We start from the raw sequence: 109,293 nt of genomic DNA, 5'->3' as shown, positions 1-109,293 counted from the left end.
TGTAATTACTGAATTCTACGAATCTAGGCGGACAACAGAAAGCTAATTTTAAATATCCGTAAACTGATCAGGATTACCCGGACATAAAAGGGTCCGAATTAACGAGGTTGCACTATATTACAAGATTGCTTATTAGTTAAATACGATTTCCTTACATGTATTTTCCTATCGACAAAGCTCATGTTAATACATAAAATAAGCGAAGCATCAACGCAATGATAGTAAACAGTGGAACTTCTAAAGGCTCATTTGAAATAAAATGACGTTTATTTGAAATTCAATACATTTAAGGATGATGATATCAAAAAGCTTGTTTTCGACATTAACGTCATTGGTGGGTTCGTGTGAACACATTGGAATCAGACATTCTTTATTGACTAACAGAATAACAATGAAAAATAGCGTCAGTAATAATTAGTGATAATTAATTACACTAGGTGATTAAAAATATCCAAACTCAATTGAATATAAAACACGTGAGACTAATTAAAATAATACTTAAGTGAATGAAACAGGATTTTTGCGAACATTAGCTATTGTTCAGTGATACAAGAAATCAGTAACACTACGTTTCGAGATCTGCCTGAGCTATACCTGAAGAAGAGGTCAGATTGCAGTTCTCAAAACGTAGTGTTATTGTATTTTTGTTTCACTAAAGGATGGCAAACTTCGGGAAAATTCCTGTTTCCTTGTCAATCTATACATCGTCAAAAACACTTCAAAGAATATTGTTAGTGCTAAAATAAACTAAAGCTTATACAGGTGACCTTTATCCTCAGATAAAAATGTTCTGATCAGAGCACAGCAATGTCCCTGATTATAAAGGCCGTTTCGTCATCTACATGGGACCGACCGTCATCTGTTTGAGAAGGTAGCTCCGAAGTCTAACTTGTCTCAGGCACGAGTCGTCTGCCTTGAAGAATATCATTTAACACTACTGCTGGACGCATGGATACAAAAAAGGTTTATAATTTCTATAATTATGTTTTTTGAAACACATAGATGCTTTTTTCTATGTCCATAAATAAAGGAGTTGTGAATATTCGAATGCCCGCTATAATAGGACGAAATAGCGTAGTAGTTAGCCTTTGAACTTTGTCGAGATTTTTGTACCATGTTTGAACTTTCAGCATTCCTTTCAAGATTTTTTGGTTATCTCAAAACTCTTTTGAGATGATATCTCCGAAAAAATTAAAGAACAAATGCAATGTAAATTACAACGAATTTAAGAAATGTTATTGGCACACCAGAAACAATTTTATTTCTTTGTACAGGTTCATAAATAACGGCTTCGTAATTTTTAAGTTTGATGATTAACATAACTGAATCAAATAGCGTACCAAGTTGGCCATCGAACTTAGGCGAATATTATATATACATTTTGGAACGGAAGTTGGTTTTGGGTTCTGAGAGTCTGCTCGGTGAAGTTTTGCACAAATGTTTAGTAAGTGCTGCCATTGATTGTTTCCAATGGGTAATATTATATACGGAATGTACCTAAAATATAAACAAGTACACAGATTGAAGATATATTAAAATCCGTCATGGAGTCTTCGTCAACGGTGTGTAAGATTTATTATATTGCGTGAAATACGCGAGATGCGGGACGGCGTTTTATACAAGTTCCAAAATAGTCCACTTCAAATAATCAAACTTTCCATTTTTCACTACAAATTACACGTTTAGCATACCAATACTACGATTAGTATGTAACTAATCGGCAGTTTCTTCGTTCATATCCGAGTGTCAGTTGCAGTGAAATTCATCAATAGATTATATAGATTTTACAAGAACTTTCGTAAGAACGAATAACCTCAAAACGAAACCCCCGCATCGTTTCGACATCAGAGACACCAGGACTACAAAAAGTAGTGCAATCTAGGTGAGGTTCTTACGTTTTGATGTTCTTCGTTCTTCGGCGCCTACTGGTTTTGGATCCCTGCAGATGAACATAACTTCAGATTTCAGGAATCAAGTCTGCAACAGCATCAGATTTCAGATGCTGCACATAAGAGGAAGGTGAACTGGAGCTAAACTCAACATTCGTGTTGAATCAGCCCTGCCCTCCACAGCTGAGTTATGTATCATTGTAGTGGTTTAATCGGTTTCGTTTAATTTTCACATAAAAAGCATACCAATTGTATGGTACATCAATTAATACATTTTACTAAATGAAATTCTAGCACTTGGTGTTATTGTAACAGAAACCCTATCAGTTCATTACCTTTAACTTATATACCTTCTATCCCACTCTTAAGTTAGGATATTGTATATTCAAGAAACATTTGTGTTCAAGACAACAACAAACGATAGTAATTTCAGTAAAAGTAATAGTTCAATTAATTGTTTTGTCTGTAGTAAATTACTAAATAAAGTATTTTACAGGACGCATGCCCTTTTGACTGCCTAGAAGGCGTACGGACAGACATAAATCTGTTTCTGTCATTAACTGGTAAGAGAGCCTGCTCTACAAGATTAGCCAATTGAACTTCGTAATGCCTAATTGGAAATGGATGGATATATTTTAAGATTCCATCTCAAGTTTACAAGTTAATAAACTAATTATAACATCCTCTGTATGTATAGGTAGTGGATATTAAGTTTTACACGATATATGAACTCCTAATGTTAACTCGTCTGCCAATCGTCGTGTGTACGGTTATACAGAATTCTGCTCCCGTCATTATCTGGTGAGAGAGACTGCTCTACAAGATTAGCCAATTAAACTTCGTAAATGCTTAATTTTAAATGGATGAAAACAATTTAAGGCTTAATCTCAAGTTTTAAAGTCAATAAACTAATATACAGGGTGTTTGAAAAGTATGGGTACGGCTTAATATTTTAAAAACTATAGGAGATAACATCTATAAACTTTGCACAGTGTCATATGGCTATGTAAACTATTTTTCCTTGCTATTACCATGACATGCCAACCATGGGGGGACGGCCCACAGAGGAAAACATGGAAAGCTTAAATTGAAGCATGAATCGAGTGATACCTCATTTGAAAGAGCTCACTTAGTAGAGTTGAATGCCGCAAACCGCATCTCAAAAGGTTTATCCAATCAGAAATGGCGGGTTGTTTTAGGTACACATTGTGAAGTACATTATGCGCTGCCATTTCTGACTGGATCGTCGTATTCTGATGCGGTTGGCGGCGTTTCACTCTACTAACCAGTGTGTTTTCACTTACTTTTTTTAATTAGCAAATTTATGTCATAAATTTATAACACAATAAATAAAACACAATAAATACCGATGTTTTTTTAGTTTTATTTATTGTGTTATAAATTTATGACATAATTTGCTAATTAAAAAAAGTAAGTGAAAACACACTGGTTAGTAGAGTGAAACGCCGCCAACCGCATCAGAATACGACGATCCAGTCAGAAATGGCAGCGCATAATGTACTTCACAATGTGTACCTAAAACAACCCGCCATTTCTGAATGGATAAACCTTTTGAGATGCGGTTTGCGGCATTCAACTCTACTAAGTGAGCTCTTTCAAATGAGGTATCACTCGATTCATGCTTCAATTTAAGCTTTCCATGTTTTCCTCTGTGGGCCGTCCCCCCATGGTTGGCATGTCATGGTAATAGCAAGGAAAAATAGTTTACATAGCCATATGACACTGTGCAAAGTTTATAGATGTTATCTCCTATGGTTTTTAAAATATTAAGCCGTACCCATACTTTTCAAACACCCTGTATAAAATCCTCTTTATGTATAGGTAGTAGATATGGAGTTTCAGAACATATGTTAACTCTCTAAGTTAACTCTTACACCAGTAATTGCGCGTACGGACAGACAGAAATTTGATTGTGTTCATCAGAAACTGCCGCTCTGTGCCTTAACGATTGTTACATTCATCCACAGTTTCGTTCTCAAAGGGTAGAACAGAATACAGTTGCAGTAAATTGCCATTGAATTTAAATTTTAAATTAATTTACAATATAATACAAGTATTACCTAATTAAGGTTTCAACTTCCTCAACAATAGAAGGAGCTATTACGTACTAAAGACATATAAACTCGCCTCACCAATAAAACAAAGCTTGACCTTGTGTTCAAGCGATAAGGGATGGGCAGCTGTTTCAATGCTTTGTTTACTCAGTTGTTGCCTCCCAACAGGATTATACCCGTTCCTAGCCGTTCCGGCCGCGTAACAGTTACAAAGTAACGGTTTCATCTACACTGACATTATCTGGCAGTACCGGTTGGGCAGGGAGGGTACCGCGTGCAAGACTTCGCCACATTTCAAAATTTCCAATATCTAACATACCATGCGAGTTTTTGTGTATTTTAACTGTGTACTTATGATTATTTTAACAATTCCAGAATGGTTAGCACCGATACCACATTCTTCCGAGCAGCATGTCGCTCGCTCTCATCATCCTCGTCCACGTCTTCTCCGCCCTCCCTCAGTGTTAAGGTAAACCTGTACTTTGATCTGAGGAGTATGGGGGATCTTATTGTTGCTTGTAAAAACAATAAAACCAACCTTGCGCAAAAACGACTATTTTCGTATACATTTGTTTTATCATAATATAGAGTTTATATAGGTTACAAACAGTACTTGATAATATATTTTGTTTTTCCTCCTCTCTTCTTATTTGAACGTAGAAGGTATAGAAATACGTTTTTGTAAAAAAAAAAAACTGGCACATAAGTATCCCCTGTTTGTTAAGTACTAGAATAAGACTTGGCCGTCCAGTAGTTATAGTAATGACAACCTTCTGGATTCTTTGCCGTGTTATAATTACTCACACCTTTTTCCCTACTTTATTAAGAAGGTAATAGCGAGGTACAATTTAATAGTTTTTTCCATAGGCTCAGCAACCTTAATCTAAGCTTTTTTATGCTTTCATTGCCGTGAAAATGAAATACATCTGGTATGAAAAGTAAATGGTTTATTATATTTGGTACTATTAATGCTATTTATGTTTACACTGAATATTCAAAAACATATTGGTTTGCTAATCAAACATGCATTACGATATTTCAATCGGTGCGAACTTCAACATGGATTTGCATTATTTTAGTTTATTCTATTGTTGTGTCCTAGTAAACATAATATGAATGACGATAGATAAACCAGTAATCCTTTGTTTATACAGGTGTACTGATTGTATAGATATTAATCCTATAACCATACGTTCTGTAAGTTCTATATAAGGACTTTTGTATATAAACAGTTGTATATACATGTTTATTTTAAGTTCCACATAACATTAACATTTAATTAGAAAATGGCATAAGATATTCAGTAATGTAATTGATTAATTAGGTGTTCATACTCGAACGCAATTAGTAGGTATGAGATTTTGATTTTTTTGGGGTTTTAATATAGGTACGGTACTGTTGAACTATTGACAATGCCTTAATATACGCCATATGTTGCTTGAATAAAAGCGCTGTAAGCAGAATTATCTTCCACTATGACCCTTCTAAAGGCTCAGTTTGAAGCTCTGAAGGTGATGCTATCGACTTTGGATTTGGAATTATTCCCTTTTAAATTTATAGCTTTTCAAGGTACCTTTTCTGAACTCAAAAAGAGTAAAAGTTTTTAGATCATTTTTCGGTAATTTAGGTAATCAAGCCCGGGTAAAAAATGAATAAATATGTAACACTTTTACAGTATGTACATGAGCCTTGGGTGAGTGACATATTACTATTCATTTATGGCTCAATAAATCATTTAAATTAAATTTTAACCTTGGTTAATACAATTTATGAAGTGTGATGTAGAATGACATAGTTTTAATATCTCGAAATACAATTTGCTTAAGTATAAAACACGTCACTCCTAATAATAATGTACACACTGTACAGATTTCCTATTTTTATCGTCAGATCGTCAGACTTTTTTGAGCCCGATTACAAAACTGTTTACGTTTCAAACTTCAAATGTCCACACAATTTTTACGTAGAGTGATTACAATTGTCCGTGCTCCACATTTCTGTATTCAAGGGAGTCATCTCAAAATAAATGAAGAATTTCTTTATTTATATAGGCGAAGTTAGGACTAATAGGTGCTCTCTTCCACTTAAACTCTAAACACAAAATAAATCAAATAAAATATAATCATTCCTATTGCAATATCGTAACTGGCATGTAAAAGTAAATTAATAATTATTTAAGATACGATACAACATACAAATTATATTTTGAAAATCAAAGTTTAGTATATTGATTGAACCATAACAAAAATATCTGTAATACAATAAGCTAATACAACTAATAACTAATTCAAGTATGACATCCTTATCAGGTTTGATTCTCCATTCACTCAGTTTACATGCAGCTACCCCAAGTGCGACCACAAGAACCACCAACCGTCACTCCCTCCGAGTCCGTAGCAGAAAGACCCTAACTTCAGCCCCAAAGCGATCGCGCTTCTCAATAATTCTGATATTAACTGGCAGAGCGTTCTACAGTCGAAATGCGGAAACAGTGAAACACTTATTATAGAAGTTTGTCCGATAAATTGGGAAAAAATGCACTCCTACGAGGTTTACAATAACAGACATAAAATAAAGATTTTGGGCCAAATACCACGGACAACCACTATCGATTATTGCATGCAAAAGACTAAGTAAATGGGGATCTCTAAGTTCTTTGGAATTTAATAGGGATAACTGATCAAAATAAGAAGATACATGATCCCCAGGTCTTAAGTTGAAAATGAACAGAGTACAATAATTTTGTGCACGCTGATTTTGATCAGAAAGTTCAACAGTCATATCACTGATCACCACGTCACAGTAATTGAAGTGAGGCAAAACCAGTCTTCACCATCATCGCTCTGACATACAACGGCAAAAGTATAGAGCAAAGCGTTTGAGAGTATGTATACAAGCAAAAACTCTGTTACATATTAGCGACACCTTTTCAGCCCATCCCAGGTTTTTGTTGACAGTCTTTCCTATGTTTTTTTTTTTACTTTTACGTTGTAAACTATTTCTTTGTTGTTCAGTATCGGTCTTGGAACATTATTGATGTAGATTTTATTAATAAGCCTTTTGATAGCCTATTAAAATGCAGTTAGGTTTGGTTTAATTCAATTCTGACTATGAATTTAACCCGAAAATAAATCCAAAATAAAATGCACAGTGTTAATTTTTTTTCATATTTTAATCTATGATTATTCTATTGCGGCGCTGTAAAAAGTTGTATATAAATGTAAGTTGTATTCTAATTAACCAGTTTAGTCATCAATGTAATTAAACTACTGGATTTATAATCGGCGAATCGTGCTAAAAAAACGAGTTTTGTTATCCGTAGTGGTGCACAGCTGATCGGTTGGATCAGTAAGTAATGGATTAACGTAAATCATGTGTTTCCTTCAACACTCTGTTGGGAACCAGATGGATGTTTTAAATAGATTCTCCAAAGTTGCCTTAACTGGCTTCACAGCGTACTATGAGTTTACAGTATTCAACAACGAGGGAAGCGAAAATATTTATCTCAACAGAGAGAGCTATTTAGTAGTAATTATTATACTGACTACTATTACTACTATTACCTAGAAAGTCAACGAACACGTATTCTAAGAACAAAGTAAAGATTAAATTGTGGTGCAAAATATATAAAATTACCAGTTAATTTCGTTTCAATGAAATTTTGTATTTTGGAAAACTTAAGTTGTAGGCTAAGTTTGGCGAAGACGTGATTTTTAATGAATGTGGATATACTGTGTAGATTTTAATGTTCTAAAAAAGATTAAACGAACTGACCGTGGTTCAATTTATGGATTTGCTGAAAATGTGCACGATATTTTAACTTATAGAAGTATATGTCCCCATAGAATTTGATCTGATTCTGACACAGTAAGGAATTAATGATAGGCTCTCCGCCCAGTAATGTAAAAATGTAACCCCAGACAGATGTTTAAGAGACTGTGTGCTCTATTGGCAATGACGAGGTAAATTGTATTTGACTAAGAATACTCTAAACCATACATTTTTGTGACTGACAATAACCAATAGAAACCCTTTAATAAACCAAAGTAGGAAAATTACGACCGCAGAATGGAAATGGCCACTGTGAACACCACGGTTAAATAAATGACGACGTTATAGCAGAAATTTGTAGAAAAACATAATCGCTAATTTAAGTGGAAGCTGCATAATTGGGAAAATATCGATGACTCCTGTAGTCAAAGCTATTATCGCAAGAATTGCAATATTTAAATCGATATTAATTTCCCAAAGCAATCATATCAACTCAATAAGGTGGGAATAATATTACTAAAAGAACTGCGCTGGGTTAGATATTCCGTCTTTCTTTCCCACAAGTACATTTGGATAAATTAAAAGATGGTGATTATCATCAACCAAAAGGGTGGGTGGGTGTGAATATTAGAGTACCATTTACCTTTCTATATTTTACTTTCTTTCCTACTAACTAAACTGTGATCAATAAAAAAAACGTGTGGTACCAAAATCATAAAATTGTACAATTGACTAATTTCAAGGTTAATCGTAAAGTTTGACGTTTAAACTTGGCTCAATTACACGATCTGAATTCACTAACTACAGCCTATATTTAGTAGTAATGCTCATAACCACGAGTAACGTAAGCACAAAATGTCTGTGCTTTATTTGGTATTGCATAATTAATAGAGATTCCAACAAAAGTGTTCTAATTTGAAAGGTATGCTAGTAGGAGTAATTATTTAATCTTAAAAGTAAATATTTATTTATTATAACAAAGCGATCTTAAAACATACTTAAAAAATATATATAAAATGAGGTCAGTACCTTTGTACAAGTCTCTTGATGCCAACATTATTGATAACGTAATATTGAAGTAAACAAAGAGGACGAGTCTTATCAGTCCTCACTATAATAAATGCTATCGAAAGCCCTGAGAAAATAAAATTTTTAAGTATTGGTTTGTGGGTTTTACATGTAATGAAATAAATGGGCTGTTTGAAGCTTAAAATAAACAGTAGACTCCTCTTAACCATTCTTATAGCAAGCTATCTTTTAATCAGGTCATAAAATTTCAAATTACTCGTAATAATAATTTCATGATTAAACATGTTCTCATATAGAAAGTTTGATAGGCTTTAAAACATTATTCATTGTGTTATATCTATATTGTGTAAATCTATATTTAAGTTAAAATGATTATTATACATACATCCTACATGAAACAAGAAACATGCATATCTCCCACAAATGAACTACAAGTAGCATTACTAAGTTTTAAATATGAACATCCGAAAATAAAAATAAAATCCAATTAAAACAAATTTAATGTTTTGGTTTTTTAGTCTATGAAGTTTATAAAAACACAACTTCTTTAAGGGTTGTTCGACTTTGTTATTGTCTACACATGCCATATATACCTATGTTTCTACAATGAAAACAGCTGGAAATAATCCTCTACGGATTTGTTATGAACAAAATGTAACCAAACACTAACATGAATACACCTCAAGTACACCCCAAGTAACAAGTCATTCGGCCACACGATTCAAAATTTTCAGTGATGTTTCAGTAAAATAATTTTATTTTGTATACATAAGGTAAATATATAATTAGTGGTAACTATTTAGCACTAAAACAACTTGTATTTTCCAAAACGTATCCGGTAGGGGAGATTTAATAGGAATCCCAGATCAACTCTGAAATGGTTGGATATTTGTAGGGTAGATTATAATAATAAAAGAGATACTTATATACACTGTAATATATTGCGTTTGAAGATATTTAGCTATTGAGAATATCTAAGAATTGAGATACTTTTGCAAATAGTAAACTTCTAAAATTCAGCATATACTACATCTCATTTGCACGCGTCTGTCGCATCTGAATTTACATAAAATATTTGACTGTTTTAATAGCAAAAATAGCAAAAGACGCGTTTGCGACATTCCTATTTTGGGATTGAAACAACCGAGTTTCAAAGCTAACCATGGACTAACTAATAGAGCTAAAATAATGAGAGTTTGATTCCAGAATATAAACCACATTATTTTCATACAAAAATTTTCCGTTTTTATATTGATAATGAAAAAGATTCAAGTTTTTGGCGCTTTTCAACAAAAATTAAACTTGGAAAATAAATAACTTATAATTTTGGTCTAAATACGAAATTTTATATTAGTTATTATCTAAAATAAACGGGTCCTTAGTATGAAAGTTTTTTGAGGAATCACCGCCCGGCGCAGTCTGGCTGTTTGCGCGTTCAGTAATGTCGAGTAAAAATATCCAAGAAGTGGGATACTCTTGCAGATAGAATACATATCAGCATATTCTGGATCTCATTTGAACGCGTCTGTCATATCTGAATTTACATCAGAAATTTTTGACTGTGTTATAGCAGAAAACGCGTTACTGCATTATTCTTACTCATTTTTCACATTTATTTTGAGAATATCCATGAATTGGGCTAATCCTGCTGATAGAAAATTTAGAAAATTCTTTATGTTCTGTTTACAACCCGTCACGTGTCTGTCAAAACAAATCTGAACTTACTACAGAATTTTTAATGTGGCAATACCAAGAGACGCGTTACTGCGTCATTCTTACTCATTTTTATATCGGGAATATCTATAGATTGGGATACTCTAGCAGATAGAAAATGTATGACATTCAGCATACTCTGGATCTCATTTGCACGCGCCTGTCTCATCTTAATGCACAGCAGTAAGTTGAGGACGGGTTTCTGAGTATGAGATTGTTTTGAGGGAACATTGCCCTGCGCAGTTTGGCTGTTAGCGCTTTCAGTCGAAATCAAGTAAATTAACAAAACCTGCTCAGTTAAACTTGGCCTAATTTTGTAACTTATGACGTAGAAAAATATATGAGGATGCAAATTTGAAATATGAATAAGAACATGCGTGCAATGATGTAGTCTGCATAATGAAGGTACAATAGTTTTAATAACTACAGTAAATATGATCTTTTATAGTTCCAGGTGTCTAATGTATGTTTACAGACAATATATGCCACACCAAGGCTGATAAGGATAGGGAACAGATAACGGTACAAATTTAATGTTTCCATTCATTTATTCATTTTTGTGCCTCTAAGATGAGCTGTGAAATCCCGTCAAGGAAAATATGTAACATACGGTGTAACACTGATACTTTACTTTTATTATAGAAAACTACGCAATTGAACTTCATAATAGGTGCACTACGTGAACTAAATCCATGAAATAACAAAAGGCAGAAGTAAAAGCGTAATAAAATCATGGTAATACATTTCTTAAGACGTTGAGGTTGTTAAAATACCCATAATAGTTTTAACTGGAAGTAAATTAAAAAAAAATTATAAAATAAAGTTAAACTTTGAATGATTATTTGTTTCGTTGACAATGATTTTGGAATAAAGTTTAAATGTTGTAATCTCAAGTTCTGCGATAGTTGCCCTTATAGTGCAAAGATTGAGAAAGCAAACAAAAGTGGTATGCAGAAAAAACAGTTTATTAGAAGTATGTATCGTTATGTTAACTTACTCTACTACGCATTTCTCACTATAGAATGCTCTTTAGAAGGTTCACATTCCAATCTCTGTTCTGCCAAAGTAATCGATTAGGGGAAAAGACAGTGCTAAAGATATCAAAATCTACATGGAATTCTATCAACACTCGTAACCATAGACCAACATGATTGGCTATTATTGTAGGAATTTTTTATTCTGTCCATAAACATTGTCTTAAGACTTGGTGTTGGTGTCTTATATAAGTTTAAAAAATAAAAGCTGGGGAAATACCCAATATTTCTTCCGCCTTGAGATTGTAGGATATGAAAATTTCTGACGATGAAAACCCAATTTTGACCAGTATATATTGTAATGTAGTAATGTGAGTCACAATGTTACGTTGAGTGAGTAAACCCAGTAGGGGTCACCACTTCTGGCTGGTTTATACCTTCCAGTTGGACCCACATTGGGTACAGCAAAAACCGTTGTCACTTGGGCACACTTATGGATGTTCAGAAGCGGCACATCACTTACAGCAAAGTCGAGATTCTGGGTCTCAAGGTTAATTTGATAGGTCTAGTCTACTGTGGAAGATGACTGTTGGAGTTGGTGAGGTTCGTTCCCTAAGAGTGTCAAAAGGTTCTTGCCAACCTAGACATAAGGGTGTGCCCCCCTGCATGCTTTGACTGGAGAATCTGGTTCAGAGCTGACTTCCTCTTCTTCCGAGGGGAAATGACTGGATTAGTACCCTAAAGATTGCCTCGTGGGTCTCGACAGGAGGTAGTCCTACCCCAAACCTTACCAATCTAGGATATCCTCAAGCAGCGCAAATATCCTTATAGAACTAGGTGAAATTTTCTAAGCTTCCTGTCCTAAGAGAAGGAACAAAACAGATGTGTGAGTGTGTGAAATGCTCGCACGAACCTCACGGATCACGTCCAGACTATACATTGCTTTCCTAATACTACGTTCTAAAGTTTGCACAAATTCTATAACCTTGGTAGTTTCAAATCAATCGGTATTGAATTCGATTTTGACCATGAGAAATAGAGATTTAAAAATAATATCACAAACGTGACCTAAAATACACGAGACAGAAATCTGATCCTTGTGAATTGTTTTTGTACTGTCATAGTTAGGTCTAGGAGGAAGGACATTAACTAATCAGCAATGGACAGAAGAAACAGGCCTAGACCCAGACCGCACATGCGGCAGGAAGATTGTCCGCCAGTCCAGCAGCCTCCGCCTGCGGTAAGTTGAGTATTAGGTCTTTTTTAAATTTAAACTTTAGACGTATCAATTTTGAAAAAGATATAAATAATAATACTCCAAAATATGTTTATGCGTTAGCAATATAATACATGGATTGTTGAAAACACGACATTTATATTTGCGGGGACGAAAAATTACTACCGCAAAATATTTGTTTTTTTCGGGGGGGGGGGGGGTAGCTAAGAAGAAAAATCGAAAGATACGAAAGATAAATCACCAGACTAGTTCTATAATAGATGGCATTAGAAAAAGAAAATTACAACTTAATCGACCTTTTGCTTTGGACCAGAGGTAAACGCGCCGTTTTAGGATACGTCTGATATCAAGCTAACTTTTGTAAGGACAGTTGCATTTCAGCTTTGCAGAATGACGGGAAGTAGTCTTGATTATCATAAAGAAACGCAATACTTAAGAAATAAATTTGTTTTACCTTCACTGTAGTAACTGCATTGAAAATCTTTTTTATCGTAAAGAATTTGTTCTTCAACGTCTTTTATTAGCACTCCAGTATCAATTACACGTATATTTTAGTATCAGTATTAATAGTGTGTATTGTTTTGAATCCAGTATACACATTATTAGACTTATTTAGTGTGAATTTTAAGTATTAAGAAGGTGACTCAACAAAACTCTATGAATATTTAAACTATGGGTGTTTTAGTATGCAGTTTGTGTGAATTGTGCTGGGGAGACAGTTGTGTTGTGGTAGAAATTCCCTGCGATAGTTTTATCTCGTTTGTGTGCACTTTCGAAACAAGTTCTATTTTTATCAACTAGCATAATCTTAAATAGTAAAAGAATGAAGCTACGAGCCTCGACACCCCGCAAATCCTATTTTTATTGTTTAATTGTCTTAATAAGATGGATAAATTGATATCATGCGAACAAAAATGTTACTCTCTTCAGTTCTGTATTACTCTGTTCATTTCAATACCACATCCTGGATATTATAATGTCTTTTTTAATAGTTGTAACGTACTTGATGTACTTATTTGACGGTGTACAAGAGATTATCTTGTGTTTAGTGCCATTTGTATCGTAGGTGTCTCTCCTCTATCGTCATCCAGGACTACGAGACAGACCGTATACACTCAATTAGGTAAAACGGCAAGATTCTATCAAAGCTGCGGTGTAATCCATAACCATAAATATTATTGATTTACAGGCAACAATTATTTAACGGCTTGAGAGGAAATTTCCATTCTCCATTTAAATATCAAAACCAAATATCCTATTTATCTGTCTGACCGTTTCAACTTTATCTCCTATATTAGTGAACGACCTGCAAGAAGGGTGGCCACTTTACTTTCAATTAATTCATCGATAAACAATTTTAATAGGTCCTTTACTGTTCAGGCTTGTTGCCTTTGGAACGCTCTCCTCGATAATATCAGATGCATTAAGGGCTATGCTCGCTTCGGGGCGGGGGTTAGGGGCTTTTTACTGTTAGGGGGGGGGCTGTGGGGGTGAAACATGTTGCTTGTTGCAGTTATGTGGACAATCGATGTGTTGGAGTCATTGAACGTGTATTTGCTTCTTGCTCTTCATTTTGAAAATTTTCTTGTATTTATCTTAATATACTGTATACACAGTGTTTTCTTTTATTTTATGTTTTGAATTGATTTCAATATGTTGATTTGTACATTAAGTTCCTTTAATTTTGTATAGGTTAAGAATCTTTGTTATTTTATATTTAAAGCATGAGTTAATAATTTAACCGTAATTGTGTCAAAGTATTGTAAATTTACTGTTTACAATAATAGCTGTTTATTAGCCCTAACTCCGCCTCTTTAATAAAGGCGTATTTAATTTCATTTCACAAATGATAAATTCATCATCAAATGATTTTATTCAAAGATTATTTCAGTAGACCAAATTAACCTAATAGTAAGACAGTAGTTTTATTTTAGTTAGATTATCGTAATGACATTAAAAATAGCACCAGAATTATTATCGAGAGCAAAAACATAATTAATTGTATTTTCTAAGACACTATGTTCTTGCTTGTTGCTCCACAGATGTACCAAAAACATTGCAATTATACTTAGAAGATGCGTCTCGGGAGTTTCTTCATCCTTAAGTCAGCCTTTGCAGGATGTAACAGGTATACAATAAGTTAAAATAAATAAGTAAAAACAAAAATTACATAACTATTGTTGTTATAGCCCAGGGAACCCGAGATGATCGACTGGACCGGTTTCGAACCAGTAAGTTTTGTCGGTGAACTTTTGTAGAGTTGAATCATTACAGTTATATTTGTTGAGTAATGTAGTACAAATCTGAAAATTTTATTATTTCCATAAAGATATCTTCATTCGTTTAGAAGTCATGTTATACATTACCAAGTAGATAGATTTCAATATACTTTTAGTTATTGTTGTATTTATTTTTATTGTAATAGTGTTAAAACCCATAAGTACCTGTTTATCATTAACTACTGCTTATTACATAAACACTTCTACCGGGTTATGGAAATCGTAAAGTATTTGGATTACCCAAATTTTACCCACACCTTTCCTCTCCAGCTAACTGTATATATTCCTCAGGTTGAGCCGAGGTCAGGAGGATATTTCAGTTAGTTCTGATGTTCGATAATAGGACTGTACCACATTACTTGTTACCGTTCTATTATTTACTACCTAAGCCTCTCACTCAGTGATGGGATAATCGAATACTTAAGATAATCGAATACATTGTGTTCAAAAAGCACCTTTGAACACATTCATTATTCACTTCATTATTATTGTTACTTATTTCTTATTTGAGTATTTTTGATGAAATGGTGCTTATTAGGCTACTTCAGATAAAGCTTTGAACGTATAGTATTATTTTCGCTCATACGGAATTTTTGAAATGACGTTGGATAAAGTCTTTCATTTAATGCATTCATTATGTTTTCAAGAATATTTTCACAAAGACACGCATTGTAATGCCGTGGTTATTTATGTTCACACTGAAAATAGCCTAACAACAGAACATCTTTTTACGTGATTGAGAAGAATGTTAAAACAACATGGGTTGTTTACTATACAAGATACAAATAAGATAGTCTTTGAAATGTACAAACAAACATTTGGAGTTCAGTAATGCGATTACATGTTAGCAATGTGCTATAGAGAACCTGAGTTGCTGAGTAATGTATGGTTTTCAGATGAATTATGCACCTTAATTGTTTAATAAACAAGCATAAAGCATGTTTTCTTGGGGTTTAAAGCCTGGACAGTGTTGTAAAGAGGCAGCAGAAAAGTAAGTGTGTAACAATTTGGTGCACTATGTAAGGGAAAAATATTATTGGTCCATACTTTGTTAAAGACAATTATGGATATTCTGTCACTGCAAATCAGGACCAATATAAGGTCACTATTGATAGTTTTATAAGAGACCTCAGGAGGCACAGCCGTGAAAAACACCTGACTGTTTGTTTACAATGATTCTACCAGCATGGCACAATCAGCCACTCTATTTTAGGCAACATTGTTTTCCCTCAAAAAACTTTTGGCATCTGCCTATCTCTCTTACACCAAACTTTCCTTACTCTGCCCATTCCCCTGATCTTATACCACCTGACGCCTACGTCTGGTTAATGTTGGAGAAGGCTTTTCGTGGAGATCCATCGGCTATCATCGTCCTACTCAAGGAAAAGTAACTATTTGAGCTATAATGAATATAATGAGCATGAAATAACAGCTCTTCATCAAAACGATGGAAAACATTCAAGAACGTTAAGGGTGTTTTCTCAATCTGAACTTAGGCTATATTGAACATATTATTACCCGAGTCTAATCGATTCCACTTTTCTGTGTTTCACTGTAAATTTTGGTTCATAATGTAATTTGTAATTGTTAATTCGGTTGTAGACGTTATTGTAAAAGTAATAATATACTGCTCTTGCAATAATGTAGTATTCAGTGGCAAGCCTTTGCAATGGCTTCGATTGAGGATATAGAAAATTATCAAAAGGATTGTCACAAGCTAAGTTTGAAATCATACATGCGGTGGGTACTCAGCTCTAACAAAATCGATGATGCTGTTTTTTATCAAAATTACCCTGAAAATATCTTACTATTTCTTTCTAATAAGGGCCTAAAACTGCTAGTTGCCTACTAAACAATGCCTAAAAATCCAACATTCTGACAACGAACTAAGCTAGTATCGCCTAATAAACTGCTAGACGTTTGTGGAATGGGAGTTAAAAGTACTAAACTACTGTAGAACTTCATTCAAAGGTATCAAGAGTTCTAAATTTCACAAACCAAGAAATGTGAAATTCCAGATTTCATAAATCCAATCTTTTAGAAACCCCAGTATCGTGTATTCCAGGAAACTTAGTCAATTTTTACTACAAAGAACATCACAGTGCTAGAATAGTCTAATCAGTCAAAATTGTAGAATAGATCTAACTAAGCCCTGTTACATATTTACAACGATACAATACAATTACTGTTTCATCACCTTAGAATTTTAAATATTGTAATGCTATTTTGGTTGTTGATATTGCTTATTACAGACTAGTGTGTACAAAATGTTTGTGTAGGAGCTTATTCATTCATTGTGTGTCTAATATAAAAATTATGAAAATGTTTACTAATTATGCTTAATCCAATTTTAGCCAGCCCCTCGTGCACCATCACCACGTTGTCCATCCCCACCACGTTGTCCTGAGGATGAGGAGAGGAGGAGGCAGGAAGAGTTTAGGCGGAATTTGGTATGAATGTTACACCACTTGTGTTTTTTTTTTCATAAACTGTGCTTGTACCGTGTTTGGAGGATTTTAAAATATGTACTCTTAGTTATAGCTAAACTATGACAACCGATTACGAAGTTAATATTATTACAATATTTTTTTCGCGTTACCGTTATGTTAAGTCAACTGAACATAACAGTTCCTTCTAGATTAAGGTTGCTGAGTATAGATGAATATAAAATAATTAATGTTTACTTCCTCTCGATATATAAGCAGTATGATACTACGCTTTAGGATATAACTTAATGTAGTAGAAGAAATGCTAGAGCAGCTAGCACCAAAATAGTCCGATGCCATATTAGGCGGTGTTGCCATATCGTTGCTGACTACCAGAAGTTCGCTATGACGCAGCTATGATTAGTACTGACTGTTTAATTTAAATGTTGCCTGAAAATCAGGTTAATGAAGCCAAGCTTACGTAATTTGTTTTTGATGATCTCTAACGACATTTTTTTACTCAAACAGATGTTGAGACTCATCATTATTTTTTTGTTCGCGCACATTGGCAACAGTGTTGGCCGTTAGGTGTAGAGGGGACTTTGATCACAAAAGATACCATCGGACTGTTTTGTGCTGGTTGCTCTAGTAATATAATAGTGAAACAAGTAAGAGTAAGGTTTTGGTAACGTACTTTAAAAATTTTGTTTCTCGGAGTTCGGATATTCGTAGGAATGTTGTCTTATACCTTACAGGACAGATATATCCGTATTTGTTCAATAACACAGGATGTAAGCCACTTGGCGCAGGTATGCCATTGAAACCCAGATAAGATTTAAAAATAATATGACGAGTGCATGGTCCTAAACTTCTAAAGGTTGTGTTGTATTTGTAAAGGTTTTGATACTCTCATTAGGGGTCACTTCTGGCTGGTTTATGCCTGCTCCCTAAATTGTGACTTACATCTAACAATCCAATAGATGTCAAAGAGCAGCATATTTTTGGTGGTAACTTGACTGGTAGATCTAATTCACTTTGGAGAATTATTACCGTAGTGCATGGAGCTCCCTTTAAGTTTACAAAACCTGTTTATAAACCCTTTCATTTTCAACTTGAATGACAGATGCTGAACATAAAAAGTATTTGCCTTTCCAAAAAGACATAACTGAGATAGTGATCATCATCCCTTCTCTTTAAGGGAGGAACCGATCCTAATCACCCACGCTTACCTTCTAGGATCGCTCCGGAAGCCGCGCAGAGAGATTTCATTCGTAGGCTTTAAATGTTGCTTGAAACTTTCTGCGTAGACAAGAATATGTTATATGATGGTGCATGTCCTACCATGAAACCTGAGCCTAACTATTGTCTAAATTTATTTTCTTGTGATTGGTTGCCTGTCTATCTGCTCGCAGGACATCTCAAGAATTAAATGAGTTATATAATTTGCACGCATTGTATTATTGAGATGGTTATACAATTTAATTGGAGGTTTACGTGATGATATCACGTATTTGTCTCCAAGAAATATTACAAAGTGAATCATTATAATAGAGTATGTTCAAAAGCTATGCATAACTGTATTTTGTCATCTTTAATATCAATGTTCTGTTATTACGAATTTTAGAGTGGAGTTTACTTACATCTCTCTAAAGGTCCTTTTTAATTTTTGATCTTGCTTTTGGTATAAGAGGCAACGTTTCTTCCAAACTCAATTGAACACAATCGAATATATTTTCATTCCATAGGTTTTAATAAAATGTTATAATGTAACTATGGATAATTGTAGTCACCTCTACAGTATTCATGGCTAGGCAAGTTTAAATCTACTCACTAATTACAAGTAACAGTATCAAAACCCTGAGCTACCTCTTGACGCAATTGGTACAGAACAATTAGGGTAACAAAACTTTCAACAGATAATTTATCATACTAGTTACTGCAAATACCCATATCAAAATATCTCTGAACCTAACTCACAACTTCTAATACATTTTCAATATAATCAATTATTTAAATAAAAATTAGTTAAACATTCACAAAAAGTAAATAATTTATTGATGTTTTATTTTTTTCTTGGAACTTCAATATTTAATGTTTGTTTGGAAACGGAAATACTGTAAAAATAAATTTCTATATATTCGCCCTAATGATGTATCCTTGCGGAACTCTATTTCAAAATTTCCTGTTATCTCTATATTGTCATTCCTTTCTTCAACACTACCAAAAAAAAAAAAAAAAAAAAAAAAAAAAAAAATATATGTAGCGCACTGATAAAATCTTAATTGACTGTAACAGCTTTATTCTTAGTCAATCCAGACGCCTCTTAGATTCAACGCCTCTTTCAAATGTTTAAGGGTTATTTAAATCAATCTCAAACTTTTTACACTTTATTGATTATCATTAACATCTCCAACAGTTCTACGAATTTAAATAGAAGCGTAAAATAGAGAGATGTGAAATGCCTTATAGGGAAATCTCTATTCCTTATAAACACATAAAAAATGGGAGATTGTTTTGGAATTATATCTCTATTCTTGGTTAGGCGAATGGAGGGCAACATAATATTTTTATGGGATATCCCCACACAATCTTCCAAAAAAATCTCTAAAATTCCCTTTGCTGATTTCAAATGCGAGAATTAAGTGTGTGTTTAAATATTTTCAGTACCCGAAGAAGATAATATATTCCAGTCCTCAAAACATATTGTTATATTTGTTACATAACGTTGGCGGATGACCGAAATCCTATCGTCCTTCTCAAATAATCCATAGTCAATATTATGGATAGATTTGAAACAAAAAATTATAAATAACAATATTTATTTCAAGTTCAGATTGAAATGTTGTATAAATAATTTGGGATGGCAAATATGTTCTTATTATTAGTTACACTGAATTTTCTAAGTTATTCAAGGAACCTATATTCAACTTAAAATTAGCTGATTTCTTCTTGATGGTATACAAGCGTATAAAATACTGATGATAACAAAACAGGGATAGGTGTGTAGTAATCTTGTAATGAAGTACAGTAAAATCAGCGAGGATATTAGTTTAGGGGAAACGTGCTATATTGGCAGTTCAAATATCAGTGGTATATAGATGTAATAATAATAATACCATTTAATAAATAACTAAAAACCAGTTAATAATGGCAAACATACAATCGAATACAGAGGTAATTATCTGGTTGAAAACTTTTGAGCCAAGAATGTTTTTCCGCAGAGCTGACGATTTTGCTGCATGTTTAACGTAAGTGAGGTGGTTTTGGAATAGTTCTGTTTTTTGTTTACTAATATTGTAATATTTATTGAAAAATATGATGATATAATAGGTTGCAATGTTTTAACTGGAAATCTCCTGTCACATGAAGACTCTGATAACGAATATTTAATTTAAATTGGGGTTTCAATTTAAATTATGAATGAGCACTATTGTCTGAGATGTTTTTGTAGGCTCCGGTCTGCATTAGAACGTGAGTTCTCTAAGACAAACCCTGGCACCTCTTCATTTATTATATTATCAGGAATATCGAAAATTGCTCAACGATCCGCAGCGGTAAGTCACATTATTGTTTAATTACCATTCCCCATTTGACCTACGGCATACGCCTGTGGGGTGGATGTGCCAGGATCAGATTCAACAGAGTTTTCAGGCTTCAGTAGAATTATGTGCACATTGAATCCAAGAGAGTCGTGCCACGATCCTTTCAGGGAGAATATTTTTCTGACTTTACCATGCCTCAATATCTTGGATGTAGCTCTGTATTTTCGTATCCGATGTGAGTTAGTGCGTGGCAGGGACGTCCACAGGTATGATACTAGAGGTGGGGACAGCTACAGGATGCAACATCAAAGAACACTGGCATCTGAACAACTTCCTTCACAAGCTGGTGTCAGATTAATTAATATTCTCCCTGAGAGCATAAAAAATGTCAACAACCCAACCCTGTATAAAGCTCGATTAAAGGACCTTTTAGTGCCTGAAGTGTTTTACTCTGTAGATGAGTTCATGTTACTCCGCTGGGACCACTAATTTTTCGTAACTTAGTACCGATACTAAAGCCATGTATGAATAAGAGGGAGAATGTAATTTAATGTATGTATGCAAGCAGTGAATGAATCTTAGAATAGTAAACTGCAGGACTTTTAGCATTATTTATTGACGTTTGCAAATACGATGTAAAATTGTTTGAAGCAAAAAAAATATGATTGATTGATTACAATTGTTGGCCAATAAATGTGTAATTCAATATTTAATTGCTATTCTGTTGTTTTCCAGGAATGTGAGTTCGACCCGTGTAAGAGGAGAGAGTCTCCACGCCAGCCTGGGCAGTCATATGTAAGATAAACATTTTCAATTTGCCATATTAAACGTCACTTTTAACAGTAAAAATAACGAAAGGAATTAAAATATTTAAAAACGAATTATACCTTTACTTATCTATTAAAAAAATTCAGCCGTTCCCTTGGATGAGTGTAAACATAGTCTATCATTTAGGGAGCTAGGGAAATTGATCTTCTGTCCGTTTAATGTGATTAAGCTGTAGAATTACAGTTTTGAATTAACCTTCATTTATTATTATACGAGTACATAGGTGACATCGAGTTTAATGATGGTGCAAGTCACAATGTAGGAATTGGCTGTGTGGTAATGGAGTATACCACTTGGGGAGCTAGGAAAATTAATCTTCTGTCTGCTTTTTAAATTTGATTGAGCTGTAGATTTAACATTGTGGGTAAACCTTCATTTCTTCTAGTATATAGGTGACATCGAGTTTAATGATGGTGCAAGTCACAATGTAGGAATTGGCTGTGTGGTAATGGAGTATACCACTTGGGGAGCTAGGAAAATTAATCTTCTTTCTGCTTTTTAAATTTGATTGAGCTGTAGATTTAACATTGTGAGTAAACCTTCATTTCTTCTAGTATATAGGTGAAATCGAGTTTAATGATGGTGCAAGTCACAATGTAGGAATTGGCTGTGTGGTAATGGAGTATACCACTTGGGGAGCTAGGAAAATTAATCTTCTTTCTGCTTTTTAAATTTGATTGAGCTGTAGATTTAACATTGTGAGTAAACCTTCATTTCTTCTAGTATATAGGTGACATCGAGTTTAATGATGGTGCAAGTCACAATGTAGGAATTGGCTGTGTGGTAATGGAGTATACCACTTGGGGAGCTAGGAAAATTAATCTTCTGTCTGCTTGTTTAATTTGATTGAGCTGTAGATTTAACATTGTGGGTAAACCTTCATTTCTTCTAGTATATAGGTGACATCGAGTTTAATGATGGTGCAAGTCACAATGTAGGAATTGGCTGTGTGTTAACGAACATAGATTAAATAAGAATGAATTGGAGTGAAATGTAATAAAAAGAAATTAAGAGTCGAAATTCAATGAAAAAATTGCTGCAAAGACTTAATTTCAACGCAATAATGCATTTCTGTACTAACAACCCCAGCTCACTGGAACGTGGGTGCTATACCTTTCCAACAACTTGCACGTGGCACCGATTTTACACTAAAAAACTAGTAATAGTTCTGTCAATTGTGATTTGTTTATTGATCCGTGGAATTTTGCGGAGCGTCATTGAAACCTATCACTCAGTATGCTACCACATTTTCTTTTTTGTACGCCGAATGTATGTATTGATCTCATTCCTGTATGGACGTCTGTTCCTTTGTCCGTCCGCTGGACATACAGAACATAATGACATAATGACATACAGAACATAATGACATAATAACATACAAAACAAAATGACCTATAGACCTACGACTTGAACTCCTACCTTTTATTAGTGTTAGTTAATTTAACTTAATGTTACCTTCTAATGCTAATATGGAATCAACATCAACACCAAAACCTACTTTGCACGCTTTTCATAAGGTTTCCCCGCGTATAAGAGCTTCTACTTCAAGTGAATTATATTTCCAACGCCGATATAGAGTTTGCGTTGTTGACACGATCAAGGAAATCTGTCAAAAGTGTATATTGCCATTGTACATGTAGATGTACTTCTAAAAGACAAATATACAACATAGCGCCTTCAAATAATGTTTTGCTATTTAGTATACGTAACTGTATCGTAATTGCAGTTTATAATGTGCAAGTGGTATGAAAAATTTTGTGAAATGTTTTGCAGTGCTGCCTAGTAGCGATATCAATGGGCAATATCATATATACCTTCTTCGTGGAAAAATACATGTACATACAAATTTGCATAGTGGTCGGTCAAATAGTTTCTGATATATATATATACTAGCTGTTTCCCGCGGCTTCGCACGCTTTTCGTAAGTTTTGCCCGCGTATGAGCATTTCTGGTTGAAGTAAATTATATTTCCAACCCCGATGTAGATTTTACCTTGATGTCACGATCAAGAAAATATGTCAAAAATGTATTGTACATGCATAATGTATTTTATTACAAAGTGGTCTACCACTCAACCTTTAAGTTCAACCAAAAATTTAGTTTAGACAATTATACATCATAACTTAGCGCCTTCAAATAGTGTTTCACTGTTTAATATACGTATCTATCTCGTAATTGCAGGTTATAATGTGCAGGCGCTTTGAAAACTTTTCTTCATTTTATTCGTTTATATTCACGACATAAGCGAATAATTCAGATAATAACTATCCTATCTTCTAAGTTAGACTAAATTACGGATACATGTGAAATTTGATTGAAATTGGTTCAGTCGTTTTGGAGTTTTATTGGCAACATACATCGTGACTCAAGATTTTTATATATATATAAGATATATATATATATATATATATATATATATATATATATATATATATTTATAGAAACAGGTTATTCTCTTCTTAATAAATAAACCACGGTATATTGGTTTGAAACATTTATACATTTTTGTGTATCTAGGTACACTTCTTCAGATAAATATACATGTATAAATATTTACATAAATTGAAAAAAACATTAGGTTAGAACTCAAACAAGAAAAACAAACATTATAAATAAATACAGTAGATCAGCAGCTGATGGGCCATGGCATGACGTGTGTGAATAAGTTGACGAAAACAAAATTTATCTTAAATTAAGACCCCTTGGATGTCTTGTCTGAAGCACCAATTGGTGTGCAGTTTCACTTTTTTCAATTTAAATCTAGGCTTTCGTTTGAATCTTCAGGGATCTTTTTTATTTATATATATATATATATATATATATATATATATATATATATATATATATATATATATATATAGATTGAATATTACTGACAACTAACTATTTCAGAAAGAAAATATATGACTTTAATGTATTAATATGAAATTTTGCCGATGTAATAAAGTAAATGATTTTACTATTTCTAGTTCGATGAATTACTGCCAGGAGCCAGGGAACGGGGCGCGGCCTTCGCACCGGTAAGTAAGCTTTCCTTACTTTTCTGACAAATATCAGTAAAATGCAATTGAAAACTTATACGTGCTTGATTATTTGATGAAAATTCAGTGTTTTAAGATCACCACTATGAAATCATGTCGTGTTGTAAAATATATTGCTACGAGTTTACATCCTGCAGTTTTACATATTATACTCAAAATTTCACCGTAATTTATATTGAATTACACTTTTACATAGTGTTTATATTGAAGAATATTATTGCAGAAGTTTTTGAGTGAAACTTTACAATATTTAACATCTATTGAAAATCGCCTTTGCTAGATATTTTGATGGTGAATTACTTACTTTAATCGTATTTTAAAATAATTCAATATATTAATAAATCGTTTAGTAAACCGGCAAGTACATTGTAGGATAGTTAAATAAAAAAAAGACTTAGATACTTTATGGGCACTATATTATCATATATGACAATATAACATATTTCTTTCTTATAACAAACGGTATGATTCATACACAGCACATTGATATAAATAATTATTTTGAAATTTATTATCCAATGTATAGACCAGAATAATGGACGAACCGTTGATACTCGTAGTTGTAGCAACACTTTGGTACCAACTAACATAATTTACAAGGTCACCATAAGAAGATTTAAGGATGCTTTGTGTACTTGTTTTATAAACGCGAAACTGTGAAGTATTAGTTAAAATGTAAACAATACACTATAGTACAATTTTACGAAAGTTAAATGAACTTTGGTTTTATTAATTTAAATATAAAATAAATGCTATTCTTATTGCCAAACTCTATTCTCGTGAAATTTAATTTCAATATCAGTAAATCTGGTGGAATTTCCGGTAGTTAATTTTTCATCAATATTTAAATATATTTACTAAATAACTCACTATTTATGGTTTTTATATAGAGTATAGTGTATGGTATAAAGTTGTAAATATACGTGTAAATAAATAAATAAATAAATATATATATATTAGAATGTCCGCAAGCTTAATAGTTTGTGTCATTAACGTATTTTTTCCAGGGGACTCCAGGCGGTTTGAATATCTTTGATCCAATACCACAAGCATCGGTAAGTTATGTCCGTAGTCACTATTATTTTTACAAAATAAATTTTTATAACAATCTTGACCAATGACATACGTTTGAAAGACGGGCGTACTAGTTAGTTAAACACCACGTTACTAAAGAAGCTTCTAATTAGAGTTTTATTACTCGTTTTAGTACATTTTCAATACAGACCGGCTCCAATAAAAATGACTCCAAACTCATGAATAAGAGTGATTAATAGAAGCTCCCAGACCTGATACCTCTAGATATTGAGCCCCCTTAAAGTGATTTTGAAAGTTAAATCTCTGGAAATGGTTTTTGTATTTCAAAACTGGCTGTTTCCCGCTGCTTCGCACGCTTTCGTAAGCTTTGCCCGTGTATGAGCACTTTTAGTTCAAGTGAATTGTACTTTCAACGCCTATCTAGTTTTGTATAGTTCAAGAAAATCTGTCAAAAGTGTATGTTAATGCCACTGTAAACGTGTTTTATTATAAAGTGTGGTCTAACACTCAAACTTTAAGTTCAATCGGAAATTTTATTTTTAAGACAATTATGCATCACAACTTAGCGCCTTAAAATAGTCTTTGGCTATTTAATACACATAACTATCTCGTAATTGCAGTTTATAATGTGCAGGCGCTTTGAAAAATTTTATTTTTTGTAGTACTGCCTACTGGCGAGTTACATTAATGGGCATAGCATAAAAACCTTCTCCTTAGAAAACTAAATATAAATACAAGTGTTCATAAAGATCGGTCAAATAGTTTCTGAGTCTATAAAGGACATATAGACAATTATATATTTATATAATTATATATATATATAAATATATATATATATATAATATTTATTACATATATATTATATATATATATATATATATATATATATATATATATTTCCTTTATATATGAATATAAATGTTTGTGATGATTGTGAAACTGGGCTAAGGGTCTTCTGATATTTTACCAGATTTGCTGCTTTTGTATTGTTTAAATAGCATCCAAACCAAAAGAAGGAAAATTTAACCAGGTCAATGGGAAAGGGACAGATTATCATACTTGTTGTAAATTATCAAGTTCCCCCTAATATATCTAATCAATTGTCAGAGTCTTTACAATACACTAGATTTCTATATCTTCGCAATTAGTGATATTGTGTAATTATCTGATTGCAGCCAGAAGTTGTGCAAACGTTTGATCCCATACCACAAGCTCCTCCTCGTACTCAACCTTATGTAAGTTTTCACTGATTACACGAGTACTATATTTAAAGTGTAAATTGATTTAAATTTTGATTAAAATTAAATCGCCGATAGTGGTTGGAATAAGTCTAACAAAAGCCCAATAAGTTTTTTTTGTATTGTCCAACTATACTGTAAGTATTCATTGATAGCGTATATTCACAAATACTTTAAAAACCAACCGTGAGGCTAAACCTTAGTAGGAAAAATGCTGTGCTTTTTAACAAAGTTTATCTAAATGCAGTTTGCCTATAAGTATATTCAGTAACCCTCAGATGTTTAGCGGTGTGAAACAGATCTGTAAAGTTTTACTCGTTTTGCGTTTCTTACCTGTGTGGACGCCTGTTTTATGGAATTACATATTGAGATAATGGAAAAAATTAGGAATTTTAATGTTAAAAAGGGAAGTTAAAAAAGGACGTTTACCCATTGTTTTTTATACCATCATAAAGTTACACATAACATAGCTACGAGTACGTTAGGAAGGGATAACGCAATTGAAATTTGAGTTTAGACGAACAATTTGGAGTCATGTTCGTCTGAAGAGATACAAAGAAAGACGACGACGAAGAAGCTCAAAACGAAACAATTACACAGTTTCGACATCATCTATAAATTACACCTATAAATAGGTAAAGTGGGAGTCTCATTGTCTTATCAAGTAACAAGTCTGAGACAGAGTCAGATACCAAACGCTGCAATAAAAGGAAGGTGAACTGGAGCTGAACTAAAATTTTAATAAAAGAAGTTAATTTTGAGAAACATCACGTTTCCAAGTTCAGATATTTTAGAAACGCAATGCATAATTTTATTGTAAGAAAATTTGAATCTTATACAATATTCATCATTGAATTGAATTGAGTCATCTTCAGTGTTTACTGGCTGCATTAATATACAGTACTATTCACAGCTATTTAGATACAAAACGCGATGCATAACTTCATCGTATGAAAATTAGATCTTATGGATTTTAATAGTTGAAGTGAATTGAGACACCTTCGGTGTTTACTGGCTGCATTACTATACAGTACTATCCGGAAAGTTTAAGTTTTATTATTTTAATTTTTGATTTTCAGATAGATGAATTACTTGGTCCCGGGATGATAGACCGTCCAGGATATTTTACTGCTAAGGTAAGAATCATTTTCAATTTACATTATGAATTTTGAAAATAATATAAAATACAAAAACAGACTAATAATGTTCAGAACACGTCTTCCGGCTTAAATTTGAACTTTTGAAAAAGTGAGTACTTCTAAGCCAGAGTACATTTATTGGATTAAGGATGTCCCTTTAATAATTAAACCAAAAAGTAGTAAAAGGTGTCCATGGATCCCAAAATTGGGCAAGATGTCATGGTGTATCAACGCTAATTTAATATCGCCTGATAATACCACTGGAAAACTTTTTCGAATGGGCTACCTAATCGGTTTGTAGGGCGAAAGATAGATTCTACGTACTAGACTATGCATGTAATGGCATTAGTATGATTTGAAATGAGAAGCTGAAAGTTAGGTGAAAGTGTTGTAATAATTAACGATTCCACGATTGGGCGTAGAGTGTTTATTTTATATTTTAAAGTAAAGCCTAACGAAATAAAAAACAAAAACAAATAATTCAACCACTATTTAATAGGTACATTTGTTTTAAATCTTTATCAAGGTCAGTTTATTACAAACAACATTGTTTTAATTGCTATAAATTAAAAATACCTATCATGGCTCCTATATGATCAAGGTAATAAGTTTAAAAGGTTAACAGGTTTTCGGTCATTTGCCATGGTTACAGGTTATAAAAGGTATAAAACAGTTATAAAAGGTAAAAGGTATATTTCGAGGATTGGAACCTATCCTCTTCGTCAGGTGGAGGGTTACGTAAAAAACGGTTAATAGTCCTTCCACCTGACGAAGAGAATAGATTACACTCCTTGAAACGTTGTGTTATACTTTTATAACCTGTAACCATGGTAAATGTCTGGAATCCTGTGAGCCTTTAAAACTTTCCATTGTCAACAACAAACTTTAAATAATAAGTTTAATTAGAAAAGTACAGAATTATAGCTACTTATAAAACTCTATCGCGTAAAGATTGGTATAAAACATATCATTACAATACCGTTATTTCTGATTCATTTTTACTTTAAAAGAGCTTTTGGAATATTTATAGTACAAATGGAAACGAAACCACTCCTTATTGCCTTAAATAAAGTAGGTCTTTTATGTTATCCAAAATTTTATATTTGAAAAGATCCGCATTCTTGAAGTCAGATAATATATTTTATAATACATTTTTGCCACAATGCCAAGTTGAGAAGAAGAACGTTTGTAATGCTTTCGATAATTATAGTAATGTAAATTCATTTTAAGTAGTATTTTCTTATTCACGAAACTCATAAATAGACATATATGAAGAACTAAGCCTTTAAAAACATGTCTTCAGAAGAAATGTTGTACAAAATACAAATGGGGTTTAATGAACAATGTGTACAAAACTCGGACCATTAAAAACACTGTTCGAAAGTTTAAATAAATGTTAATTTGGGACTAAATTTAATAGTATAGTGAGAGCTAGGGTTTCACGGATTTAGTAATTTATATAGCTAGCTACTTTTAATAGCTAAACCAATGTCAGCTCAGACCATACATTAGGCCTAAGAGTAGCACACTCTGCATAACTTCTAATATATCTCTTGCTCAGTCCATACAAACATTTATTTGTTAGTTGTAGTGGAAGTTTAGATCGTTAAATAACTTTTTATTGTTATTTATGGCCAGTGTAAAATCAATAATTTGTGCTATTGTGATAAAGTCTCTAGACTTAAAAGTTCTTAGAAACTGTAAAATAAAATAATGGAGTTTCCAGTAACAGAGCTGTTACCTTGTATAAAAAGTTACTATTTAAGTTTGAAAACATCTGTATAAAACACCAATGCAAGTTTACAAGTCTTTAAAAAAAGTTATGTTAAATTTAAAACCAAAAACTATGTCACATTAACAAAAATCCTTCCGAAATAAAATCCTATCTTTACAACTCAACGAAAATATCAGTCCTCAAAAAACTGTTCTTTTAAAAAACAAAAAAATATTAAACTAAAAAAATATATTCCTAATAAACCAATAGGAAAACATAAGCATCACATTTTTTTTAAATCAAAATAAAAAAAATTATTTATATTTTTTTTTCAAATATTTAAAATTATTAATAATAATTTATATGATACTTTAAAATACTTTCTAAAATAATTACTCAATATCTCTGTAAACTTAAAACGTTTAAAAAGGATCTTAAAGTCACTCCAAATCTGAAAAAAACAAGAAAATAATATTGATAAGCCATTTTTATTTACTGAGTTATATAATGTCTTGAATTCGAAATGCAATTCAATAAAATAGTAACACGTACCTATAATTTGAAAAAATAATCAAAAAGAGACAGAACTGTCGCTGAAAATCTAATAGGATAAATATAAGGGGAATACTGTGGCACATTACGCTTGGAACTGGAAACTTCGAAATAAAAAAGTAAAGGAAAAAAGGGTTTCCCTACATGAAGAGGGTATATAGAAAACCTGGGGTATACGTACAATTTGGGGTATACATACAACCTGGGGTACACATACAACCTGGGGTGTACATACAACCTGGGGTAAACATACAACCTGGGGTACACATACAACCTATGGTACACATACAAAATGGGGCACACATACAACCTGGGGTCGACATACAACCTGGGGTATACATACAACCTGGGATACACATACAACCTGGGATGCACATACAACCTGGGGTACACATACAACCTGGGGTACACATACAACCTGGGGTGTACATACAACCTGGGGGTAAACATACAACCTGGGGTACACATACAACCTATGGTACACATACAACCTGGGGCACACATACAACCTGGGATACACATACAACCTGGGGTGGACATACAACCTGTGGTGGACATTAAACCTGGGCTATACATACAACCTGGGGTACACATACAACCTGGGATGTACATACAACCTGGGGGTAAACATACAACCTGGGGTCGACATACAACCTGGGGTGTACATACAACCTGGGGTAAACATACAACCTGGGGTGTACATACAACCTGGGGGTAAACATACAACCTGGGGTATACATACAACCTGGGGTACACATACAACCTGGGGTGTACATACAACCTGGGGTAAACATACAACCTGGGGTACACATACAACCTGGGGTGTACACATACAACCTGGGGTACACATACAACCTGGGGTCGACATACAACCTGGGGTATACATACAACCTGGGATACACATACAACCTGGGGTGGACATACAACCTGTGGTGGACATTAAACCTGGGCTATACATACAACCTGGGGTACACATACAACCTGGGATGTACATACAACCTGGGGGTAAACATACAACCTGGGGGTAAACATACAACCTGGGGTAAACATACAACCTGGGGTACACATACAACCTGGGGTGTACATACAACCTGGGGGTAAACATACAACCTGGGGTACACATACAACCTATGGTACACATACAACCTGGGGCACACATACAACCTGGGGTCGACATACAACCTGGGGTATACATACAACCTGGGATAATCATACAACCTGGGATAAACATACAACCTGGGGTACACATACAACCTGGGATGTACATACAACCTGGGGGTCGACATACAACCTGGGGTAAACATACAACCTGGGGTACACATACAACCTGGGGTGTACATACAACCTGGGGGTAAACATACAACCTGGGGTCGACATACAACCTGGGGTACACATACAACCTGGGATACACATACAACCTGGGGTGTACATACAACCTGGGGTAAACATACAACCTGGGGTATACATACAACCTGGGGTCGACATACAACCTGGGCTATACATACAACCTGGGGTACACATACAACCTGGGATGTACATACAACCTTGGGGTAAACATACAACCTGGGGGTAAACATACAACCTGGGGTCGACATACAACCTGGGGTACACATACAACCTGGGATACACATACAACCTGGGGTGTACATACAACCTGGGTGTAAACATACAACCTGGGGTATACATACAACCTGGGGTACACATACAACCTGGGGTGTACATACAACCTGGGGGTAACCATACAACCTGGGGTACACATACAACCTATGGTACACATACAACCTGGGGCACACATACAACCTGGGGTCGACATACAACCTGGGGTATACATACAACCTGGGATACACATACAACCTGGGATACACATACAACCTGGGGTGGACATACAACCTGTGGTGAACATTAAACCTGGGCTATACATACAACCTGGGGTACACATACAACCTGGGATGTACATACAACCTGGGGTAAACATACAACCTGGGGGTAAACATACAACCTGGGGTACACATACAACCTGGGGTGTACATACAACCTGGGGGTAAACATACAACCTGGGGTCGACATACAACCTGGGGTATACATACAACCTGGGGCACACATACAACCTGGGGTCGACATACAACCTGGGGTATACATACAACCTGGGATACACATACAACCTGGGATACACATACAACCTGGGGTGGACATACAACCTGTGGTGGACATTAAACCTGGGCTATACATACAACCTGGGGTACACATACAACCTGGGGTCGACATACAACCTGGGGGTACACATACAACCTGGGATACACATACAACCTGGGGTGTACATACAACCTGGGGGTAAACATACAACCTGGGGTATACATACAACCTGGGGTCGACATACAACCTGGGCTATACATACAACCTGGGGTACACATACAACCTGGGATGTACATACAACCTTGGGGTAAACATACAACCTGGGGGTAAACATACAACCTGGGGTCGACATACAACCTGGGGTACACATACAACCTGGGATACACATACAACCTGGGGTGTACATACAACCTGGGTGTAAACATACAACCTGGGGTATACATACAACCTGGGGTACACATACAACCTGGGGTGTACATACAACCTGGGGGTAAACATACAACCTGGGGTACACATACAACCTATGGTACACATACAACCTGGGGCACACATACAACCTGGGGTCGACATACAACCTGGGGTACACATACAACCTGGGGTACACATACAACCTGGGGTACACATACAACCTGGGGTACACATACAACCTGGGGTACACATACAACCTGGGGTGTACATACAACCTGGGGGTAAACATACAACCTGGGGTACACATACAACCTGGGGTACACATACAACCTGGGGTACACATACAACCTGGGGTACACATACAACCTGGGGTGGACATACAACCTGTGGTGGACATTAAACCTGGGCTATACATACAACCTGGGGTACACATACAACCTGGGGTGTACATACAACCTGGGGGTACACATACAACCTGGGGTACACATACAACCTGGGGTGTACATACAACCTGGGGTAAACATACAACCTGGGGTGTACATACAACCTGGGGTACACATACAACCTGGGGTATACATACAACCTGGGGTACACATACAACCTGGGGTGTACATACAACCTGGGGGTAAACATACAACCTGGGGTATACATACAACCTGGGGTACACATACAACCTGGGGTACACATACAACCTGGGGTACACATACAACCTGGGGTGTAAACATACAACCTGGGATACACATACAACCTGGGGTGGACATACAACCTGTGGTGGACATTAAACCTGGGCTATACATACAACCTGGGGTACACATACAACCTGGGATGTACATACAACCTGGGGGTAAACATACAACCTGGGGGTAAACATACAACCTGGGGTAAACATACAACCTGGGGTGTACATACAACCTGGGGTATACATACAACCTGGGGTCGACATACAACCTGGGGTACACATACAACCTGGGGTACACATACAACCTGGGGTGGACATACAACCTGGGGTGTACATACAACCTGGGGTACACATACAACCTGGGGTACACATACAACCTGGGGTACACATACAACCTGTAGTGGACATTAAACCTGGGCTGTACATACAATCTGGGGTACACATACAACCTGGGTTACATATACAACTAGATGTATTACAAATAATTAGTAACACAATTTAATTAAACATCAAACTGTACCAAGGTTTGCAGTGTTCTGGGACACGCTGTATATTTATTATAAATATAATTTAAAATTTTCATATAACATTTATATATGGCAAAATCTTTTCTGTCCTGTCACCCTTTTAAATTATTTATCACCAAAGAAAAACTTGAAAAATAGTTAACTGTTATCCATCAATTTGAGTTTCAATCGGTTATAAATGGCCGTGCCAAAAATTGTTTCCTTATAGTTACTTAGTTCCATAAAAGAAGAGTAATTTTAAATTGTGTATCAAGTTAAGTATTGGAAAGGATTAATTTTACCTCTTGTGCATAGTTGTGTATTAACAATGTCCTTTATAATTTTAACATTTTCGCTACCTGCTTAAAAATTCTAAAGCATATATAACTGCTAGTTTTAAAGTGATTATTTTGTAATTACACGTGCATTACCAAAGTATGATTGAGTAATGTAGGATAAACCCTGTACAGAATGAGGCTTACACGTGATTTACTGTTGCAGGTTACGGAAACATTAGACATATTTGAAGAATTTCGTGTAAGTAAATATATAACTATGTTTATATTTAGAAATACTGCTAGTAATTTAAAATGTAACATATATTTATAATGTTTACTGCAAAATTGTATTTGTTTATTAACATTATAATAATTATTGTCAACAGTAAAGTTTTACAGTGTTGCTAGCAAATTTAAAATATATGTGAATCCTCTGAAACACATGCTTTCAACCTTTTATTCAGCAGTATTTGAATTTAGTTAATTTATAAAGATCGATATTTATGTCAAAATAAGAGAAACAATTCAGCCGTATTATCATTTTATAATTATTTTCTAGGTCTTGTCTCCATTTGAATACTTCCCCATGTTGCGTTTGTGACCATTGTTTATTCGCGCTTAGTGCACTATAATGTTTGTTATAATAATTATTCGTTTTATGATAAATTTTGATGTAGCCAAACATACCTAAATTCATATTGTAAAACTATGTTTGACTGAAAGGAAAGTAATTAAAAACTGAATTAAAAATTAAAGTAAATTCAAACTTTTAAAAATCAAGTTTATTGTAACTAAAATTCTTTCAAAATTTATAAAATAAAAAAACATTTTCCAAATAATTAGATTAAACTTTTAAAATACTGCTGTACATGCTATCCACATAAGAGTGATATTGTTTAATTTTAAGGCATGAAACATGTAATATCTAATTGTGGGTTGAAATAGGCAAATCAAACAAAGACAATATACAATTTTATTGCACTGTAAAAGTTTGAAATATAATAATGAAAATTTAAATTCACCCACTTCGGGTAAGTATTGAAATTTTAACGCATCGTCCAGAAAATAAGGTTTTTGTATTATTTACAGATTTTTACGTAATATAAAAGGCTAAAATATTATTCATTTATTTTGTAAATATTTTCTAATTAATTTTATGATCATGGTTAAAACTACCAGATTAAGATAAAAGTAATGTAAAAGTATATTCAATTACTTAATACTCTTATATTAAATGTCTGTTATAATGGCAATTTTAATGGTTCTTTACCTGAACCAACCAGTGTATAGTTTAGCTATTTACAACGTTGTTTATTTATTTTAACCATTATACATTTGCTCATGTCGGCGTCTTGCGTAATTGGTAGTGGATGTCTGTTATATTATATGCTTGTTGTGTTTCCAGCCGCCACCCGCAGAAGAACTTGACCCCTGCTGGACTGCCCCAGATCAGCGGGAGAAGGCTCCCTCTGGAAGTTTCGTAAGTTCTCAGCCAATAGAATATATGTGAGTAATGCAACTCGACTCCGACATCGATAGTAATGTCGATGTTGCTCATTACTCACTAAATGTACGTATTATCACGTGTTTTATCGTGTGGTAGATTATCTAATCGTTTATGCAAAAGTTAACAATATGCTGAAAATGTCCCAAAAAAAGTAAGAAAAAATGTGTTATTCAAGAAAGCCATATTTGAATAAAGATGAAATTTTCATCATTGTCCCTTTTCAGTGTTCACGAAACGTTTGGATTACATTTGTTATTTTAATCAAGAATTACTTATTTTTCAGTTATCACTAAAAAATAAATAATAAAAATGTTCAAGAAAACTTGTAAAATAAAATAAAAACACAAAATAAAGCAATGTGTTACACAGAACGAATAAATACATTTTGTTTTATAGCTGTTTCTTTACTGCAAACAAATATTCAACAAACAAAAAAACACAAAAAACACAGTATAAAGCAAGTGTTACACAGAACGAATAAATACATTTTGTTTTATAGCTGTTTCTTTACTGCCAAAAAATTCAACAAACAAAAAAAACACAATATAAAGCGTGTTACACAGAACGAATAAATACATTTTGTTTTATAGCAGTTTCTTTACTGCCAAAACATTCCACAAACAAAAAAAAAAACCCAATATAAAGCGTGTTACACAGAACGAATAAATACATTTTGTTTTATAGCAGTTTCTTTACTGCCAAAAAATTCAACAAACAAAAAAACACAATATAAAGCAAGTGTTACACAGAACGAATAAATACATTTTAAGTTTCATAGCTGTTTCTTTACTGCAAAAGAATATTCTTACTCGCAATTCCAAAATATACTAACCTATTGTTTGTCCTAAATTAAATTATATTGAGTTTAATAGAAAACCATTGGAAACGATTCGTAGTGTTTAATTTATCTTTTATGTTTTAATTCTAAGCTTTCTTAATGGATAAGTTTTTTGCCTGGTACACTTAAGCAGCACGTGAATACACTCATTTACATCCTTCCAAAACGGACGATATTCCAAAACACAAGAACATTGTAAGGCCTTTGCTACCAATTCTCATGAAAACCATAATTGAATATTCTCAAATAGAACTCCTACTGCTAATATTGCTAAAATAGGGGGATGTGTTCTGCAACACGTATAGTCAAAAAACCAAGAACCTGCACTGCTTAAGCATATAACTGTTTCTCTCGAACTCAGTAGAGGATTGTTTTTCTAACAAAGAAAGCAATTGTCAACCTTACTAACTTTGGTAGCAGTCGAAATGGATCGAAAGATATAAAAATTACTTTTTCTCAGTCTATACTCTTCCTGCCTTGATACACTTCAAGCTGACCATCGGAAATATGAATATTAGTGATATAATCGTCAGACAAGTCAATAAAGAGACTAAACATGTTCGATTTAATTGTCTGTTTATCATATTAAGCGGGTGCTGTTGATTTAACTTTTACTTACCTGGTTTTCAGACAATTAAGTGTGTCAATATAAAAAAATCTGAGAATAAATTATAATTCTTATATTTTTTGTATACTTTCTAACGATAAACTTATCCCTTGCAGAAAATTAATCTATGGAATAAAAAACCCAAGCTGCGTATTTATACCATGCAATTTGATTTTCGGCTAATGGACTGTTACAAAAAATTCGATTGGGTCTACCCGTAATGTCATACGCAAAGACGATCCAAATTTAGGGCATCTGCCTGAAGTTAGTACAAGGAGTTGTAAACAGAGTTCGCTAGTGAAGCGCTATAAGGCAACATTGTAGTTTCTAGATTACGCTATGAACTGCGTTTCAGTGAGGCTTCTATTTTTGTGCAAATGCCTCTATACAGTATATCAATAAATATGTCATTGGCGGTATATATTGGGCATTTGAGCCGATTGCTATTAATGTATCACGATATTTACTATTATTAATTTCTACGAGTAGTTTAGAATAAATAATCCAAACCATAATAACGAGCAGACTTTTCTTATTTTCCTTTTAAATCTCATTTTCAGTTCAGAGATCTGGTGCCGGAATGGGGAATGTATGGGGGAGGTGCTTTAATTCCTCCTCCCGTAAGTATCAACTAAACTTTGACGAGGTTTTATTTTATTTTTATATTATATTATTATTATTTTATATTATTGCGAAGACTAAACTATATTTCTTAGTTTTGAAAACAAGCAGATTGTAAAATAACAAATCTTTCCACGAATTGGTTAGGTTCTACTCAGCCAACGAAACTCATCTAACGCTTGAACAACAAATCAATTGAATTGGGTTACCAATAATTAATTCTGGTAACAATTGTTTCGCGCTCTACTATAGTGAATCCAAGTAAGTTCAATTCTAATTTTCATTAACGACCATTCAAAATAATTCAGTGATAGTTATTGCGTCGCTACATGGCACAATAATTACTTGCCAGTTGCAAGAACAGGAAAACATTTGGGGGGTCAAGACGATTGATATTTTCTTGTAGTGGACAGCAAGTAAGGCAAGACCAGTCAACCCGTTCTTTCCACATTTTAATCCTTCAAAAGATCTTGACCCGTTTTAATAATGAGAACGATATTCCAGCAGTAAAAGTCAGTAATACTTAATTATTTAAATAGTAATAATAGTTTGCTAAAAAGTAAAAAATGTATTTGGGCGTTCAGGACTCCTAGAACCCCCCTCGCTGGTTACATCCCTGGTTAGTTGTTGATAAAACATTGCTGACATTGTCCTGCTGCTGTTGCCTGACGAAAAATATCAATAGTTGCTGATGTACAGGTCATTCTTGAATTTAATTTTAACCCATATTATTTGATGCAAACTCAACATAAGTAAGAATCAATGATTATAGAATTATCACAAGACATTAAAGTATTTATCAAACCATTAGGATACAAAGCGCAGTTTGAAAAAAAATTAACTTTCACCATGCTCTTGCTACAACTGAAATAAAAATGGGTCATTAATGAAATTTAATTTTAGCGTAATTTCTTCAACACTGCTTTAACGTGCGGTGAAATATTTCCACTTTTCTGACAAATTGTGCATTATTTTTCGGAAAAAAGGTATATTTTTTCGACTGTGCCTTTGCCATAACATGTTGAACAGTCTAAAACATCTCTGATTTGTTTAAATATTTTCAGAGCCATAGCAGTTTATATTAATCTGCGATAAGAGTGACTATCCTGCACCGCCATACTTACGTTGGGCTGTGAGTGTTAATGTAAAACTTGTGTTACAGGTGTATCAAGATCCAAATTACCTGGTAAACTTGTGTGAACCCGAAGGCCCTCAACCACCTGTCTACGCTTTTGTGAGTATATAATTTCATTACTCAGAAGTACATGACTTTAAACCTGGGTAATAGGCTATTGATTGTTTGTTATTGACTCCTAGAGTTTCAGTTCTAAATATAAGAAATTTAATTTTTTGTTCTAGCCTGAAGGGGAACCCTTAGAGCCGACGTTACTGCCAATGCCTGTAAGTTTTCTTGGTTGTTAGAAATTTAATAATTTGTTTGTTTTATAATTTACTATAACCAGTAGTAACATCATCCATACAGTTATCCAAGAAAAATTAAATTAAATAACAAATACCTTTATTATGAGGTTAAGTTTTGGCTTAAATGTCCTCTTCCCCAATTAAACTTTGCAGCAATAAAAGAAACCCTAAAATGCTTCAAGAATGAAAGTAATTCCAAGAAAAAGACAGAATGGTATGTTTTTAAAACTTAGAATCTATATTTTTGAATAATGTTTAATCAAAAATAATTATATATGGCAAATAAAATGTTCCCCATACAATTATATTTTTATAAATGGAACATATGATTCTCTACAGTCAGTAATTCTGTGCTATACATACTGTAACGTGATCTTCTTATCTTTAAAAGTTATTATTTATGCTCGATAGAACTACTTGATAGACCTACCCCTGAATTCTGCTACAAAAGCTTACTATTCCTCTTGACATGATCGACATCTTTTTTATCTGCCCTTCTTCAGAAAAGGTATTGTAAATGTATTGTAAAAAGAATATTTTCGAGTTAAAACCGTTGCGCCACATTAAGGACCGACACAGACGTACAGTTTATGACTACGGGATTTTATTGTTGTGAACGATAGCTTATCGCGGACTTTGAGAGAGTGTAGCTCTTAACAAGTTGGTGTTTCAAATGCCAACCTCTGTGACGAACCACAAGGGTTCTCTCTGGCAGCTATGCGAATTGTTGTGTGAAAAGGTTGCCACCAGATCTGTGGCAGTTTTGTTGGGTGAAGTAGTGTATTCCATCGAACAATCATTCCACTAGGAGTCTTTGAGTTGGGTGTATTGAAATAGGCCAGTATTTATGGTCGTTTTTGTCGCAGTCAATGGAAAATTATCTATGCAAGAACTCTAATGTTTCTTTAAACTAAATTTTGAAAATGAGCAATTTTAATATTTTACCCTTACGCTTCTTTAGTTTTATGGCATGGTTAAAAATTAAAACATCATGCTAAGCAGGTTTTAAATAAGCATTTTTAAATACACCCATAAGAATGCCACATGAGATGCTTACCCAGTTGAGTTGGTCATAATAACAAGTTTAAAATGTTCTTTCTCTTTCGTTTTCAGTGTCCACCACAAAGGCCACCCTCCCCTCGACCTGCCTCTCCACCCCCGGCACAGGTATCGTGTTTTAAAGTAATGTACTTACTTTTAATTTAGTACGTTCGTGAACAAAATTAAGCAGTGTAATTTAGTAAACAACGTGAAATGAGTTTTCTTTTTGAACATAATGCAATTAATACTTTAAAAAACTGCCCCTATTTTCTCATTTGGCGGTCATTTTCATTTCTTTTTCTTTTTAATGAAATTATTATTATTTGAAAGAAAAGTAATTTCAATTTCTTTATGTTTGCCACTATATATGTATAACAGATATTAGAGCTCAAATATTTGAGTTTCCTGATATTGGTAATAATCCACCATGGCAGTAGGAACATTTTTATTCAACTGCTGCCGAAAACAGGGATAAATAACATTAAACATGAAATTGTTAGTTTCAATCGATCTCAGAAAAGATTTGGTTGCAATAATCGCTTTTACTTCTAAGCCTTGTTTTGAAAAAGATTTGACGCAGAAAGTTGTTTCATTGGCGTATCGAACCATGAAATCTTGGTTTGAAAAGTTCAACTTATTTATATATAGATTAAAAAGTACTAGACCCAAAATCGTCCCCTTCAGGACTCACAGAGTCATTTAACTTAATTTGACACAACACGAATAAAGCTATATATAATAAAGCTGAACATATGCGAGAAATTAATAAAAATTGTCTGAACTATGAATGTTTAACAATGCTAGGTACAATGAAATTTCAGGTGCAAGTACCCGTAGAAGAGCCACCTCCTCAACCAGTATGTCCTCCTCGACAGATGTCACGCAGAAACCAACAGTTTCAGAGCAGCTGGTCTTTTGGAGATCTAGCAGCACCAGCTGAGGTTTGATGAGCACTACTGTTATGACTTAAATCTTTAAGTTCTTTAACCGTAGAACTGGCAAAGTAATTTACAACTCATTTATTCCCGCCGTGAGCACGTACCTATGCATATAACAGTTTGAGTGTTATTTTAGTACGAGTATAAATGGGTTTTAACTCTTCAAAGCTATTTTATCACCGATTCCGTCAACTTCCACCCAAGACAACCACCCATAATTAAGGTAGACCCTTCCACTGACTTTACCACAGACCAGTAAGTGATTCTTTAAGTGTACACCAGACCGCAAAAATCCCAATGTCAGGCGCGGGAATCGAACCCGCGACACCGAGGCTTACTCCTTCGTCCGAGAGTAGTGCCTTAGACCTCACGTCTATCATAACTAATGTCTTTAAAGTGTCGATAGCTCGCTTAGGACACAGCTGTTCGTTTCAAGTGGATTGAATGCCAGCTCTAGGGTTAATTACATTTTTCACCAGTGAGGACCTGTTTAACGCAGACAGAAGGAATCAGACAATATAAACAATAATTAAAGTCTACAGGTTATAGTGTTCATGAAGTGATGTACAGATTAAAAATTTTTAAATGTAATGACATAGTGTACAAAAAAATTAACATGATAAATACGGTCTTTTTCATTTTTGTAGATTTTGTAGACGACGGATTTTTTTCGTAATGATCAGACAATTATAGAACGTACCAGTTACTACGTAAAAAGACATTTATTAGTTTTAACTATAATAGTTGTATTATATTTGTAAAATTGTATTGTATTATATTGTATTGTAAAAATATATTAAGGATATATATACGTTACTTTTAAAATAATGATTTTAAACTATGACTGTCACCTTTGGTGAGCCTAAGAGTATTATACTGTATTTGTAATACAGAGTTAAATGTAGAAGCTAGCAAAGAATTCTTCATTCAAGTATAATTCACTTTATCACTCTTTTAAGATATAACTTAAATGTGAAAAATTTGGACATAGAATTTTAGTTGGTTGGAATTGTTGCACTAAAATGTAATTTGGGGAGGAAGATAGGTTTGACGAGTCATCTAAAAAGTATGTCTGTTTTTTAAGTGATATGTTGCCAAATAAGAATCGTGTGCCAACAAAATTTTTGTGTACATCAATGTTTATGGGCGCAATCAATCGAAAAAGATCATGCAGAGCACAATATCCCCTATGAAAGGAATAAATCATTAGCAATATGTGTTTTAGATGAATTTAAGCATGTTAAACTGAAAAATATTACAGAATAATTTATGTAATGTTTAACCTTTTGTATAATCCTCCAATTCTAATTCCTATCAAAACTAGCGTAGCTAACAATCGATCGATTGCTTAGGGATAAATGCTCTTCCGACGTTATGAAAGCTAATTAGTGTTATCATAAATGTGAATTGGTAATCAGACAATCACATAGCAAGACTTGATAACTATGTGGTATCAACAAACATAAATAGTAGTTTCATCGTAGTGTTTATTAATGTTACTTACCTTTGTGAAGAACCAGACTTACTAGTCAATCATGTAACAAACAAACAGATTGGGAGTGCGGATGGCCGAGCGGTCTAAATCGTCGAGTCTGAGTTAGAGATGTCGCAGGTTCGAATCCAGTCAGTTACGTAACACTTTTTGTCAGTACTATCGATCTTGTACTGTATCGATTCTCCCTCTTATTCTGTTTGATCAGATCCTCGCACAGGCCAGTGGCCCATGAGGACGGGCAGAATAAAGCCTAGTCCACACTGGCAGATTTGTGTGCGTATACATTGAATGCAGACTGTACCTTTTTGTATCCGGTGATGTTTGGAGACAGTCCGCAGACAAACCGCATACAATCAACAGACAGTCTTCATACAATCTGAAAACAGTCTGTATACAGTCTGCAGATAGTTTACATACAGTCTGCATACAATTTGAATACAAAAACTGTATTTTGGGAGACAAAATACAATGTTTCTTGTTTTCCAACCAAATGGAAGACACGCATACAAATCTGCGGTATCTTGTCTTAAGTCTGCAAGTGTAGATAAGTCGTGATACAAGAGATCCGGGCCCGGGTCAGTCCACACTTAGCCTTCCTCTGAGTAACATCTACTGTGCTTTGCCTTTGGTGTTGTGGGTTTTTTTAGTTGTGATTGCGTGCAATAATGACGTCGTGGACACAGGAAAAGACAATCAAACTGATAGAGGAGTTTCATTCACGACCAGCTTTATGGGATGTATCGGTCCCAGAATATAAAAACCGGAACAAAAAGGGGGACGCGTTAAAAGACGTTGCCGAGGTGTTAGCTTTTGATATTGGTGAAGTTGACAAAACAATTAAAAATTTGAAAATGCAGTTTCGTCGTGGGCACAAATCCTTATGTGCCAGAAAAAAAGTGGTAGTTCACCAAAGAAGGTAGGGTGGTTTGGATATGAAATGCAGACAGTATCCATACAGTCTGCAAACAGTCTACATACAGTATGCAGACTGTCTGCATACAGTCTGCGAACATTGTATATCAGTGTGAACTAGGCTTAAGGCTTCAAAGGGGATCGAATTCTCCTTAAAAAACAAAAAAAAAAAAAAAAAAAAAAACAAAAAAAAAAAAAAGAACTTTACATTAATAGTAGAAAATTAAATGACATAAAATGTTGTTTTATTAATGTACAAAAATAATTTTTTACTTATTAAATCCAATTTTAATAAAACCAACGGTTTTTATAATTCCCTTTTTGTTTCTATAAATCATTAATGAAATAAGTAGTTTTAATTGATTCTTTAGGAGCCCCCGCCGCGGGTTACGGGCCGCCCAGGCGCAAGACCAGCAGCTCAAGCGGTAAGGATACATTTTATTTATATCTCATATATACTTTTAGAAATATCATTATAATATTTGTTAAGCATGCAATTGAAAAATGTTATTTCTACGAGTATGTAGTAAATGACGCAATTGCCTTTATGACTGTAATTTAGGAGGTAGAAGAAAATTGCGGCCTTAGTAAGTGCCTTAAAGTTCAACTACCGATTCGTTATGGTGTATTAAAGAACAGTTTGTTTATCTGCATAGAATGAATTTCTTTTCTACTAAAAAGATAAGATAATTCACACAGTTCACGTAAATAAAAGGAACAGTTTTGTATATCTGCTGCTGTATAGTTATTTGGGACAAATCAGTGAAAAAAATGAGTGAATTTCTTTTCTATACCCAATTCACTTAAAAAAAGATAAGATAATTCACACAGTTCACGTAAATAAAAGGAACAGTTTGTATATCTGCTGCTGCAAAATACAGATCACCGATATATTACATGTTAACAAATCAGTGAAAAAAATGAGTGAATTTCTTTTCTATACCCAATTCACTTAAAAAAAGATAAGATAATTCACACAGTTCACGTAAATAAAAGGAACAGTTTGTATATCTGCTGCTGTAAAATACACATCACCAATATATTACCCATGTTATTTGGGACAAATCAGTGAAAAAAATGAGTGAATTTCTTTTCTATACCCAATTAAAAAAGATAAGATAATTCACACAGTTCACGTAAATAAAAGGAACAGTTTGTATATCTGCTGCTGTAAAATACACATCACCAATATATTACCCATGTTATTTGGGACAAATCAGTGAAAAAAATGAGTGAATTTCTTTTCTATACCCAATTCACTTAAAAAATATAAGATAATTCACACAGTTCACGTAAATAAAAGGAACAGTTTGTATATCTGCTGCTGTAAAATACACATCACCGATATATTACCCATGTTATTTGGGACAAATCAGTGAAAACAAATGAATGCAATTTCTTTTCTATACCCAATTCACTTAAAAAAAGATAAGATAATTCACACAGTTCACGTAAATAAAAGGAACAGTTTGTATATCTGCTGCTGTAAAATACACATCACCGATATATTACCCATGTTATTTGGGACAAATCAGTGAAAAAAATGAGTGCAATTTCTTTTCTATACCCAATTCACTTAAAAAAAGATAAGATAATTCACACAGTTCACGTAAATAAAAGGAACAGTTTGTATATCTGCTGCTGTAAAATACACATCACCAATATATTACCCATGTTATTTGGGACAAATCAGTGAAAAAAATGAGTGCAATTTCTTTTCTATACCCAATTCACTTAAAAAATATAAGATAATTCACACAGTTCACGTAAATAAAAGGAACAGTTTGTATATCTGCTGCTGTAAAATACACATCACCAATATATTACCCATGTTATTTGGGACAAATCAGTGAAAACAAATGAGTGAATTTCTTTTCTATACCCAATTCACTTAAAAAATATAAGATAATTCACACAGTTCACGTAAATAAAAGGAACAGTTTGTATATCTGCTGCTGCAAAATACACATCACCAATATATTACCCATGTTATTTGGGACAAATCAGTGAAAACAAATGAATGAATTTCTTTTCTATACCCAATTCACTTAAAAAAGATAAGATAATTCACACAATTCACGTAAATAAACACTATTAAGAGACAATACATAGAAATTATGCACTCACCGCTTGCGAACCATAAAAGAGAGTTTGCTAATATTTATAAAACGATACATCAGATAACGAGAGGTATCAATATGTGACCATTTGGTAGCATCATCATTATTTTATAGTAATTAAAAAAGTTTTTGATATCTTATACTTGTCTAACGCAAATCGAGAGCCTGTTGAAATGCCGATGTAAAGCATTCAAAAATAAAATATATTAAAAAGTATTTAAGATAAAACTATATAAATTTGAAATTATTAAAAGTAAATATTTTTAGAAGTTTACTATAAATGATGCTTAAATGATTGAATAATTGGTAAGAAGAATATTCTCTATGGCATATTTTATAGCCGTTAAGTAAACAGTTCGAGTTGTCAGATTTTGGATCTGAGTTAGTGTTTATCAGTACTGTCGATATTTTCTCCCTTATTATGTTTGATAAGATCCTCGCACAGACTAGTATCCCCTGAGGACGTGGCAGAATGAGGCTAAAAGGGGATCTTCTTAAAACAAATAAAGCTAAACCCTCATAGCTACGCCTAAGTTAACTGCACAAGATGTTTTTGACAAACACAAAATAAAAAAAAACTTTCAGTAAGTAATATTTGGATAGGTTGCAAATCTGTGATCGAAGTTTTACTAGGCAGATTGTTTTCAGTTTCTGACAGTCAGTTACGTTTTTAAAGTTTCCAGATCCCTTTGTACTTTGCTAGAAAAACAAATTGGAGTATTTTACAACCAGATTAGTTAATTTACATGCTATTTGGTGTGTTATAACATTCAACCGGTTTGCAAATTCTAAAATTAAGGAAATGAATTGCAGTGTCCACCACCTCCAGATCCTCGCTCCCGCCATGGACGCCAACAACCAGCCAGACAACAAGACCCAACCGACCTGGTTGATTGGAATACGGTAAGACCACGTGTTCCTTGTAGTTAAATGTAGTTAATTCCAGTAAATATATCATCAATATGCTTAATTTTTCAGTTGAAATAACACAATATTTCTCAAAATAATTAAATTGAAAGTAAATTTCACAGTTTACTTTAAATTTATTTACTTATGTTTTATATATTTGTGTCTTGTAAAGGGTCTACACCATGTGTTTGGACTGCACGATTGGACGGTAGCATGTCAACAAAATTCAAGCAAGAAACTAAATTGTGTCTTGTAAAGGATCTACATCATGTGTTTGGACTGCACGATTGGAAGACAGCATGTCAACAAAATCAAACAAAACTCCTAGCTCCTACGCTATGTGATTGGACTGTAAGATTGAACTGCACGATGGCACTAGTGCGTTGCTAGGCATGGGTTTACACTATTCACGCTACATAACTCCTATGTTGTTGTTGCTGATGAAAAATCACACAATTTTGAGTTTATATTGAGCATATGTACGGCCTGTGTGATAAACTAATCGATATCACTTAATGCAGTACAGTTTTGTGCACAACGTTGTTATGTTGTAATTGAAATAATTTTGGTCATAGTTCTATAATAATCAAAAGATACTATATATATATATATATATATATATATATATATATATATATATATATATATATATATATATATATATATAGATAGTATCTTTTGATTATTGCTTGATTTCCATATTGCGTTTGTAGAGCATCCGTCTGGACTAGTAGCCTACCACAGTACCTTCACCCGGATGCACCACCGGTTAGTTCAATCAACAATTGTGTTTCATGCTACTAACAAAATTGCTTAATTTCCAGGAATTGCCAGCGTTTGTAGAGCACCCATGTGGACTAGTAGCCTACCACAGTACCTTCACCCGGATGCACCACCGGTTAGTTCAATCAACAATTGTGTTTCATGCTACTAACGAAAATTGCTTAATTTCCAGGAATTGCCAGCGTTTGTAGAGCACCCATGTGGACTAGTACCACGGTACCTTCACCCGGATGCACCACCGATTAGTTCAATCAACAATTGTGTTTCATGCTACTAACGATGCTTGATTTCCAGGAATTGCCATTGATTGTAGAGCACCCTTGTGAACTAGTACCACGGTACCTTCACCCGGATGCACCACCGATTAGTTCAATCACAACAGTTGTGTTTCATGCTACTAACAACATTGCTTGATTTCCAGGAATTGCCATCGATTGTAGAGCACCCTTGTGAACTAGTACCACAGTACCTTCACCCGGATGCACCACCGATTAGTTCAATCACAACAGTTGTGTTTCATGCTACTAACAACATTGCTTGATTTCCAGGAATTGCCATCGATTGTAGAGCACCCTTGTGAACTAGTACCACAGTACCTTCACCCGGATGCACCACCGATTAGTTCAATAACAACACTTGTATTTCATGCTACTAACAACATTGCTTTATTTCCAGGAATTGCCATCGATTGTAGAGCACCCTTGTGAACTAGTACCACAGTACCTTCACCCGGATGCACCACCGGTTAGTTCAATCAACAATTGTGTTTCATGCTATTAACAACATAAAGAGTAACGTTATATACTTTTATAGTATCAGGTAAATCTTAATTAGGAAACCTTATTTATTATTTTTGAATGTGCATTTGATTGATTCTTAAATACATTCAAAATTATAATAATGTTTAATAAGATAGATACAAACTTTACTAACTTTGTTTTAGTCCAGAGTATTATAATGATTTTATTCAAAATACTCTATTAGTTGTTTATTGCTTGAAGCTCCACATAATTAACCTTTGCAAAATATTATTGTAATATTTGGCTAAATTTAGTTTTATTATACTTTATTGATGCAAAGTGTATAACATTTATTAACTTATTAATTTATATTATAGTTTATGTTTACAGTACCAAACGTTAACTGTTGTTGTATATTATATAAATGAAAGACAAAATTCATCAGGGTTTCAATTTTATTTATGTTGTATATTTATAAACGCTTATAAAAAGGAATTATGTGGTTGTATTATAACAAAAGTTGTTTATTGACCAAGAGTGGCTTAATTGTTCATCGCCTCTGCGTGCAATTATACGGCGAAGATTGAAAAAAATATTTTTTTTTAGTTTTTCAGAAATAGAACATTTAAAAATGGAATTAAATTAAATTAGTACAGTTATTAGTGTAATGTAAACTAGAATTTAGCTCAAAGTGAAGAAACAGTTTTCACAATACCAAAATACTGTAAAATTATTTATTTTCATTAATTTACTATTCATGTTATAAATTAATTTATTAATTATTTATGTTATATTTTATTTTCAGCAACAACAGCAGCAAACAGTTGTCAGAGACCGCTTCGGGCGTCCGCAATACCAGAGACCTGTTCAAGTCCCGGACATGATGCAAATGGAGGACGTTCAAGCAGCAGCAGAACAGGTATATAACCAATGACACTAATAAATGTACAGGAAGATTTTATATTATAGATAAACCGTTCGCAAAGAAACCTGCGCAGAAGAAAATATCTTTGCAGCCACGCGCAGGAGGGACCCCCTCCAATGGTGGGGATGTGACAAGCATCTCTTCGTCTCTGTTTTATCAGCTGTGTGGATCGTGTATCACTCGCGCCATTTTGTTTGCAGCTACTCACCTATTCTAAAAGTACATTGTATTTTTCTGAGTAGGCCTATAGGCCTACAAGCGTACTATATTAGTTGAACAGACTAATATAGCCATAGGCGTATCCAGGGAGCTTGCATTTTGGTGTGAGGTTAGCCGCTAAGTGGCAGTGGTCAGGTCAGGGGATAGAGTGAGCGGGCGAGTGCCGAGCAGTGGTGGGGATACTGGTAGAGGGCGGCATCACAGCGGTGGAGGGGTATTTTACTCCACACTACGTAAACTAAAATCGCCCAGTGTCTTTTTGTAAGTGGTTTACATATTATAGGAGCTGTAAAGAATGTAGAAGTATCCTTGCTCTTAAGATTTCTGTGTGTGTCTCGTTGTTTAAAACTTGGAACACTTGGCTATTTTTTAAAATTTTTTCAAATGTAAGTGACTCGGCAATTAACTATCATTATTTATTAACGCAGTTTTTAATTTTTTAACAGGCCGCTGCGACTGGAGGTGGTGCTGCACCTGTCTGTCCGCCGACTGGAGGACAAGTACGTAAACAATAAGTAAATAAAACAATTATAAATAATAAGTTTAATATCTTTCCCAACGTAATTAGAGAATGCCACCTTAACCATATCCTATGAGTTGGAAAACCAACATTTGAATCATATACCCTATTTATTTAAAATTGCGAAATTGTTGGTTCGGTGTGTACCATATACCGAAGCGACTGTATTAGGTTAACTTGGGTGCTCTAGAACTATTATTTTCTCTCTTATCTGCCACACGTAATTCGTTGTAAATGAAATGTATCAATTTTCAGGCAGCTCGTCGCAACCTGATGAAAACAAGTATAAATTGGGGTGATGCACAAGAAGAGGTAAGACTTATGTTATATAAACTATTTTTACTAATGAAATATAAACGAGATACTAATGGATAATTATTATTACAAAATATGATTCTTTTGAATAATAATTTAATGTGTTCTATATAATAATGTGTTCTTTATACTTATTCTTTTTCTAGTCTTATCTTCTTTTTGTTCTTAGGCATAGCATTTAAAATGTATTTAGATCAAATGCTAGTTGGTCCCATTGTAGTTAATAGCATTTATATACCTACATATCAGTATTGTTCTTGGGTTGGTTGAAGTCAATTGTTGTTAGAGATTATTTATTGATTGTTGCTTAGTTTATACTCTTTGTTGTTACTATTTGTGTATTTAAAATAATTATTTGTTGGAAATTATTTATATACATCTTGAAGCTATCTAGTAAATATTGTTGATAACTTATGTTGTAATTTGTACTTTTGTATGTACTAGTTGCTTGTTTGTACATTTGTGTAAATGGCACTGACCGTTGATAAATAAATAAATAAATGTGGAACAAATTAAAAATGTAAAATATTATCCAACTACTTGTATATTAAGTTACCAGATATTCAGTACCCCAAATTATCCAGAATGTTTAAATATTCAAGTTACTGATCCAACACACTATTTTAGCCTTTTTAGGATTCTAAAATAACAGATATTGTGAATTAAGCTTTTTGGGTTATATGCTTTTGTATCTGAAGCTTAATGAAATATTCTTTAATCAGCCATCTCGAGATTATACAGATGTATAGCCTATCATCTACAATATACATATATACCATTCAACTCTTTGACTGCGCCAAATAAAATGTAGGTTGAATTATTACATGGTTTTTATACTCGTATTAAATTCACGAGACCAAGCCGTGATTAGTTATTGAGACCGAAGTCTTTTGTCTTTATTTTGGGTGTAATTTAGAACAGATTTAATTGTAGGACTTAAAGTAATTAAACTAAATTTAAATTTTTATATGAACACATTCAATTACATAGCTCCTTCATCATTTAAAAAACTTACGCCAAACAACAAAAATATTAAACACGTAGGAATATTGGTTGCAATGTTATATTTCTTGGTTAAATCTGAACATACATGCTATAGATAATCATTTTTCAAATCCCCATGACGATGGATTACTTCAATGTGTATTTGAAAATATTATATTTTAAATCCATTAATAATGTAACGTAATAAGCAATATTTTTAGTTTATCTTAAAATAATTATATTGACGTAAATTTTCAAAACATTGAACAACATTTCTCTCATACTTTTGTTCGTGCACATATAAATATATATATATATATATATATATATATATATATATATATATATAGAAGTAGAAGATGAGTCTAAGCTTATACAAATTAAATGTATAAATAATTTAGAATTGTATTAGTCTTAAATAATAATAATGTTATGCTTAACAAAGTGGGAGAAACTTTTCATGTATTCCGTCTGACACCGCAAAAGAATACTTTTTTCTATTTATGTTATATATTAAGTGATGGAATCTCTAAACAGGTTTCGCCTTTCAAACACTATTTCCTCTTAGATTTTAAAAATTATATTACCATAAAATTAATGTTAGTGTAATTTGTTAATATGGTTGTCATATAGCATTTATTAACTTACTGTTAAAATGAAGAAAATAAATAATTTATTCATTTTGGAGCATTTTAAAACGTGAATGCCTGACGAAGATTTCATTCCGTTTAAATATATGTTTTAAGTAAAATTTATAATTGTAAATGGTTAGAGAATTATATATAAAATATATAGAGCTAGATAAATTATGACAGTTGGGCGATCAATTTTATTTCACACTAGCTTTCAGCTGAACTACAAGTTGCTGCTCCTTTCCAATGTATATAACAACAGTTTCACTATATTATAGATCATAATAATCTACTGTTAACTGGTTTTTAAAGTTTTTATAAATATAACATGAAAAGTACAATGAAATAAAAAAAAAAAATTATGAAATGAGGAATGCCTTTATTAAAGAGGCGGAGTTATGCCTGAAAAGCCCTATCTTTCAATCAATCTCGTATCATATACAGTACATTTACAATAATTGAATATAGAAACATGCAGAATGTTAACATACTTATACGTTATAACAAAGTGTAAACGAAGTTGCTTAATTTACATAAAATAACTAATGAACTGGATAATATAATTCTTAATAAAGATAAAGAAAAGAAGCTAACAATGTAACAGAGAAAATAGAAAGACCAATAACACATTCAACCGCTTCAAACACACTGTCTGACCTCACACACACACACCGCAAGCACCACCGCCGTCACCACCACAGCCCCCAGTAATAAGTCCCTGACCCTCGCCCCTAAGCACGTATGACCCTCAATACTTCCAATATCATCAGGGAGAGCGTTCCAAAGGCGAAATGCCACGGCCTGAACACTAAACGACCTATTAGAAATTGTTGATCTATGAATTGGAATTGATAGTGAAGTGGCTCCCCTACTAGTTGGTTGTTCACTAATATCAGAGATAAAATTGAATTCATCAAACAAATTGAATACTTGAGATTGATTGATTAATTGTTACTAAAACACAGTGGTTCTTTGAATAAACAAAATTAACATGAAATTTGATTCCAATGTTAGGCACGAGGACTTTTAAAAAAACACTACTATTTTAGTCCACATAATATTAGTTTTTAAATAATGCTGACTATTTTTGTTTTTTTAAGGAACCTTGTCCGCCAACTGATCGACGAAAAGCTGCACAACAACAGGTATGAAATTATTTTTTTAACCTTTATTCAATACGATGTACAATTTTGTCTATGTGTACAATTTAAAATTAAATTAATATTTCATATCGACCAGGAAAACATATTTCTTTTATGTTGCCAGTATTATGTTTTTACTATTGTATTGAAACATACTGAATGTAAGCGAATATGGTTAAATGGCAGTTTTCCTTAAGAGCCGGATGTAATGAAACGAACTTGAGTTTTAACCCATACAAACAATGCTGACTTCAAAAACTTTACGCACTTATTTTTAAATTATGTATGTAGCTCAGCAATATAATTAACTAGAATGCTCTATAAGTTTTCTTCTATATTGTAAACAAGTTTAAGTTTGTTTTATTAACAACTGATAAAAATATCTATAAGGCTTTTGGTTACCTTTTAATTATACTTTAAAATATTCGGTAATCCTACGACTAAAAATAAGAAAACAAAAGCGTGTGAAGTTTAGCTTTGTTTTTGTGATTTTTATGAATAAAAATCAACATGTCTTCCAGTACACATTAAATATGCCTTTAAATACAGTAAATATAATTATTCCATTACAAAGGGAATCTATCGTACGTATTGAGCGTAACTTGTTATACGATTTGATTCGATTTTAAAAGATTTTAATTTTCGCACTTAATAAATTGTCCATTTCCTTTGATAACCGTACTTAATACTGAAATTGTTTATTAAGTAACCGGTAAAGTCTAAGTATTAATTTGTAAGAAAAAACTGAGTGTAAAAATATCCCATATATATTTTCAGACCGTGCTACAAGATGTACGGATTATTGACTAGATCAGTAGCAACAAAGTTAATATTTATATATTTTTTATTCTATATTATTTAATTAATAAGCTGTAAAATAAGAACGACTGACTTTTTTCAGGCGCAAGCAGCGGCTGTAGCAGCCCAGGCCCAGCAAGCCGAGAGAGCCCCTCGTGGTAGAAATTTGATGCAGGCCAGCGAAGGATGGGGATTTGGAGCCCCGGTGAGATATTTCAGTAGTTATATAGAAACATAGCAACATAGATCTTAAATGTAGAATATACAGGGTGTTCACAAATTACCGTATCAAACTTCACAATTTGATTTGTCATGTCAATATAAGTAAGAAATGTCATATAAAGTATAGTCCTTCTCGCTTCGTTCACTATCCGTTAGTCTATTTGTGTTTTTAGGAAAACATTTTTAGAAAAAAATATTTAGGACAAAGTCTTTAAGCTGAATAATATTCAAATCCGACAAAATGTTCAGTCTAATTAGGATATGTTTTTAAAACAAGTGACAGATATCAACCATATGAGGTTTTAATATGGTGGCCATACATAAGTTTAAAAGTATAATAACTCGAAAACGGGGGGATTTCATAAAAAACGTACAAGTATAATGAAAACAGAAAGAGAATAGAAAAGGCTTTACTTAGGACCATCCTTCATTCAAAGTAAATAACAGCTAATGTTACCTGCTCATTGATGAATCACATGAGTTTACACAACATTTAAAAATATGCAAATAACACACTCAATTATTAAGTAGTTTAGCAACAAGTATACAAGGCTATGTGAGGTAATGTAATACCAGGAGCAAGAAAATAGCAAACAGAAATTTTGATAAAAAATATTTTTTAGATTTTAAAATTTGTTTGTAGATAAAAATCTATCCTAGATTAAAAAAAAAATGAAAATAACTTGTAAAATGTAGATTCACACCCGATACACACCCTTAGATCAGCAAAATATTATACTAATGGTTACTAGTTTGATAATAATTTATAATAATAGTTACAAACATTTTTGTTACAATAATATATATTTTCCTAAAAACAATCGATAATATTTTGGTTGCTGAATCATCAAAGTTTCTATGTGGAAAAATATTTAGTTATGAATTTACATACTTGATAGGCTTTTAAAAAAGACTACAATGTGATTGCTATAACAAAATTAATTCACGTTGCCTGAAAGGCATAAGTCTGAACTAAAAAGTAAGATATTCATTAGAAAAATGAAATAACTTAATTTCATGTGTCTGACGAAGTTAGATATTTCAGTTTTTTTTTTGTAAAAAACAACGAACGGTGGTGATTATTGAAAATAAAAAAATGAAATACACAAGGTGCAGCGATTTCTGGTCTAAGTGAAAACCTATATAAATTTCGAAAGTTGAGTAAAAATACTAGGATTAAAGAGAAACTTAAAACATTTATACCAATTATAGGAAATATTTTATTTTACCACATTTTCATTTGTTAATAACAACTACGACATTTATAATACATTCATGTTACCAACCAATAGAAACAAGTTACTATGTGTGTTTAAGAAATGTTTTTCCAACCTTTGTTTTTAGTCCTGTACATTCTAAAGTAGAATATTTCCAATAGTATTGAAGGCGAATCTTCCATTTTCAAAACATAAATAAAAAACATATTTACTATACTACATTTTGGAAATACCTCCGTCGGATAGATAAAAATAATGTATTAAATAAAATATATAATTTTTAGATTACTTTATTTTGTCGAGCAATTATTAAAATAATATTAATATTTGTTATGAACGCAGGCGTCTCCTGCTGCCGCCAGGGATAGATCTCGTAGCCCACAACGACAGGTAAGAACAGACCAGGTCAGTTAGTATGATCGTCATTTATTTATGGATTTAGGTAACAGGTTATTTGAATACCATCTACAACTCTTTCTGTGCAACAACCAGTGAAATAAGCAGGTGAAAAGAGTTTTTGAACATAACGCTATATTGTTTTTTGTGTTGTCAATTGAATCAGTTCCTGAAGTATATGTAGCCCGTTATGAGATACCTTGTTTTTTGCATACAAATGTATCTTTAACTATTAACAGTCCAGATAAATCTTTCCTTCTAAGAAAAAAATCAGGTGTAGGAAATAAAAACGTTTTAAAACAATATGAGTTATGGTTATCATATTTATGGTATATTTATGGTAAATTCTTATAGAAATTGGAAATAATTTTAAATTACTTGTACTCGTAATTATTAATTTACGGTATAACTTATATTTTCGATTTTAAGGTGTTTGAAATATTTACAAAAGCATAGCTGATACCGCAAAGAATTCAAACTTTCAAAATAATGAAACTTTTCATATCCTACTCTAATGGAAATTAAAGCAAACCATTTATTTCCTAAATATAAATATATCTTAATGCAAAAATAGTTTTCCCCCAAGAAGTCATTTGTTTTTTAGCATTAGCATTTATAGTAAGGATCAAGATTTTGACAAATATATTCTACTTAAATAAACAATAAGCTTAAATATTTACTCGAAAAACTACTTAGTAGATGTTTTATAAAAAAAACATAATGGAATAGCTTTAATTAATTTAGTAATGAAATAATGACTAATGCACTATTTATTTATTTGACTTCCAGGGAGCAGCACCGGTTTGTCCTCCTGCTGAGGTGAGTTGAAAAAAGTGATTATGGTCATAAATTTTAATACGATATAACGAGCTATTAACTGGATTAGATACCAAATTTGGCTTAACCAAAACTTTCAATATGAAAATTATTTAAGATGCACTTTATGCACTGAACAATATGTGACATGTTTATTTAAAATATCAAAAGAAAGGGGTTGCCTAACTAAATCCAACAATATGTTTAATTGTTGTTAAAACAGTAAACTGAGGATATTATTAAAACTAAAAATTGATATCCAAAAGGTAACGAGCAGTGATTTCTGGTCTAAGTGATACAGATTGAAATCGTATATAAAGATAAAAAAGTTGAGTAACAATGCTATTATAAAAAAATGTATACCACTGGTAGGACATTCTTATTTTATCATTTTAATTTGTTACTAACTTCAAAAATTCTAACGTATTAATATAACTATATACAGTAGAAACAAATTACTATGTGCATTAATATGAAGTGTATTGAAATTGTATGTTTTAACACCTATGTATTTAATTATATTTTTTAATCAAGTAAAGAGGGTTTACCCTCTAAGATTTAATGGAACATGCAGTCAAATATTTAAAAGTAAATGTATTACTTATAAATAAAAGACGGTCAACTTGCTCGATTCTATTGTTTATGAAAATGACCTTGAATATTTCCCTATAAGAACAATGTTTAACTTAATGTACTTTTAAGATCGTCTACTACGATCGTAACATTAAAGGAGATGTCTCTTTTTAAAGATACATTCAGTGAGAATCTAAATTGTTTTTTCTTTTGTAAACTATATTAAATTTGAATGTTTAATTATTTAAATACTGTTTGGGGGTTTTTGAGTAACATATGACAATATCAGAAAAACTAAAGAGTTTGGATGCGTATTTATTATATTTTTAAAATGAGCATTCTTTGATAATCAAGGTAGCCGCAATAAGTATTGAGCATATAAGTAAAATGGCGCCATTAACTTAAAAACAAAAGTTGTTAAATACAACTGTGTACATTTTTATTACATTTAAAGTGTCATATTTAAATGCAAACTTTTTCTTTCAGACCGTATGTATTTAGCATTAGAAGCCTGTAAAAAATTAATACATGAGAAGATAACATTACAAGGAACCTAAAGTACTTATTGAAAAAAATAATGGTCATGAACGTAAAACTGCAAACACAACATTGCATGTAAAGTGGCTATTGTAAAGATAACACTTACTTCTATTCGTTACAAATATGAAATTAAAATATAAACTTGTTGAAAACGAAAAGAAACACAATTTAAACTTCGTAATTGTTAGTTAAGAAAGGGGTACACCCAAGTTCAGAAAAGTTTTTAATCTACATTCGTAATTGCATTGCAAATTTTCTGGATGGATAAAAAGGCTTAAAGACAGAAGCTAACTTGCAGTGCATGTTATATAATTGACCGAGGAAATATTTTTACAGATGATATTTCAAAATATAAAATAAATTGAAATAACAATAGTATCTGTTATATACAAGGTTAAAATTCAAGAATAACTTAGTTCTACTAATCACAGCAGTTATAAAATAATTTTTTCCATTCATGATTATTAAAAATATTATATCATACATAAAAAATATGAAATATGACTAGCCATAATATTACGTTACCGTTGGCTAGACAATACTTAAGCCTACTAAATAATTCAGTCTACCTTATAGTTGTTTATTTTAATGCTGTGGACTTGTGACATTATACTAAATTAAGTTAAATAGCATAGTACGATTAACAGTAATAACAAAGATAATAACAATAACTAATCTTATTAAATAAAAATAAATATAATAAATCAAAACAACAAAAAACGAGTAAACTAAACGACAAAAAGATTAACAACAACTAGAACAATTAGAAACATGTGCAAATATATATTGCCATTTTCACCATGTTTATCTTATCTAGTCACCTGTTTGTACTCTAGTGATTACATAAAACAAGAAGATATGATGTTTTAATTAGCACATAAAAGCTATTTACAAAAGTCAGTTCAAACATATCTTGTAGAATTGATACTTTTTAAATCATATAGTCTATAGTTTTATTTTTATTTTACAATGAAGTAATATTTAATTGCTTGGTTTTAAAGATACTTTATGTAGTTTGTATTAACCATTTGTGGCAAATTACAAATAATAAAACAAACCATTTCTTTTAATAGCATTAATAATGTGCATCTAAACAAGTTAGATCTAAAATCCAAAAGCAATGTTACTTGTTAGAAATAATATTTTTTTTTCAATAAATATATTTATTCATTTTCAATTCAGTTATATAGTAATGAATAATTGAGGTATTTTGTGACTTTCAGCAAGCACCACCTGCCGCACCAGCCGTAAGTCAAATAATATAATTAATTACTTTAAAACGTAACATTCAGACGATACGTACTTATTATAGTACCGACAATACCAGTGTGTCAACTAAAGTACAGTTAGACCTATGTAAGCGAAAAGTAACTGATGAAAATATGATTAAGAATTATTAGACATAAATTGTAGGAGGCACTGAAGTGTCCGTTTTTTTCAGAAAAAAACAATAAATTTAGTCAGATCATTGGTTGGTTGTTCAGTTAAATACTGCACCACAATAAAGTTTCAAAACTTGTCCTACTCTCACAGGACTTAAAGAAATGTTGTCTTTTTTAATTTATGTCTATTACTTATCTTCATTGTGTTTTCAAAAGTGCGTTTTAACAGACTTAAATACTTGTAGTGAGGGGCTGTGTTTCATTGCTTGAATATGGGGGAATAGTTTGAATCAGGGAAAAATTACAATCCAAAATCGAGAATGATCATAATAGTCATTGGGATCTATAATAATAACTAACAATACTAATGTAGCGAAAATAACTAATGAACTAAAGAATCGAGAATAATTGTAATTTAAACAGTTAATAATCATTGGGAAAATATATATTCTTCTCGTGTTTTAAGGTCCATTTTACGTTAGAAAAACTAAACGAGAATAAAAGAGTAAACACATACTTCTCTGCTCCAAATTTTGCCATTTTAATACATATACAATTTTTTGTAATCGGACTGGAATCAGAATGATATTAAATACATCTGTACTTGACATATTCGTATACGCTGCTTAGTTATAGTGTAACACTAATATGCGATTCAAATATTATAATACTGTTATGTCCTTATTAAAAACAAACATATGTTGAATAACACAACAGAATAATCGTACTTGTAAATAAGGTAGGTTATTAGACAGTAAAAATGTTTGAATAACAACTGTATGAAATTTTTAATATTTAAACAGTGCATGAAATGTTGTTCATTGTTGTTCACAAATGAATACATGTATAAATATGAAAATATTGTACAAATTCACTCATCAGAGTTCTGTGAGTGTTGCATTGTGGTTGTATGAACAGAGCAATAAAAAAGGCGTTTATTTTTAAAATGCTATTGTTAAAAATAAAAAAATGTTATTTGTTTGAAGTTGGTTTTTGAAGATGGAAGAATTGTGAAGGGAACATGATTTTTCTGGACATTTTCCATCGTTCAGTGATACAAAATAATCAGTAAGACTACGTTTCGAGATCTGCAATCTGATCTTTTCTTAAGGTACATAACTAACCTAACACATAAACAAAACATACACAAAAACCCTAGTTTGAAATTATGTGTTGGGTTACTTATTTACTTGAAGAAGAGATTTCAGTTTGCAAATCTCAAAACGTAGTATTACTGATTTTTTGTATCACTAAGGATAGTAAATTGGGAGTGCCGATGGCCGAACGGTCTAAGGTTCGAATCCTATCTGTGACCCTTGCACTTTTTATCAGTACCATTGCCCTTGTATTGTATCAACTCTCCCCTTTATTCTGTTTGATAAGATCCTTGCACAGGCCAGTGGCCCACGAGGACGGGCAGAATAAGGCTTGAAAGGACAAATCGGCTTCTCCTTTTATAATAATGTGTCAGGGAAATCATGTTTCCTTCGCTAAAAACATAATATTGTAATCAATATAAAAGTTATGAATGAATTATTGTCGTTATGCAATGCAGGATACGAGAAATAACAGTAGCTCAAAGTAGTGTCATACAAAATACAGTAAACGTGGATAAGATTTTAATTAAACAAGAAATAGTATTTTACAGACTTAATTGTAATAATTTTTATTATAATATATTTCGATATATATGTAAATCATTGCACATAAAGTATTGTTAAAGTGAACAGTTATATGGGTTCCATAAAGTACTTGCCAATTTTGAAAACTATGGTAAGTGCCATTTAACAGGCGCAGCAGGCACCTGTGGCCGAGAGAGCGCCCCGCGGCAGAAACCTGATGCAGCCCAGCGCTGGGTGGTTTGGAGCGGAGGTAAGATAGATTACGGTATAAGTGAAGTAATCAGTTTTTAAAAGGGATTTTATAACTTATTGGATTGTAAAGTGGTAGAGTAAATACAACGTACTAATATATGTTTAAGAACACATACGATATAGACCAATGGGTATTCATCACATAACATATCTTCTTGGTTGGTTTTTCCTATCCCTCTGGTCAGTAAAGATAAACTCTTGAAGCTATTTCAGGAGACCCTAAGCAAATTTTTCTTCACAGAGGATGTCTTGTCTCGAGCCTCTGGAGCTACACAAGGTATCAGCACTAACTGTGTGTCATTGAACAGTTGTTTAACAATTTCAATGTTTAGTCTTGGTATGCAACTGGGTCATTTTGAAGGAATTTTAAGTAACCTTTTTAGATTAGGCTCACTCCGAAGGAAACTACTATAGGGTTCTTAGAGGAATCTTCTAGTGAATTTTCTAGTTAAACAGGAGACCAATAGTTATTCTGAAAACTTTTAGGGTCCGTAGTTATATCCAATCTAGCATAATGAGTGAATAGGTAGATGCTGCAACGAATTGGATAATCCAGCATAGGATAGATAATGTGTGTACCATTCATAGCATTCCATGCATATTAGCTGCTGAACATATACGACCTCAGCATCATGGAGTGGTACTCTGGATCTCTCTAAAACAAATTAAAGGCAGATCCTTAGCCTCGTCTACACGTATATAGCGAGTAGTAACATTCAAGACTAATGGTGAGTATCAACTACAACCACAAAGGTGTCATGAACGGGGCAAGGGCGCAAGTGAGTGCTATGCAGAGTGATTGGCACAGGTTAAATATAAAACTGGAAAGGGGTTAAGAAGTGGCTGCTTTACAGAGAGTGCTACGTTACTACCGAGTTCATACGGATTAAAACCTTAAATGCTATAAAAAATCTTTGTAAATGTAAACAATTTTTAGTTGTTTAGGTGTTTTATATAAAACTAGCTGTTTCCCGCGGCTTCGCACGCTTTTCGTAAGTTTTGTCCGTATATGAGCACTTATGGTTCAAGTGAATTATATTTCAAACGCTGATGTAGAGTTTACCTTGTTGCCAAGGAAGTCAAGAAAGTCTGTCAAAAGTGTATGTTTATAGCCATTGTACACGTACATTAAAGTGGTCTAACACTCAAGCTTAAAGTTCAACCAGAAATTTATTTTACAGACAAATATAAAAACTTAGCGCCTTCAAATAATGTTTGGCTATTTAATATACGTACCTCTCTTGTAATTGCAGTTTGTAATGTGCAGGTGCTTTGATAACTTTTATATTTTGCAGCGCCGCCTGGTGGCGAGTTACACCAATGGGCATAGCATATAAACCTTCTCCGTGGAAAAATACATATACATACAAATTTTGATAATGATCGGTCACATAGTTTCTAATTCTATAAAGGACATACATACAAACATTCATTTTTATATAGATAGATATGTGTATAAACATGAGTCCGGAAATGATTTTTTAGCAAATTACGGCTAGCGAAAGGTTCAGTCCGTATGTTCCACTTGTATATGAATAAAAATTCATGTAATCAAACATCTATTCGCTCTCTGTATACTTTATTCGGACAGTTATATTTTTAAAATACAGTTTTCAACAAGTTTGATTTAAAATCTGATCTGTTTCTTGGGGCAATAACAGTATTATTGTTTCCCAAAGACGAAAAATTGTGTTTTTCACTCCATGTTTTTAATTTGACAGTGGTTTTCTCAGAAACCACTAAACGTGCATTTCCGGGGCCTGTTTGATTCAATTTTTCTAGTTAAATCCATAAGAAACAATAGAATTCCCTCTACCTTGCCACGATATCAAGAAAACCTTGTTTTAGATGGTGAGCTGATATCCGAGCAAAATCTTTCGCTAGACGTAACTTGCTAACGGAGAATTTCTGGATCAATGTATATGTATACTTTATTTGAATTATTTTTATATGTAGAATGAGGTCTGCATATATTTGTGAATCACCCTGTATAGGCATAGCCCATCTATTGGTCTTTTGTAGTATACGGTTGGTACACAACCCACAATGTGGTCTTGAGACCATTATTAGTGGACGCGTTATTTGTGGACACTATTCTAGATATAGTTCACAATGTAAAAATGTAAATTCTTATAACAATCCCTTTTAAATCAAAATGGAGTTAAATTTTTAGGAGCAAAAGTCTTTGGTTTCGATACATTTGTATAGAGAAATAAATTTTATTTATTTAAATATGAAGTAATTCTTAATGATGATACTTCTTTTTTCAGGAAGCGGAAACTGTTTGTCCACCAGTAAGTAATTGATAATACAATAAAGTAGAAACACCTATTATAACAGATAGAACAGTCATAAAACACTTAAAAGCAAGTGCTCTTTGAAGTCGTAACACTGGATTTCTGAAAAATTACATATACTATTTACTTATATCTATATATAAAACTTTTAAACGAATTAGTCCATTAATATAAATTCATTCAATCATGAAATCTTCATTAAACCACATTCACTCGATCTAATCTGTAATTTTTGATGATAAGAGATATAAGATCATGGTTTTTTAAATGGAATAGAAACCCGAGGAAGTGGGTTTTATAATTTGTTTCCAGCTGTCAGAGTTTTGTTAACCAATCCGGATCAACTGCAACATGCAGTATATGGGCGAGGAAAATAATTCTTCTAGCTTAGTGACGGTAGAAAACTTTTATGAGCAAATATTGCATTAATGACGGCTTCAGAGAGCTTATTAACTGTGAGTTGTTTCAAAATCTTTGGTTTATTGTTTAGTCGTTCAAACAAAACATATTTTATTTTTATAGCTATGCAATAATGATTAATCCTGTGATTTAATTTTCTTTCAGAAGAAAAAATCACCTGTGTGTCCCCCAGCTGTAAGTATTTAATAAAATATATAATATTGAAAATAGAACTACATATTCTAAATGATATATGACACAAATATATATACTGTAAAAAATAAAATTTTTTTAGTAATTATGGATTATAGTATTACATTTATATGACAAGAATAAATAGAATATTTCCAATTATTTAAATAATAAAAATCAATTTCTATTGATTTAGGTTTCACTGCCAACTTACTTTAGTCATAAAATGCTATGGAAATTACTTTGTTATCAATATAACAATTTTTGTATAGAAACTAGCTGTTTCCCGCGGCTTCGCACGCTTTTCGTAAGCGTTACCCATGTATGTGCACTTCTGGCTCAAGTAAATTATATTTCCAACGCCGATGTAGAGTTTGCTTTGTTGCCACGATCAAAAAAATCTGTATATATTTATAGCCATTGTACACGTACATGTGTTTTTATTATAAAGTATTCTAACACTCACGCTTTAAGTTCAACCAGAAATTTATCTTCAAGACAAAAATATACATCATAACTTAGCGCCTTCAAATAGTGTTTGGCTATTAAATATTCGTGACTGTCTCGTAATTGCAGTTTATAATGTACAGGTGCTTTGAAAACTATTATCTTTGGCAACGCCACCTGGAGGCGAGTTACATCAATAGACATAACATAGGAACCTTCTTCGTGGAAAAATACATATTATACATACAAATTTTCGTAATGATCGGTCAAATAGATTACAATTCCATAAAGGACAAACACACAAACATTCATTATTATATATATATATATATATATATATATAATATATATATATATATATATATATATATAATGTAACAAATTACACTGATACTCTAGTGACCTGTTAAACTTTAATATGTTTGTTTATGTTTAATCAAATATGTGAACTTTATGGTAAAACTTAGGAAAACAGAAAATAATCAATATTAAGCTATATAAAAAAGTTATTTTAGAAGAATTTGCCTTAAATGCTAAGGACGACTTTATCCTAAGTTCTATATTCAATATGATGAATCAAAATATTTTGTATTTATATTTTTCTCTCGGTAAGTTTAAAATGTTATTTGATATTTTATTGGTTTTTTTTTTTATTAGAAAGTTTTCAGAAAAAATATGGCCATATATGATATACCTTAAGACCTTAATTTTTAGACTACAATACGTGATACTGTTTTTTTGGTTAATGTTTTTAGACAAAAATTTTCAAAATATAATCATAGTGAATAAACATAAGAACAATCGTAATCTCTTACATAAATTAAAAATATGTAGCTCATATTCAATCAACTAAGAAAATATTATCATTAAGTTCAGAGTTAGAAGTAACTGGAGTTTTTATTTATAGTTTTTATTTTAAGCGGTTTTTTTCATTTATAACTTTAGTATTTTTGACATAGAATAAGTAAGTAAATGTTCTATGATACGTTATATATGAAAAATAAGTAAAATAAGTATGTCATGAATTGGTTCTTCGTTACTTAATAAATTGATTTTTGTACAATCGTATTTATATTTCTTTGTGGTTTTCAGGAACCACCACCAGAATGCCCACCACCTGCGGTAAGTAAAAAATAATAACTGATGAAATAATAAAATTTTTAATAAAGTATTATGCGATTGAAAAAGCAGTATTTACATCACCTGCAGTACGTAAAATGTATTAAATAGTACTAATAAAAATAATAGTCTAATTTTTAATACTATTGGTAAGTTATTGCACAAAGCTATTATAAGTGGTACTGGGCATCTTTCAGAAAACATCACCATTTTGTTTTATAAAATATAAAATACACTAACAATAAATGAAAAATAAGTGTAAATATGTAAATCTATTGTGTAGATACATACATAGACTCATTAATAAATAAAAAAATCACGCTTTTAAATGACGTAAAATATACTGTATAAGGCAGTGAAATTATTAGTTGTTCTCAAAAATATAATAATTTTATTTTGAACAATTGTTTTTGGTCATTTATTAATTTTAGTACTTTCCAATAAAGTTTAAGTTTACAATCTTACTTTGCAGTCAAAAATAAAATATGCTGTTCTGTACTGCTTTTATTGTTTTCTAGGTTGTGATTTTTAAAGTTATCTATGAAGTACTCTTATCTATACATGATTTTATAGATTTTTTAGTGCATGTATCTATAAAATACTTAGTAATTTTACAAATATTGGTAATACATTCCAGGTGCAGCAGCCACCTGTGGCCGAGAGAGCTCCCCGCGGCAGAAACCTGATGCAGCCCAGCGCTGGGTGGTTTGGAGCGGAGGTAAGATAGATTACAGTATAAGTAAAGAAATACGTTTGTAAAAAGGGATTTTATAACTTATTGGAGTACTGAGTGCTAAATAAATAATATAAATTATAATGACATCACAATTGGAACACACATAGACCGTACTTGAGTTAGGGATTAGTAGGATTATGTTTGTGATATTATCCAGAGAAAGTGTAACAAGTAGGAGGACTTAAGGATATCAATAATGAATCTGTGGATTAAGTTACATGATAGTCTTGAGTAGACTTCTTACACTGTCGATGAACCTAAACATAAGAGCTCTTATTGTAGATGGTTTTATCTACTCTTTTCAATACAAGTCGCATTTCGAGGCCTTCCCAAGAGACGTCCTGCAGATTCTCCTTCTCATAGAGTCTGTCCTGTCTCATACAATTGGAACTATGCAAGACACCAAACACATACAACTGGGACTATGCAAGACACCAAACACATACAATTGGGACTATGCAAGACACCAAACACATACAACTGGACTATGCAAGACACCAAACACATACAATTGGGACTATGCAAGACACCAAACACATACAATTGGGACTATGCAAGACACCAAACACATACAACTGGGACTATGCAAGACACCAAACACATACAACTGGACTATGCAAGACACCAAACACATACAACTGGGACTATGCAAGATAACAAAACACATACAATTAGGTCGTTCTAAAGGAGTTTCCAGTGAATCTGTGATAAGTTAGGTTTTCACATATCGGCTGCTTATGGAAATTGTCACTAAGGTCCTTCCAGGCATGTAAGACAACACCAGTACTAGTAGATACGCTGAAGATTTGCTGCAGGGTCAATAATCAATCTATCAGTCCAGCATTTTGAATTATTTGATAAATGATGCTTCCAATTGGATAATGCTGCATGCAATGGACTCGACTGCAACCTGTTAAGCGAATAAATGGTGTATCAGTTCCATTCTTAAAACCCCTTTCCTCTCTTGTATAGTCCGCTGCTGAACATTACAACCTCTGTAGCAACAATTTTATTATGGCACTTCAACATTAATTGTAAAGTCTCTTTCTGTTAATAGCAAAGTAAGGAAGATTTTCTATTTAAGTTTAGAGCCCTTGGTATGCTAGACATGTCAGGAAACTTAGTTCAACTGTAATTGAAGCCAACAAGGATAATGGTAAGCCTCAACAACTACTGCCATGACACCATAAATGTAAGCCTCAACTACTACTGCCATGACCATATTGTACCCGACACGACAATTGCGCAAGTGAGTGCTCTGTAAGGGTGACCGTGCTGGCTAGCCACGCAGGTAGAGGAGATGCGTGTAAATCTAAAATTAAAAATGGTCTAAAATATTGTGCTCAAATTTTGATACATTTATATTGGAATGGAGAAATTAATTTTATCTATTTAATTACGAATTAATTTTTAATGTTGATATTTCTCTGTTTTCAGGAACCTGCTTGTCCACCACCTGTAAGTAATTGATAAAATATTTAAGTAAATACGATGTATTTTCAGTGACTTCACAGATACATCAGTAGTAGAACACTCCAAAAGCAAGTACTCTGCATAGCACGGTTCCAGGACAGCATTAATGCAAATTTATCTACAATATTTACTCTAAAGTACAAACATTTTAATCTAGTCGTCTGTCCATACACCTTGTCATTTAATCAAATCAATAACTCTTTATATTCCCATTTATATGCAATACTATATAATGGTTTTGTAAGTGGAATACGAACCTGAGGGTTTTGGATTTATAATGTGTTTCCAGTTGTCTGGATTTCGCTAATCAAACCGGAACAACTTTAACTTGTGATAGGAAAGCGAGAATGATATCCTGGTCTCCAGTCGTGAGCAGGTGAACCCCTCACGATGTAAGTTTGGGGATCGCTAATCACATCCAAATATATTGACAGACAAAAGTCAGCAATTTAAATAAGCCATAAAATTCCACAGCTATATATATTTTAGTAAGTCTTTGTATAGAGCATAGTTTTAGTATTGTTCTATAAACTAATGGTGAGTATATTAATCTATATCATTAAAACGACTCTGGAAAAAAGATTCTAACGTTAGAAACCATTGATGAGCAAATGGTGCATGAATGAAAGCTTCAAGCTAATTCACAGTTCGTATGGGCTCTGAGAAAAACTATAGAACTCCTTAACTTCCACTTTCCTCCTTGTTACTACACTCTGACGGTGAACTGAGGAACTATTACGAAAGCAGTTGGTTAAGTTTTACCTGTAAGATAGAACCAGAACGTTATTGTTTTAAATTGCGTTTTTGTAGTTGCTATTGTATTATTTTTAATTTTAATCGTTTATCAGTCCTCATGACAGGAACTATTTGTAACGATGATAAAGATGTTTATCAATTTCATATGAGAGTGTAACTTGTCTGAGAATGACGGTACTCGGGAGGTGTACTCAACCACGATCTGACTTGGCGAATCACGATATTCTTGCAGAAGTTTAGTAAATGAAGAGGTTGCTGAAGTTGATCATGTTGGAAGAGAAACAAGCTACACGTGTGCTGCTATGTAAGAAATTCTCTGCGTGGCAAATTAACCCGGATCACAGCTCCGTTTAAAACTCGGCACTTAAAGGGTGATCACTAAGGAAGTTGCACTCCAGAGAGTGCAGGAGAGATTACTTCTAGCTGGTTTATTCCTTCTATTGAATCCTAGACTGGGCACAGCAGTACCGTTGAATAACCTACACCTGAGGAAACCCATGGATGTCCAGGAGCGGTATATTTTACACCGCAAATATCGAGATATTGGGATAAAGGGTTTCAAGATAGGTCTAGAGCCTGTATTTTGGGCTGGTTTAAACCCCCTTCGTGTTAAAGATTGTTGCTAGCCTACACGTGTGGGAGTTCTGTCCCTTGCCCACTTTGACTGGAAAAGGCTGGAACTCACAATCTTCCAAAATAATATATGTGTCGCTATCCTTTCTCATGGTGATGCCGATGCCCCCATTCTTAACTTATCCCACCCAAATATCCTGCTATATCTAAAGTAGCGCGAAGGTTGCTGTAAGACTATGAAATGTTTCTCAGTTTCTTGTTGTCAGGTAATAAAAAAGTATATTTAGTTTTCTTGCTGTCCAAAACAATGATTTTGTGATATTTTTTCCATTCGTCACTTTTTAAGTTCAATGAGAAATGTTGAACTTATGGACTCAATTTATGACCAGAGAGACTCCTGGTGGGATATATCGACTATAAGACCGTTACTATTACAGAGAATGTTAAACACTTAAGCTCATTGAAAGAACAGTTGCAGTGCCATCCGATGGTCAGACCTAGGAACTGCGTTTACGAATTCCTAGATTAACTAACGAATTCTGATGACTAGTTCTAAATTAATTTCAGTGAGTGAGTTTAGATTTTCCTTGGTTGTTATTAAAAGGCAACGAAGTCAAGTAACTCAGGTTCAGTAAGAAGCAGCTCAACATCCAATAATAATTAAATTTTATTTCTGTGAGGCTTTCGTTATCAGTGAAAACATCGTCAGACCCACATAACTGAAATGAAAGTGGGTTTCAGTTATATGGGTCTGAAAATGTTTTCACTGAAAACAAACAACTTAAAAAAATAAAATGTTACCCTAAAAGTATTTGTTTTTTAATAAATTTTAATTAAAATTTGTATTAACTTTTATTTCTATAGTTTATGTAACATTGATTAATCCTGTGATTTATTTACTTTCAGAAAAAATCACCTGTGTGTCCACCAGCTGTAAGTAGTTAATAAAATAAGCTAGTAAGAAATACATATTACAAATATATACTCCATATATGACACCAATATATATTATACAAACTAATAAGTTTTATGCCATCATAGCATTTTATAACACCTTTGTATAACATTTTAAAAAGTTTTAAAACTTTTAAATACCATTATTTTGAAATGGAAAGTGATAATACGTATTTATGTTTAAAAATTTGTCCTTTAATTAGCCTAATATAACTACCAAGTTTCTTGTTATTTGCTCCCACAGATTCTGATATACTATTTTTAAATAAGAAACACATATGGACAGACAGACACTAAAAGAAGCGAAATAGGACATAAGTTCATATAATCTTTTTGCTTGTTTTCGTGTCTACTATCACATCCTGAAGTTGTGCCAACCTCTCACGAAACACCCTGTACATGACATAAATATATTATACAAATATACTATGTTTTATGGCATTATAGTATTATCTTTGTATAAAATGAATGATTGAAATATTTTTAATTATTTCAATTATAGAAAGCAATATTTATTGATTTGGATTATACTGCCAACTTATTGTACTCATAAAAATGCTGTGAACATGACTGCAAAGTGTTTAAAATATAAAATATAACTTTTTATACAGATACTCTATTGAACCGTTTAAATTTTTTATTGTTTTCGTTTAATAAAATCTGTGATTTTTATTGTAAAACTCGTGAAAACCGTAAATAATGTAAATTAAGCTATATAAGAAAGATTATTTTAGAACAATATGTCCATAATTGCTAGGGATGACTTTCAACTTCTATAAAAAAATATGATGAATAAATGTTTTGTGTTTTTATGTTTCTCTCCGTATGTTCCAAGTTTTATTGGTTTTGTTTTTAAGAAAGTTTTCAGAATAAATATGGCCATATATGTTGTCCCCAAAGACAGACACCTTAATAGTTGAACACCATTCGCCTTACTGTTTTTTTTTTAAATGTTTTAGATATAAGTTTCAAAGTATAGTCATAGTGAATAAACCATAGAACATTCTTAATCTGTTATATAAAATACTAAAATAAAATACAAATTTAACTAATACTTAATCAACTAAGAAAATATTATGTTTAAGTTCAGAGTTAGAACTAAATGGAGCGATAGTTTTCACTTTAAGCGATTACTTTGATTCATAATGTTAGTATTAGAAATGTTTTACCTATAATAATACGGTAACGTTCTATTATATCACTATATAAAAAAATAGGTAAAATAAGTATGTCATTAATTGGAATTAAAGCGTTAGTTGTTAGTTTGATTTTTGTACACTCATACTTATATTTCTGTGTGGTTTTCAGGAACCACCGCCAGAATGTAAAAAACCTGCAGTAAGTAAAAAATAATAACTGATGAAATTAACAATAAATAAATAACATATTTCTTTATAAAGTAGTATGCGATTGAAAGAGGAGTACTTGAAAGCACAAATTAGGGTTGGGATATGTAGTTAAGTATTGAAAAAAATACACTCAATATGCATTTTGTACCTTAACTATTATATAACACCAAACACCCAACAAAGTAAAAAGTAATATAAAAGCAACACAGGCTGAGTGTGGGCGCTTTCCCGGAAGCCAAAAGGTGCTAAGAAGTTGTCCCTAACGTGATAGAAACACAGAAAAAAATGTACATTTCTTAAGATAGACGTAGACTGTGGCTCAAAATAATAAGTAATACAATTTAAAATATTAAGCAATAATAAATACAAAAAATAGAATATACAATAGAAAGAAGTCAAAGATAATTGGCTAATAGGTAAAAGGACATATAATTTCTGAAATTTGTGTAAAAAACAAAAGGCTATCTACCGTACACACGGGGTCATATGCTTTTCACGTAACACTGACATAAGCAGTGTATTCATTGCCAATGGCGCAGTGTAGTGGGTACGGCGGTTATCGCAAGATAACCAGATCAAGCAACGCCGAGCGTGGCTGCTGCTTGGACAGGTGACCGCTGAGCGATCCTGTCCTTGCAAGCGGCCCGCCTGCCCGGCCATTGGTGGTGGTTCGGAAGTCACCTTTAAGCCGTTGGTCCCCAGGTTAAGTGTTAGAGAGGGCTTCTTAGCCCTAACTTCGCCTAAGACATTCTTTACTTTTTTACTTTTTTTCTATAACTGTTTATTTATCTGTGACGTAAAAAGGTGGAATTCAGAATGTAAGAGGGCTTTAGAGTAAAGTATGGACAAAAATTAGTTCATTTTCCTGTTACTGGACCAAATGTTGGTAAAAGTAGGAAACTTAAAAAAAAAATGTTATCTACGTAAAATTACAAATTAACCTGACCCATATTTAGCACATAGAGGCCGATTTGAAATTGAGTAGCGTTTTTAAAAAAAGCTTTGTGAGAAAATAAAGAAGGCCAGTATTTTCAATGAGATACGACATCAATGATATTCTTAGACAGTTAAGCAGTCGATGCTAAGAGCGCATGATGCACCTAAGAGCAAGTAAATTAAACATAAGTGTAATAAGTGTAATGCAGCCGAAATATTATGTCTTAACATTAACGGTTTTAAGCCAAGAAGCTAAGAGAAATAGAAAGAAGACAGTTAAAACTCATTATTGTAATACCCTAATGCTGGTCAGTCTCAAATTACTACAGCACATATTAAACGAAGAGATCTCTTGAAAAGAATGTAGTTAAATTTCTTGTAGTACAAGTTCCACTATTTTATAATGTGGGAAAGTAACCCGTATTTATAATAGTGTTCTTGTGTTAAAAAACTATGAAATGGTGTATGATGTAAATAGTAACTTGTAGAAGTTAACATAAATAAAAGATTCGTATAATTCCTACTTTTTAATGATAGCATGTATCATTAAAAAGTAGGAATATATTTAGTAATTTGCTTGTAATTAAAGAGCTACACATTTACCAGATTTTAGATTGTAAGGACACTGTTATGGTTTAAGAAATCTTTAATTTTATGATTTCTAATCAGGTACCTGTGGCCGAGAGAGCGCCCCGCGGTAGAAACCTGATGCAGCCCAGCGCTGAGTGGGGATTTGGAGCTCCTGCGGTGAGATTTATACAGTATATATATGTAAAAATATCATTCAGCATGTTCACTGAAACATGCAAGTGATTGATGTTGAAAAGTATATTGGTGGGAGGAATGTGTAAATTTGACTGGATTGGTTGTACGTATTGCGAAACTTATAATGGATATAAATAGACTAAATATACCTGTTCACCTTAATTAAACCGATACAAAAGGGTAATGCAGGATCCAATTGAAGGTAACGAAAAAGACAGCGCGCAGACAGGCGAACGTACAGATAGACAGACGGACTGCTCTTTGGTATTTTGACTTCTTAATCAATGTTTGACTCATATGCAATGTTCCAAGTGCATAGAACTGTTCTATAAGGAGTTTCCGCAACGACGAGTAGATGGATAGACAGACTGACGAACTGCTCTTTGGTCTTTTCACCTCTAAATATATAGGGATATTTATTGGACTATTAGGAACTGATGTACCATGTCCCAAGTTTATAGAACTGTTCTATCAAGAGTTTTCACACAAACGAGCAGATGTATAGACAGACTGACGAACTACTCTTTGGTATTTTGACTTCTTAATCAAATGCGATATTCCTTGTACTACAGGAACTCATGTACCATGTTCAAAGTTTATAGAACCGTTCTATCAAGAGTTTTCGCACAGACGAGTAGATGTATAGACAGACTGACGAACTACTCTTTGGTATTTTGACTTCTTAATCAATAGCGATATTCCTTGGACTAAGAGGAACTGATGTACCATGTTTCAAGTTTATAGAACCGTTCTATCAAGAGTTTTCGCAACGACGAGTAGATGGATAGACAGACGGACGGACTGCTCTTTGGTATTTTGACTTCTTAATCAATAGCGATATTCCTTGGACTAAGGGAACTGATGTACCATGTTCCAAGTTTATAGAACCGTTCTATCAGGAGTTTTCGCAACGACGAGTAGATGGATAGACAGACGGACGGACTGCTCTTTGGTATTTTGACTTCTTAATCAATAGCGATATTCCTTGGACTAAGGGAACTCATGTACCATGTTCCAAGTTTATAGAACCGTTCTATCAGGAGATTTCTTACAGACGAGTAGATGGATAGACAGACGGACGGACTGCTCTTTGGTATTTGACTTCTTAATCAATAGGGATATTCCTTGGACTAAGGGAACTGATGTACCATGTTTCAAGTTTATAGAACCGTTCTATCAAGAGTTTTCGCAACGACGAGTAGATGGATAGACAGACGGACGAACTGCTCTTTGGTATTTTGACTTCTTAATCAATAGGGATATTCCTTGGACTAAGGGAACTGATGTACCATGTTTCAAGTTTATAGAACCGTTCTATCACAAGATTTCGCATAGACGAGTAGATGGATAGACAGACGGACGGACTGCTCTTTGGTATTTGACTTCTTAATCAATAGGGATATTCCTTGGACTAAGGGAACTCATGTACCATGTTCCAAGTTTATAGAACCGTTCTATCAGGAGTTTTCGCTACAGACGAGTAGATGGATAGACAGACGGACGGACTGCTCTTTGGTATTTGACTTCTTAATCAATAGGGATATTCCTTGGACTAAGGGAACTCATGTACCTTGTTTCAAGTTTATAGAACCGTTCTATCAAGAGTTTTGCCACAGACGAGTAGATGGATAGACAGACGGACGGACTGTTCTTTGGTAGTTTCACCTCTAAATCTATAGGGATATTCAGTTATCGCACAGACGGAAACACTGACGGACGTACAACGACAGGACTTCGAGTGCTTGTCGGGTCCCTAATACATTCACTGTGTTAAAAATTCATAAAAATTATTTTATAAATTCTTGGAATATTTAGGTGTCTTAATATTTGACTAAAATAGTTATGAAAATTTATGATAGATATAGTAGATTTTAGATATTCTGAAAATACTCTGAAAATTGAATTTGCGTAGTTACATAAAGCAACCAATGTACAAGGAACAGCGTATCATTTGAAAGAGAATTCACATACATACTTAAGGTGTTCCAAGAATTAACTCAACTCACAAAGGTATAACAACTTATTTTGTAAGATGAATTAGGTGTTTTCGACAAATAATGTTAAATTTATAATTGCTTGATGAATAATATGTGATATTAATGTTGTTAGAGTCTTTTACAATATGTATTTAGTATTCCTCCTTAGAATCTCCACCTATTATTCCGCAACTTGTTGCTGAAACCTGCAAGGAATACATTTCATAAAACCACCGACTGTTTTGAGAAAGCATATAATTATTTTCATATCCATGATATTTTTATCCATATACATGTATAACTAAGTTTTCCATAGATTTTAAATTTACTTAAATTGGATTAACGTTAGAAACTGTTGTGAACGCAGACTCCTCCTGCTCGCAGAGACAGATCCCGCAGTCCGCAACGACAACAACAACAACAACAGGTGTGTGTATTACAGGTTATGTTTGTGTCACTGTTATTTATTAACGGCTTTATGTAATGCAGTTCTTTAACATGAGGGTTACAGTAGCGATCTCAGGAAAATCAACGTTAAAAAGTAACTTTCACTTTATTGTGAGGGAGGCACTCTGGATAGAGTTAAGAACTGCAAGGAGGACTAAAATACTATTTTAAAATAAACGTGAACATGAATTTCGTAATATATTACAAATTGGATATGCGATAGAGCACACTCTAATGAGCCATAAATTACATCGTATTTATTTCTATAAGTGTAATTATATTACCTTTGTTTTGATTGTCATTTGTAAATTATTTGTTGCTGAATTCGTTTATTTATATAAATTGAAATATGTTTACACATTTAGTTTTAAGTATAATTTACTACGGTTTTACAAAGAAAATCAAAATGAATATTTTAAAATTAACCCAATTAAAATATTACATTTATATTTTGTAACTGTATAACTTGGCTGGAAATGTTTACACAAAGTAGTATAGTTTTGGGTTTTTTTATAGCTTCTTGATATAATATAGGAGTTTAATGAGAATTAAAATGTTCATTTAACTTAAGCTGTTGAGCAGCGAAATATATATTTGATAAAGTGTTGCAATTTTTATTAAACCTGCGTTAAAATTGTATTGAAATGATAAACTATTTTGAAAGGTTTATTTAACCACTATACAGTTGCTTTTTGATATTAAATAACTAACATAGTTACATTGTTAATTAATTATTATTACATTATTAATTTTATTGTTATAGATATTATTTTAATCTCAGTGCTAATTCACTATAAGACCTGCAATATAGTTTTTTCATGTTTGAGCTTTTAGAATAGTTTTATTTATTACCAAAATTTTTCCCCAAAAAAAACTAAAATATAATTTAAATTTCTGTTAAATTAAAGAATTATAATTTACTCCTATTTACGCATGTTTTGTATTAAATTTAAAACAAGCAGACTTACATATTTTTATAAATATTCAGTAAATTTAATAATTTGAAGTAGAAAATTTAGTCTTCTTTTTAGGTGTTAAAATAAGATGTTTTAAAAATTAAACTACAAGTACTTAAGTATTAAATATAGCTTTTCACATTGCCCTAAGCTTTGCAATTCGTTGATTTCAAACCTATGGTCACTCTTTAATGGAACACAATCTCTAGATGAAATGTTTGCTAATAATTTCCAAATTTACTATCCTTATTGAAAAGTTTCATAATAGCCTATTAACTAATTACATCCACTTAACATTTTTTACTTCCAAAAAACTGTGTAAATATTTGCTGAATGTTATAATATGGTTGGTAGCAACTAGATATATCTAAGCCATATGTTAGGTGGCTTGAAAATAATGGTTATATTATAATCAAACATCAACAGCACATGGCTTGAGCCTTGTAACTTTAAACTCAGTGTTACCACTTACAAGGAAAACTAATGCAATAAATTGACTGACCAAAGCTTAACCTAAAATATTAATAAGCTTAACAACTCCTTTGATCATGTACTTATTTTACTCGTCTCACTGGCTCTTACATGGGGTAATGTCCGTAACATGATTTATATACAGTGCTAGAGAGGTATTTTGTAGCTATTTGTACTTTATAGGTTTAAGATAGATCGTCATAGAGTGATAAAACAATTTTAGAAATATTTCTTCTAAATAAAAAAGACCATTGCCAAGAACCTCTTATACCACCTTCAGAGTAATATATTCGATAATATTTTATAAATGGTAATTAGTATATATAAAATAACTTATAGAAAAATAGCAAAAAAATTACTAATGTAACAATAAAGTTAATATATAAAGCCAAAATAGCTTTGCTCAAAATTATATTTCCTGTTTATATGAGCTCTGTGTACTATTAATATAGTTGGATATACTATGAAATCCATAATTAGATTTAACAGTCCACAACATTGTAACTTTTTTGGAATTACTAAAGTAACATAGGTTTTACGTAATTTTTTACGTTTTACTAATTTGAAGTGTTGATTTTACCAGCAGGCTGGAGGAGTTTGTCCACCGAATGCTCAAGTAAGTGGAACTCTACACTCTAGACAATAGGGTGTTAAAAGCAATATACGTCTGTTCTGTGGGTGAAACGTAGGGTGATGGAAGTCTGTATAAGAATCATACCAAGGATGAAATGGTCTCCAAGTGCTCTTCTTTGGTTATCACCATCTTAGATTTATCGTTTGATAGGTTGAAAAGCTTGTATAAAATGCTATAAGTGGTTGATATGGAAGTAATGCTTTCAGTGTGGGTCAGCATACAAGTAGCTTTGGTTCAGAATGAAAGTACAATCAATGATAACGGGGGGGGGGGAGAGATAAGTGAATGTGGTGAATACTTCACAGCAGAGAAAAAGAACGAGGAATCAGGACAGACATATTTTCAGAACAGAGATGTGAAATACATATCTTAAGCTTGAATATCTGTATTTCAGAATATGGAATGAAATATCAAGTTACTTCCATCCACCTTTCTCATGGATGAATTAACCGTGTTTTGTATTAATGCCCGTTTGTCATTCTTCCCTTTCCAGAATAATACTCATAATATCAAAAAATAAATGTACACGTAGCGATGATCAGGTGCCACCCGGTTAACAATCTTAGATTTACAATGATACAGTTACCTTATCCTTTTTCACTGTCAGAATGAACAATTTTGAACAATTTTTATTTTCACAAGAGTTTTGTGTTAATATATATATATATATATATATATATATATATATATAAGCTTTTATATATATATATATATATATATATATATAAAATATCCTAATGCAGACTGTGGATATAAACAAAATATTTACACACATTTGAAAATGCGTTACTATTTTACAAGTACTGTAAGGGCTTATTTGTTAACGAAATTCAATACTATATTGAAAACTCTTTCATAAAATTACTTCTTAGTGAACCATCCATCAATGGTGAATAAATTGAAGTAAAATTTTATATATTATACACATTTATTATGAGACAATTTATGTAAAAAAAACAATAATGTTATAATATTGTTATAAATTAAAATTTAAAATAGAAGACTTGAGAATTCCTCAGTGATGTCCTATGTGAAACACAATTTTATTATACACTGAAGAGTTTTTCTCGGGAATTAGCTCGACATTGATTATGATTTTGTGGCTAAATCTCAAGGAATTACGTTTTCAGCCCCCGCAGCAAGCCCAAAGAGCGGCCAAGGGCAGAAATTTGATGCAGCCTAGTTCGGACTGGGCAACATCGATGCAGGTACACACATATACACTTAGTAACTGAAAGTTGATTTCTATTACTGTATTATATTACTCATCATAAGCATGCATACAGTAAGTACATATACAGTAGGGCCCTACTGTTATATATTAAATCATAATACACATCTATACAGTTGGTGCATGAATAGTTGATGTCTCCTATTATATATCATTCATCTTACACATGTGTACATGTTGTTTATAAATAGTTGATCTCTCCTATTATATATCAATCACCATAAACATGTGTACATTTGGTATATGAATAGTTGATCTCTCCTATTATATATCAATCACCATAAACATGTGTACATTTGGTATATGAATAGTTGATCTCTCCTATTATATATCAATCACCATAAACATGTGTACATTTGGTATATGAATAATTGATCTCTCCTATTATATATCAATCACCATAAACATGTGTACCTGTACATTTGGTATATGAATAGTTGATCTCTCCTATTATATATCAATCACCATACATAAGCATATAATTGGTACCTGGTTAGTTGATCTTTCTTATTATATATCAGTCATCATACACATACAATCATCAGTTGGTACATGAATAGATGATCTCTATTATTAGATATTAATCATCATACACACGTGTAGAGTTGGCAAATGAAGAGTTGATCTATCCCATTATATATCTCTCAGCATACACATGTGTACAGTTGGTACATTAATAGTTGATCTCTCCTATTATATATCAATCATCATATACATGCACGCAATTAATTTATTTACAGCTTATCTTTATTTGCATATATTAATCATCATGCACATGCACATCAATGTAAGTTTTAGAGATAACTGTAAATACTGAAGTAAACCTAAAAATGTACAAACTTACTTTCGTAAATATACAATCTATATAGTTATTTCTTAAAACTATTTAATGTATTATTATTAGTTTATTATCGGGAAAGAAGTGTAATGGAACCTTAGCTATTGAGGTCGTGCAATTTAATTTTGGGATTTATGTTTTTTTTTTTTAATATAAATTCCCTAAATACAGAAATAATAATTTTCATTCCACCATTCCAAGTGAAATTATATGCATTTAATGTAGGCAATGGATGAAATTTGTAATAAGAATAAACAAAAACAGCACCTTATTAATTGTAATCCCCTACACCTCTACTCTATCTCTACCAGCTGTGACTTTTCAAGGAATTTCACTCACTGAACACTTGCATGGGGTCAAGACTGGAAGGCTGTTCTGCTTCAACTCTACGCCGGACTATAATTTCAGCTCTTTATGGTATAGGGTATTTTCTGCCAATCATGAATCGTCTCCTCAAACCAAGCTTCCTCAGGTGTCATTGAGCTTACAATGCACTTATAAGGAGCCCGTAAAACTCTTAACTTGATTTTATCGACTGCGATAAGCTACTCGGCTCACATTTGGTCCCATTTTCCGAAGACGTCGTATCCGCTGAATTTAACCCCTAATGTATTATGTACATTCTTACATAACATCCTATTGGACGTCTAGAAGCCACCTACTTGTATAATTAGCCAATTTATTTATTCCCTGTGAAACCTGAATAGTTAATAGCAGCATGTAATGTGGTGAACATTTAGGTAGCTATTATAAAAAGAGGTACGATGTTTGGCAGAAAAAGTCTGTGGCTGTATATATATTATATATATATATATATATATATATATATATATATATATATATATATAAATGGAAATATCCATTATACAATTTAATGTAAATAAATTGCATATATATTATAAAATGTATATACAGCAGAGAATGAACTGTTTTCTGGAGACACGAGTAATGTTTTTATAATTACTCACATACTTTTGCTATTAATAATTTTGTCCATACGAATCTAATTCATTGCTTTATGTACCTGGTATAATTAATAGCGATTTAATGAAAAAATGAGTTACTCGTATTTAAAACATTGTACATAGTTTGATGTATGAATCGTGAATTGTATAAAAACCCCATAAGTAACAAAAAGTAAACTTTCGGTAAACTACAAAAAACTATTTAAATAGTTTATTACATTTTTAATACAATTGAATTATTGTGTGTGTTTAGTACATGTAAAAAGACCATATGTATCACAAATTTTTTTTAAATTTAACACCAAAAGCATCTCTGTAGTAATGGTATAATTAAACTATGTTGCACTTACGGGGTTTTTCCAACAAATCACTATTTAACATATTGTTTATGCTGAATTGGTGGGTTTAAACAAAATTTTACTGTAATTTAAGTTGAAAACAGTTTATTTTACTAAATACTATGTTACATAAGTGATACTAGATATAGACTTAAATCATATTTTTACAGAATATATTTTCAAGTTTTCATTCTGCATCATTATCATCTCTCTTTCTTCTTTATTCAGGTCTGTAGTTGGCCATGTTATACATTTCTTCATACCACCATTTCTTTTCATCGGAAATATACTGGAAGATCTTTTGTAGATCGTTCCATCTTCTTTTTGTTTATGGGCAATCGGTCGTTGTAGGCCGCTGTGGATGGGATAATAATATCTTGAGAAGAACATCTAACGGGTAGACGTATAGTGAAAACTTCATGAGGAATAACTCCCCCCAATAAATTCATTACACAGTACCTTCCCTTTCTTTTCTTTTGTGTGCAGAAAGTGGTTGAACTTAGAGATCTTAAAATGAACCTTTGTCATGTTTTGACACATTGCGTCCATAAGAGCGGTCAGACATACATGATTGCTTGTAGTAAGCTTGCTACCAATTTTTGAAATCGAGTACATTTTTCTTTTTCAACCAAGTTTACTGTAAACAATGGGGAAAAGTTTACAATAATTTCGGTTAGTTCCCTTATTGTGTATATTCTATCAACTCTTTTCTTTCTTCTCTCTCTTTTTATTGTACCGAGTGCTCGGTCACAAGGCAAAAAGGATAAAACTGTTCAATTTTTTCAAACTTCCCCATTTCAACCAGAGCATTAAAATACTTGACCAAAGTATGGTTCTTATTCTGACCTCCACAATTGTCAGAAAAGAGATACAGAATTTTAGTATTTTCCTCTTAATTTCATTTTGAGTGTAGTCATGAAAGAAAGGAGTTCACTTTCATTTGGCCCTTTATGACATGTGCTTTCGTGATAAACATATAGTTTAGAGCTGTTGTCTTTTAAGTTGGTCACACAAAAAACATTTACTGTTAACTGTCTTATAACATTTTAACATTTAATATATAATATATATAATATTATAATATATTATGATGATAAAATTTCTTTGATATTTATCATCATTTCTTATGCCTCGTTTTCTTTTCAGCACTTCATTAGTGTTAATTTCACTATCTATCGAAATAACTCATATTGCTTCTTCTTCATAGAACACAGCTAGAGGTTACGTTAACAACCACATCACCAACAGTGTTTCTTCACAAACATAAAAACAATAAATTAAAACAGCTGATTTTACAGGACCACCAACTGCTTCTTTGTTGTAAAAACAACATAAGTAGTTTTTACTTGTGTGGGTTTTCCAACAAACACATGGTAATTCAAGGCCATTTTTTCAATGTGTTGTGGGTATGTCAGATGTGTTGTTTTTACACTAAAACTTCTATCTGCATTCATTCTATCCAAATATGTAAAAAAAAACCATTTTGACCAAAATGTCAGTTATGGGGTTTTTTACAATTCACGATTCGTATATAGTTTCGTCCTACAATGAAGAACATATTCGCAGTAAATTTAGGAACTAAACACCTGTACGTATAAATTTGGTTTTAATAATTATTAACCAGTCTAAACGCGGACTAAGTCCAAATTAATTGCTGTATGTGATTACGTGTATGATTAGATTGCTCATGTAATGACAGCTTCAACCCACCATCATTCATACACACAAGTAGCAATTACCACACAAAATATAAGGCAACAGTGTGCATCCACTCACTGAGTAAGTATAATTGTTTGCTTACTAGAAGTATAAAGCAAATAAAAGTTTGGTGCTAGTCAAGAAATATAGACTGAAAAGTGTATAAAACGGTTACATAAAATGAAAATAAACAACTTTATACGAGGCATATTGAAATACAAATCAACGATGAGGAACAGACTGGTACATAAACCGGACATGATTTGTAAAGCAGAAGTGCTCCCTTGTTTCCCATGAGACTAAAAAACGAGATGTAATAAAAAATTCGAGAAATTTAAAGTACACTGATTTTTGAAATCTGTATCTCTACTTTCAATTATTCCAGTGTTTTATTTTGAGACAAATATCACAGAACGTTTTTTATTCCTAACTTTGATCCACTGAAAACCCGTAATTTCTATATAAGTGGAATTTTTCTACATACCGACATTTATATTATCAGTTCTTTTGTAAATGACTGATTTTGAATTTACGTCTTGAAGGTTATAAAACTGATTGTTATGGTATGCTTTTATGTTAGCCGCCTTCGCCGCCCAGACGTCCCCCACGGTCCCCACCACGATCGGTGAGTAAAGAGTAAGCTAAGTATATAAGGTTTGAATATAAGAATATGGCTTTTCATTAACATGAACATGATTATTTGCTTAACGAGATTGAATAATTTCGCTTAATATTGTTTAGAAAGTATGATAATCTGACAGAATTCCTAAGTTAAACGAACTATTAAAATTATCAAAATAAAACAAATGCAACATCATTACGATTTATTAATAACATTAGTATGACCAGGATAATACTTTGATTTGAATAAAATTCGAAGTTTATACTAACTAAAGAAAATCACTGTAATGTGTTGACTTAGATTCGCTTGACCTTGAGATTGTAACATGTGTTACACCTTTATGCTTACTTACCTTGCAAAATTTGTAACAGTTTAATGTAATAATGTAAATTCTAACTAAATAATGTTAAAATTAGCGAAATATACACGTCTTGTGAAAAAAATAGTTTTTCATGCATACTTTTCTTGAGTAACCAAACAATTTGGTAAAGAAATAGAATTAATTGTGTAATTAAATTAATACATTGTAAAATGAACTAAGTAGAGAAAAAATGTTTGTCATTTTTGGTTTCTTTGTATAAGAATAGCCAGTTATGTTCACTACATTGACTGTTTAGAGCGCACTGTATCGATATTGTTTGACTTAGATAAAACAGAGCCTATTATACTAAATGTAACAATTATATAAAAACGAAACAGCCTATATCTGAACACAATTAACTGTTACTTGGTAATATGCCAATTAAGATAATAAATAGTTGATATAGTATAAATAGTATACCCATCTCATTGGACACATTTTGTGTAGGGTACGATAAACGGACCCGGTTTTTTTATATCGAAATTGGCAAACGATATTACTTAATCATAACTATCGATATAATCAATCAATACTGATTAATTATTTTGAATTATTAACTGAAATAGTCTATAATTATCAACAGCTGTAAACACTTTAAAATAATATACGTAGGGGAATATTTTAATTTTACATAAGTAATTTTAATTATTAAAAATGACTAAATGACTGAATTATTAAATAATAGAAATCTACAAGTCATTGCTTTGAAAGATGATAAGACGTAAATAAAATATATTATTTCTTTGGCTTCAACATGTTGGAATCGTACCGAAAAACCCATCATGTGAAATTTGTGGGAAAGAAACAACTGTAACTGTGAGAGGAGCAAATATGGTCCTCTTCAGTTTTCATAATTTTTGTTATAATAATTTGTTTGATCACTATAAATATTAAATTCATATTTAAATTTAAAGCATATGATTGTTATTGAGGACTATAGATACTTTTATATCGATTTATATTCTAGGATTTGAGATGCGAATATTAGGTATTATTCGACTACATTCTTCGATATAAAAAACCGGGTCCGCTTATCGTACCCTACCCCAAATTTCTAAAAACGAATTCCAGAAACTGATTTATTGAAATTTACTGAAGAGTGGAGTATTTTTACATAGCTTTATTAAAATACGAACTAGCAAACTTAATTTTTTAAATAAAATATCAAAATATAAACGCAAAATATTAATTCTAAATAGATTACAGCAAAAAGGGGTATTTAAAAAAAGAAAGACTTTCATATATATATATATATATATATATATATATATATATATATATATATATATATATATATATATATATATATAGATAATAGATGTATCGTTCAACAGAATGGGATCTTACATTATGGATTAATTCTGACTATGTAACGTTTGTGATTTCAGGAAGCAGCAACGGTTTGTCCACCACCTGAAGTAAGTATAATAGGACATTCTTTAGAAGAAAATACTACAAATTTTATGTACTTTCTATTAAAAACCTACGTACTTTATAGACGCCTAGCGTTTTCCAAAGACCTTTTAAGAAAAAAGACAGTAGATGTATTTTGTGGAGGTCAAACACAGACTTGACTTTGCAACTAGCGTATTGCATATTTCATTGCCAAATAATAAATCATATATGGAGGAAATTTAAGGTTAGTTTTTGGAGAAAATATATGAACTTTGGTTGGTGGAAAAGATGTGCTTAGTTGTAGTTGACTGAATTGAAATACAATCAGGGACAATTAAGTGGATATCTCAGGCTTTCCAAAAAACTCTTCATAGGTAGCAATTGGCTATGCCTAAACTTGCCTAATTTTGCTGAGAATATAAATTCTTTTGACTGTGCAGCTAACACTTCAATTAATTAGGAAGACATTGGCTTCGACAAAGAACTCAAACACATTATTTGGATTTTTTTACATTGATTTAGAGGCAAAATAATTATTAAAGTACTGGCATATTGAAATATACGAAGTACTTCAGTGTTTTCGATTATTATTTTAATGATTTATACATCATTGACCTTACTCAGTCACCATAACAGCCGTAAATTATTGAAATCAAACATCCTACTTTTATGGGAATGTTGTTTTACTATTTGACATCGCTCTGAATCTTAGAGTCTTACATCTTATTTATTAACAAATCCAAAATTCAATTATGTATAGATCTCAAAATACGTACTATTTACAATAACGCTAACGAATTCAGTGTGTTTCATAAAATAACGTCCCATATTTTAATTTCAGTAGGCCTTTAGGGAGTGTTTTATTTTCACAAAGTGGAAACTGATAACTAATAAAGCTAATAGAACAGCGTAGTTATTTACTAAATGTTATTTTTTAACTTTCATATTTTTTTATTCCAGCCGTCGCCCAACGTGTCAGAAGCAAGGGCGCTCTCACCAGGACGACAAGTAAGCTTTTAGTATAAATTTGTTATAAGTAATGTACAGGGTGGGCCATAAGTCAGTTGTCACTAGCAATCCTTAGACTTTGTTTTTCCTAGCGTAGTAGTAAGTTGTGAACTTGACTAAGTCAAACACTAGCAGTTTGAGGTTATGTTTGTTTATTGTCGATATCTGAGAAAGTATGAATAGGAAATTAACAACAGAACAGCGTGTGTTTGTTTTGCAAACATGGTGGAATGTTTTGACAACTGACTTATGGCCCACCCTGTGTATAAGTATATAAGTAATGAATATAACTTATAATTATTTTAACAATGAAAAGTACTCTGTTGGAAAATATGCTAGAGAGAGTTTAATTACATAGCTTTAATCCTTCGGGTTTAACGTTGCTACTGTTGCTACGTAAGAAGCAATGACTGATAAAGTTAACCAAAAAAAAAAAAACAAAAAAAAAACACAAAAAAGAACTAGTTTTATTTCAAGTACGTGATATATTAAATTAGCTTGTTTCAAATAAGTATATTTATGGATATTTATTGACGTATTATAGGCGAAAGAATATTATTTGCTTTAAAAAATAACCGCAAAATGTGTTAATAGAAGCTTATTAATAACTCCTCTGACTTGTTAAATTGTCTTACTCAAGCCTCGTCCACACTTGAAGACTGTTGTGCAGATCTGTCTGCAGATTGTCTGCGAACACAATTTTCGATTCAAGTTTTCGACTCAACAGACACGTACACACATGCATACTTGAAATAAAATACTTGTCCCCATGTTTCCAATGCAGACTTAAAAAAAAAATACTTGTCCCCGTTTTTCCAATGCAGACTTAAAATAAAATACTTGTCCCCGTGTTTCCAATGCAGACTTAAAATAAAATACTTGTCCCCGTGTTTCCAATGCAGACTTAAAATAAAATACTTGTCCCCATGTTTCCAATGCAGACTTAAAATAAAATACTTGTCCCCATGTTTCCAATGCATACTTGAAATAAAATACTTGTCCCCGTGTTTCCAATGCAGACTTAAAATAAAATACTTGTCCCCGTGTTTCCAATGCGATTAGAAGACAGAAATCAGTCTGTTTTGTGTCTAGAAAGACAGAGGCTTGTCGCCCGACTGTTGGTTGACAGGCGCCAGATTGGCAGCACACATCGCCAGACACAAAAGGAAATACCGTGGACATAGCCGGTCGACAGTTTTCCCGCAGACAAATCTGTAAGAGTGGAAAACGCTGAACTCTACTTTAACTCGTACTTTAATGAGTCAATAACGTATGATAGGTACCAACAGCTATATTAACTAGTCATAGGATGGTAAATGTACAACGATGATAAAGCAGTGTACAGTTTGACGTATTGTGTGGCTAATGGTTACATTAATGGAGTTTAGTTGAGCATTCATGAAGGCAGTAGTTTAGTTGTTCATTAAGTTTCATTCATTCATTAAGTTGTTAGCAATAGCTGTGTCCACCTTGTCTGGTAGAGATTAAGGTATTGTGCCTGAAACATTTCAAGACAATTTTAAACCTTCTACGGCGTTCTTAGGCGTATTGCCTAATTTATTTCGTCAAGCGGTAGTTGAAATCATTATCTAAGTGTACATTAATAGTCTATTACAGCGTAAAAGAAGTAAAAAATGTAATACTGCAGTAATAAATACTTATTGTCGAAGCTAAGCGAATCACTTATTTTATGAATTCTTAAGTATAATTTTGTTATATCTCAAACATTTTAAACATATAGATGCACACATCAAAGCATTCATTACTTTTTTACAGTATAGAATGGGTTAATTTGTAGAAGATGTAAAATAAATTGGGTCTAATAGTATTTTAGGAATTAGAAAAATATTATTCTAATGTTATACGGACTTAACCACTCATATTTTTTGCTTAAAATTCTCCAATCTTACATATTTACATACAATGTTTTTGTGTACAAGATCTTTTCATTGTCCGTATCCATTTAATATGTTTGTGCAACTAACATAGTCCGTAATTGCTTTAAACGTTTTTCAGGCAGTTTCACGGTCGCCTCCACCAGTATGTCCGCCGGTAAGCAATGTGTTTCTAATTTAACATTACTACTATTTGCTTTAGTATTATTACCTAATTATTATTGAATCTTACAAACAGATGACAAATATGGGGTGTAGCAGAATCTTTCATTATTATGGGTTTCATTCTATTTCCTTATAACGTTATTTTAGGTATTCTCATACGAGTTTCTGCCATTAAAGAAGTCGAAAAATATATCTATGATTCTAATAAATCCGATATTGGGGTTTGCTTCAAAACATTTAGGGTTCTGAGTGGATATTGGAAACTCAATTGCATCAGCGACACTGGCACTTATGTGCAGCAAGCTACACATTGATTTTGGTATTGTGATAAGAAATATGTTTGTCACTAAGTTTGCTAGCAAACATTAACCCTTTTTATCTGTATCGTATTTAGTTATTCAATATGTTGTCATTTATCTGATGTAAAATATATATGACAAGCATCGAGAATGACACAGACGTTTAAATTTAAACTGTTTACCCTCAAATTAAAAAATTAAATATTGGGTTTACAACAGATTTTTAACTGCAGTTATATTCTTAGAGGCACCATCCGAAGTAACATTATGTACATAAATGCCTGATTCACACAATTCGGTAATATAAATTTATATAAATTCAGAGAAATTCAAACGCTATTTTGTCAAAATAAGGAGACAAATAGCACATTTATAGTTCAATCTTAGTGACGTTATTTGATTTACTAAAGCTTGACTAGCTAATGTTGCATGTTCATCGACTTTTAAGTCATTTCACAACCTTACATAAGCAATGAACTTCGCTTGCTTCCCATTGTGAATAACATTTCATTTAACCTCCGACAAACAAATTTGCGCCAGAGACAGCGTGAATCAGAAAGAAAGTTTAATAGTACACCAGGCAGGGCGTGGTCGTTCAGTGGTGGCAAAAACGCGAGAAGCGGAACCCATTGGGGAACCGCTCCAATACTTGCGCTAGCAACCCATATTGTTTATAGATGTACATTTTATGCGTACTGCAGAAAATATGCTGCCCACAACAGAAAAATTGAGTTTAGGGAAACAGTGGGAAGAAAACTATGTGAAGGAAACAAATAACTAATCTTTATATTTGTTACTCTAGGTAATATTTTATCAAGTTTAATATTTCCGTATAGTACATCTTCTTAGTGAAAGGAACTTTAGAGGGTGCATTGCAATAAATAAAGTAGTAAAATTCCTACGTGCTTAAAAATTATTGGAATAATTTTTTATGTTTTACAGAAAACAGCGCGGTCGCCACCACAGGTTTGTCCTCCGGTGAGTAGAAACCTTCTCAGCTCTATAATTACCACATTAAAATGAGTTCTCTTGTTAGTGACCAGTAGCAATTACTGTTCTGTTTTAACAATACATGAGTATAAACTAAATAGAGTCTCTAAAACGCCTATAGCTATGCTAAATAGTATTTTGTATCGCTACTCTCAATCAGCATGAAGTTCTGGAAGCCGATGAAAAAACAATGTCTAACTACAAATTGTGCCGCGTAAAAGATACGCCTTCTCATTAAACTTAAATTTCACTACATTCGACATTTCAAAGGTAGTACGTCAAAGGTTATTTATTGTTTATAGAGGTTTTTAAATTTTTCATTATTTTTGTCCGGCGAAGCATTAATTTGGTACTTATTAGTTGTATCTGAGGAAGATTTTGAGTTTTAGACCTCTCACGTTCTAGCCGACGATATATTGCTATATACCAAGTTCGGTAAGTGATCTGAGTAACAACCTTAAATGATTAACTTTGTTTCAGTTACATGGGTTTCTTGTTTAAATATACATCTGTTTCGGTCACGTGCAAAGTAGAATATGGAAATGGAAAAATTTTGATGGAATAGATTTTAATCACTTTTTATAGTTTTGATTTATTTATAGAATCATTGTATCTCTATATTGTGCGATCTATACAATAGAGCACTATGGTGTCTGCTGTAGTACACGTGTTAATAAAAAAATCAATTATACTGACAACGGAATATTTTGTCAGACAACTTCGATTCATTGAAGGTTACGTTTTTGAATTACTCTTTACCTCTCCCTTTTATTGTTTTTGGAAACATAAATTTTTATTTTTATTGTTACAATCAAAATTAATACATGCATAATAATTAAGTTAGGATTATACTCATTGCTCCCTAGAACAATAATTTTTCTGCATTCTCTGATTTCTTTCGGTTTAAAATAGTTAAAAAAGAATTAATTAAGTAATATTTGTCGTAGAGTGCGCGTCATCCCAGTTAGCGACGATGATTTCTTAAAAAAATAATTTTCTTAACTTTAAATTATTGATGTGTAACACATTCCTTTATGTTGTTGTATTCTTAGTTTTTATTTACTGTTTATAGATGTTTCCTTTGTTGTCTTTTTATCAAGAGACATAGCACTGCAAAAATCAATACTTTACATTGCTGTATGTGACTGTTATCTTTTTAAAATAATTTCTTATGTCTCTAGCAATATTCGTAATTTTGTGAACCTTCTCACTTTGCAACAATTCTTTTAAACTTTAAACTGTTTTCCCGATGGGTGCAGATGCCTCCTGAAGTTTGTCTGGTACAGAGGCACCTCAAAAGGGAGATGCATACGTTTGAGCAAAAGACATTTTACATATATAATTGTCACAGGAAAGAATAGTCTTCTCCCTAGCAGAAATTTGTGTCATGTACATATTCCGTTGGCCGATTCTATAGCTTGGAGAGCAAAATAATACAACCATACGACTCGTATTGGTCAATAGTTTGATGTGAAATTGTAAATTGGGGTTCTTTTGATAATTTTTATGAAATATTTACAGAATTAACTTTATGCATAGTTAAAGAAGGGTTTCACTATGTAAATGTTAGGTTTGCACTTAGTTTATAAACCAAGGACTATTGAACATGTTCAACTTATTACTTTGAATTTTATACCTAAGTTTTTATTTAAGTTTAGTAAAAATATTTAAAAATTGTACTATACTTCATGTTAGTCAGAATTCGTTATTTTTAGAATAAAAAATCTCCAACGTATGACATTACAGTTATTCCTTATTAATTTATTACTAATTAATTATATTACTATAATTATTTAATCTGTATATGCAATATCTTTCTTAGCAGCGAATTCCTAATGATATTTTGAAGATTAATAAATACCAAATTGAAATGTAACTAAAAATACACGATATTGCACGATGACAGCTTTAAAAGTCGATCAGTAACATCATGCGATGGCTTTTGTATTGTTACAAGAATGTTCCAGATGAACAGGTCAACCTCCGATACAAGAGAATGTGATTGAATATGCTTGATTAATAGCGCTATTGGAGAGAGCGCTCAGTAGGTTGGGTCAGTTTCTTTAATCTTGTCCCCTCTCTTCCTACACGAGCGGTGGGTGGGCACTGTGACCCTTCACCACTGTTTAGTAAGTTTCCGAATTTGAATTATCTCGAAGCGTCAATAACCATATAAGAAGTTGTTGCGTCACAGCGAGTGAGTCGAGCCTCAGAAGTGTAACTGTTAAGTGACGGAATCAATGGTAATACTTTTATGGTAAAGATCGTAATTTTAATGGTAAAGATCGTAATGGTTGGAATCGTGTTAATAATTTTTACTGTGTCAGTTTAAATAAAACTTGTGTGTACATAGATTGACAATATAGTTCATAGTGGTATTGTGACTGTATGAGTTATTGACAGTTTTTTTAAACGATTAAGTTGTTATAGTTATTTTATATACAAGGATTTACCAATATTTGCAGAGTGTCGCTTAACAAAATATAAATTGTTATAGGTGAGTCAGGTGTCCCGTGGGAGACAGGCGATGATGCAGTCCAGCATCTCCTTGGGAGGTGGTCCAGATGTACGTACTCTGTGAACTCGTAATTCACTGGAATCCACCTGTTAAGTTACTTTTACAACAACTTTTAATGATGTTGTTTGTGTACGTGTTGTTTTGTACCAATATGCAAAGTATATAATATCCATAAAAAATTAAACCTACGGTAATCCTAATGAAGAAGATAAGTGATATTAAAATGTAATACTTCAGGCTCATTAAATAGATAAAACAGTATTTTATACTTAATACTTGTATACTTAATTTTAATTACAATAAATGCTACACAAGTCTTATAAAAATATATATTAGTCAGTACCACAATCCTTTTGTGGTATAAATATGAAATTAAAACTATTTAGACATTTGAAATTAGTTATTTTAATGAAGAAAAATTTGAGATAACGCGTTATTTAAATAACAAATATTTACGTAACTTAATATTGTTTCGCCTTAGAGATTTTCGTTGCATATTACTGACACAAGTATTCCGTTGTTTTACCAAACAGCTAGGTCCAGATTTGCAGCTTGGAGCCCGACGGAGAGATCAAGCTAGACGCCAAGTTGACTCCAATCCTTTCGAGGTAAGATTGATGAAAACAATCATTTCAAGGTAAGGTTAATGAAACCAATCCTTTTGAGGTCAGATTGATGAAACCAATCCTTTCGAGGTGAAATTGATGAAACCAATCCATTCGAGGTAAGCTTGATGAAACCAATTCTTTCGAGGTAAGATTTAGTGAAAACAATCATTTTGAGGTCAGATTGATGAAACCAATCCTTTCGAGGTTAGTTGATAAAACAATAATTTCGAGGTCAGATTGATTAAACCAATCCTTTCGAGGTAAGATTGATGAACCTTATGCTTTCAGTTAGATTGATGATACTAATCCTTTCGTCCTTTCGAGGTAAGATTGATCAAACTAATCCTTCTAGTGTAAAATTGATGAAATCAATACTTTTGGGTTAAGATTTTTGAATTAATATTTCATACACAGAACTAAAATGGATAATTAAACAAATTCATCTGTTTTATTATTGATTTAAGAATATGTTTTGTTGAAAACAGGGTTATATAACCTGGCATGCTTGAGCAATATTTTGAGAACATCTTTAAATTTCATACTACTATAAACGAATTGATTGGAGCCGTTCATTTTGCGAATTGACAAGCAATGTTTTCTTTTATTATAAATATACCTCTTACTACGTAATGTTAGTCATGAATGAACTAATATGAGCAGTTATGTTGTTAATTTTATGTGTATTTGTGATTTTCAGCGTGAAGTGGATCCAATCGGTACAGGAGGTCGCCGCAAACCTGCTGCTCGTGATGACTTTAACCAGTTCCAAGCCCTTGTAAGCTAAACAGGAACAATTAGTAAGGGAAAATTATAATGAGCCTTTTTTTGAACAAAATTGAAGGTGGAATTAAAGTTGTTTGAATAAAAACGAAGTAAATTATACCCTGCCGACGTGCTTAGCCTAGGTTTTTTGTACTAAGTACAGAAACAGTAAATCTTTATTCTAAAATTTTTATCCTACGTAGTAGGCTAAAAACTAGCAATTTACTTTGAGAAAACAATTTACTTTGGTACATTTGTAACATATGATAGGAAACTGGAAACCTAATAAGATAAAAAAAGTCTTAAAATTTTAAATTTCTTTAAAGATTAGTTTAAAATGATTACAATAATAAACTAATTTACCTAGAAAGATTATGGCTGCCAAAGTTGTAGAACATTTAGGAAACATGTTGTGACTTCAAAGTGAAAAATATTATTTTTGTACATTATGTAATGCACAAGTATGTGTTAATAAAAAATAATTACTAATTTAGTGTGCTGCTATCTTTTAAATTTTATCGTCTCATCTTCCAAAAGAACACGATTTCGGAAACTAGGATGACGGAAGTTATATAAAACTGCTCAACATTGCGAGAACTTGCCGGAAGAGCAAAGTTTATTAGTTAAACTGCCACTAATGGTTCAATAGGTATTCAAGTTATTATTGGCTGAGCGTTAGCGAAGCTTATGATTTAAGGGGCTGGTAAAACGTTTCTGCCTGTCTGACCGTTCACACGGTATCTCAAGAAGGATTTAACCTAGATAGACTTAAAGTAGTGCATGAAGATAGATTTCCAGATAAGCAGTTAAATGTTGGTGCGTGATACTTAATGGGATTTGGCTGAGCGTTAGAAACATTTTTACAATGGTATTAAGATTAACCATGATGGCAAGATGAGAGTTTCAGAATGGATAAATTAAAGCGAAAATCTTTACGTGTTTTAACAAAAAGTAGCCAAACATGTAGCCTACCTAATAAAATGAGCTACTCTCACCTTGTTTAGCAAATGATGCAAAAATGCAACTAAGGAAGCAAACGGACTGTAATAGTTGAGGTTTAATAAGCAACCAGCGTATTCGGGAATTGTTCAAAAATGAATAAAACTAAATTATTTCCAAACTATAAATTCTTATTACAGACATGCTATATTTTGTTGTTTCAGAAAGACCAAGAGAAGATGAAAAACAGACCTCAACGCCGTAGACCAATCCGTGATGATTTCAACACTTATTCAATAGTGAGTTGGAAAATTCCATCACAGTTTTCATTATTACATTAGTTTGATTTGAAAAGTTATAAATTGTAGTTTTTATAAAAAAAAACATTGACACACTTAACCATGCTTCCTTCGCTGGGAGTCTCTATGATCATCTTCGGAAATGAAATAAACGTATATAAATGCAAAACCTTTACGCAAAATCCATAACTTCACTATTCCAAAATTTTTAAATCGTTATCACCATAAGGAAGCTGGTTTTTTAAGAATATTCGAAACCACGTGTTTGGTAAAAACAATTAATTTGAATCACTTACTACTTTACTGTATAATGATTTTAGGTAATCTAAAGATAAAAAGTTGTAACAGTGGGTTTTGTCAAACATATGACCGAATATTCTAATCTAAAAACCTGTGCATTGAGACACCTCATTTTACAGCTCAAAATAAATAAATACAAGTGAAAGCGATTAAAATCTTGTATGAAGTACTTGTATATTATATTAAATTGATTATCGAATGCCTACCTACTTCGTATTTACTTCTGGTGTAAGGAGGAAATCCTTCATGCAACATTCATGCAACGTTCATGCAACATTCCAAAATAATTGTGTATAAGGTTTTGCATGTTGTTCAGAGATCCTGTTGTTTTTCGGACTGTAGTCTGGGAAAGAACGGATCTTTGATGCTTGTTAGTGTTAATTTCTCTGCTTTTCCTTAAGCCACTGTTACTTTGCTGTATAAAAATGTTAAGGAGCCTACCAGTTTGGAGTACCGTATGTGAAAACATTCACAGCTTTGTTAATTAATTTTGGTTTTGTGATAGTGTTTAAATAATATTTACAATGCGTTAGTATTTTAAATTGGTGCAATCCGGAGTAAAAGTTAGATTTAACTTTGTATTTGCTATCTCCATTACACTACCGAACTGTGCTGTATGTGTACCATTAATTATGAACAAAATGTTCACATAATTTGCTGTTCAGATGAATGTGTTAACAGTGCCAATTAAATTTGGGTTACAAAACATAACTACCAATTTTGCCCAGGATTCCAAAATATTCCAGGTAAATTTTCTAATCTTTCTTTTAATATAAAACTTCCTGGGATTTCAAAAAATATTTAAAAATAGATTTAGCAGAATTGGCCCAGCCATTCCCGTAATGTGCAATCTCTTCGGTACCTCGGTCTAGTTACTTTTTGGAATAGATTTGTTTGTTATACGCTCTAGTAAGGTACCAAATTGAAAATAGCCAACACTCTACCAAACCTAAAAGTGCAATAGGCAACAAATATTCATATTTTGAAAATCTGAATCTGGAAAGAGAAAATGATGCTTATAATACTAGTCTTTGAGTTGTTTTTCACATCGTATTGGATTAAAGATAATTATTATCTTACATACACTACGTTTTATTCCTGTAACGAAACTTATTATAGCTTACATTTTCAAGTCAAATGAGTTAATTAATTTTGAAAAACTGTTATAGTAAAAGCAATTTTTAATTTCACTACTGGTAATTAACCACGTTTTAAGTAATAATGTAGTCAAATATTAACCTGCTTTGGAGATGCGTTAGCCTCTACCACATGCTAAGGTTTCTATACGTCTTTGTACACGATCTTATTGTTGTTATACCCCTGACTGTGTACTAAAACCCAATGTACTATCTGTCCACAGCCTGATGATGAGCTTCCCCAAGCACAAGCGCAGGCTCCACCATGTCCACCAACTCAACGACCGCCATCACCACAAGCGCAGGCACCACCATGTCCACCAACTCAACGCCCACCATCACCTCAGCGTCCGCCATCTCCACGTCGGGTGGGTTCTTTACAGTGTTCGAATATAGCAATGTGTTTTGCACATACACAGAAACTGGAGACCTTCAGGAATGATTGACTAAATTCTCGGAAACACAGTGGAATTTGAATTAGAACTGAGTAACCAAGGGCCTAGATTCCCAGCTTGAGCAGTTTCTACAACAGGCGTGTAACATTAGTTTCTGTCATAACCGATCTCACTCCAAGCTATTCATTGTCCAAACAAGATAAATCAAAAAAATTTATGATTTTTTCAAACTCTTAAACTTAACTTCTCAAACTTCAATCCTTAACTTAGGTTTAAGATTTTTCAAACTCTTGGGTATTAGTGTTTCGAAATAATATTTTATTTTAAATAACTTTTGACCATGAATCAGTACTTAGTACATTGATATCTATTTTAATCACACTTAACCAATAACCAATAACACCCAAACACGCACACAAACAAAACCAATTGTAAATACTTCTGAACATTTACAATAAAACATTACGTAAATCTATTTTTGTTTCAGGCATCTCCTGTACAAGCAAGGCCGCCTTCTCCGTGTCCACCAGAAGTAAGTGTTAAAATAACCATTTTAATTATTAATGTTATTGGTTTTAGGAAATATGGTCTAAAAACATAAATTTTTTCAAAACATATCCGTAAGCAATCTTGAACTATAGGGTTTTAAAATTAGTAACTGTCGAATTAATTAAGTTTCCCGGTAAATCTTGAAGGATTTGTTCAAATTTTCCCTTACAAACGAAAAAGTCTTAAAAAATAGTAGATTGTGTGATATTACGATATGTCCTATGACACTTTTTCGTCGAAGCCTTAATGAAAACCTATTTATAAGTGTTAAAACCATCTGGAACCATGTAGTAATGAACCATGAACTTACCAGTACTAATTAAACTAGTAGTAAAATTTATTATTGGTTTTAACTGGAAAAGAATACTGATTGTTAATATCGCTGATTATCATGCAATACTGATTATCGCTCCTTCAGTCTGCCTGAGAAGTTCGGTAAGTCAAAAGATAGTAACCACGTAAAACTTTAAACACAATTTTTGTGAAGATTGTTGGAGAATTGGATAAACGTTGATTTATTATCACTAGTAAATTATTATACAATTTTCCAATGTACATTTCATTTCTGCGAGGTCTATGTTGACTCATATTGCTGAAAAACATTATTAGTACACACGGTATAGTAAAATGGTTCGAAATTAACAGTTAATCTGACTTTCAATCCAAAAAGGTGTTTTACAAAGAGGTCTGGAAAATAAAATCACAAACGGCTATTCCAGAATATTTGCTTGTGTTTAAATTTCTGATGTAGTAGTTTTACATTAAAAATATATTATTTGTGGAGTATATTTTTTTATTCGTTGTAGAAAACAGACACAATAATTGTAAACAATATTATGTCAAGACCTCTTAAGTTAATATTATATAACACCTAAAAAATTTGTACAATATTTAATACCTTAAACTAAGCAGGCAGTTCTTATAAAATTCATTGTTTCAAGGGGTCAAATACATCATTCGGAACATGGGAAAATATATGCCAGTCTTGCGTGTGACCCAAAATATAATTTCGTAAACTGGAAGAATCTATGAATTTCTGGAATTCTATCGCAACAATACCGCCTTTTAAAAGTCAACGGTATATTTCATTGCGTCGGGCGGGTCAAAAACAAATACACCATTTGTATTATCTGTTTAATTAGAATGTAATATTCATTGAAATTACAAAAGTCTATCCTATATTGAAAAATATTTGGTTAATAATGATGAATGATAACTTCAATGCTTACTCAAAAAATGCTAAAGGCTTAATAGACGAATCTGTTATTCTCTCTCAATTTTAGTGTAGTGCTGTGGTTTAAAGACGGGTAAATATAAAAAAAAATACAATGTAAAGTTAAATATATGCAATAAAAATATTCGATGTGTGTTAAATACACACGTGTGATGATAATTAGTATTGTAAGTTGTGTTTTATTTAATACTAGCTGTTACCCACGGCTTCGCACGCAAATCTTAAGAACCGAAGTCCTTATATTACTTAGTAAAAGCAATTATGCGCGATTGGCTGCGGGTAACAGCTAGTTTGTCAATAAATTCGTAGTATTTTATAACGAAAACTCTTCATTTTCAATAAAATACCAATTACAACCAAATACCCACGGCTTCGCACACGATTTCCAACAGAAAAATTGGGACATAGGAGGCATATTTCTTTTGAACGTCGTTATTACCCTTCTGAGATAAATGATAGTCACTGAAAGATACTCCAAGCTCATGATCTATTTAAGATTTAAATTTTTAAACAGTCTCAATATGCACCTGTGAAATAACTGGAATTTTTCTCCAATATCATGGAGATTTTTGTATACAATTGAACTATATTAGACCATCGTGGACAGGAGTCAAAAAGTCAGAATTCATTAGCGCACATACAATGTAATAAATGATGGTGCTCAATGTAATTTTGAAACGAAAATAGGCATATTTTAGGTACATATTATTACAGTTTAATGATTATGAGCTTCAGATGTTAAGCGAAATTGCGTATGGTTTTTATTTTAGGCTTTGCGCGTTTATCACTTCTGGATCAAATTAGTTATATCTCCGATGCCATGATTGAGCTTGCTTTGTTGTCTCGATTGAGAGAATATGTACACACGGAGTTTTGAGAACCATACTTCTGTCAAAAAAAAAAAAAAAAACAACTAAGGTTGGTTTTATAACATTCTTTATATTTGTAGCCAACGTAAGATAGTAATTTTGATATCTGCATTGCTCTTCTGTTCAAGCACGAGCATGGTTTATATTAGATAAATATTGCAGTTAAAGGTGAACTTTTACGTCAAATTTGAATTGTATTATCTGGATAGTAAAGTCTATGTTTAACAGTGATTGCAGAAACAGTTGAAACAAAATTTGCTTTCTCTTAAGCTTACTTTATGCTTTCAAACTATAAGTGTAAAGAAATTTAAAATCGTAATTAAATGATATAAACATATATTTCTTTTGTCGCATTATATATGTTTACAAAGAACAGCTGATTAAATTTGAACAGGCTCTTTCACTTAATAACATATGTTTGCTGCAATGCATTTCTTACGGGTATTTTCGTAACTTTTAGAGACCAGTGGGGCGGAATCCTGAATCGGGAACGGGATAAAAAGTATCCTATGTGTTTCTCCCAGTTCTTAGCTACCTCCCTACCAATTTTCAGCCAAATCGGATCAGCCGTTCTTGACTTATAAATAGTGTAACTAACACGACTTTCTTTTATATATATAGATAACTTGTTTATATACTAGAATTATGTCTAATAATATGATTGTGTATAATTTTCAGCCTCCAGTCTGTCCACCAGCACAGGTAAGTACAATGAAAAAATTAAAAAAAACTCCATTATACGTATGTTTATATTCCAGATAATTTTTTATACTTATTTAAGCACACAATAATTTAATTTCATATTTTTGTGTAGTATGCACTGATAAATTTAAATTATATCTGTGTTTGTTAAAAAGTTGCACTAAAAGTAATAGGACTATAGAAATTCATCTTTTTACTACTTAAATATTATTTTAGTACATTATTTTGAATATAGATATATTACTTATGTAATTTTCTTGTTCTGTGAAATTCGATTTGGCGAAGTAAAATATTCGCCTGTTAAAGAAACACATTTGATCATCAGGGTTAGTATTTCTGGTTGTGTTTTATTTCTTAATACTTGTTTTGTGTACTAAATAAACGTTTTTTAATATTATTGTTTCATATACTTTCAGTCTCCACCCAGATCGCCACCTAGGGTAAGTACAATAAAACATGTAATAAAAATAAATCTTTTTTCTATAGTCTGTAAACTTTAAAGTGTTAATAAACTCTTTATTTCGATTTTTTGTAATACAAATTGTTTTGTTTCAAAAATATGTGTGATTTTTAGAAATGTGTTTTGCATAATGCACATTTTAAATATTTAATAGTTTAGTTTTATATACTTGAATATACTATTCATATAAAATTACTTATTTTGTTTTTTCTCGCATTTTCAGCCAGCGGCAACGGTATCAGCACCGGTTTGTCCTCCGGTAAGTACATAATGGTAAATAATAGTATGATTAGTTATTAGAATCAGTCAGTTATGAGTTTTCACAAGTATCTGATATCAGTCAACGCATTTTCCTACTTTCAATCTGTACCATGCGGTTGAAGTTATAAAGGAGTAAGAAATGTGGTAATAGTTTAAGTTATAGAAAACGAAGACTGTGCGACATTTCAATTCGTTTTATTTTGAAACGAAGATTGTGACATCGAAAACATTTCCCCTCATTTATGGAAAGCCTAACCTACACGTTCATATTCATATATAGGATTCACTTCTGGCTGATTTAGACCTTCCAGTTAAACCCACACTGGGTGCAGCAAATATCACTTAAATCTTGGGAAACCCTATGGATGTCCAGGAGTGGGACATCACTAACCGTAAATGTCGAGATTCTCGGGCGCAAGGGTAATTCGATAGGTCTAGTCTACTGCGGGAGATGACTGTTGGAGTTGGCGGCGTTCGTTCTCTAACAATCAAAGGTTCGCTAGCCTAGACATAAGGGTGTGCCACCCCCTGCCCTGCTTTGACTGGAGAGGCTGGTCCAAAGGCTTTCCCATTCTTCCGAAGGCACATGAACTGAGATTAGTGCACTAAATTCTTCCTCATGGATCTAGACAGAAGGTGACCCCTACCCCCAACCTTATTCGTTCAGAACATCCTGTCATTCAGGAAGCAGCGTAAAGGTCCTTATAGGACTTGGTGAATTTTTCTAAACTTCGTGACCTCAGAGAAAAAAATCTCTAGGACTTACGGTCATTTAATTATTATTTAATTACTGTATTTTCATAAAGCACTTTAAAAAATATACGTCTTATTTTAACATCTGGCAGCTCTGAAATTTGTCGCATAGGTCCAGATGCTTTTAAAATCGTTCCAAAACAAGTATGGGACCTCCTTATGGGTTACTAATCAACGGGAGGTCTGTTTTGTATACACCACAAGACTCTTTTTAATTTTTAAGGTTTAAGAGCAATAGTCGTTGTGTTCCCTGTAGACTCTGATTAGGTGTGTGTTCTAACATACTTGGGACACGGCAGGGGGATTTACAATCTAGCTGGGAAAATGTTATTGTTACTTTAGGAGTCGGTACTGAATGACTGTTAAAATATTTAAAACACACGTGTACAGAATAAAATTTGCTAAATAACCTAGCATTTTGTTATAATCCTTATTTTAAAATAACTGACGTTGGCATTAATAATTTTCTTAGTCTAATCATTTGTTAAGAACACGGTTCAAATAACTACGTTCCCGAAAAATTTCTTTAGATAAAGTCAATATTTATTTATTAATACAATAATTAATGCAGTTAAAAACTTTAGGTAATCAATAAACTAGGTAATCAAGTGAATGATAATTTCCAGGAGCAACCACCTCCGAGCCAAGTAGCCCGTGGAAGACAGGCTATGATGCAGTCCAGCATCGCATTTGGAGGTTGTGATGAGGTAGGTTCATATAGTGCTTTTATTGCGACTCTTCTTGAAACTAAATCTTATATGATTTTTATTAATTCAGTAAGTTAAGTGAAAAACCTACTGTCTGTCACTAAAGTGTTAAAAAGATCAGGATATTTTGTAGATAACAAATTTTCAATTTGTCAAATCTACAGTACCTACGTATTAGTTGGATGAATACCTACTACAAATTTTCCTCGTGTAGAGTAAATGTACCATCCAAAACGGTACGATCTACCACAAAATATGTTATCTTTACTCGGAAGTATAGTATGTAGGATGCGGCGATCTGTGAGGAGGTTCTGACTTATACTACTTCCTCTTACTATGACCTCGATTTGATGCAAAGATGGCTGGCTCAGTTTTGAGATTTTTATCACTGGTTATATCTCATATATAAAGTATTGCGGTCAGAAGTATTGTCTTCTTGTAGTAAACGAGCACTTGGTGAGGGATTTGGTCTTCTTTGAGAGAAGATTTAGTCGTTGGTTGGTAAATACCCCGAGCAACCATTGAAACGTCAATTAGGATAAGATGAGGAAGCCAGGTTACTTTTCTCACATATGAGAATTTTATGAATACACAGGAGGTTAATATTTTGAAAATCACCACCTATCCAATCATTAATTTTCCTCTTAATTATTTCATACATGACACAATTGTCCTGACTTTTGATACTACAGAGGCTCATCACGAATTAGGCTGTAAGAACATAAGGTTCAAAACTATCTGATGGAACACAAGTTGATTGATGACACTTGATGAATAATTAATTCTAAGAATACATAATTACTGCAATAAAAACGATACGTTGCTTGAGAGTGGTTTTTTTATAGCAAAGATGTGTGCAACTTATTGTGTTGAATATTGTCTTTATTATTTCTCCTTAGCTTCTTATACTACATGAAAGGTACAGTTGAAAAAGTTACTTTGAATGGAGGCGAAGAGTTCTAAACCATTCACAATACAGACGAGTTGTTTCACGAGTATTGAATATTCAACGGGAAAATGTGCTCAAGTAGGACTAGTTTAATCAAAAATATTATAGCAGAGATCCAATACAGTTCATCCATTTAGAAATAGGATTGCTGTAAAAATCCTTGTGTTGAAAAAATGACTCGAAATAAATAATAAGAAAACAACATGTATTTTCACAGTATCGTGTGTTACTTGCACTTTAAAATAAACATTGAACCACTCGTACAAATTTGTGTGGATTTTATTTAATTTTGGCTACTTATTATTTTATTATTTATATTTTATTTAAAAATTATTCGCTACTATAACTAATCAAGTCCATTACTGCATGTCCAGCCTGTATCGAGACCTCGTCATGGTGCCGCCCCTGCACAACAGCAGCAGCCTGGGGTAAGTAGTATAATAAGTGCACACCACAATTCGGGAGGTTATCATATAACCTTTGCTAGTAATAGTTTTAGCTGTTTAATCACAGCATTTAAAACCATTAATATACGTTGTTACTAAGAGAACAAAATCATTATAAGCCGTAGGTTCAATGAATATTCAACAAAATTCATTGAATATGTTAAATTATAAAATATATGAATTAAGAATGAGATATAAAGAATAATTAAAATATTATAAGCTAATGGTATGAAATGGTAATGAATATTTAGTATTAGTACCGTATGAAATAAAGAAATGAAATGTCTTTCAGTTGTAATCAAAACCATGTTTATTTTTACAAACTAATATTTATGTATTATATACAACATACTATTATTTATTAATGAAAAATGTGAATGAAATAATGAAATGTACAAATAATCGCTCTTTTTACATTGTACCAAACCTTATTTACACTGTCTTTTACAACACAAGTCGAGAAGTCGTTTTAATCTATTATGTTAAATTTGCGTTTTACACAAAATAAATATGATACTTTTTTGGAGTCTTATTCATTCTAGCTTTTCTATTTTTTCAATAATGTGTTGTAAGTGGACATTGTTACATATAAAAATTCAGGTACTAGTGAAATCTTAGTTAAATTAAAAAGCACTAGTTGTAAATAATTATTTTTGGATTTGAAATCTTAAAGAGGTATTAACATAGCATACCTTATATTTTTATATTTTCTATCTATTTCTGAAACTATAGAGAAAGTAACAGAATACAATTTAGTATCATGTAACACCCAATTAAGAAAAGATAATTATAAAATACAAACGCATAAGTTCAGATAAAGTTTTGCAAACATGTAGAATGTAAGGAGAAGTCAGCTAGAAAACACTCCTAATAGCAATAAATTATTAAATGCCTAATAAAACATTTAGTCAGGAATGGTTAGTAAAAAATACACTCTTTCAGGGCATGGCTGCAGAAATGAGACAGGTCGTTCGAGAGGTAAGTTTGAATCACATTAAAAATGGATTAATCATTTTGTATTAGATAACTTTTATTGACAGCAATAGTTGAAATTCCATCATAGTAACTAATTTAGTTAGAATTTTGATTAAATAACTTACCATAGTGTCATCTAAATACTTTATACAACGGCCAAAGATGGACTAAAAATCAATTATAAAACTGTTTGATTCTTTTTAAAGAAAGTTTTAAATCAGAACGTGCTGAAATTTTCACGAGTGTCTAATTATTAAGTTTGCATTATTTCTCATCGAGTGTTAATCTTGAAAAGTAACCCGTGAACTTGAGTGAATCGAACCACTAACATAGGTTTTGACTAGTGTAATATTACGAATTAGGAGGAGTGGCAGAAAGAATTAGAGCAAACCTTTATTACAAGACGACACACAGAATCTGTGGTGATTGTGAGTAAACACTTATCATTAATATCACTTGGTATTGAGCGGTAGTTTATCAGGTGGTTTGTATATAAAGATTACGAGTGTGTGCTAATTAAGCTGAATTTAGATTAACATCTTAGGCATTCAAACACTCTATCTTCTGATTGAAAAATCTTGCAAAATAACAAAAATTGACAATTAAACTAAGCGAACTATTTCACCACCACTGTAGTACGAACAAGAAACATAATTAATTTACTTAACAGATGACTCAGCTGGGATCCAAAATTTAATAATATTTATTCCTTTGTTTGAAGTGTTTTTGACGATGGAAGGATTTTGAAGGAAACAGGATTTTTCCGGGCATTTGCCATCGTTCAGTGAAACAAAGAATCAGTAAAATTACGTTTCGAGATTTGCAATCTGATCTCTTCTTCAGGTAAATAACTAACCTAATACATAACTACAAACTAGATTACAAACCTAGTAACTAGGTTACTTATTTACCTGAAGAAGAGATTCTCATAACATTGCTCAATACACAAAGACTCAAAGTAGAAATCAAGCATCTAATGTACACAGTTAGCTGTCATAGTATTCTGGCAAGTCTATTCTCAGTATACGGGAATTTTATGTAAAAGTATGAAAGTCAACTAAGTGTCTTAGACTATGAGAACGGTCGAGAGTAATGATATTCAATTAGACCACTCAATGTCAATCCAAAGTAGCAGCCCAATTCAACAATTGAAATTATTTCAAAAGTTGTCCACTGTGGAGCAAAAATAATGAGGGTAGCATTAATGCTTCGCTTCACAGAATAATACTGCGATGAATAATAATAGTAATGAATAGTGTTGTATATATTTTCTTAAATGTGCCTATTCTGTAAATTTTCCCAATTTAGTTTTGTAAAATTGCATAATATTAATAGAAACAATTTGCCCTCAATAGCCATCGCTAGAATCTATGGCTGTGTTTAACCTTTTGTGTATATTTTTTAATTGCAGACGAGGAATGAAGTAAACCAGGCAATTCGAAGAAACCAGAGAAGCGCCCTGGACCACTCTCGATTTTTCTAGAAACAATATATTATAGTAAGGCCAACATCATATTATAATAGGGTCAACAATTTAGCATAGAGTGTTATGTATACAAAATAAAATTATATACGTTACAGAGCTTTTCATTTTAACCCTTAAGATTTAGTTGCAGTACAAATACTGAAGCTACAAATAGCTTCATGACGACACAACTATTTTCATAGGGGTGGAGCACTACAGACTAATAGAGTGTAATGATAAAAAATAGTTTTTCTTTATATAAGTTCATAAAAGTAAATATACAATCAATTATAAATTTATTATACTCATCAAATAATTAAACTCGATTATATACCTATTCTTTTACGTTATATGATTCAATGTACCATGATCATTATTATTATAATTATTAATGATTTTTATCCTGAAAAGAATACTCACTAAACCAGTTAAAGATAAATTCCAACTCAATTAATTCATTATTGATTCCAAGAATAAATAGCAAGATGGTGTTTCAAAGGATGTAGTAAAAAATATTATACATATATAAACGTATATTATACATGGTTTACATGACGCGTTAACTCAATCCTTTTGTCGTATAACTTTTGCTTAACTTGGTTTTTGAAAACACAATTTAACTTGTCTCAATTAGCTATGTACTATATAGTGCGAGTTGAAAGTAAGGATACACTCTGTTCAGATTTTGATGGATAAAGATGGAGGAGTGGAATTCAGGATACCTCTCTAAGAAATAGAAGTAAACTTTTTAGTCTCTGTTACAACTTTGCACATTTCCCCAAAATGGGATTTTTGGGGAGTCGGCTAAAAAGTTTTGAGTTAATATAGAAAGCTTAAGTTTACACTGTTCTTCTTCTTTAATAAAGACCTTTAAAATGAGGTATCTCTTAATGGGTACACATTTAAACACTTCGAACTCCCCATCGTGTTTTAGAATATGATAAAAGAACATTTATGATGTAAAATACGTGTTTCGTTAAAAAGATCTCCCGAGGGGTGCATTTACACACCTGCCGAAAACGTTCATAGTCAGGGTTCTCGGATTATGAGTAACTCGTCATCTGTGAACATTTTCCCGTTGATAAGAAGCCCCGAGTTCAATCCCTCCATCTTTATCCATCAAAAACTAAATTCTAGTGACAGCTTTCTATGAAATAGATGTGAAATATTTAGTCACTGTTACAACTTTGCCCATTCCCCAAAATTTGAAATTGGGGGGGGTGGGGGAGTGCTCGAAGTGTTTACATATAGACCCATTTAGATATACTACAATAAATAGGCGGAGATAGGGCTGAAGACCCTCTCTATCACGCAATATCATATGATGTACAGTAAAACTACAATAATTTAATACAGAAACATGTAAACTGTAAGCATACTGTACATACTTATACTGTACAATAAAATTGCTTAATTCACATAAAATAACTTATGAAGTTAATAATATAATTCTTCATGAAAGATAAAGTAAAAAAGTAACAATATAAAAGAGCAATATATAAGTGTCTTAATCACCTTAATATAGAATGGCAAATGTAAAACAAACTTCTTTAAAACCATGGATGCCAGCAAAGAATTTGTTATTTATCATTGTAACATGGGCAGCCCATTTCACGTCTGTATTCATAGTAAGCCTGAGACCTCTTCAATTTAATTTGGTTAATTTATTTCACGACTGTTACGTTTCACTTTCGGTGTGGTAACAAGGTTAATACGGTTAACATCAATCAATTTCGAGTTACCTATAATCACTGCTTGGGTCTTGTTTTCATTCCATGTAGTTTAGGCCAAAAGTTAATCGCTACGATATCTAAGTTGAGTAGTGGCACAAAAGTGTCTAGTTCTTTAATTGAACAGTGAACGTATGTTTTTGGAGTAAATATTTATATTTGAATACCTTATGATAGAAATGATATCGTTTATGTAAAGTGAGAATAAAAGGGGCCCAAGAACGGAGCCTTGTGGAACACCCGTCGTAATAATTTTCCGGTCAAACATTGTATTCCCTTTCTTCACTCGTTGTTGACGTCCAGTGAGGTAAGACTAGATCCAGTTGACACAACCATCGGAAAACCCATCCTTCTTTAGTTTGATGAGGAGAAGGAGGTGTTACATGTAGTCGAACGCTATGTCCACCTGATTGGTGAGTATCAATGTTTTTTGCCATCAGCAAGTTTGATGTGAATTCTTATAATACTGTGTATTTTTTCCTGGTTGTTTAGCAGCGGTGTCTAAGCGGACGTGTCTAATTACGGCGGATCTTTTTTTCTGTTTGTATCACGAAACTTCAATTCCTACTGCGATCTATTGTTTAGTCATACATTTTTATTTACTAATATTTACATATTCCTTACAATAAAGTCTCAATAACAACATTGCATGTTCCATTTATTTATGTTTTGAATTTAGTAGTAGTATCTCAAGAAATGATATCTCAGTTGCTTCTTATAAAGGGGAAAATGTTCAAAGAAGACGATTTGCTCATAAACCAAATCCCTGACTATAGCAGTTTTAGGCAGATGTATAAATGCACCCCAAGAGAGATCGCTTTAACGAATCACGTATTTTACATAAGAAATGTTCTTCCATCATATATAAAAACACAATTCAGCGTTAGCTATTCTAGAGGTACACAGATCCTGCTGTTCTTAGAGCTGTTGGACAGCTGAGTTTCATAATATAAATTATTAGAAACATTGGCAGTTTTGCACCTTTCCACGCAATTTCGTAGGCATTGTACGTTTGACCACTGCTTGTTTGAATGAATTATATTTCCGATGCGAATGTTGAGTTTGCCTTATTGCCACAATTAAAAGAATACGCCAAAAGGTTTATATTTACGGTCATAACTAACTTTGTTCTTATTATGTTTTGTTATGTTTCCCGATTTAAAAAAAATTATCACTTCAGAGAAGCCACTTCTGTAACTAAGAGAATTAAGTTGGATTTTATATCAACATTTAATGATATATTCAAAATTTTGTTAAAAATATTTTATAACATTTAGAACTGGAATTGGTACATTAGTTCAGAAGAAGAGTCTAGCGAAATTTAATCTAGAATAGTTCTTGTCGAATGCTTCAAAGGTAGTTTTCGGAGTCAAATTCTGACCTTATGTTTTAGGACATGTTCTAAGGTAGAATAGTAGTAACCTAATCTCTGAAATCTAAAACAGCGTTAATAATTGTGGTTACTCTTTAGACAATTTACTCACTATAAATGTAAAAAAATTGAAAATTATAAACAATGTTTACAGAGAGCAGTTAATTACATGCACAGGCTTATTCAATTAATATTAATCAACTTAAGAGACCAAGATGGAATTTTTTGGTACTTTAAAGACCAGTGGGGCGTAGCTCGGGGGATTTTACAAATAAGAATATGTCTATATTCATCCCAGGAACTGTAAGAATGTCCATGTACAGATTCAGTACAACCGGCAGAGTAGTTTACGCGTGAAAACAAAGGCACTTTAGTATTTATAATATTATTAGGATTAATACGGATGTTTTATTACTTGGCCCTTAGGCTAATTCGAATTAGAATATAAGAAGATGAAACTTGCTAAAGATCACTTCATCGGTCAAACGTAGAGTTGCAACTGCAACAAATTTTGCAAATATCATACTAGAAGTTGCATTTAATAGTAGTTTAATTCACTTAAATATGTAGTAATCCCTTCTATTAAATAAGAAATAAAATTGTAA

At 32.4% G+C, this 109,293-nt stretch overlaps 1 protein-coding gene across 16 annotated transcripts; it reads left to right on the top strand.

Annotated features, from left to right (window-relative positions):
- The first annotated feature begins 4,205 nt into the window (after positions 1-4,205).
- On the top strand, positions 4,206-105,699 carry LOC124361841 (proline-rich extensin-like protein EPR1). 16 transcript variants are annotated; one of them, XM_046815847.1, is made up of 57 exons: positions 9,388-9,537; positions 12,576-12,691; positions 14,878-14,919; positions 17,322-17,417; positions 21,671-21,730; positions 24,733-24,783; positions 25,812-25,859; positions 27,015-27,074; positions 28,157-28,213; positions 34,710-34,745; positions 35,892-35,966; positions 37,999-38,058; positions 39,222-39,293; positions 39,419-39,460; positions 40,595-40,648; positions 41,344-41,463; positions 44,239-44,292; positions 46,801-46,890; positions 48,355-48,423; positions 49,225-49,338; positions 50,010-50,063; positions 50,339-50,395; positions 53,115-53,159; positions 54,058-54,159; positions 55,736-55,783; positions 56,579-56,608; positions 58,942-58,965; positions 60,892-60,972; positions 63,245-63,268; positions 63,836-63,865; positions 65,402-65,431; positions 66,066-66,146; positions 67,602-67,622; positions 69,873-69,899; positions 71,229-71,258; positions 72,875-72,952; positions 75,314-75,364; positions 77,401-77,436; positions 78,585-78,662; positions 83,105-83,149; positions 84,896-84,925; positions 85,863-85,910; positions 87,927-87,962; positions 89,212-89,247; positions 91,757-91,825; positions 92,311-92,385; positions 93,083-93,160; positions 94,311-94,385; positions 96,046-96,189; positions 96,704-96,748; positions 99,547-99,570; positions 99,987-100,010; positions 100,254-100,289; positions 101,671-101,751; positions 103,075-103,128; positions 104,089-104,124; positions 105,533-105,699. In XM_046815847.1, exons 2-57 carry the CDS (start codon positions 12,611-12,613, stop codon positions 105,602-105,604), a joined length of 3,216 nt encoding a protein of 1,071 aa, XP_046671803.1. In that variant the 5' UTR covers positions 9,388-9,537; positions 12,576-12,610; the 3' UTR covers positions 105,605-105,699. The 16 variants fall into 16 exon arrangements, with proteins under 16 accessions (XP_046671815.1, XP_046671803.1, XP_046671804.1 ...); XM_046815848.1 differs by having other exon boundaries at positions 75,314-75,367; positions 77,404-77,436; XM_046815846.1 differs by having other exon boundaries at positions 75,314-75,373; positions 77,407-77,436.
- Positions 105,700-109,293: the final 3,594 nt, after the last annotated feature.

The sequence above is a fragment of the Homalodisca vitripennis genome, chromosome 5 (assembly GCF_021130785.1).
Source record: "Homalodisca vitripennis isolate AUS2020 chromosome 5, UT_GWSS_2.1, whole genome shotgun sequence".
In the NCBI taxonomy this organism is placed as follows: Eukaryota; Metazoa; Arthropoda; class Insecta; order Hemiptera; family Cicadellidae; genus Homalodisca; species Homalodisca vitripennis.
The sequence above is the reverse complement of the archived record's forward strand: the minus strand, read 5'-3'. Positions and strand labels throughout refer to the sequence as shown.

Excerpts from the sequence above, each read along its gene's own strand:
- LOC124361841 (XM_046815843.1), top strand. The coding sequence starts at position 12,611 with ATGGACAGAAGAAACAGGCCTAGACCCAGACCGCACATGCGGCAGGAA. Across the intron at positions 24,784-25,811 it reads GGGGCGCGGCCTTCGCACCG|GGGACTCCAGGCGGTTTGAA; the intron begins GTAAGTAAGCTT and ends TATTTTTTCCAG. Across the intron at positions 100,290-101,670 it reads CAGCACCGGTTTGTCCTCCG|GAGCAACCACCTCCGAGCCA; the intron begins GTAAGTACATAA and ends GATAATTTCCAG.